The sequence below is a fragment of the Chiloscyllium plagiosum genome, chromosome 14 (assembly GCF_004010195.1).
Source record: "Chiloscyllium plagiosum isolate BGI_BamShark_2017 chromosome 14, ASM401019v2, whole genome shotgun sequence".
Classification (NCBI taxonomy): Eukaryota; Metazoa; Chordata; class Chondrichthyes; order Orectolobiformes; family Hemiscylliidae; genus Chiloscyllium; species Chiloscyllium plagiosum.
In genome coordinates, this window is record NC_057723.1 from 17,446,994 (window position 1) to 17,591,172 (window position 144,179).

Below are 144,179 nucleotides of genomic sequence, written 5' to 3' on the forward strand. Positions count from 1 at the left end.
CATGGTGTGCTGATGAAGTGTATGGCATGTGGAGCACCACATGATTTTTCTGATCTGTTCATGGACCTGTACCTGGTTTGTACAGAGTAGAGTGAGGTGTGTGTAGATTGGAAACTAAGATCTGTGTTTATTGCCCAGTGTGAAGGTGTACCTCATGCATTGCATTTTTAGTGTGGTCCATATTGGAGCTGAATACAGGATTTCTGGGATGAATTACATGTTGCCTATACAACAATGAATATGTCTATGTAGAACAATAGGTGTAGTATTGCCTGTACTGTATTTTTCTATTATACTATCTTTCGCAGTATATCTTCATCACACAATGCGAGATAATTACTATCTCCATTGAGAGAAACTTTAATCTTTTTCCTCTGATGGGGCAAGGCTGGTAGGTGTAGAGAATGCTGGAAGACTAGAGAAATTGAGGGTCTCGTCAAGAAAGAGGAGGAGACATAGATAGGTATACAAAGCTGGGATCGAATGAATCCCTAGAAATCATGAGGGTAAAAAGGGACATAAGATATCTTTGGCAAATAATGTTAAACAAAATCTAAAGAGATTCTACAAATACATTAAGGGTAAAAGAGTAATTAGGGAGAGAATAGGGCTCCTTAAAGATCTCCAAGGCTGTCTACTTGTGAAACCACAGGAAATGGGTAAGGTATTAGATGAGTATTTTGCATCAGTAATTACCGTGAAGAAGATATGAAAGCTTCAGGATTTGGGGAATTAAATAGTGTTATCTTGTATCCATATTACAGATGAGGAGGTGCTGGATGCCTTAAAATGCATAAAGGTAGATAAAATCCCTGGAACCTGATTGGGTGTATCCCAAAACTTTGTGGGAAGCGAGTGAAGAGATTACTGGGCCCCTTGCTGAGATATTTATATCATCAATAGTCACAGGTGAGGTACCAAAAATTTGGAGGTTGGTTAATGTGGTGCCATTCTTGAAGAAATTGGTAAGGAAAAGCCAAGGGACTATAGACCAGTGAGCTTGATGTCTGTAGTGGGTAAATTGTTGGAGGGGATTCTGAGAGTTGGGATGTAAATGTATTTGGAAAGGCAAGGACTGCTTAGGGAGAATCAACATGGCTTTGTATGTCAGAAATTGTGTCTTATTAATCAAAGGGCAGCACGGTGGTTCAGTGGTTAGCATTGCTGCCTCACAGCACCAGAGACTCGGGTTTGATTCCAGCCTCAGGTGACTCTAAGTGGAGTTTGCACATTCTCCCTGTGTCTGTGTGGGTTTCCGCCGGGTGCTCCAGTTTTCTCCCACAATCCAAAGATGTGCAGGTCAGGTGAATTGGCCATGTTAAATTGCCCATAGTGTTAGGTATGTTAGTCAGGGGTAAATGTAGGGGAATGGAGCTGGGTGGGTTACTCTTTGGAGGGTTGGTGTGGACCTGTTGGGCCGAAGGGCCTGTGTCCATACTGTGGGTAATCTAATTAAATGAGGGGAATCCAAAACTAGAGGGCATAGGTTTAAGGTGAGAGGACAAAGGTTTAAAAGGGACCTGAGGGGCAATGTTTTCACACAGAGGTTGGTGCCTGTATGGAATGAGCTGCCAGAGAAAGTAGTGAGATGAGTACAATTTCCACATTTAAAGGTCATCTGAATGGGTACATGAATAAGCAGAGTTTTGAGGAATATGGGCCAAATGCCAGCAAAGGGGACTAGATTTATGTGGAATATCTGGTCAGCATGGACAAGTTGGACCAAAGGGTCTGTTTTTGTGCTGTATGACCCTATGACTATGATACTGAGTGGCATTAGCATCACTTAACCCTTTCCATTCACATTAACATTCCAGGAGTCACCATTAACCACAAAATTAATTATATCAGTCACAGAAATATTCTGGTTACAAGAGCAGTTTAGATGTTGGGTATTCTGTGATAACTCACCTTTGGACTGCCCAAAGATTTTCCATATCTACAAGGCAAAAGTCAGGAGTGTGATGAAATAATTGTGTTTTGCCTGGTCAATGCAGTTTTATAACACCCAGTTTAACATTATCTGGGGAGAACTGTTCAATTGATTGGCCTCTCATTCACGGAGAAAGTGAGGTCTGCAGATGCTGGAGATCAAAGTTGAAACTTTATTGCTGGAACAGCACAGCAGGTCAGTTTAACATTATCTGGGGAGAACTGTTCAATTGATTGGCCTCTCATTGGCCTCTCATTCACCCAGCTCAAGCATGCTCTCTCTCTCTCTCTCTCTACCATGGATGCACAGTAGCAGAAATGAGCACAATCTTCATGATGCATCTCAGTAACTTGCCAAAGTATTTTGACAGCACCTTCCAAACTCTCAATCCGAGGACAATAGTGATGAAGATATGGAAAGACCACCAGCTGCAAGTTTGCCTCTAGATTGGAAACTAGATTACCTCTCCTTCATTGTCATTTGTTAAAATTCTGGCACTCCTTACCAAACAGTATGGTGGGTATCCCCTCATCGTACACATGGCTGGTCAAAAAAGTGACTCACCATCGCCTTCTTCAGGACAAATAAGGATGAACAATAAACGCTGGCTTGTCAACAAACTCACATCTAATGAAGGGGGAAAGGGGAAACAGAATTTCTCTTCTCAGTTCATCTGACAACTGTCTTACCAGGCGCTGCGTTTTACTGGGGACGTTTTTTTTCATTGGAACTGCTTTGGATACCTAAATGAATACTATTGTTATTGCACAGCCCGAGTGGCTGAAGATGATACACACTTGCCATACAAAAGTCCCCATATCTTTGGAAAGATTACAATGCAACTAAGCTATCCTACCTAAAATGAAAAGTTTCATTATATTATAATTTTGATTCATCCTTTTTATTTCGATAATACTACATCTTCCATTAATATAACGCTCCCCACATAACAACAGCCTTTTCTTTAAGAGAAATTGGAAAAGTGGACACTGAACAGGTGGGCGCCCAAAGTCTACTCCAAGCGAGCAAAACAGTGGAAGTGAGCGATCTCACTGTGCTTCGTGGGGACCTCTAGCTCTCCCAGCAGTGTCCACTGATTGGAGTGAAAGTGAATCCGAGAGAGCTGGAACTGTTATCAGTTTGAATGAGGGATGTGATACTGCTGTTTAGGGCTGCCTCTCATTTGTCTGCATTCACATCACATCCTGTCCCTCGGCAGGAGGGAGCAGCCCAGCTGTCTGTCATACTGTCCTCCCGATGCCTGCAGAATCCCAGTGCAGTAACACTATATCAGAGGCAAGAGCTTGCTCCTGTGTTCATATTGAGAGCAGCGCCTTTTTTCTCTGCGCCCGCACCCCCACCCCCAACCCCTTACTAGGTACCAGGCAGTGGGAGCAACACTAACAGCAGAAACCGTCCTCTATAACAACTGAGAGAAAAGCTTATTCCTGTTCTTTTCTTTGTAAAAATACATATGGTTTTAAACATTCTACGGCATGGCAAACCCCTAAAGAAGTCTAGAGTAGCCATTTATCCCGAAGCTGCTCATTTCTCCAGAATTTCAGCGGTCGCACACTGAGAATTAAAACTGCAGGTTGCACTGAGGTAGGTGCCTTGTTGTGGAATGCCACTAGTTTGACTGACTATTTTAAGTTGTTGATCGTGTATATGTAGTTGCTATGGACACAGATATGGATTGCAAATCCTGTTATTGCTAATAGTTTAGCTGTACTTAAGGCAAGCTGAGTTGACATCCATTGTTACCTGTCTTTAAGTTCAGTCTGTTGGCAATGTGTTTTTTGTTTTAATGCTGTTTGTGTGTATGTGTGTGTGTGTGTTTTATACTTCTTGCAGAGCCGATACGGAGAGATGTTACTTTTCCAGTTCCACCACATGATGAGTATAAGTACTGAATGGTTGCTGGTATAAAAACTGTCAAATCTCATTGTAGTCCTTTCCTATTAATATCGACTCCACACGCCAGATCCTCAGTTAATCGAGGACACGCTTTAATTTCTGTAGTTAGTGTATTGACTGACTCAGCTGCTTGATCATAACGGTTTTCTCTTTTTATTTAATTGCTTGGTGACATTGGAGCAAGATACACTCGCAGTTCCAGAATGAAGAATTTGGTTTCCAGTTAAACCCATTGGTGGCAGGCTAGCTCCTCCGAGCACTTAATTTGTCGGGTTTTTTAAAAATTATAAATCTTCCAAATCTCCTGTTAGACGTTCAGTGTTCAATGTTTCACTTCTATCGTTATTATTCTGCGCAACGTGAGGTACGGAATTGATTTATAACGAAGTGGAACGCTGCATAACGAGCCTCCACCGGGTGAAGTGCCTGCCTCAGTGTCAATTGTGCGTGCTGTTCAGAATCAAAAAAAACTGATCGTGTACTCGGGCTTGGTGCAGTTCGGCTCGTTTGCGTTAGTCAGGAGTGGACTCCTTATTCTGTGGCTAATACACAGAAGGACGCACTCCTGTTTGTGAGATGTAGTGTTAAGTTTTACTCATGAACGTTTACAAATGGGCAAATCTCACATAGCTCATGATAGAGGACTAGCATCTGATCGGAACGATCTGTTTTGGTTAATGCAGCGGCTAGTACTCATTTATCTAACACTTCAGAGAGCTAGAGCAGTCTTCTCTATCCTGCGAACTATTGAAGTGGGTTTCAACTTTGCTATAGTAAGTATTTATTTAATGTATTATATAATTTGTGCTGAACATTAAAAATTCAGTCCAACAGATGCTTAATTTTATTTGCCTAAGATTTGCGGCATATTAAATCACTTTGCTTAGAGTTTTGTTGGTGTTAAAAAGTATTAACTGTTCTTATTGCACTTGCATCTTCAGTTTTATTATTTTCGTCAGTAATGTTTCGATGCTTGCAGTGAAGAAATGTTCTAATTAGAATAAAACTTGGCAATTAATATATAGAGTCTGACAGTGTGGAACTGGCAGGTCCAGATAGATCCTGCTGCCATGTTGTGTTAATGGCCATATGCTGAAAACTTTTCCATTGATGCGTTTTTCATTTAATCCTTACATATAAAATCAGCCTCAGATTTGGAGATCAAGATAGTAACAGGTAGTCAGTTATTTTCTATCCAAATGTAGAATCTTTACAGTGTGGAAGCCGGCCATTCAGCCCATCAAATCCACACCAGCCTTCCAAAGAGCATCCCACCCAGAGTCACCCCATCTCTGTAATCCTGCATTTTCCGTGGTGAATCCACCTAGCCTGCACATCCCTGGACAATATGGACAATTTAGCACAGTCAATCTCCACCATTCAGGCACTCTGCCTGTATTCCTGATGAAAGGCTTTTGCCCGAAACGTTGATTTTCCTGCTCCTCGGATGCTGTCTGAACTGCTGTGCTTTTTCCACTCTAATCCAGAATTAGGTTTCCAGCATCTGCAGTCATTGTTTTTACCTAATCCACCTAATGTGCACATTTAAGGATTGTGGGAGAAAACTGGAACACCCGGAGGAAACCCACACAGACACAGGGAGAATGTACAAACTCCACACAGTCATCTGAGGTTATAATTGAACCTGGGTCCCTGGCACCATGAGGCAGCAGTGCTAACCACTGTGCCACAGAGTGGAAAAAAATATTCACTTTGTGAACAGGCAGAGTTTGCAATGATTGTGTTTGTTTGACTGAGTAAGCATCAGGCTTTGTTGGTTAAGAACTTCCTTCCTATGTTTTGCAAACCATTTTTACCTGGGTGGATGACAGGAATCTGGTCTCCCATATCTCCATGACCCCATCATTAGGCTAAAACATCCATGTATGTGATTCATACTCAAACCAAACTGACACACTTAAAATGCCTCAAGTAGAAGCACAGTTATTTCAGTTAGTGTGAAACTCTAAGGCTGATAAACACTCTAAGGATTTTTGCTGTGGCTCTGCATTGTCTTCAGATGGGACATTAAACTCAATTCCAGTATATCTGCTTTCTTTCTCCATTTTTTTCTACTTTCCCATGAAGTGAGAAGAAAATAAGAACTTGCCTTTGCAAAATACTTTTTCGCATTCACCAAATATCCCAAAGGATTTCACGGACTTTCTTTTCGAAATGTATTCGTTGCAGTAAAATAAGGAAGCAGAACAGCCAATTCACGCAGAGCAAGATCTCACAAATCACCATTATATAAATGGCCACACCATTTTTAGTTGAGGAATAAATTTTGAGCAGATTAATTTGTCTGTCCTATTTGAAAAATGTTGTGAAATCTTTCGCATTATGTTGATATTTAATTTCTTCTTTGAAAGGCAGCACCTCTGACAGCACAGCATTATCTTTGAAGAAGTTGTCTTTTGGCTTGATATCTTTCCATTATGTAATGGGTTATGGTAGATCAATGTTAAACTTCCATGTTTCTGTAGCACAGAGAACAATCACAACCTATTTTGTCCAAGTCATAGAATTGACATAAAACATAAGAAAAATTATATTTGATCATTTGCTCTTGAAAATGCGAACAATGTAATGAGAGTAGAATGTAGTGTACATTGAGGTAAAAACAATGACTGCAGATGCTGGAAACCAGATTCTGGATCAGTGGTGCTGGAAGAGCACAGCAATTCAGGCAGCATCCGAAGACAGGCAAAATCGACGTTTCGGGCAAAAGCCCTTCATCAGGAAGGGCTTTTGCCCGAAACGTCGATTTTGCCTGTCTTCGGATGCTGCCTGAATTGCTGTGCTCTTCCAGCACCACTGATCCAGAATGTAGTGTACATTGCCCCCATGATTTCAGATTGGGTTTGGGATGTTGAACATGGAGATATTTTCACTTACTGGACTAATGAGACCTCATGGCCATAATTATTGATGGAGATTAATTTATTCTTGAGGGAATTCAGGAAGAATTTATTCACCCAGAAACTGGTTAGAGTGTAGCATTTGATATCACACAAGACTAGATGAGATGATCAGTATCAGTGTATTTAAGGGGAAAGATAAACATGCACAGGAAAGTGGACTCTTAGGAAATGATGGGCAGGTTAGGTCAAAAAGGATGGAGACAAGGTTCATTACCCCAGAATGTGGTGGATGCCAAAACACTAAATAAATTTAAGGAGGAGATAGACAGACAGATTTTTTAATTAGAAATGGCTTGAAGGGTTATGGACAACAAGTAGGAAAATGGAGTTGAGGCAGAGATGATTGGATTGAATAACGGAGCAGGCTCAAGGGTCTGAATTGCCTGCCCCTGTTTCTCTTTCTCATTTTCCTTTAAATACTGATATATTGGATGGGGCAATTCCTGTGCAATATATTATGTATCATGCAATTCTCAAGCTGCTGTAGTAGGATTTGAAATTATCTTTGCTTGACTTTTTAGTTCAGGCCTCTGGAATGTTAGTTCAGTAACATAACGGTACCACTGCTGTAGCACTTTTTTTCTTTCAATCGTCCAAACATATTTGCCTCTGTTCTAATCTCCAGCTATGATCAATTGTCAGTCTTTACAGATGGTGGAATAAGTGATTACACATTTCTGCTTTTTCATTGCATCTGCTGAAGTTTTCCAATTTACGCTATCAACTTTCAGTGGAATTGTTTCATATCTGATGTACTTTGTGGTAATGTGTCTATGAATATGGTTTTTTTTAAAGTAGGTTATGAATAGCTTGTAAGAAAGATCAAATGGATTGAAGATTTCCTGCTGATCTCGTGAATGTCCAAGTTGGATTGCCTTGAAATCATTCTTTGTTTTAAACGTAGAGTACAAGCTGCACTCATATTGTTTAAAGTCTACAATCTGGTAAGTTACATTAACACAAAAGACCAGGGATAGGCAAGACAGCAGACTTTCTTAGAGTTTCATTTCAGGATGTAGACAAGGTTACTATTAAAGGCTGAATTCGGGAGAGTTATTGACTTGCAGTGTTAATTCAGTATGCTTGGCTTTATTAATGGGCCAAAGAGTATAAGATTAAACAGGTGATGTTGAATTTGTGTAAGATACTCATTAGACCTCAGCTGGAGTATTGTGTACAGTTCTGGGTATCGCATTAAAGGAAGGATGTGAACACATTGGAGAAAGTGCAGAAGTGGTTTACAAGGACAGTTTCAGGGATGCAGAACTTCAGTGATGAGGACAGATTGAAGAAATTGGGACAGTTTTCCTTGTAGAGAAGAAGTCTAAAAAGAGAAGTTTTCAAGGTCATGAGCAGGCTGGATAGAGTAGGAACATAAAGAACATAAGAACTAGAAGCAGGAATAGGCCATCTGGCCCTTTGAGCCTGCTCTGCCATTCAATTAGATCATGGCTGATCTTTTCGTGGCCTCAGCTCTCTACTTATACATACTCTCACCATAACCTTTAATTTCTTTATTGTTCCAAAAAAATCTATCTTAGCTTTAAAAACATTTACTGAAGTAGCATCAACTACTTCACTGGGCAAGGAATTCCATAAATTTACAACCCTCTGGGTGAAGAAGTTCCTTCTTAATTCAGTCCTAAATCTGCTGCCTCTGATCTTGAGACTATGCTGTCTTGTTCTAGTTTCACCTGCCAGTGCAAATATCTTATCTATTCTTTTCTATTCCCTTCATAATTTTATATGTTTCTATAAGATCTCCCCCTCATTCTTCTGAATTCCACCTAATATAATCCCAGTCTGCTCAGTCTCTCCTCATAAGCTAACCCCCTCAAATCCGGAATGAACCTAGTGAACCTCCTGTGCATCTCCTCCAGTACTAGTGAATCCTTTCTCAATTAAGGAAACTGCACACAGTACTCCAGGTGTGGCTTCACCAGTACCCTATACAGCTGCAACATAACCTCCCTGCCTTTACACTCAATCCCTTTAGCAATGAAGGACAAAACTCCATTCGCCTCCCTATTGTATCTGCAGACCAACCTTCTGTGATACATACACAACGACACCCAGGTCCCTCTGCATAGCAGCACGCTGCAACTTTTTCTCATTCAAGTAACAACCCTTTTTACTGTTACTCCTACCAAAATGGATGACTTAACATTTGTTAACATTGTATTCAGTCTGCCGGACCTTTACCGACTCACTTGAAGTATATATGCTCCTCTGAAAAGATTCACAGGCCTCTGCACAAATTGCTCTGCCAGTCATCTTCATGTCATCTGCAAGCTTTGACACACTGCACGTGGTTCCCAACTCCAAATGGAGAAACAGTTCCCACTCGTAAAAGGAATGAAAATGAGAGGGCATAGACTTAATGCAATGTGCAAAAGATGCAAGGGTGAAGTGAGGAAAACTTTTTCATTCTGTGAGTTGTTAGGATATGGAAAGCAATGCCTGGAAGTGTGGTGGAGACAGGTTCAAGTGAAGCATTCAAGAGGGCATTGGATGATTATATGAATAAAATTAATGAACAAGTATATGAAGGTGAAAGTTGGAGATTGGCACTCCCTCATGATGCTCATTTAATGAGCTCGGGCAGGCACAATGGGCTGAATGGCTTCCCTCTGCAGTGTAACACTTCTGAGATTGTGTGAATTCATCCTAAATAGTTATCAAATAAATGTTGACAGTTTTGAACCAATTAGTGTACAGTTTCCAATCACTTTCAATGAAAGAAATTAATTAAATCACATGGGATACAGTGGCAAATACACACAAAAAGAGAATGAAACTCATTATGAAATGGATAAGAGAAAAGGTTTTCATAATTGTGTTCTGTATGTTGTCAACAGGGAAAGTATGGGCACACGAGAAAACCCTAGTTCTGTCATTTGTAACAAATGGAAAAGAAAAAGAAATATGGGTACTGAGCATGGATTAGGGAAACAAGATGCATAAGGGAAAATGATTTTGTTGCACACAAATAGAATTTGCATCAAAACAACTTGCTTACAAATTAGTGAAATTGTATTGCAGTTGGTATAATTTGATTTGGGAATTCAGGACGGCTCCTGGAAAGATTTGTATACAAGTGAGTTGCCTCCTGTTACTGGGCTTCAAAATTCCCCTTAAGTAGGTTTGACAGTAATGTACTTATGTGTTGAATGAATAAACACAACAACTTCAACTACTGGGTCAGTGCTGTCGACGAATTGACCCATACGCAATTGATTCTTTTTTTAAAAATTGTGATACAGTTAATGTTCTGTTGGATTACTTACTTACTGTTGATCATTTGGAGATCATTTGTCTTTTTAATTTCAGTGCAATAATATTATGACTCAGGATTCAATAAAAATACTTAAAAGTAGTTTGAATACTTGAGGCAGAGCAAGGGTCTCTGGTGTCACAAGAAATTCACAAGAAATATTGAGAAAAGGGATAACAGCATTTATAGTTATGAGACTGATGACTGGTTGGCAAATGGACTCTGATTGGTAGAAATATTGTCATGGTGAATGCACAAGTTAATAATGACTGACAGTTAACTGCCAAACATTGTTTAAATTTTAAGGAAATCAGATTGGCTGAGTTCTCAGCATATTGCCCTGACAGATGAACCACAGAATGACTGTCCACTATTCTGTTGAAGTGAGACAGAGTGAGTACAAGAACACAGAACAGAGCGACCAACATTTGATGTAAATCTGCAATTGGACAACATTTGCGAAACAATCATGAGTGTGTCAATAATTATGTTGATAACCAATTTAGGATTGTTAATTGGGATCATGGTGTGGCACAATTGCATATACTAGAAGCTGCACGTATTACTAGAAAGCCTCCTATTCTTTTCAGGCAGAAAGAATAATTGCACACACAGCACCTCTTACAACTCAACACAACTGAAGAAATCATTATCTGATGTATTTCTTGGGTCAATTCCCTAACTAATTACAGCGAACTTGCCAGGTTTAAAGTTTAATCAAGCTTGGCAGGTTGTATTCCATTAATTGGTATATTTTGGTCCAAAATTATACAGTGAAGAAGGTTATCTTAGGGTACAATGGAATCTTGATCAGATGGGCCAATGTACCGAGAAGTGGCAGGTGAAGTTTAATTTAGATAAATGTGAGGTACTCATTTTGGAAAAGACAATCAAGGCAGGGCTTGTACACTTAATAGTAAGGTCCTTGGGAGTGTTGCTGAACAAAGAGACATTGGAGTGCAGATTCATAGTTCTTTGAAACTGGAGTTGCAGGTAGATAGGAAGAAGGTGTTTTGTATGCTTGCATTTACTGGTCAGTGCATTAAGTAATGGAGTTGGGAGGTCATGTTGCGGCTGTACAGGACTTTGGTTAGGCCACTTTTGGAATACTGTGTGCAATTCTAGTCTCCCTGCTCTAGGAAGGATGTTGTGAAAATTGAAAGGGTTCAGAAAAGATTTACAAGGATGTTGCCAGGATTAGAGGATTTGAACTACAAGGAGAGGCTGAATAGACTAGAGCTGTTTACCTCGGAACGTCGAAGGCTGAGGAGTGACTTTATAGAGGTTTATAAAATCATGAGGGGCATGGGTAGGGTAAATAGACAAGGCCTTTTCTCTGGCATGGGTGACTCCAGAACTAGAGGGCATAGGTTTAAAGTGAGAGGGAAAAGATATAAAAGGGAGCTAAGGGGCAACTTTTCCATGCAAAGGTGGTGCATGTATGAAATGAGCTGTCAGAGGACGTGGTGGAGGCTGGTACAATTACCAACATTTAAAAGGCATTTGGATGGGTTTATGAATAGGAAGGATTTAGAGAGGATATGGACCAAGTGCTGGCAAATGGGACTAGATTAGGTTAGGATATCTGGTCAGCATGGACAAGTTGGACCAAAAGGTCTGTTTCCATGTTGTACAGCTCTATGACTCTGTAACTCTATTTTTCATGGCAATACCTCTACCACTGTCTTCTCAAACAGTATAAATGCTGTTTCCCTTTGCTTTGGCATCAGTTGCAAATTGACATAATGAGTGTAAGATGAAATGTTTCTACCAAAATATGGGGTTTTTCAGCAATACTCAAATTCTTTATAATCAGCCAACTATTTGGAACCTAATTTGGGCGGCACGGTGGCACAGTAGTCAGCACTGCTGCCTCACAGTGCCAGAGACCCAGGTTCATTTCCCGCCCCAGGCGACTGTCTGCGTGGGTTTCCTCTCGGTGCTCCGGTTTCCTCCCACAGTCCAAAAATATACAGGTTAGGTGAATTGGCCATGCTAAATTGCCTGTACTGTTAGGGGCAGGGGGGAATGGGTCTGGATGGGTTGCGCTTCGGCGAGTCGGTGTGGACTTGTTGGGCCGAAGGGCCTGTTTCCACACTGTAAGTAAACTAATCTAATCTAATCTAATCTAATCTAATCTAATCTAATTGTTGAATGTAAAATCTTATAGTAGCTTAACAAAATTGGCCGATAACTATAGAATGAGATTGTGTTATCCATATAGGATTTATATGTTTTTTTTCCTGTTAAAATAGTTTTTTATTAATTTCAGAGGATTAAAAGACAATATGACTTGGTGCTTTGGGCACCATTTACTGCTCATCGTAATTGTCTTTCAAAAGGTGTTGGTGAGCTGTCTTCTTTTTTTTAGATTCCCTACAGTGTGGAAACAGGTCTTTCAGCCCAACAAGTCCACAATGACCCTCCAAAGAGTAACCCACTCCCTTACATTTACCCCTGACTAATTCACATAACACTATGGGCAATTTAGCATGGCCAATTCACCTAATCTGCACATCTTTGGAAGGAAACTTAGAGCACTCAGAGGAAACCCATGCAGACATGGGGAGAAAGTGCAAATTCCACACAGTCAGTCACCCAGCCCAGGAATCGATCCCAGCTCCCTGGCACTATGAGGCAGCAGTGCTAACCACTGAGCCACTGTGTCATCTTGAACCACAGCAGTCCATGGGGTACAGGTATATGAATAGTGCTGTCAGGAAGTGATTTTCAAAATATTGATCCATGGAAAAGTGATATTGTTCCAAAACTGGATGGTGTATGGCTTGAAGTGGAACTTAAAAGTGATGGTGTTGACGTGTTGCAGCATCTAAAGAGGGGAGAGAAATGTAGAAAAAAACACCATTTGAAGACAACAGATAAACTCCCAACTCACGGGTCAATACCTGTGGATATCTTTCTGTGTAGCTGGAATATGAATGTGGAGCAAACTGGTGTGCTTTTTTTGAGGTCATTTTCTCTACATATAGGCAGCCTATTCCTCCCCTTCTGATATGCTAATGAGCCAGAACCTCAAAGTACAGTAGACAGTTTTAGCTTGTAACTCCAAAATATTTTTTTTCTTTAAAAAGGGGTTGATACATACAAAAATGGCTAGGAAAGTAGATTATGTGGGTTTCTGGAGAGGGAGACCCTGGAATGTCATGCCTACAGATCGATAGGGAATATAAGCAAGAAATCATCAAAGGTAAGAAGCAAGTCAAAACATATTGTTTCCTGTCATGTATCGTAACTGCAAAGAAGTCAAGGGGCTAATGATCCTTCTCGACAGCCCCAATCTGTTGACATATTTGTATTTTTCCCTCTTGGATGATGCACAGGAAAAGCATTAAAAAGCCTGTCTCAACTCCTCTAGTGCAGGCGAGTGGACTGAATGTTCTCTTGTGTACCAGCTTGAGATTGATTGTTAGTGTGATGTGAGGATCATATTCAAAAAAACTATCCCCAGTTACTACTATGTCACAGGTAAAGACCTCTCTCTTAGTCTGGACATCAGTTAGATAGCACCAGATAAAAGGGAATGAGGACAAGAAAAGGATATCCACTCACTCTGAATGCTGGAATTCAATTTAAAACAAAAGGGATTGGAACTACAGAATCTTAACCAATCTGCAAATTGAATGATCGTGAAACCGACTGTTCAACTGCAAATGTCACTGCTCCTAGCAACCTCAATTGCAATGTTCAACATTTCATTGTAAATGACCAATTCAGAGACTGATTCATATACCTTTTATTTAACATATCTTTTTGGACTTGCCTCTTATTTCTAATCTTTGTGTATGTGTGTTGTTTTACTATTTCTTCTTGCATTTAATAAATTCACTCTTTGTTAACCCAGTAAAAGAGCCTAGTTAAATTTTAAAGCATAAGTTCATGATGCAGTCTTTGAGTAAGGTATTCAAAAGGGATGGGGTACTTTGGAAAGTAACTTTGCAACCAACCAAGGGGTGGATGACTGAAAAAGGGGAGCCAGTTCATCTTCTCACCTGGGAGCTTAATAACTTGGGGTATACTGTCTGGAGTCAAAGTGAATTGGGAACATCCCTGAAGTCTGAGTACAACACCATGTATCATTCAGTTTTCCTGAGGCAGAAATGAGTGGTTAGAGCTCAAAACTGTCTTTTTACTCTAATCAGAAGAAACACATGAGAATCACACCCTGTTTCCGGCAAGCCCATTGCTCTCAATATGCTTGCAAGTTGGTATGGGTTGGAATTTGGTGTAATCAATACTTCTATTCTGCATTCTACAGTTGCCAGAATTTTAAACATAGGAATATTCATCACTGAAAGATCAAACCTGTTTTGTCATTGCTTCTTGTTCATTTGGAAATGGATAAATATGTAAGTCTGCATGATGTGGACATTTGTGACCTCTTTGATATAATTCAACGTTGTTCAGTGTAAGAAGTCGACAAGATCATCCGTCTTTGACAACAGAATAAAATTACAAACTAGAGTTAAGTTCATTATTGTATGTCATCTCACTGTTGCTAAGTCAATGTGCAACAGGTAAAACCAAGAGCAACTTTGTTGAGATAATACCATCTCCTGTGCATCAATGAGTTTATGTTTTGTAAATCAGAGGAAGAATTTAAATTTCTCCTTTTAAATTCCCATCTTTATCCAGCTTCCTCATATAAAGCAGCACCAATTTCTCGACTTATAAAACATGGTATTGATTTGAATGCCTGATTGTAGTTTTGTAATTTGCTTTTGCAGTGACTTGCAATGCAGTTGAAGCATCTTGTTTATAACTATTTGGCTATTTTAGGCAACACTGCACCCTAATGAATTGTTTAATTGATGTTTTGATAGTTATATGCTATGTTGTTAGAATTTGGGTTGAATTAGATCCCTAGAACCTAAGATCCTGACAGTGTGGATACAGGCCCATCAATCCACACCAATCCTCTGAAGAACATTCCACCCAGACCTACCCTCTCCCTTTAACCCGATATTTCATATGGCTAATCCAGCTAACCTCCACATCCCTGAGCACACTGGGCAATTAACCATGGCCAATCCACTTAATGTGTGCATCTTTGGACAGTGAAAGGAAACTGGAGCACACAGACACAGGGAGAACGTGCAAACTCCCGCGAGACAGTTACCGAGAAAGGAATCAAACCTGGGTCCCTGGCATTGTGAGGTAGCAGTGCTAACCGCTAAACCACTATTCCATCCATAATTGCATGCAGAAAATTCAGGTTGCTGTACTTACATTGGTGTAATTGCATTAGTGTCCATGAAAACAGAGCATTATGTATGGTTAGTGTTCAGTAATGCATACTTTCAGCATGATTCTCCTGGTTCCTTCTCAAGCTTGGACTCAGCAACTCTGCCAAGTCAGTGCCCCATTGCGTCCATCTATAGAAACAAAATATTCAAAGAAAAAAAATACTTTACATGTAATTATTCATAACAGTCTTTTTTTGGAAACAGTTTATTTGTTTATTTCATTGTTGGAACACAATTAAATAATGCTATTCTGCAGTTTAATGGAAGTCCATATTCACCTATTGTACAATCTTGTCATGGTCACCCTGCTCAATATTAGAAAACCTGTGAAGAGATAGATATGCTGACTTTTATTAATGCTGTTAAGTACAGATTTTGGTTAACATCTTATTTCCATTAGTCAAAAATAAAGTTTTTTTTATCTTTCTGATGAAAATAAATTTGTCCATAATGTAAAAGGTAAAGAAATAGATGACCACTATGGGTTTGGGTGTGTTTTAAAATTAAACAGAATAAATGTTAAGGTAATGAGCAGTATATTCTTAGCTATTTGCTTATTGAATCTCATGACTTAAAGGAAAGAAAAAGCTTTCTTCATCATTTAATTTTAAATTTATGTCAACATTTATTTGTTTTGTACTCTCTGTACTTTTAATGTACTAATTACAGTAAACAATGCAAGTTACACCAGGTACTTAATTAAAGTAACTTTATGTAGATTATGTACTTAATGATGGTATGCACAAAAAGATTCATGATGTGAATTTGTTTATTTATTCGACAAACTTCATGTTCTCTCTGAATTTGGCAGTTTACAAGTGATTTTATATTGACATTAATTTCATAGTTGTTCATTTGTACAACTTGTTACATTTACTCCTCAAATGTTAATTGCTCCAATCAAATTAAGCATAGAAGTGTGCCCTGTGTCATGTACTACATTGAACTTAAGCAATAGAGTAACAATACTATACCTGCAATCTCTCATAGAAAGGGTCATTAATTGGTTAGCCTATCTTTGATCATGGCAACAACTTTTACAAATTTCAATTGAAGCTCCTGTCGTAGTTGATACAAACTGCAGCCCTTATTAGAAACACTATGAACAATTAATGTTTAATCATGATATTTACATGACTTCTTTTCTGGCAACAGAAGCATCAACAGTCAAAACATAGACAACATTTTCATTTGTCTCAATAAAGAAACTATACAATTATCTTGTTATTAAACATTCTTTGTTTATAGTGTTTATGATAAGTCCTTTATTATTTGTCTCACTTTTCTGCATAACTTGCAATCCCAAATTTCTATTTTAAAACATCGAGATGAACATCAGCACTTGCATTTATACTGAGATACAAATGTATTGTTTGTGGACCATATTTAATAGGTGAAAGAAACTGTATCTATATTGAAAATTTGACTTGATTCCCAGTCAATTAAAGTGATAGATCACAGGAACTAAAACACAATAGGGCCCTAAAAATGTCATATCGCTACAATAAGACTGTCAAAGCCCAGTTTAATAATGTGTAATGTATCAATGTATAATGTACATCGAAGTGTTACCCTCATGTAACACGGAAGTCAATTTGTATGATATATACAGCAGTACAATATCTTGTTGATGAGTTATCATTTGTTAACAAATTATTCTCATCCTGATGAGTAGGAAAGGTAAAATGATATTTCAGTAATTCTCTTTCACTTCTACTGTATGACATAGCTTGGCGGAATCTGGAAGTCAAATCGGTGATAATTCAAAAATGATGATGGAAGATGGAAAGAAAAATACATGAAGAAATTAATATATACAGAAGCTTTCAGGACCTCAGGATGTCTGAAAACACTTGAAGTAATTAGAAAGTGTGGTTGCAGGACACATGACAGCCAATTTGCATGCAGAAAGGTCCAACAAATAGCAAATCTGAGAATGCCCAGAAAATGTGTTTAGTGATGTTGACTGAGAAATCAATATTAACCAGGAATCTAGGGAAAGCTCCCCTACTCCAGGAACCATAAGCACAAAATCACACTCTTCATTACAGAGTATAAGGAGCTACGTTGTTCAATTAGCTAATGACTGTGGATATGAATATTTCTTCATCAATTATATTTTAGTTTGAATTTTCCTTGGCTTTCAATTGTAATATGTCTTTGTTTCATTCTGCTTCAACGTAAGTTGTTGATTTAGATAGAATAGTAGGTTTAATATGGTTGACTGAGAAAAGAAGGGAGTAATCAGTATGTGTGTTGAGATATGTGTACATTTACTATATTGTATAATTTGTTTTGCAGGGTGTGTCAAGTTAGAGGAGTATTTCTTGCCTTACCCAGGGGAAGTATCTTCTATCTGATTGTTCATGCATGAAAACGGTGAGTGAACTCATGAAGTAAAAATGAATGCACTGAATAACACTAATAAACATAAACTTTTTTTAGCTATGTGGTAATATAAAGGAAAAAATGAATGCTAAACAAGATACTCAGGTTTCTGATCACTGAAACTTTCTCAGCTAGTACACGCATGGAAACAACCTCATTTTCTGTCTCTTTCTGTTGACAGCTACCCGACCATAGTTAAAATCACAACCAACTTACAGTTTGGCACCTTTGAAAGATATCACTTTATGGTGCTTTCATTAATTATTCTGAATTTTCTATACACAGAACTATCAGATAAAGATTAAATGCATCACGGTATAGTAACAATATAAAGTCATTTGCCACTTCAAAAGGCAGAGTGAGTGAGAGAGACAAGAATTAACAAACTTTAGAATATGAAGTTTGTGAAGTGGGGAGTCAGTACTTGTACTTTTGGTGATTTTATTAACAGTTATCGAAATAATACTCAGAAAATTATTAACATGGCTGCCTTAGCAAAAGCTCCTATGCTTACCATTTGTAAGTATCCCTGGATTTCAAATTAGATGTTATTATGAAGGTGACTTCGGCTATCAGCACCCATTTCAGGAGATTGCATTTGAAGCAACTCTCACTTATCAGCTTGACGTTTATTTTTAAATATTCAATTGATTTGTACTGTGTAATGGTTCAGAAATGCAGTTTTATTTCTTTCTGTGAGAAATTGCCATAGTATGGAGTTTTGGAATAAAAAGTAATAATTTTATTTTAACTCTACTTTTGATAGTTGTGACGATTCTGTGATTAGTTAAAGTTAATTAGAATTTCTACCAACTGCAGATAAAAATAGGCAGCTTGCGAATTTTTGTACCCCTGCCTTTTTAATCATTCATGAGATCACAATGAGATCAATACCAATGCTGTAATGGCTTCTATGGCACTAGTAAATCTCTGCTCTGTTCACTTGAGAATTCTTCATGTCTTCACCTTGCACTAAAATTTGTGGCCAATGAGATCACTGTTGTAGTAATCTGCTTCTGTGAAAGCTGTTCTTCTTTAGTTTAGCAATTTCAAAGCAATGATTTATTTTCACATTTACAGACAAGTCATTCGACTGACAGATGTAAATAGTAACTGTAAATGAGAGTATGAATGAAACTTCATATGTCAGCGGTTGCTTTAGTGCTTGGGTTTTATAAGTAACAGAGCAATGATGGGGTTTTGCACTCCACCTTAAAATAACAGTTGGTTTTGCATTGTAAGTTCTTCGAAGCTAAACAAATGGAAAAACATTATTGATTGGCATTCTCTAATATATTGTTTCTGTGATGTTTGGCAATAGGTTAACTTCAGTTTGACAAGTATACAAATGATAGACAATTCAAGAACATTTTATTATACTTGTTTTTAGATAACAGACTGAGGCCAGGGGTAAGTAAGAACAGACATGAAAGAATTTTGTCCCTTGGAGCTGGAAACTAAATTGTATTCAGCCACAATCTATTACCTCATGACCCAGTATAATCCTACTCTATCATTGGCATCTCGTCAGGAGATCAACACTGATAGAACAATGAGTGCTGGAGAGTATGCCGGTAGCAACACCAAGCATGCCTAAAAATGTCATTTCAACCTGGTAAAGCTACAACTTAGAGCTACTTGTACATTATGCAGAAGAAGCAGTTTTTAATAGACAGAGCTAAGCTATCCTTTAAACACTGGGTCAGATCTGAGCTTTGCAGTATGTAGCTAGGAACAGTGGTGGGCAATTTAACAACTCATTGGAGAAGGAGATTCCACAACTATCACCATCCTCATTGTTGGGAGAGCCCAGCACCTCAATGCAAAAGTCAAAGCTGGAAGCCATTTACAAATGCTTCATCAAGAAATACTGAGTGGATGAGCTATCTTGGCCTCCACTTGAGATCCCCAACATCACGGATGCCATTCTTCAGGCAACTTGATTCATTCCATGTGATGTAAAAAAGACAACTGAAAGCACTCCAAAGACTGGTTGTTGACAACAGTCCAACTGTGGTGCTGAAAACATGTGCTCCCAAACTAACCAGTCTCCTATCCAAATATTGATAGTGCAGTTACAACACTGAAAATTATCTAGGTACATCTCGTCCACAAAAAGCAGGTGCTTTTGATAGTGTTCTCCACTGCTTGGGGTCATAGCCAGCACAAAGGAAGATGGCTGTGGTTGTTGGAGGTCAATCATCTTAATTGCAGGTCATACTATTGGGAGTTCTTGAAGATAGTGATGTATGTCCAATCACCTTCAACTGCTTCATCAATGACCACTATTCTACCATAAGGTCAGAAGGGATGTTCACTGATGACTGCATAAGATCAGCATCATTTCTGAATCCTCAAATAATGAAGTAGCTCATGTCCATGTGTAGCAAGGCTTAGACAACATTTAGATTTAAGCAGATAAGTGATGAGTGATATCTGCCCTTCAAAAGTGCCAGGCAATGGCCATGTGCAATGAAGTTGTGTCCCTTAACATTCAATTGCATTACCATCAGTGATTTCCCCATTGTCAATGTTTATCATTTTTGTTGAACAATTGTTTTAACAATGACTAAAAATTTCACAGGACTAGCCATATAAATAATGTGACTCGTGGTTGGAAGTTCTGTGGTGAGTAACTCATCTCCAATCTCCCCAATAGCTGTTCATCATCTGTAAAGTATGTGTCAGAATTGTAAAGGAATGCTCTTCATAGGCCTGGCTGTGTGAGCTCGACAAACAAGACACCATCCAGGACAAAAAGGTTTGTTTAATTCAAACCACTCACAATTCTAACCACTTATTCCCTCTGTCACTAGTGCACTACAGCTGTGGGACATCTGTACAATGCATTGAAGCAACTTGCAAAGGCTTCTTTAACAGCACCTTCCAAACCTACCATTTAGAAGGCAGTAACATCAATGCATGGAATAACTACTTTCTGCAAACTCCCCTCCAAGCCATACACCATCCTGACGAGGAATTATCTCTCAGTTCCTTCACTGTCACTGAATCAAACTCCTGGAATACCATTTCTTTCAACACTGTGGGTGTAATGACATCACATGAACTGCACCAGTTTAAGAAGACTGTTCACAACCACTAATCAGACTAAGTGAGTGGGCAAAAACTTGGCAGATAGAACATACTGTGACATTATGCCCTTTGGGAAGATAAATAGAAGAGCTGAATATTATTCAAATTGGGAGAGATAGCAGAAGGCTGTAACTCAGTGGGACTTGTGGGCCCTGATACCAAGGTCACAAAAGGTTAGCAACAATGGGTCATAGTAAAGGCAAATATAATGTTGGCCTTTGAAGTAAAGGGAATGGAATACAAAAATAGGGAGGTCTTGCTAAAACTACACAACATGCAGGTCAGAGCACAGCTGGACTACTGTGAATAGATCGAAGGAAAGATGTACTTGCACTGGAGGCAGTCTGGAGAAGGTTCATTCAGTTAATCATTGGCATGGAGTGATTTTCGTATGCAGAGAGGTCATGTGAATTGGACTTATATTCACTGGAGTTTTGAAGAATGAGAGGGGACCTTTTTAGGGACTTGAAGGGTAGGTGAGGACAATGTGGAAGAGTCTAGGACTGGAGGGTATAATCACAGAGTAAGGGCTTGTTTGGAGAATAAGCAGTGAAGAATAGTTGACTAATTGAAAAGAACAAAATCCTTTTAATTTAAGGAGTTTTTCATAGTTTTGGAATAACCAGAAATTAACTTTACCTGATGATCATGACATTGTTTCCTGCTGCAAGAGTTATTATTTGAGCTGTCTCATACAGACAGTGAGTATTTATTTAACTTTATGGAGTTGATGGCGTGGAGTTACATCCTTGAGGAAAATAGAAGAGTTAAAAAAATTCATGAATTTCGCACCTGCCTCAGGGAATTGTGATTCCATCAGTATGACCTTCATTCAAGGTGGGTGGCTGCGAGCTGGAATATAGCCCAGCAACCCTAGATAGTGTTCAGCGGCAGCCACATGGACTGCTGGGTGCGGAGGCAGGCAGTTTCAAAGACCTGTCTTTGTGATTTGAACCTTAGTTCTAGATATTGAAAAAAAAGGCTGTGTAGCCGTCATTCCTCACATTCTCTGACAACCCACATTCCCAATCCTTGCCAATACATGCCATCTAGTAACCCCCACCCAACTCTATATCAGTCCCTTCATACCCTTCAACTCAAGCTATGCCCCTTCACCAACCAACACATAGCCTTGTATACCCTCCATGCAAAGCGATGGCAGTTCCATGCCCATTCAACAACTATGAATGGCATCAATGAATCCTATTGTGACAACAGAGTTTTCTTTCAATCAATGTTATTACACACCGCTAGAGCAGGGAAGGCTCGAACCCAGGTCTTCTGATTCAGAGGTAGGGACATTACCACTGCACCAGAAGAGTCCCTATGAAAGCCTTTTTAAAACACAGTCATTCATTCATAAATGATGCATTCATGACAGTCCAATTTCAATTATCTAGATCCTTTAAAGTACCAATAGCAAAAATTATTCCTTGATCCACCCAGCTCATGGTGCAATCTAGTTTGAGATATGAAAATAAAGACTGGCACTTTGATGATGTTTCTTTACAACCACTGGAGGGTCTAAAATATTTAACACTCAGCGATCAGTACTTTCAGAGTACAGTCACTGCTCTGACAAAGGAAAGACAGCGAGCAATATGCACATGGCAAAGTCTCACAAACAACAATGTAGCAATGACCAGATAATCTTGTTTGTTTTGATATTGATTGAGGGATAAATATTGGATAAGACATCGGGGATAACACACTTGCTGTTCTTCAAGATAGTGCCACAGGGTTTTGAACAAGCACCTGAGCAGGCAGATGTGGTCTCCATTTGTTGAGACAAGAAATAGGATCTTAGAGAGATCTGAATGGTGTGGGCTATGATGAGATTTGGAAGAATTGTCCAGCAAAACCCATTTCCACTCGCTCTCTTTTGTGCTTTTCACCTGTACCATGGTGAGATTCTCACCAGGCAGTGAGCAAGTGATCAATTGACAGTGATTATTGTTTGAGAAAGTGAGGAATGTAGATGCTGGAAAGTCAGAGTGGAAAAGTGTGGTGTTGAAAATGCACAGTGGGTCAGGCAACTTATGGCTGAAATGTCGGCTCGCCTGATCATCGGATGCTGCCTGATCTCCTGTGTCTTTTCCTGCACCACAATTTTTGTCTCTGTCTCTCCAGCATCTGCAGTCCTCACTTACTCCTGGCTCGGCAAAGGAGCCAAACGGATCACCAGCTTGCTCCAAGTGACCTCCACATTAAAAGCTGAGCATCCATATCTCAGGGAATGATCCATGGGTGATGGCCAGACACATATTACATCTAAGGACATTAATATCTATTGTATGCCAGCCTCTAAGAATCCATATGGCATATTTCCAAGCCATATGCATGATGTTTCATCACTACAATGCTACACCTCACACTGCACCAGGAACTATCATTGTATTGCTACAGCAAGGATACGACATCCAGGGATGTTTATGGACTGGACCAGACTGCATTTGCAAGCTTTTCACTTGGTCTCATACCACTGACTCCCTCTGTGCCTACTGTGTCGCATTGCCTTGGATTCCTGTTTTGCTTTGCCTCCTCAGCCAGAGATACCATTCTCATATTACAGTTGTTTTGACTTCATGTTTAATACAAACAGAAGCTTTGTCGTGGTTGCTTGAAGGCTTCATTGGAGGTCAAGGGGGAATAGCCTTCACTCAGGAGGGGGGGGTCCCAGCACAGTGATTCAAGGGTGGCCTCTAACCAAGGCCCTACTTGGAGCAGTCAGAATCAGGATCCCCTCCTCAAAAGGGATTGGCCAGCACATATCACCCATTTTGATTCATTCCACCTTTATGTGAGCTGTTTTTTTCCCCTGGAATGAAGTAAAGGTGAAAGTGAGCGGCACAGCTTTGATTGTTGGTGGTGGTGGGGAGGTCTCCTGAGTGATTGCGTAGGCAGAGCAGAGGGCATGAAGGGTTAGTCATGTCAGAGGTTGAAGAAGATTAACAGTGAGTGGGGAAAGTATGAGAGCCAATAGTGCAAATCATGGTTTGGAGATGCCGGTGTTGGACTGGGGTGTACAAAGTTAAAAATCACACAACACCAGTCCAACAGGTTTAATTGGAAGCATTAGCTTTCGGAGCACTGCTCCTTCATCAGGTGGTTGTGGGAGTTCTAGAGCATGAGCCTTGGCTGGAAGTGCGTACAGTAACAGAGATAGAGTGAATGTGCAGTATGGGCGAAAAGTGGGAGGTCCTTCCCCTGGAAAAGTACAGAAGGACATTGACCTTCTTCCTACAGCAATTGATATTCCTGCAGAAAGCTGAGACTGCTTTAAGTTGGGTGGCAACCTCAGACCAAGTTAATTTCGTCTGGTATCATGGTCGATTCATGGTCCTGGGAGATGAAGAAATCCTGGTCAGCACCACCTCATTCAGGACGACTTGCGGGACCCTGCTCAGGTGAAGAGGGGCTTTGATTCCCTCTGTCTGACATGTCTGGTACAGGGCAGTTCTTGTCAAATAGTGCTTATGCAGGTACCCAACAGGCTTTTAAACATGGTGTGGGCACAAGTGATGTTAGTGAATCCTGGGGTATCCCACAGGTGGAGTTCTGGAAATGGTTAATGGTAGGATGGAGCCAGAATAAGATGTGGAGATGTCATAGGGGCAGGGAAGATAATTAATGAGATGGGTTTGGTAAGATATAATGAGAGATCTCACAATGCATCAAAGCATAAAAAAACCCTCCAAACTACTCAATGCAACTTGGACTTAGCCAAGAAATTGTAAGATTTAGCCTAAGAGTGCTTCCAATTATGCTACGGCTGATGCACAGAAGTAATATTGTCGTTGATACAAAAAAAAGGTTTCCTTGAATAGCTAAATAATATTTGCTAAAACCAAGAACAAGTGTTTCATTTCAGCAGTAGAAGAATATTCAAAAAATCTAAGGAAAATGATGAAGTGTACAGAGGATCTGTCCAGAGGCTTGGGTTGTAGTGCCACCTGCTCCAGTGTATGTCATGACCATGTTTGAACAGGATGTTTAGGATTACCAACAGGGGAACTGCAAAACATTGAACATGAATACTGACTGCTAAATGGCACTGATTGAAAAAGTGGTTTTTTTTCAAGGTGAATGTATCACTCTGAAATCTTTGAGAATATATAGGACATTGGTAAGGAAATAGTACATAAACATACCTGTGAAATACTACTTGGCTTTTATCGTAATTTAAAGATTAAATAATAAGGAAATTACACGTTAGAGAATGGCTGGCTGTCCTTAAGCATCAAAATTCCTCATAACTTTCTATATCAGGAGACTGGCTAGATTATTATCCTTTCCTGTCTCGCTCCATGTGCTTCTTAGTGGGCATAAGTCCATAATTGAACAATTCCCATCTTTTGTCATGAAATTGGAAGGCTCACTTTTTTTGTTGGCCAAATTTAGTTGTGAGTTTGATACCAAAGGTGGAAAAGCCCAAATATGCTCTTACCACTTGTAATGGATTTAACCCCGAAGTGGACAATTAATGTCAGCTAGGAGTCTCTTCCAACGGTGAGGTGGAGGAGATTCATTGTACGGGGCTCACAACAAGCAAACCTTTGTGCAGTTGCTTGTGGTTTCTGGGATTCCTCATTTATAAGCACAATATCCGATTAAGAGGCCTGCACTGGAGACAAGGGGGGGGCTACTGAGAGCTACCCCCTTGCTCTTGATGTCAGGCCATCCCCATTCTTCATTCATCCCTCCCATCCCCAACCTGTGCATCCTGCCCTCTCTCCTCATCATTCCCCATTATGGCCCCATCTCTCACCCATGACCTGTGATCCAGCAAGCCTCCTTTGGATGTTGTACCAACAGCAGCCACCATCTCCCTGCTGCCATTCAAAAAAGCTGCCTGCAATTGGCTGGTAGTTTAGTGGGATGTCTGATCATGGGGAATGCCTGCTGCATTTAAGTGCCTCATCCTATCCGACTCAGCCAGCCTTTCCTGAAAGAGGCAATGTCAGGCTCTCACAGCAAGTTGACACCTCCAAGACTTCCATTAAATACCAGTTATGTAGTCAGAAAGTAGTTTTCATCGAAAGGTTGAGACACAACTTTGCGACAACAAGAATGAGCTTTATGCTTCATTTAACAAATAAGACTTGATCTGGATTTGCTTGATTTTAATATTTGAAAACTGTTCCCTCTACAAGATCATCTAGATTGCCTAAGTGAGTAGCAGATGTCAACCAACAATAAATAGCAAAAACATTCCATCTTTCCACTACTGTTTTCAGGTTCTGTTTAATGTCCTGAGGCAAGGAGCTAATCATATAATCTCCCTGTATGTCCAAGAAAAGGTGGTGGTGTAGTGGTAATGTCACTAGGCTAGTCTTACAGAGACAAAAGGTAAAATGTTCTTTTGCATATGCATTTCACCATGACAGATGGTGAATTTTGAATTAATTAAAAACTGATCTTTTAAAAAAAACCTCTCGTGGCTTCCTACCTTTGAGCCAGAAGGCTTGGGTCAGGTCCTACCTGCTCCAAAACAGATGTGTCACAATATATCGGAACAGGTTAAAATAAATATATGGGAATTAAACAGAAAAACCTTTTGTTTTTCTGATGCTGGCACCAGGCAGACTTTAATGATTCATTCAGAGGGAAAAAGCACAAATTGAAAAATGTGATTCCATATAAATCTGAAGTAAAGCTTTATTACTGGCTTTTGAAATTGTGGTAACAGATTAAATAGCCTATTCACCTTGCACAGCGACAACTCATTTTATGCACTGTTTGAAAAAGTGCAAATTATGATGTGGGTTGTTTAGCCCCTATTCATGTGAATAGGTCAACAGGTCTTTATAATGAGGGTAGGATGTGTGTACCCCACTTGTTATCAATTCAGCATTCATCACTGCTCACTGCAGGACATACACCTATCAATGTAGCTGGAAAGTGGCTTTAACTTACATGTGCAGTTACCAGAAAAGGCACCAATGCACATCATTTCACAGATTGACTCCGTATATTTACATGAGGCATTTTTACCATTCTTAAGGCTGAAACACAAACATCTCAACAATTGTTTCTGTTCTTCGGTTAAACTTATGTAACCTACTGAGCAGACAAACTGTGTACATGGAGGATCAGATCAGGATGCTTTACAAAAACCCCCATCAGGATCCTTCATGACCAAATTACAAAATGATGAGTGCGTTGGAAATTCTCATTGCTTTTGCCCTGACCTCACCAATAATTTCTATTTTGAATTAGTCTCTTCCAAAGATGCAATTAGTTTAACTTGCAGTTTAATATCCATTTGGGTTTTACTTCCCATCAGGACACATAAAATTCATTTTGGCTTATTTTTCGTTGCAGGCAATCACTTTTTTCTTTCAATTTGTTTTTTGTTTTCTTACAGTCCTTATTTGTTCAACCCGTCTTTAGTGATCTTGTTGTCAGATTGTGACCCAAACTTTAGCTTCCTATTTTGCTTTATACTGTTTTGAACTGTACTCTAGTCCTTCACTGCTTTCATCCATACCTTCTTTTGCATGTACAACCACTCCTCCTTGCATCACAATTTTTATTCCTCTCCCCCACCAAACAGTCTTTTATTCTTGGCTCTTGCTCAATTTAGATCCAGCAGTATTTATAACAATCTTTTGAAACACCTTCTTCAATAAAGAGGTGAATGTGAAAACGGTCCTGCCATTGTTACTGCTACTCAGATATGGTTTGTTGCATGAAATGTCCAGATATATACCTGTCATAGTGGAAATACAAGACACCAACAGATGGGCTGGGAAAATGTTATTGCACACTGCATGGGGTAAGCAATAGATATTGTGTTGTATTCAATGGCACTGCATGAGACTTAAGATGCCCCATTTTGTTCTTGCAGCAATCCGAGAATTGAGATAGAAAAACAACTCCCAGCATCCTAACTATTAGCATTCCAGACTTAGCTGAAGCATTAACTTTTATCCAGTGTGTAATTTATGCACTGTGTGTTTGGATACTTGTCTTTTGTCAGCACTAGACCCTCTTTATTCACTATTTGTTGCAGACTGTCGGTCTGTTTTTCTGTAGCAGTGGTTTATTACTTTTATGTTTATCCTTTGTCAAAGTCTTTCAGATAGTTAGTGATTTACATCAATTAATGTCAATAAATGAGTCTACATTAAGCTTCTGTTGCACTTCTAGAGAGAAAAAAAGCATTGTTTCCCCTATTATTCCTTAAAAAATCAAAGCCTTAACTTGCAACCTTCTCTGTGTTGTTGGGGTCTTGTTGGACTGTTGATGCATCGAAAGCTGCAAGATGAAGAATGAACGCAGTTCTTTAGGGTGAAAGTGACAAAGATAGCTTTCTAACTTTTGAGGATTAATGAACTTTTATAAAGGTTTTCTCCTCCTTGAAATATTTATTGCTTTACGATTTCCAACTTCTTAGAGCAGCTTTTCAGTAAGAGACAGGAGATGTTGATCATAGATATCTTATCTCCCTTTAAACTTCCTTCAGGATTCTATCTCCAAACATAGTCTGTCTCTCACACTAACAATGCAATGAAAATTGAATGCTGGCGGCATACAAATCTTATTGACGCACTGCCCTCTTCAAATCACTTCCTTAAGTGATTGCTATATTTCCTCTCCAAGCATTACAAATAGCCATAACTGACCCATGTTCCCCTGTTCTTCTTCTGTAAAGTGATGTAAAGTAGCTAACTACTTAAATCTAACAATTGAAAAAATGGCCTCCTATTACCTTAAAGAGCAATGAAGACATCATACAAATTCACTTGAGTACTCGGGCATTCAGCCAATTTGTTTTTTGTTGAGGATTGATTTTGTTTTCTTCTTAATCTCATTTAATTTACACAGTAGTAGCAAGTTTTGAAGCAAAAGGCTTCCCACTTACCCGGAAGCAGCCATTAGCAGCACTGTGGAGATCATTAGCAACCTATTGTTATCGGTTAATGATGTCACACTGCCTATCTGAAAATCATAGCACAACACATACGTCAAGGGCTTCTGAATAAATTTTTTTCTTAAAAATAGGAATCTGATCGTGATTAAATAAAAGCGATTAGACATAACTGTGAGCAGACACCTCCAAGATTAGAATATTCTATAACACTTCAGCATCTATTTTCGAGTGGGAAATTGCAAAAGAGAAAGAAAATGAATCTGGCAGCAATGACTGCTGAAGTCCTTCAGAGATAAGTTTTAAAACCCTTACTGTTCTCAATATTTATTAATGACCCTGATGAAAGTCTTGTAACTTTTAGTTCACTGATTATGTGAAATTCTAACCTTGCAAAACAGAGGTCTCAGTTTGAGAAGATGAAAGACAAGAGGTCACTATTTCTTTGGAAATACAAAAAAACGTAAGTATAGACATTCAGAATTAACTACAATGAGGAATGTAGTCAGGCAAATATTACTTAGTAGTTGGGTACACTGGCCATCATCAATTTTGTGTGCCACATGTCCGAAAGCACTTTACAGGAATATTATCAAAAAAAAATGCCAAGCCTCATAAGACAATGCATTTAGATATTGAATTTTAAAAAGTGTAAGGTTCCTACGGCATTGTTATGTCAAAAGAGGTTAGAGAGTTATGGAGGAGTTATGACATTCTTGAACTACAGGAATATTTAGCACATTTGCAGTTGTACTATCTGCTAATGATATCATTAGTTGAGTACCTGGGAAGAAGAGCTTTCTAACCTACAGGAAGAATTTTGTTCTTCTCTTACTGTGATCTGTTGTATAAAATAAGTTGGTTGTATTGTGCAAAGTGTTGATCCTGAAATTTAATGTCAATGTCTGCAATGTGTTAGCCTATGTTTCTTGGTGAAAACACAAAATAGACCAACGGTCTTTCATTTCATGGAGGAATCTTGCTGCTAGCCTTAATGCTGCTACTTGTGAATATATTATAATCACTGCAAGTAAAAGTAATGTGTTTTTTTTTAAGCGCTCTGCCATGTTTTTGACAGATTTCATAATCTGCTAAGTGCATTTATTTTCAAACTTACTATTTGCTTTCCTATATGAAATGATTTACTTATATTAATGACAATAAAAACAGTTGACCTTTTACAATTTGTAAACACAAAGGAGATACATATTTTTAAGGAACACTTGAATATACCTGTAATCATGCACACCCTAAAATTAAGGTGAAAATTCAACTCTAGGAAGTTGGACAACTGAATTGGTGATATGAAAATCAGTGAACTGTGAACAGAACCATTGCTGTAAACTCATTGTATTGTCAGGAGGAATCTACAAAGCAAAAACAGAAACATATCTGCTAATTAATGGAATACCATGATATGTCATCAAAGGGAAAAATATATTTTCTTAGAAAACAGGCTTCTAAATTCAAATTTAGTTTTGGAAAATGTTACTTCACAGTTTGAAATTCCAAAGGAAATTTCTTTGCCCCTCTTCATGAATAGCCTGATGTTAGATTCCCATGCATTTAGTCATTAGTTGAGCCATTAAGTTAAATCACTCTTCTGGTAGATAGATTAACATTATTCGGTTTATGAAATTATTTAATGTCTCCCATGATGCTTGGCATGCTAAAAAGAAAAATTATATTCATTTTAAGACCTAAGTGGATTGTTTTGCTTCAATCATTTATAATTGGTGTCCTAAAGTATTTTCATAGGTTTAAGAGACAGCAAGAGCCTGGTACTTTCAACATGAGATAATTTCATCACCTGGGCCCCTTTGAAAGGGAGAGCATCACCACTGGGAGACTTTCTGGATGGGAAGCATGATCATTATGGTCCTCTTAAAAATCATGTGCTAAGAATGATGATAAAAGAAAAATTAAGTTGTAATGAATGAAAGAAAGAACTGTGTTTATGTCATATTTTTCACACCCTAGGGTGTCCCAAATTGCTTTTACCTTATAATTAAATCACAAAAGAAAAATTAAAGTTTATTTAATGTGGAAATCTAGGTAGATACACATCCATCAGACAAACAACAGTAAAACAAATGACTGGACAATCTATTTTCATTAGGAACAAATGTTGTCCAAGATAATGGGAGGCTTTCATTTTTCTTCAAGTGATCAAGAATGCAAATAGTATGTTGGCCTTCGTTGTGAGAGGAGTCGAGTTATGAGGAGGGTTTCCTTGATGCATTTGTACAAAGCCTTGGTGAGGTCACACCTGGAGTAGTATCAGCAGTTTTGGTCTCCTTTACCTAAGGAAGGATGTTCCAGCAATAGAGGAAATACTGTAAGGATTTATGAGACTGATTTCTGGGATGGCAGGATTTCTTATTCACCAACCTTACTCACCTGCCATCGTACTGATCTGTGACCTTACACTGTTATCCACTGACTTTACTCATCTATCCACTTTTCCACCCTGTCTAATCCACTTATTCGCAGCTTTCAAACCAATGACCACCATGATTTATAAGGATAAGGTCAGGATATTCATGGAGGCATCACTACCTGCAATAATATAAAATAAAACAAAGAATTGCAGATACTGGAGATCTGAAACAAAAAACAGAAATTACTGGTGCAACTCTATGAAGAGAAAGCAGAATTAACATTTTGAGTCTGGAGACTCTTCAGCATGACCTTCAAGTTCCCCTCACACACCCTTTTGACTATGTATAACATCACTATTCACTGTTGGACCAATATTCTGAAACTCCCTTCATAACAATACTTGGGTTACTTATGTTTCATCAATTTCAGCAATTCAAGCAAGTAAGTCATGACTACCTTGAGGGATAGACGATTATAGATTTTCAATAACTTGACCCTTACCAGCAAAGTCTGAATTCCATGAATGAACTAAAAAAAAACTGTAAAGCTCATTTCCAACGTCACTGTTTAAATAATTGCATCTTGTTGCATGCTGTGGGCAGACATTACTCACAATTCACTGTATGAATCTTTCTTGTTACAAGTTGCTGGATGATTTACACAGTAATAATAGTGACGCCATGAAACTCAGCATCATTTTGGTATAATCTGACCAATTACCTCATCAATTTTTTAAAATCTCATCCGGTTTATTTTTCACAGCATCCGTTAGCAAGTTATTTAAGTCATTACCTCAACTTAATCACAGTGTCTTGCATTTGGTGGAAAAATAGTAAGAATATCAGAATAGCCCCAGCTGTTCTTAATGTACAACTCAGTGGGCAGCTTGTGAAAAGAGACCCTACAAATTGTGAACTACTATAAGTTGCTGGCTAACTTGAACTGCTCTGCTATTATCATTGTGAAATGGCTTAACCTCCCTGTCTTGCCATTAAAATTATCATGACATTTATAACAAAGCGATAATTGCAAATGGTTATTAGTCAACCTCTCTCTGTCAGAAAATACAGAATTAAGAATGGTGAGGATCATTTCACTACAGATTGTCATGCCCAAGTATATTATGGACTTGAAGTCAAAACTTATAAAAACTGAAAACAAACACTCCACTAAAATGGCTCCTGGAAGTTATGGAAACTTTGGATATTTTGGCTGTAAAAAGGTCTCAAGCAAATGTCTAATTACATATGAAGATTGATAGTCATCCAGGAATTCACAGATTCTTTGTTTGACGGTGGGTTAAAATGAATGGTCTATGGAATATCCAGTATACCTATCTCAGTGATTTTATGTATTGGCCTGTAGATAAAATGAAGGAATGTTTCTGATGATTGTCACACCAGGGACATATCATCTTCTGATGTTCCCTTCACCTAATTATCCAAGCAGCATGAACATTTTTGATCATTTGCTTATTGTTGGTGAGAATTGACTGCATGCAAGCAGGCTGTCTTTATTAATTTATAAGCTATTGCATTTATTATTATGAATTCTTAATTGTTATGATATATGATTATCTGCTGAAACAGATTGCAGCTATCTCTGCATCATTTAAAACTTTAGGTGCACACAAGAAATGAAAAACTGTAATGAGTTGTTAACAAGAAATGATCTGAAACCAAAATTCATCGATCATAATGAATTTGAAATAAATCTGGATACTATGTACTGTTTCAAACAGAATTTGTTGACTATGATTCCTAAGCTGGATGTTGTTTACCTAATGTTTTCTCAAAGTAATGTGTGGGGACAATAGTAGACAAGAGGCATGATCCCTTCTTTCATGGACTGAACAGTCATTGGCTTGTGAGCTGAATGGCCTCCTTCTTCAGTATTCTCTTAGACAAAAGAATTCATATTGTTTGCATTAGAAACAAACAGAAGAGCAAAATGGACACATCACACAATCAGATCAATTCATCTATGTTCAGAATGATGTTCTGGAGTGAAAGCAAAATCAATAAGCAAGTATAATAAATAGTGGCGCTATTCAGTACAACTGTATTGTTGTGCAGGTGAATGGATTTTAAAACTAATAAAACTTCCTTCTCAGATAAAGCTTGTGTTAGACTTTGAGCAACAGTACTAAAAGGCAGCTATTTATGTACCTGTCATATTTTCAGTTCTATTGAAAATAAAATCAAGAGTGATATTAAGCATGCTTTTATCATTTGGTCATAGATGATGGACATTGCTGAATAGGTCAGTATTTACTGTCCATCTCTAATTGACCTTAAAGTAAATGATTATTAGCTAGTTCACAGTCAGTCGCTTTGCTGTGGACCTGGAGTCGCGTGTAGATCTGATCAGGTAAAGGTGTCAGATTCCCTTCTCTAAAAGAATTCATGAATCAGATGGTTCAGATGTCCATATATTTCTTCAAGCTCATTAAATTCAAATTTAACTTACTCTGCCATAATCTGATTGTAACCCATGTCCCCAGAACATTAGCTCGTTAGTCTGCTATACTAGTTCACAGACATTACGATGACATCACTGCCTACCCTAACTTGTTATCACGTAATTTGAAACATTGTAGAAAGCCAACCTCCGCAATACTTACAAAGAAGAAGCTCTGAATCATATTTGATTTCCCGTGACTTATAGCTTTGGTACACTGAATTCTGTTGAAGAGTGGAAGCGCCAATTAAGGGTCTGTCCTCACCAGTCCACTGTTGAAAATGTATAGACATTGAACAGAAATCACGAAAGGTAATTGCTGAATTCCTGTCAGCTAAATATCTGTTACACAGAAACTATTAGTGTTAAGTGCCGCACTGTGCTCCTTGAATTTGAAATGATAGTTATGTTTTGATAGTTTATTATCTAGTATGTCAGAACATTTAGATCTCCAACTGAATTAATTAGGTACATTGCAATATCTAAGCGAAAGATGTAGCAAAGGCAAACTGCAACACACTCTGTTTATAATCATCTCTACATCCCAGTTCCAATTTTTACATTGGTTGATTATAAGGGCCTGCATATTTATGCCCAAAAGGAAATGTAACTCAGGTTAAAAACAACTTAGGTCATCTCCAGAGCCTGCTGAATTTCAGTCATAATTTAATTTTGTATATCGTTACAATATTTGCACTTGATCAGAAACTTTGAAACTCCTCACACAATAAAGCTCCACACAGAAACCTGATCACATCCAAAATTTCAAAAAAGAATAACGTCTAATTGAATTCGTTTAGAGTTCTGTTCTATATTGTAACCAGTACTCCAGAAAAAGCAGAAAAATGGTGATACTTTTGGTGTATTTTTGTTAGTTTGTGTGTTTCTGTTTTCTATTATTCTTGCTGAGATGAGCTTTCAATTTTATTTCTGTTTTGAATGCATTTTTTTGGCTAAGTATAAGTTGCATTAAAAATTGAAAATCTTCACTGGTTGCACATTCTTAGAAATACTGCACCAAATGAGCTAAAAGTTACATTTTAGATTTTAACGAAGAACGTCATGGTATGCATTCAGCACTTATAGTGGACACTTACTGATTTATGCCAATTTTAATTCTAGCTGCATTCTAATGAAAACAAGATTGTAGCACCATAACAGCAATGTAAAAGCCACATTTTCAGAGCTTTCTTGTTGCGCCCAAAGAATAAACTCTAAATCAGATATTTGTCAAAAGGTGTTTTGTTAGGGATGACAAGAATGAGAAATGCATTTAATCTATGTCATTATTTTTATATCCATTGTATAATGGCCTGACTATTGCAGGATAAAGTTCCTTTCTTAAGTCAACATTACATCATTCATTAACTTTTTTATGTCTAAACTGCATTTGCTCATACATATAATCTATCTGTGTTTTATTGCATTCTACAATGTAAAAGACCCCCCAATAAACTTAGAAGTTGCCAGCGGGTGACAGTTTCACCAACCTTGGATGCCAGAGTCATGATTTTGGATAGTCGAGAAGTTCAGTTGCACATGTCATAGCTCTGAGCAGACAGAATGGCACACAATAGGGTTAGGTTTTTCTGGTGATGGGGTGATGTGTTAATCACCGCCTAACAGGCTTGCCCACACATTTCAAAAAAGTGAAAATTCTACCCAAGAAGCATGGCAGCAATTTGCATATTGCATGATCGGCATACATCAATAAAATAAATAGCAAGATCATCCATTTAGGTGCTGGTTAAAGGTTACTTTTCTTGCTCAGGATACTGGGGATGCTCCCTTGCTCCTCTTCTAATTATATGAAGTTTTTACATCCACTAGGCAGAGTAAACAGGGCCTCAGTTGATGATTTCATCTGAAGTGTAGCACCTCTGACAGATGTTCTCTCAGGACTGAGCTGAAGTGTTATTTTTGATTATTTGTTCACAATCTTGGATTGGGGCTTGAGTCAATAACCTTCTGACTCTGAGGTGAGAGTTCAACCAACTCAGCTGGACATTCATGTCCAACCAGACATTAATATTAATAAAATTGCATTCAAAATGACCAAATGTGATCATCATTTGTATTTCTCTAAACACTTGTTATATAAACAAAGAATCTCCAGTTCAAACTATTTGCAGTTTCTCTTTCATGGTTGATACAGAATCAAAACTGGAGTGCTATGCTTGTAAAGGCTGACCAATACAATTTTGATAAACTTAAATTAAATATTTGAAATGTTTTTGATTTCAGTCAAATCCTCATAAATCATTAACTGCATTGTTAGGAAATGTGGAATTGTCATGATTTTAGTAAATTTAGAATTTTTAAAAAATTTGAAAATGTTGATGCAAAAAAAACTCAACATCATGTTTAGATGGATAAAAACCTGCTTTATATATCCATATGTGTGGAGGCAGTGTTGCAGACTATACATAAACCTACTTAACAGATTGAATGAGCTACGTTAACTGAATATTAAACATTGAATTTTCTCCAAGTCTATCACTTGGATCATGAAATACAACTCGATAGAAAATAGTGCAAAGTGATTTGGTCCAACTGAATCCAGTAACGTTGAATTGAGGTTTGGTCCAGTGGAACTGTATCAAAGGGGAATATGCAGGTAATATGTGACTCGTCCTAATTCTGTATGATTTTGTGGAATGAGGATTGGACTTTTGGAATTCATTTGTCTCTGTTTTAAATACACTCAATAACTTGCCCTCCACAGCCTTCTGTGGCAATGAGTTCAACAGATTCACTACCATCAGGCTGAAGAAATTCATCCTCATCTCAGTTTGAAAGGTTCATCCCTTCACTATGAGTCCGTGCCCTCAGGTCCTACTTTCTCCAACTAGTGGAAAAATCTTCTCCATGCCCACTTTATCCAGGCCACTTATTACTCTGTATGTTTCAATGAAAGCCCTCTGCCCATCCTTGTGAACTTCCATCAAGTGCAGACCAAGAGTCCATAACTGCTTCCTTTACACAAGCCTTTCATCCCCAGGATGAAGGAGCCTGATGAAGGAGCATCGCTCCGAAAGCTAGTGTGCTTCCAATTAAACCTGTTGGACTATAACCTGGTGTTGTGTGATTTTTAACTTTGTACACCCCAGTCCAACACCGGCATCCCCAAATCATCCCCAGGATCATTCTTGTAAACGTTATCTAGACCCCCTACAAGGCCAGCTTAGATAAGAGGGCCAACACTGCTCACAATATTCCAAATGTGATCTGACCCCAGCCTTACGCAGCTTTAGCAGTACATCCAAGGCCTTGTATTCTAGCCCTCTCAAAATGAATGCTAACATTTCATTTGCCTTCTTAACTGTCAAATAAATCAGCATGTTAGCCTCAATAGAATCTTGAACTAGAACTGCCAAGTGCATTTGTGCTTTAGATTTTCAAAGCCTTTCTCTATTTAGAAAATAGTCTATGCCTCTCTTTCCTACCAAAGTGCATAACCTCAGAGTTTCCCATATTGTATTTCATCTACCACTTCTGTGCCCAATTTCGTGGTCTGTCCAAGTCCCTCTATAGTCTCCCCATTTTTTCAATGTTCCTCCACCTATCTTTGCATCATTCATAAACTTTGCCTGACACGCAAAATGCAAGGCAGTATAAGGTGGCGATGCTGTGAGCATCAGGTAAGCTCAGAATGAGTGACAGCAAGCAAGCAGCCAGAAGATGAGCAGGGTGCATGTCCTTGAGTGCATAATGTTCATGCCAGCTGTGTTACAATGATATGCAAAAGTGAGGATTGCAGATATTGGAAATCAGAGTCTAGATTAGAGTGGTGCTGGAAAAGCACAGCAGGTCAGGCAGCATCCGAGGGGCAGGAAAATCGACGTTTTGGACAAAAGCCGAAATCAGGAATCAATGATAGTTGCCAGTACAGACCAAGATGCAACACTAAAGTGCAGAAGTGACCTGTAAATGAACCAAAGATGTACCATGAGGGCTGTCGAGGCTGGCATATGTTGAATGCCAATTTTTGTGGACGTGGGGGTACAATACTTTGTGTTGTTGGTACCCAGCATCCAATCTGGAGATACTTTGAGAATTCTCAACACAGAAGTCAGAGGAGGTACTTCAGCTCATCTCTTGCACTAAGGTCTAACTTGCTTGGTGTGTTTGGAAAGATAGAAGCCTGAATATTAATGAGGTGAGTTCTGCTAGAGATAAGATGCTTCACAGGCTTTACTCAGCATTCCCTCTAATTTCTTTCCAGTTGCGCAGGCTTCTAAGGCCTGTGTGCCGCAGTGACTTCCAGAACTGAAGGTCAATCCTGTACCTGGTGTTCTGATACAGATCACCATGCGCACTACCTTGGAGTGACACTTGCCCAGCTGCACAGCTTAGATAGAACGTTGGCTATACTAACCCTTCACTTGACGACTGAGCTCTATGCCAGATAGAAAATCAATTCATTGCTTAGCAAATGCATAAAGGTTGCAGTGAGATGTTCTGACGAGATTGGCTTCATCGGATCTAAGACGATTTTGCCACAAATCTCACTTAAGCCCATGCCATTAAGGCCTTTATAAGATTCTGTCCACTGGCAGTGGATGTTGTTTGGAACCTGAAAATAAAATGCACCGTAAGAGCGAGTGTGAAAATACGATCCTATACTAAAATTTTATATTGTGGAAACAACTGGAGTTGAATGGCTGCTAACAACTGGATGCCTTCAATGGATGCACACAGTGCAGAAAAAAAAAGCCAAGCATCTATTAGACAAGATACTTGACAATGGATTAACTGCTGTGACTGTTGGATGCTGCTCTTCCATTATGCATCTATATAGCAAGACTCTTAGGTTTTAACGCATTACAGATTTACATCATTGACTTTGTAGTACAATACTTGATCTATTTATGATAGGAAAAAAATGTTTAATGTTTGCCCAAGCAGTGGGAAATGCCTGTTGTTAGCATGCAGGAAATAAGGTATCATGGAGGTATTGTTTATTGATGAACATAAGCAGACATCTCACTGATAAGTTAGTATCAAGAAAAGCTCTTGGGTAAATTTGTTTTTGTTTTGCTGATAACTCAGTCAGATTTTCACGGAGCTCTCGAAAATCTCAGTGAAAATTTTCAGTAGAGTAATTTCACACTTCTGACGATGGGTGAACACTGGGTCATAGAATTGCAGAACAATACAGCGCAGGAAGAGGCCATTCAGCCCATTGCATTTGTGTCAATTAATTCTTCCCATACAATTATTTTCTTCAATGCTATTTGGACAACTGCTATTTTCTTTTGTCTTTAATTATTCACGGGATGAAGGCGTTGCTGGCTAGGCAACACTTATTGCCCATCCCTAATTGACCAGAGGGCAGTTAAGAGTCAACCCCATTGCTGTGGGTCAAGAGTCACATGTAGGCCAGACCAAGTAAGGATGGCAGTTCCCTTGCCAAAAGGACATTTGCAAACCAGATGGGGTTTTCTGATAATTGATAATGGTTTCATGGTCATCATTAGACTTTTTGCTCCAGATGTCTTTTTAAAATTGGTGTGCTGCAGTATGTTAGACATTTCCATCACCTGAACTATTTGCACCTTCATTATTGACAGTTGGAAACAAGTTTCCCTTTATATACTTTATCTAAACCCATTATCATTTTAAAACATAACTATCAAGTCTTTTTTTGTACTTATCTGCTCAAGAGATTAAAGTTGTGCTTGATGGCGGGGGAGCAACTGACGGATTATTTCAAGAGGATTGGAGTTTGGGTCGGACAAAAATGACCTAAATGGCCTTACATATTTCTAAACTTGTTTCAAACAGTGGATGGTTGCTGAGCCTGGCCTGTTTATAACTGTGGCTAAATTTTGAATATGTCAGCTGATGGTGGGAGTGAATAATTCCTAAATGCTTCTATTCCACACACCATTGCATGTGTGCGCCTGCCTCCTAAATGCACTTAGAATATGCATTCTAAACGCACGCATTGCAGTTCCAGACGCAGGAGCAGAGGTGATACCCGTTGCCATTCAGGGGTTGGGCTCCTTTTATGAGATTCTACCCTAAGTTTCAGATCACCTATATCACTCATGCACATAGTCATTTTCCTGCCTCACTGCCTCTTCCACATCACGCTTGTACTTGTGCTGATTTTCACTTATTCAGCAGCTGCCTCAATCTTCTACCCAATTATTTCAATTGCTTTTTTTCTGTGTGAAATGGTTGTAATTTTCCCTTCAATTAGCTTTCAGGGCACCCAGGAGGATAGGAGCTCCCCTGCTTGATCTTTACTTTGTATTACAGTGTTAGTAATCAAATTATTTATTTTTCAACATACTTTCTATTTCTAATTGTTATATTTCTTCAGATTTAGTGTGGTCTTTTGTATACTTAAGTATTGTCCATGTTGCATTGATGCTTAATCAGTATCACCATCCTTTAAAGAAGACAACTGGATTAATTAAATGTTTACTTATTGGTCTGAACAGGTTTTTTAAAATGTCTCTTTCTGTTGCTAAATGTTTATTGTATATTTTGAAGCTGTTTGAATTGTTATATTAGATTTGCTGGTGGCTCATTGTTGTAGATATCACAAGCAACGCAAACATTTCTTAACCATCTCTAATTGTTACTGAGAAGGTGATGATACGCTGTCTCTTCGAATACAATGAAATATTTTAGTCAACCATTGGAGAAGGTATTTAAAAGTCGGCCATATTGCTTTAAGTTTGGATTCACTATTGGACCAGACCAGGTAAAGAAAGCCAAGTTCCTTCCCTAAACGGGCATTAATAAATATGATCGGCTTTTACAATAATCTTGTCATTTCATCATTGCCGTTACTTAGTGATGCTTGCTTTTTAATTCGGATTTATTTGATTAATTGCTTTTAAATTCACCTATACCTGTGTTTTTGGTTTTGCCACTGTTTACCGATTATTTACTTATTTGTGCAACTTAACGCTCTGATCTGCCTGTATTGCTCACAAGGCAAAGCTTTTCACTGTGCGTCGGTACACGTGACAACAAATTCAATTCAATTCAGTTCGATTCAATTCAAATTCCTCATTGGGTGTTGAATTTGTGTCTCTGGATTGTGATTCCCAGCTTTTGTATTGCCAGTCTAGTATCATAACCAATGATGTGTGATGTATATTTCTTACTTGAAAATTAGGCCATTTAAAAATCACCAGACAGTGTAGCAGGAATAACACACAGAGCTGAAGAATCCAAAAGCAATGTGGGAGTAGTACTTCATACCACATACAACCCCTTTAACCCAAGTTCTTTGTGTATCAGCAGAATTTTTGTCAGTTTTTTTATTGAATTGCATCTTTCAGTGGCTTTGACATAATTGTTTTGGTTTTTGTAACTTTAGGTTGCAATCAATCAGAGGTGACTGCGAATGCAATTACTATCAGCATTTGTATTAGCAAGAGCTGGAGCAGTAATTGGAAAGGCCACAGAGACTGTAAAAAGTATAATAAACACAATTTCTGTTTTGAAAGCTTGCAATAAGGGAGGATCAGCAGTATTGATTAAACCATTATCTGATGCGACCATGTCTTGCATTCAATTAAAAGTTGCTCGTCGTAAATTTTTTGAGGAGACATGAGGGACTTGCAACTATCTACCATGTTATACACAACTCTGGTGAGCTCTGGACCGTTTACAAGATTATAACCAGGAGTTAGAAGTGTTCAAATAGAAAACATGTAGGAGGCTGGATTTGGAACTTTAGCGATGCAACAAAGCATTTGCTTTGAATATTGCTCTGCAACAATTCAGTTACAACAAATCAACTCGTGTGAAAATTATCGGAGGAGATTTTATCCCATAAGGTACTATAAGGTAATTTTATTTGGTATGTCTGACACCAGTAGTCAGGAATGTTTTATCACCTGGCTAGCAAATTGGAGCAGAAGCTGACACATCCAGTTTTATATCCACAAACAGCAATGAGTTTAAGTAGATCATAATGACTGAGTTCTGACCACAATCCTCCTAATAAATTCTTGGATACTTGATTGACAAGCTTTGAAATGGTAAATGCTACAGTGAGAAATGTCCAGAAATTATGATTTACGTTAATGGTTGTTGAGACTTAACATAAACACATATTTGTCTTTCAGTGCAATGGATGCCAAAGTTAACAAAAGGCAGGCTGTGCTTTCCATGCATATTAGATGGCTATTTCAACCTGAAATGCCAGTCTTAAAACTACCAAGATTGGTCAAGTAGTGGTTTTATATCCAACCTGGTTTGATCTTCCTTGAATTCAATGTATTTGTCACGGTGAGTTTTCCACCTAACAAGTTAGATTATGTTACCCAACAGGTATGGCAGCACCTGTGGAGACAAAATGGAGAGGTGCTTCCTCTGCACAGGTGCAGCCAGAACTGCTGAGCTTTTCCAGCAATTTCTGTTTTTGTTTCTGATGTCCAGCATTCACAGTTCTTTGTTTTTTTTAGGTCAAATAACCCCCCTTGTTTTCCTTGTTTAGAAAACTTAACTCGTTCAAGGTGAAACCTGAAAAGCAACATTACTAAAATGGGTTGGCTATACTTGTCCTGCAAAAGTTCAGTGAATTGAGGTTGTCTACTTCTGGTAGGTTTCACCCAGGAGGCTGCCACAGTTGGATACGTGCCTGGCCAGCTTAGTGTTGTCACTTAAATGTCAGAGGCATAGTGCTCTAAAGGCAGAACTTGAGATTTCTAGCATGTGCTGCTGTCCTATATATCCACAACTTTGACAAACTGATTTCATCTGCTGCCACCTCATTGAGCAATCTCCCAGCCTATAGGATCTGCAAATTGATACATCACATGCTGTCTAATGGTCTTTCTAAATGCCAATAGTTTGTGTGTACTTTCCAACTTGAGAGAAAAAGGCAAAAATTTAGGCAAGGCAGCATCAATGAAGAGAGAACAAGCTGATGTTTTGAATCTAGATGACGCTTCATCTAGAGTCAACTAGACTCGAAAAGTTAGCTTTCTATATCTCCCCATGGATGCTGCCTGACCCCACTGTGATCCCAGCATTTGTTGTTTTCAGTACAGATTCCAGTATCTGCAGTAATTTGTTCCTACATAACAATGAGGACTTGATGGTCAAGTTAACACAGGAGTTCCTGGCCTTATATTTGTCTCCAGCTCACCTGGTGTCACTTGATTTCTCAATACAAATAATAGCTTTAACAAAGGAAAATTAGAAAATGTGCACCTAGTTATTTCAGTAATATTACCTGGGGAGAAAAAAAAATACAAAGCAAGCTGGAAATCTGAAACAAAAACAGCAAATGCTGGAGAAACCTCAGTCCTGAGGAAAGGTCACTGGACACGAAACATTAACTCTGCTTTCTCTCCACAGGCCTGCTAATTTTCTCCAGCAATTTTTGTTTTTGTTGGATAATTTTACCGAACTTGTCAGGTGGGAAGCTCATGACAATGCTTATTTTATCCCTGAGTGAATAAAACTCACCATTGACTTCAACGATGATGAAATCCGGTGGGGTGTAAAACCACTAGTTGATCTGATATTGGTAGCTTTGAGACTGATTGGTTAGGTTTAAATAGCCCATAGCATCTGAAAACCATTGGCTGCACTCTGTTTACTTTGGGGTTTGTTATATTGAGAGAAATAATGCATTAAATTTGTACATTTACATCTATTAACGTAAATCATAATTTCAGTACATTTCTGACTGTAGCATTTCAATGCTTGCCTATCAAGAACCGGAGAACATGTGGGGAGAATTGTGGTTAGAGCTTGTTGAGATAATGTGTTTTAGTTCATAGTCTTTGCAGGGATAAAACTGGCTGAATCAGTTACTATTCCAATTCAGTAGCCAGGCAGTAAAAACTTCCCAATTATTAGCCTCAGATACATAAACAGGTCTCAAGGTTTTTTTTAGATAGGAAGTTGCTGCAGGTTCTACTGAAATGTAACATTTTGCTTGCCTCATTTTGCTCCAAATGACGGCATGAATTCCAGAGTACAAATAAACAGCTACTAAGAGACTTAGCTGAAGAGTTTGCAGAATCTTCCACAAATGCTCTATTTGGTTAAATATTTATGACTTGATCATGTCACACTTTCAAATCTATGTGTGGCTTTCAGTTTCAACCTAGTTTATCCTGAATTAATCTTTTTGCTCCTATTATGTGCTGTGAGTAACCGGGTGCTATATTCCCACTTTCTGATTTTCCTTTGTTAAAGATACTATTTGAATTGAGAAATCATGTGACACCAGGTGAGATGGAGATCAATATCAGTCCAGGGACTCCAGGGTTAACTTGACCATCAATCCCTATTGTTATAACTCTCCTTACCATCTTCTAAATGCTCTGAATTGTCCTCATTGTAGACCACAAGGATGACTTCTCCTAAATCTAATTTCAACTGAGAACTTGTTCAATGATTCTCACTGACCCATTGCTGTGGTAAATTTTCATTGAATTAGGCCAGAAATGATGATGGATTACTGTAGTAATAGAGAGGGATAGGAGCTGACGGTATGGGAAAGTATTTAATTGAGGAGGGCAAATTACAGTGCTGATAGGCAGGAACTGGGGTGCCGAAATTGGGAAAAGATGTTCTCAGGAAAATGCAAGACAGAAATGTGGACGTTGTTCAGGGAGCACTAGCTGAGAGTGCTGTGTAGGTTTGTCCCACTGAGGCAAGGAAGGGATGATAGGGTGAAGGAACCCAAGATGACAAGAGATGTAGAAAATCTAGTCAAGAGTAAGAAGGAAGCTTATTTAGGGTTGAGGAGGCAAGGATAAGACAGGGCTCTAGAGGGTTACAAGGTAAACAGGAAAGAACTGAAGACTGGACTTAGGAGAGCTAGAAGGGGGCACGAAAAAGCTTTAGTAGGTCGGAAAGAAGAAAACCCAAAGGCATTCTACATCTATGTGAGGAACAAGAGGATGGCCAGAGTGAGGGTAGAGCCGATCAGGGATAGTGGAGGGAACTTGTGCCTGGAGTCAGAGGAGGTTGGGGAGGTCCTTAATGAATACTTTGCTTCAGTATTCACTACTAAGAGGGACCTTGTTGTTTGTGAGGACAAAAAGAAACAGGCTGATATGCTCAAACAGTGTTAAGAAGGAAGATGTGCTGAAAATTTTGAAAAAAAAGCAAGGACAGGTAAGTCCCTTGGAACAGACGGGATATACCCCCAGGTTACTACAGGAAGCAAGGGAAGAGATTGCTGCGCCTTTGCCGATCATCTTTGCATCCTCACTGTCTACTGGAGTAGTGCCAGATGATTGGAGGGTGGCAAATATTATTCCCTTCTTCAAGAAAGGGAATAGGGATAATCCTGGTAATCACAGACCACTCAATCTTATGTCTGTGGTGGGCATATTATTGGAGAGGATTCTGAGAAACAGGATTTATGATTACTTAGGAAACTATAGTTTGATTGAAGATAATTAGCATGGATTTGTGAAGGTTAGTCATGCCTCACAAGTCTTACTGAATTCTTTGAGGATGTGAGAAGACTCGTTGATGAAGGTCGAGCAGTGGAAGTGGTGTACATGGATTTTAGCAAGGCATTTGATAAGGTTCCCCATGGTAGGCTAATTCAGAAAGTAAGAAGGCATGGGATACAGGGAAATCTGGATGCCTGAATACAGAATTGGCTGGCTCTTTGTGATTTTTACAAATGACTTGGATGAGGAAGTGGAAGGGTCAGTTAGTAAGTTTGCCGGTAACACAAAAGTTGGTGGAGTTCTGAATAGTGTGCAGGGCTATTGTAGGTTGCAATGGGACATTGACAGGATGCAGAACTGTGCTGATAAGTCGCAGACAGAGTTCAATCTGCAAAAGTGTGAAGTGATTAATTTTAGAAGGTTTAATTTGTGTGCAGAAAGTAAGAAGGCATGGGATACAGGGAAATTTGTTTGTCTGAGTGTTCCTCGCTCTGTTCTATTACCTTTAAGCACTTTGTCCATTAAAATCTGCCTGTATTGCACGCAAAACAAAACTTGTCATTGTACCATGTGACAATAATAAATCAAATCAAAAGAGATGGAGAAGTGGGTGAGACCATGATAGGTATTTCTTCACACAATTGCTACCAAACATGTAGACGAGCACGCATTTCCACGATGATTACAGTGCATCAGTTTCTCTCGAGGATGTAGCAAAATACCACTCCATCAGCTACATGGCTGACACTTGGGGTGGATAGTGCAGGGCATGCCTTGTTTTGCTAAAATCTCTTGCAACAAGAATGAACAAATTCAGTCAAGGTCAGCAATTGAACGGAGTCAACCAGTTGCAATAGCTCACGTATGATATGTAAAAGAACCAACCTTATCTTTAGATTTTTAAAGCTATACTCAATTTTTAAAAATCCTTCATACATCTTTCCTCTAGTTTATTTGAGATTTGGACCAGTGAATTGATATTTAAATGAGCTAACCTCAGTTACAGAGGGATGGACCCAGTTGAGTTTCAGGGTATGCAGGTTCTGCCTCATTGTTGCAATTCTGAAGTAATTCATCACATGAAATTTTATAACAGACACAGAATGCTGGAGGAACTCAGTAGGTCTGGCAGCATCTGTGGATAGAGAAACAGTTAACGTTTTGGATCCAGTATGACTCTTCCTGGTTGTCATGGGAGTTAGTCACTGTAACAAACTCACGTGAAGCTACAGAAGTTCCTTAATAACATACATTAATTACGCAGAGAGAGGAAGAAAAGCTATCACAAGGATTCATTTTGGGCTTGAAACATTAACTTGCTTTCCATAGATGCTGTTAGACCTTCTGAGCTTCTCCAGAACTCTCTGTGTCTGTTACAGATTTTGTAGTATTTTGCCTTTACACTATTCTTCTGTATAATAAAGCAGCAATTCATTTGATAAATTAAGATTAATGATTAGAACATTAGACTCCAATGTTGTTGACCTTCCAGCTAAATACAACAAATGTATGTAGTCTCAAAACACTGTTAGTGTGGAGAAAAATGCCTTGTGATTTTTTAAAAACATTTGCACCTGGGGTGTGGGTGACACCAGCAAGGTCATGTGTAATGCCCATTCATAATTTTCTTGAAGAGGTGCCAATGGTTCTGTACCTCCATTCTCATTTCGGCTTTCTCCAGGAAATTCCAGGATTTTCACATAGTGCCAGTGTAAGAATGGCAATGCATGTCCAATGCAAGGTGGTGTGTCAGTTATAGATCATTGTCTTGGCATAATATTGCTGCTCATATCCTTCCAGGTAGGGCTAGGAAGTGCTGTTGAGGGAAGTTTGGCAAACATACTACAGTCCATCTTTTGCATTCTGTATACCTGCAAAGGTGAATTTGGAGGTTAACTTGAGCTGTAGGGACACCCATTAAGCAAACTCATCTGTCTGGAACAGTGTTGAGTTCATTGAACATTTCTGTGGCTATTTTCATGCGGATGGATGGTAAATATTTCATTTAGCTCCTGATTTGAGCCTTATAGGTAAGGAAAAAGCTGGAGTATAATGAGATTTCATTTTTTAATGAAAGGCTTATGTATTTATTGATGTGTCTCTGCTCTCAATAGTCATATACTGTTGAGACTCTGGGTAGAGAAGAAAGGAACTGCACTAGTGAGCTGTCATATGTGGATTCTCCACATAGAGTCAGATGACAGTTACTCTTAAATAATACAAATCCAGAGATTTGGCAAACACAAAATAGGGACAGTCTTATCTCAGTAAGCAGTCTCTCTCTCAGGTATAGTGTAGAACAGATCTTAGACCTCAAAGTAAGCAGAAATCCATGAGGACTCAACAACATAGGGATGCATCATGCTGTCAGCGCAACCAATGAAAGCAACTCAAGCCAGCAGACAAGGGTTCAGCAGACAAAATCCTCATTGCAGTTTCTGCCCTCCTCAAATATCCAATGTCTTGATATAGTTTCTTCATTTAAACTTCATCATGCTGTCAGCGCAACCAATGAAAGCAACTCAAGCCAGCAGTATGAAGGGTTCAGCAGACAAAATCCTCATTGCAGTTTCTGCCCTCCTCAAATATCCAATGTCTTGATATAGTTTCTTCATTTAAACTTCTGGTCAGTGGTAACCTTCAAGTTGATGCAGAAGAGTCAGCAACTGAAGACTGATAACTGATGATTGTTTATGGGACCTTGCTATGTGAAATAGCTTTTCTGTTTGTCCACATAAGAACATAGACAGTGTTCTCCAAAACAGCATGGTTTGTTGAATCATTTGTAGTATGTCAAAGGTCTGACAAAAATCAAAGACATACGTAAAGACATGAGACACATCTTCCATTTCCGAACTTGTTCCATTGTAATTTCCTTTGGCCTTATACCTGAAGACTGCTCTCTTCTGCCCTTCACCCTATCACAAACTTTCATTTTTTTATTACCCACGTCATCATCTTCCACTGGCACAAAACATACGACATTTCTAACGTCACCCAATTCTAATAAAAGTCCTGGTCCTGAAATGTTAGCTGTTTCTCTCTCTCCACAGATGCTGCCAGATCTATTTAGTATTTTCAGCATTTTTTTGTTTCACTTGCAGATTTCCAGCTTTCACAGTCTCTCACTTTTATAAATGTAATGCCTGTTGTTTTTAATTATATCCCTAATTTGTTAGATACTGAGCAGCGAGCAGAACATTCAGTCTCTACCAGACAAATATGGCTTTCTGTTTTTAGTTAGCTGAATAGCAACTAAGTATTCAACTTTTTTTAAGATAAAAGGTATGTTTCAAATTGTAGAGGAAAACAAGGAGAGAGAGTCACACAAGGACCAAGGAGACCACTTTCTGCAAAGCAATGATGACAAAATGGTGGCTGAATGCCAGCAACCTGTCGACTGCATCATTAATATTTCATAGTGGGTGAAAATTTAAGCAAAAATCTATGAAAGATGGAGAATACTGTCATGAAATATGAAGATATACTGAGAGCAAAAATAAATATTGAAGCAAATAAATGAGCAGCAATCAAACCTATTCATAAAATATAGCATGAATCTAACCCAACCAGTTACCAATATGTCACTCTCTTCCTAATAATGGCTAAAGTGTTGGAGCAGTTATCAATAATGCCATTAAGCGACACTCAGTAACTAAGCTTGCTCTCAGGTCAAGGATATTCAGTTCGCAATCTGTTGGATCAATCACCAAAGTCTTGATCAAAGTAAGAATAAAATAGTTCAAAACCAGAGATAAGGACAGTGTAGCTGCCAAACCATCAAATTTGAATTTTGACAAAGTATTGAATTTTGACAAGCAAATGGAGGTCAAAGGGAACTCTTTACTTGGTGTGGTTGCATGTGATACATGGAAATATGATTGTGGTTTACAGAGTAAAAGTGATCACAATTTCCCAGAATCTGCTGGAGTGCCTCAGGGATCTGTCCCTAAACTAACCATTTTAAACTTCATCAATGACCATTCCCTTTAACATTTAACTGGACTGTTTGCTAATGATACTAGTGTTTAACTCCATTCACGGTTCCTCTGAGCAACCCAGGCTCGTTTAAGTAGAATGAGTGACAATTTTCAAAGTTAGGTTGATATCTACACTGCACAAAAAAAGGCAATAAACACCTTAAATAAGAAAAACAAGTCCAACCACCTCCCTCTAGTCTTCTGTAGTATCCCAATTGCTGACTCTTTCTGCATCAACTTGAAGGTTACCACTGACCAGAAGTTTAAATGAAGAAACTATATCAAGACATTGGATATTTGAGGAGGGCAGAAACTGCAATGAGGATTTTGTCTGCTGAACCCTTCACACTGCTGGCTTGAGTTGCTTTCATTGGTTGCGCTGACAGCATGATGCATCCCTATGTTGTCGAGTCCTCATGGATTTCTGCTTACTTTGAGGTCTAAATTCTGTTCTACACTATACCTGAGAGAGAGACTGCTTACTGAGATGAGACTGTCCCTATTTTGTGTTTGCCAAATCTCTGGATTTGTATTATTTAAGAGTAACTGTCATCTGACTCTATGTGGAGAATCCACATATGACAGCTCACTAGTGCAGTTCTTTTCTTCTCTACCCAGAGTCTCAACAGTATATGACTATTGAGAGCAGAGACACATCAAGAAATATCAGTTTTTGGTTGCATAAAATGCATAAGTAACGTCATGAGGTCTTTAACATCTGAATGACAAAATAGGTGCTTAATGCCTTCATTTGACATTGATCCTGTAGGATGACACATTTAACAACATAAATGTTGACCTCCATTAAGCTGTCAGGTTCTGAAGTGGGACTTAAGCCCACAGCCTTTTAACTCCAACACCATAGATCAAGCAGCTGAGCCAAGTTGATACTTAAGTAAGCACTCAATGTGAAACAGTGTTTGTTTGACTAAATGGAATAGAATTTGTTATTTGTTGACTGTCTTTTGTCAAAGATGGTTGCTGAAAAAGAACATGCAAATACCTTTGCACATGCAATTCTTCTTTTAAAAGCTGTTGGCTGCCCAGCAACACATATCCCAAATGGCAAGCCAAGTATCTAGAAAGACCTGACCATTTGTTATCTGCCAAGGCTAGCCGCTATCCTGGACAATAGTCCACCAATTGACCAACCATCTGGTTTTGTGCTTACTATTACGTGAACAGAGACATTTGAAATAAGGAAAGTTGCCTGAGGTCTTGAACCAATCAGGAATCGAATCCTAATTCTCACAACTGAATCCTTTATCATTAATCCATAAAGGTATTATTGCACTAATGAGGTCATAATTTAGAATTTCAAGTTAGAGGTACCTTTGTTAAAGTGCTTATACAGCCAAATATCTTACACTTGGCTTTAGGGGTAGGAAGCTGAGACTTCAACCACTTGAGCACCCCGTACTTGATCTCAGAGTGGAGGTGAGAGACTTGAGAAAAATATTCTGAAGCAAGCCATTTTCACGAGAGTGAGCAAAGGAACTTATTGAGCTAATATTGTCCACTTGATAAATAAATTGAAATAAAAGAAATCATAACATACAAGTGAATCTCAGGAGGTTTGGCGACATCTGTGGAGAAATAGAGTTAACAATTTAGTGGGCTGCACGGTGGCACAGTGGTTAGCACTGCTGCCTCACAGCGCCAGAGACCCGGGTTCAATTCCCACCTCAGGCGATTGACTATGTGGGGTTTGTACATTCTCCCCGTGTCGGCGTGGGTTTCCTCCAGGTGCTCTGGTTTCCTCCCACAGTCCAAAGATGTGCAGGTCAGGTGAATTGGCCATGCTAAATTGCCCTTAGTGTTAGGTAAGGGGTAAATGTAGGGGTATGGGTGGGTTGTGCTTCGGCGGGTCGGTGTGGACTTGTTGGGCCGAAGGGCCTGTTTCCACACTGTAAGTAATCTAATCTAATTTGAGTCCAATATGAGTCTTCTTTCTGAGTCATATTAGACTTGAAACATTAACTCTGTTTCCCTCTCACAGAAACTGCCAGACCGACTGAGTTTCACTGACACTTTGCTTTTATTTCAGATTGCCAGCATCCACAGTATTTTGCTTTTAAGTAATCAGTGAGCACTTTGGCTGAAAAATATTGGATTTCATTGAGGTCGAGGAGGAATGGAAAAAGAAAACAAAGCAAGGGAGGGGAATCTATTTCCAAGCAACAGTATATTGAGTTTAAATAGAGCAGGCATGACCTCTTTGCTTTCTTCAAGTATTTTCATGTTCATGTTTGTCATTAGATTATATAATGCAGAGCAGTTGTGATCTATGTGACTCCTCTGTCCCTCCCCTTTGTCTATTAGCATGAAAATATTTGTATGGTAAGTATCACACTAAATTGATTCATTTTAGTATAGGCATTATTCATTTTGAAGGTTAATGCAGAAATAATGATATAGCACAAAGAAAATGTTGGTGTTTGACACAATTTATTAAAATTGCAACATGAATTCCCTTCGCGAATAAATAAATTATAAACTTCAAAGGGACAACATGAACAACTAAATTACAAAGGGATTGGATAGGATCCCGGTAAAACTGAATTTTAACAGTAAATATAAAAGGGCTCTGAATAAATATCAAGAGTAAATCAATGTAATGCAAAAAGGACAATGCCTGCTTTAGCTTGAAAAATTCATACAATTTTTTTCTCCCAAAGGTCCAAAATGTAATATCTTATTGTTAATATTTTGTAAAGGGCTATTGTCATTCATGACAAAATAGTTTGATGAGATTGATCTTCCAGACATATATTAATGGGTTAGAAATTATTGTACAGGATGCAATTTTAAAATTTGTGAATGACATGGAAATTGGCAATTTTGTCACCCAAGGAATACAGTCTTAAACTGCAAAAGGTTACTAACAGATTGATAAGAGGGCAGATAAGTGGCCAATAGAATTTAATACCAAGAAGTTTGAAGTGATTCATTTTTTAAAACATAGAACATAGAACTGGTAGGGACTATGTAGAAAAGCAATATAATGTGAAGTGGACAATTCAAAAAGGGGTGTAGGAACAGATGGACCTATGGAGCATATGCAAACATCATTAAAGTTGGCATAATAGGTTGGTCAAGCAGAATATAAATCATAATTAGAAACATAGAGTACAAAAGCAAGGAACTTACAATAAGCCAATATAAACATTGTTCTGACTTCAAGCGAAGTACATGGTTATGAAGGATGGGAGGATGCAGTAAAGGTTCATGAATGTGATTTGAGGGATGATTAAATTCAGGTCAAGAAACTGAATGAGTTTTTCTTAATAACCAAACAGTTCAGAGATAAAGAAATTCAAAATCATGAGGGGTGCAGAGTTAGTTCGATTTGGAATGTTGTTGCTGGAGAATATGTTTGAGGCAGGTACAAACAGAGAATTTAGAAAAGAACTAGTTTCTTATCTGTTGAGGAAAGAAAATGCAAAGCTACAGGGAAACTATAGGATGTGGTCACAAAATGATTTAGATTTACAAAGCACCAATCCAGTCAGAACAGGATAAGTTATCATCCATGCTGTAAGCATTCTGTGATTCTATAATTCAACATGAAAATGATGCCAAATTGCATATGAATAACCTGAGTGTGCTTTTGAATAAAGGAACAGACAGAATTAATGAAGGCTGTACAGTAGATATTATAAATTAGGCTTTTAAATGGCTTTTGATAAATGATCACTTAATAAAGTTTCATCCTTATTTTTATGGAGGAGTTTGGAAGATTGAATCGGCAGATTGTTCTCCTTTAAAAGGACCACCACTCTGTGTATTTTCGTTCTGTGTGTGCAGGGGGCATGATAGATTTGGTTCTGTCACCTATAGGAGGAGGTTTTATTTGGCAGTTGACCTGGGCGAATTATGACTGGCAGCATGGATGCAAGGTCCAACTCTTTTCACTGGGATTTGTGCCTAGTTGTAATGAATGTCATGCCCTCAGTCCCGCATCCATGCCACATGCTCACTATGCTGCACCACACCCACAATGTTCCTTGCCATACCCTTTCATGTTTACCTAAGTCTCCCTAATGCATCACTTGTGAGGAGGCGATATCCAAATTGTATTATTGCTAGACTGCTAATCTAGAGACCTAGATATGTTCTGGGTACCTGGATTTGAATCCTGACATGTCAGAGGGTGGAATTTGAGTTCAATAAAAATCTGGAATTAAGAGTCTAATGATGACCATGATTCCATTGTCGATTTTCAGAAAAACCCATATGGTTCACTAATGTCCTTTAGGGAAGGAAACTGCCATCCTCACCTGATCTGGCCCACATGTGACTACAGACCCACAGGATCTGTAGTCTTAACTGGATGACTCTTAACTGCCCTCTAGAGAATTAAGGATGGACAATAAATGCTAGCCCAGCCAGCAATGCCCTTATCCTGAACTTAAAAAAGCCCTCATCTAGAACCAAATACCCTCTGTGACCTCTCAATGGCCTCTCATCTATCCTTCAAAGTTACTCGTACAGTATTCACTTTGGGCAGACCTCAGGAGCTTTGAAATTTGCAAGAAATAAATAAACTTCAAGCTATCTATTTGAGCCCTGATGGAAACTCACTTCAGACTAAAAAAAATCCATTCAGAACCAGTTACAACAAAATTAAATCCCCTCATATGGTCAACCTTTTGTAAAATGAAACTGTTCAATAACGACATCAAAAACATATAATCTTTTAAAAGGTAATAAAAACTGTCATTAAAGCTGACTATATAAGCTTGTTTGAGATAAACACTCCTTCAGCTTGTTTAGATAAGTGTTCCTGTAGCATTCAAAATTCCATGTCTTCATAATGGTCCAACTGGCAAAATTATCCCTTCCAAGGGAAGCTACTGAATGCTGTTGAAACTTCAAACAAAGTGTCCATTTTTTTCTCAGCTACAATGATGAACTATTTATCAGTGAAGCCCATGTGCAGTGGAAGTGGGTGAATAATGACAGACATAATGCCCACCTCTATTCATTGACTTTTGGGCCCATTAACCCACCCATTTCTATTGAAATCCCCTCTCGTCCTCATCGCTGAGTCCACTCTAACCCCCTCCATATATCCTAAAGTCTCCCATTTCCTCTCCATGTCTCATAATGTACAAGATGGTGGTGAAGTAGTGCAGTGTGCAAGCTCCTTAGCCCAAGAGTCCAGAGTTCGCCTACTCTGCCTGCTTTTTAATTTATTTCTCGTTCTCTGCTTTAAAAATGTTTTCATTTATCATCTTACCTCTTTTAACAACAGCTTTGGTGGAAGGTGCCTTCTCCTGGCCTGGGCCCTCCTGGCAAGGAGGCTGCCAGCGTGGCGTGGCTGTCTCGGCGGAGTGACAAACCAACACGGCACCCTTGTTTTGGACGGGGCGGTCTCAGCTTAGCGTGGCAGTCTCCAGGTTTGGGCAGTCTTGCCCTGGTATGGCGGTATCGTATCAGTATTGAGATCTTCTTTGGTGGTGGCTCCTGGGTATTTCAGCAATCCAACATGGTGGTCTCATCCTGGCATGGAGGTTTTGCACCGGCTTGGCAGTCTCTGTCTGATGCTGTAGTCGCCTTGTCTTGGAGCAGCAGTCTCGGTTTTGTTGTCTTGTCCCAGGGTGGAGGTCATCTTCAGCGTCGACTTCCAGGTCTTCTGCATTTTAGTCGACTTTCACCAAACTATAATCGATCTAAGATGAACTTTGCCTTAATTTTTACTTTTCTTTCTTCTTATCTATGACTTATGCCAGAATACAGGCACTGTGGTATAGCAACTTAATAAAATTTTTCGCTGTATCTTTTTCTAAAGATAGACGTGACGATAAATTGCTATTCTGTTCTATTGTGGTGCTCATCAGGCCCTTCCATTCTTGATGCTGAAGCTCTTCTCCAAATTAGAGCTCTTGAAGATTTATTCCTCAATTTAAAAGGCTTTCACTATTTAAATCATTGGAAACTTGCATTCTCAAGCAGTATTTTCTTTGCTTTTGAATGGATATTAGAACATTTTCAACATGAGAGTGTTCAAAGCCAATGTAATGGTTAAAGCATCTTTATAGGACAGAGCTCTGTATTCAGTGATTGCTGTTAAATACATTAGACTTGCAATACAGCAACTAGTTATTGAGGACTTCTGGGAGCAAGTTATTGTTCCTTTCAACCTCTCTTGAGACTGGTTTTCCCCTACAGTTCTTGCCTCCTTTGTGAAACTAAGATCAACATCTAATTACAGAACGGACCTGACCTCATTAAAATCATGAAGGAATCGTTAGTAGGTAATGGTTTGAGGGTCTTTTATTTAGCCCCACATTCCACAATGGAGTTTGAGAGTTCAAGAAGTGCTAACCAGACACAGGAATGGAAGGGCAAAGATCTCAGAACTGGGTCCTGCCTGTCATTTTTAGAGGCTGATGAACTGGCTCAGCAATAATTAATCCGGCTTCATTCAGAAAATAGAAACACATGGGATAAAAGCCATGGTGGTAACTTGTTTATTTAATTGGCTAAGGAATAGGAGGCAGAGAGTGGTGATGAATAGCATTTCTCTTACTGGAGAGATATATACAATTCCCATAGATCATTATGAGGATCACTGCTGCTTGTTTTGCACAAGTGACTTGGACTTGATTATAAGAATTGCAGTTTTGAACTCTGTGGATGATAATAATTTTGACAGTTCAATAAATAATGAGGGAAAATGCTGCAAACTTCAGGAGGACATGGTGAAATGGGCAGGCACACTAGATTTATTTAATATGAGTAAGTATGCAGTGATACACTTTCAGAGGACTGAAATGGAGAAGTCATTAGTATCTAGCTCATGCTGTCCCGATGGTCATTTGGGGATTTTATGCTTACAAATTTTTGCAGATGATGGCAAAGTTGATCAGACAATAGGAAGCTTATGGTATACTTAATTTTATAAAACTAAAGGAAGTTACGCAAAACATTTACAAATCTCTCCGAGTCATGACCTAGCGTATTGAAAACAATTCTGTGCGCCATACTTAATGTATGTGCTGAAAATGTGTTGCTGGAAAAGCGCAGCAGGTCAGGCAGCATCCAAGGAGCAGGAGGATCGATGTTTCGGGCATGAGCCCTTCTTCAGGAATGAGGAAAGTGTGCCCAGCAGGCTAAGAGAAAAGGTAGGGAGGAGGGACTTGGGGCAGGGGCGTTGGAAATGCGATAGGTGGAAGGAGGTTAAGGTGAGGGTGATAGGTCGGAGTGAGGGTGGGGGCAGAGAGGTCAGGAAGAAGATTGCAGGTTAGGAAGGTGGTGCTGAGTTCGAGGGTTGGGACTGAGACAAGGTGGGGGGAGGGGAAATGAGGAAACTGGAGAAATCTGAGTTCATCCCTTGTGGTTGGAGGGTTCCTAGACGGAAGATGAGGCGCTCTTCCTCCAGCTGTCGTGTTGCTAGGGTCTGGCGATGAATGTATGTGCACCATGCAAAATTATCAGAACGTGCAAAATGTACAGAGAACGCTAATCAGGATGATTCTAAAGGAGGTGATATTCAGTTATGTAGGAAAGTTAGAGAAGCTAGGAATATTTCTTTTTGGATCAGAGAGGATTTAGCGGGCACATAATAGAGTTTTGATAGAATTATGGTTTTAAAGCTCGTAACTTCTTTTTTGAAACAGACTGAAAAGGAAAACTGAAAAGGGAAGCCAAATCTCTGGGAGACTGAAACTGATTCCAAAATATCTGATAGAAAATACATAAAAGGAGAAAGAGAGCTCAATAGAAAATGAGTCCAATGGTTTGGCACAGGCAGGTTGAAGATGTCATACCCCGAAGCTGAGGACGAGCAAAATTACAATTGCTGTTAGTGGCTGTTTCTGTTGTTGAAAGATGACAATGATAGATCTACTCCATCCAGACTATTGTAAGCAGAGTTGAGGAGGTCCTGCAGAAAGATGCCAGTTATGGTGAAGATCATAGCTGTGAAACTCAACTTAGTTATGTGTTGCTGTCAGCTGAAAGTAAAGTTAATTGCAAGAGGAAGAGGAGTTGAGAATTTTTGTAGTGAAGACAGAGGTTTAAAGAATTTTATGACTGAGAGCAATGACCTAAATGCTGAAAAGACTGCTAAGATAATTTCTAAGATCTGAATTAGTTATATCTACTATGCAGCTTTTAATTTATAATCAACCACAATTCACATCTAATTTATGTTAATTTGGGGTTCAGTAATGTAGTTGATTACCTGAGATCATATTTCATGTTTACTTTACTGCATTCTGGTTCAGTAAAAGCAAATCTCTTTTAAATCATAAAATCCTGTCTTCAATTTTTTAGTAAATAGCTGTGTATTCTGATTTACTTTTTGAAAACAGAAGTTTCAATTTGGAGTCTTCAAATGAATGAGGGATTTTGGCAGAGGAAATAGGAACATTTCCTATGAGTAGATTTTCTTTCTCTCAAATGTCTTTTTTGGGAGCTGGAATGAAACACCTGGAAGAATGGGAGAAGTATTTTTCTTTTTCCTCTGAGGTGTGAAAATCCAATTCTGCTTGTGTGTAGCCCATCCACAACTCTTTATGGCTATGGGCGATGTTTGTTGTTCACTCATTGCCAACATTTCACCTTCAGGGTGAACGGTTTCTAATTTCCTGTGGAATGTAATTCAACAATTGAACAGAATTACAAAATCAAACCATTGAGTTGAGGAGTTAGAAAATGAAGGAACTATTGTCCTTTCTTGAAGTAATGATGAGGATCTTTAATTTGTCAGGTTCATTCATCAGCACAGCAGGTAACATTTTTTGTCCAAGTTCTAATTCTCTGAATATCTTTCTGTTCGGCCATGGTATAGTTTTATACATTTGGTGCTCAAACAAATCAGGAAAAAAAAATTAACAGAGCCCTGTATTTGCATGCAATTCATTTTGTATATAAAAATACTAGGTTAGAGATGCAGACACAGCATGGGAAGATATTTTCAGTGACATGAGGTAAGTAGCCATAAATGTGCACTGCCAGAAGGAGAGTAATGTTTCCTTGTGACTAACACAGAATCGTGAAAAATAGTTGACATTTTTTATTTGTTCATAGAATGGGGGCGTTGCTGGCAAGGCCAGGATTTATTGCCCATCCCTAATTGTCCTTGAGAAGGTTGGCAGGATAATGACCTGCCAGATCTCTTATTCTCTGAGTCAGACTTAGCAGGGAACTATTTTTTTTTCCCAATTGCAGTGGGCAGATTCAGTTTATTCTCTGTCGGGGGCATTTGAACCAGACCTCAGCTCTGTCTGGTGAGGAAAGAGAAGCAATTACGAAAACCTTTAATAAATGCAAGATATTGACTTTTCTGATGCAGTGTCATTTTCCACATCTTAAAAAAATTGGTAGAAGGTTCACTCAACTCACTTTTCAAGGCTGACAATGGCCCTTCAGAATAGCAAGTCATAAATAAGATATTGCATCTTGCACACCAGTGAGAAATATAAAACTGTACAAGCTTTTTTTTTTAACATCTGATCTGTGGATGGTAATCTTGTGCTGCAATGGAATACTCTCAGATCAATCTGTATGCTAAATAGATGCCATTGTTTAATATTTCTTGAGGAAAATTAGTAACCCACCAATGTAAAATATAAAATATGTCTATGTTTTATATATAAGCAAATGTGGATGAACTTGAGCTATTTCCTGGTGATTGTAAAAGTATAATTCTAATTGCAAAGAAGAGTACATTTGTATCACTGGCATAACAATATTATTGCAACGCTCACGATATAAAGACTGGAGAATTTTAGGATTTGCGTAAAATCTGCTAATACTATGGGGTTGGAATTAATCTTTGGGGAAACAGAAAATGTTGGACTCAGAATCAGAGCCTTTTTCTCATTCCCTACATCAATTTCTTTTGTATTGAAATAAAAGGAAAATAAACTGAGGTGAGATGAATGTTGCATTAAGAATTTGACATCACTTATTTTAAGCAAAATGAAATCTCCAATAAAAGAAAGACTGTTAAGAAATTTAACATTACTGGAAGTGAACGTCATGTTGCACTGTAAAATTAGACTGACAAATTTATCAATGCTTTCTACACCAGCAACAGATGTTCAGTGCTCCATTAGATCTCACTGTGAGGTTGAAATTTTTCAGACTCTCTGCTGGACGATCGAGACTTAGGACGGTGTCATCTATTTTCAATATTTATAATGTCTCAGACAATGAGAATTTTGGGGCAATTTTATAGCTTTTAACTATTCTTCAGCTGTTTGTTATCTTTTCTCAAGCAAACTTTGGAAGACACATTAACAGTTTTCTGTGGCTTACTTCCCATGAGCAGAATATTCTCAGTCTAGTGCACAATGTGGGCATTGACGAGCAAGTTGGGAAAATCATAAAACGGAGTAGCTTCTCAATGCTGGCAGCTAAACATCCCATTTTCAAATCATGTGTTGAATAGTGAGATGTGATTCTCACAGGTGAGCATTAGCATTGCATTATTACATAATCTCACTGCATGGATATGCAGTTTCCCATTCTCCCAACTGCCAGATAGAAACAAGACAGTGATAATTCCCAAGAAAGTCAGAGCAGGTACTTGGGGACTCCAACTCACTGCTTGCCCTTGTGGATCTCCATCTTGAACACCAGTCACCAGAATCACAGCACAACCTCCACATTCTATGGCAAAGATTGTACACAGCACCATCACCATCCCCTATTGACAGACGTTGGGATTTGACACAAGCCCTAATGCACCCTCGTGGTACATCTCCCATCCACCTACAATACGGTTGTGCACCTCAATGCTGCACTTTGAAGCACACCAGTCTCATTCATTGTAATGCTGCCAGGAAATTCTTGGCAAGGTCAGGCACCCTCTTTTGGGATTAGTCAAAGTGGATCGCAGGGCTACTCACTTGCTCTCTAAGCATTCACTCACTTTATACCTACTATGGATGCTTGCAGCACCCTTGCCTTTTATACATTGTTCCCTCAGCCAAAGTCTAAATGCTCCCAGTACATATGTATTGACTTGTCCTTTAGTGCAGACGCAAGGCCAGGCAGCTTGTCATGGTTGACAGCAGTAATCCATCAAAATGGTGCACAAATCACTGTATGGCACCACTGAATCAAGTGCTAGAGGTATACACGGCAAGCACAAAACATATACTTCAAGCAAATGAAGTCTCAGGGCTGTAATCATAGAATGCCTACAGTGTAAAAACAGACCCTTCAGACCAACAAGTCCACACCGATCCTCCAAAGACTAACCCACCCAAACGATTATCGTGTATTGACCCCTGCACTTAATCTACAAATCCCTGAACACTATCGGCAATTTGGCATGGCCAGTTCGCCTCAGCTGCACATCTTTGGATTATGGGGGGAATCCTGAGCACTCTTAGGAAGCCCATGCAGACACAGGAAGAATGCACAAACTCTATACAGATAGTGGCCTGAGGCTGAAATTGAACCCGAGTCCCTGGTATTGTGAGGCAGCAGTGCTAACCACTGAGTCATCGTGCCACCCCTGAAGCGTTGAGAATACAAGGAAACATCATCACCTGAAAGTTGCCCTCCAAGCCACTCACTAGTCTGGCTTGGAAATATATCCTTTATTGCTAGTATCTCAAAATCTTCGAACTCCTGTCCTGGAACTGTCACATGGTCAATGCACTGCTTTACTGTCAAGGTAAATCAGTTTCACTTGATTTCTGGTATGCATAAATCCTGAAGAAGGGCTTATGCCCGAAACATCGATTCTCCTGTTCCCTGGATGCTGCCTGACCTGCTGCGCTTTTCCAGCAACACATTTTCAGCTCTGATCTCCAGCATCTGCAGACCTCACTTTCTCCTCAAAGATTTGCCCTACAGTGGAGCCTGTGGGCTTTGGAGTTTTAATCGGGCAACTTTGGGGGATTTGTGAATAGAGGGCCCAGACATATTGAGTGTGTCCTACCCAGAGACAGATGCATGCTCCTGGGTTTTAGTCTCCCTCAGGGATGAGGGCTGTAGGCAGCATCAAGGTGTAAGGCCCAGTCACTGCTCCGAGGTCCAAAAAGGGAAATTCTGGGAACACATCTGTATTTTCTTCTCTGGCTGGATGTCTACAGACATTCTGTCTCCTTTTAAGGAAGCAAAGCCTGGAGTGGGGTCAGGGTCACTCATATCCTTGTCGCATTTCTGGAACAATGGAGTGTAGCTCTATGGGTATATCCAGCAGTTGCTGAGAATGTTAGACTTGGCGCTTCATAGTTGCCACCACCCTTTCCTTTGTGGCAGTCAAGCTCTCTCATTGCCAAAGGCAGTTTTGGCAGACAAGCAGGAGGCTGGAAGAACACAGCAAGCCAGGCAGTATCAAGAGGTGAAGCTGATGTTTCGGTTACACCAGAAAAGTTGATGTCTCCACCTCCTGATGCTGCTTGGCTTGCTGTGTTCTCTCAGCTTCCTGTTTGTCTAACTTGGGCTCCAGCATCTGCATTTTTTTTTTGTCTCTAACAAAGGCATTATTGGGGCAAAGAGCTTTTTGTGAGTCCTCTCAACATTGGGTCAGTTTACCCATTATCTCTGACAAAACCGCCTGCTGCTCCTGCGTCTGTTTGTGCATTCAATTGCTGACACAATGGGCTCGTCTCCTGCCTCGGGTTGAGGAGGTGCCTCATCTGCAGCTGTCCTCTCAGTGCCAGTGACCTGGGGTGTTTCTTCCTTGGCCATCAGTGGAGATGTGGCCGTGTTCACCAAGACATCTGAGCTGGTGAAGAGTGCAGGAGACTGCCTTGTCAGTGTATCCTCTTGGGGATCTGTAGCATCTTCCTCAGAGATGGGAGAGGAAATGTCTCTCTTGGGTGTCAAGACCAGGTAGGTACCACAAGTATCTCAGGCGACAAAAGAGAGAATGTGCCATGAACCAGGAATAGACGTTTGGACACATTAAGACTACATTCTCAGTGGCATCAATGTGAGAATAGCGCAGTAATGGATAATGGTTTTTATTTAGCTGCCAGGACTTGGATGTTTCAGCATCACCACATGAACTCATTGGCCAGTGCCAGGATGCCCTCATCATGTAGGGTGAATGGCAAACACCTTACCTCCCAACCTGGCTCCCTCTGCTGTCCTGTAAGCCATTTGCACTTAGAATGAGACAACGAGAACAATTGATTGAGAGGAAAGCAGCTGGCACAGCTGTTACTAGGAGTTCAGTTGAGGAAAGGAGGTTAGGTCTTCCAAATGAATGAGTAGACATCACAGAGGGCATGCAGCCTGAAGGGTGTGGGGTGTTGGGGTGGATGAGAGGGAGTAAATGAAATGGTACATGATTGCAAATGAGGGTGGTAGATCATGATCTTTTGTAATGGTGAAGATGGTGGTTCTTAACTTCACAATGTGGAAAAGATCATTGATATGTTAGCATTGCTATGTATTTCTCCTGATCCAGGCAGTGATGCACTGACCTGGACGGTCCTGGGGAACAGGTCAGCCCTCTTCTGCACCACCCTGTTCACCAGGACCTTCAGATCCCTGTACTCAAAGCAGGGTATCAATTTTCATTGTCTGCTGTGTCTGGGTTAAGTGAGACAAACCCTGCAGGAGAGCACACGACTGCCAGCAGTTTGTCTGCTGCACAACTGCCTTTTAATTTGCTATCAGAGCCACAAACCCCAGGATGTCCTGGCAGTAACAAGTACTTCTGCCTTTGGCAAGTGGGAAAATGTGATGAATGGAGTGTGATAGAATTGTGGTGCATTGATAATGGTGCAATTTTGGGATGATCATGTGAGGAAATTCACTGGGGCTCGCGAAGTGAAATCTCCTCTGAAACTTGCCAAAATTGACATTTTGGGCTGGATTTTACCAGAAATCAGCTTTGTGTAGAACAGTTTCTGACCATTCCTCAATTCAGTAATGATGATATTTTAGTAGGATAGACATTACCTTTGAGTCTAATTTCATGTTTATCTGATATTTCTATTAATTTAATAAATTTGGATAAAATAATAGTGTTGGTAATAGTGATGGTCATGATCAGTTGGTGTAAAAGTGCCCCTGGTTCACAAATGTCAACTCACTTGGATCTAACCTCCATCAAAATGTCAGGTAAGAATAAAACCTAGCATTGATCTAAAGACTAAACAAAGAAAAAGCCCACCCAGCTCAGCTGAACTTGCTGTGCCCCTCTTCATTAGCCTATGGAGAGTTGTATCAAAATTAGGAGAGCTGCAATTCCATACCAATCAAGTAACAGCCTGACATAATCATGCTCTCAAAATTGTATCTTTCAAACAATGGCCTTAACTTGACCACCACCATCCACCATTGGCAGCCCAGACCCACTAAACATAATAGCCATTATTATATAGTCAGAAGGGAATTGTCATGGGAATGCACAGCATTGATTTCAAACCCCAAGCATGCTCATGTCATGAGGTCAAACATGAGCAAGGAAATGTCCTGCTGGATTATCATCTACCATGTTCCCTTATTTGAACGGTCATTGTTTGTCCATGATGAATGACACTCAGGAAAAATAATACATGAAGCACTAAGGGTAGCAAGGTTACATAATATACTCTGCAATGGAGACCATGCCAAAAGCAACATCCTGCAAACTTAAAAAAGAGACATCAATCTTATGAAGCTATAACCCATACATGCTGAACAGCAGAAACACTGTGCAATAGACAGAGGGAGGGGTTGGTGTGCATGGAAGAAGTGATCATGGTGCAGCTTTTAGAAAAGATTGCTTTGGAAGCTGAGTGTGATATAATCTATAGAATAAGTTCATTTCAGAGGAATTTACAACTGAAAAGCAGTTCAAAGAAGAAAACAGATTCTGGATCTTTCTTCTGTTTTCTGATAACTGGATTGACTTAAAACTTGTAAAATAACTTGCTTGCCATTCAAGACATTTTTGTAATTGTTTGGCAAGAGTTACTGTGAAGTGTGATGGAGTTAAATTATCAGGAAGGGAAGTGAATCATTTAGTGCAGCAGTGCCCTATATTTCATTGTGTGTGGGTGTGCATATATAGCATGTAAATCTTAAATCTGTATGGACTTTCTGTCAACATGTTCCATTATAATTTCGTATGGCCACATTTAAAATGGAACTTGCCCATTTAAATGATAATCACACATTTGGAATGTAGGCGCTGCAGCATCACCGCTGGCCAGAAGGTGTAATTACTGTCACTGGAATTTCAGCCACCGGAAAACTGCACAAGGGCTGATACCTGCTTAGATGCCAATTATATGTTTGCCTCATTCTTTGTTCCAAAAATGGACAGGAGGATGATGGATGGTTATAACAGACGGCTGATCAAATGTTACCTGTTTTATATTCCCATTGAAGTTGTAAGTTCTGGTCTATGTGACAAGTTGAAATTGGCACTTTCTATTGTAGATGTAGACATCAGAATTTGTACTAAGATGTGGAAGGCCAGCAAATGCATATGTTAGCCTAATGGAGAAAGTGAAGACACATGGTGTACAGGGTGTTCTAGCGAGGTGGATAAAGAACTGGTTGAGCAACAGGAGACAGAGAGTAGTAGTTGAAAGGAGTTTCTCAAAATGGAGAAAGGTGACGAGTGGTGTTCCGCAGAGGTCAGTGTTGGGGCCACTGTTGTTTGTAATATACATAAATGATCTGGAAGAGGGCACTTTTGGTATGATCAGCAAGTTTGCAGATGACACAAAGATTGGTGGAGTAGCAGAAAGCATAAGGGACTGTCAAAGAATACAGGAGGATATAGATAGACTGGAGAGTTGGGCGGAAAAGTGGCAGATGGATTTCAATCCAGACAAATGTGAGGTGATGCATTTAGGCAAGTCTAATCCTAAAGCAAATTATACAATGAACGGAAGAGCAAGTGGAGAAGTTGATGGGCAGAGAGATCTGGGAGTGCAGGTCCATTGTACCCTGGAGGTTGCTGCACAGGTGGATAGAGTGATCAAGAAGACATATAGTATGCTTGCCTTCATTGGACGGGGTATTGAGTATAAGAGTTGGCAAGTCATGTTGAAATTGTATAGGATGTTGGTTCGGCCGCATTTGGAATATTGTGTACAGTTCTGGTTGCCACATTACCAAAAAGATGTGGACGCTTTGGAGAGAGTGCAAAGAAGGTTTTCGAGGATGTTGCCCGGTATGGAAAGTGCTTGCTATGAAGAGATGTTGAGTAGGTTAGGTTTATTTTCATTAGTAAAAGGGAGATTGAGGGAGGACCTAATTGAAGTTTACAAAATCATGAAGGGTAGGTAGAAGCAAGCTTTTTCTCTGATTCTATAATCAGAGGACACACTTTCAAGGTGAGAGGTGGAAAGTTTAAGGGGGATACACATGGCAAGTACTTCACACAGACGGTGGTGGGCATCTGGAACGCATTGCCAGCAGAGATGATAGAGGCAGGCTTGGTAGATTCATTTAAGATGTGTCTGGACAGATGCATGAGTAGTTGGGGAGCAGAGGGATAGAGATGCTTAGGAATTGACCGATAGGTTTAGACAGTACATTTGGATTGCACAGGCATGGAGGGCCAAAGGGCCTATTCCTGGGCTGTAAATTTTCGTTGTTCTCTTTGTTCTTTGTTCAAGACAAGAATCAATAGATTTCTAGATGTGAACAACAACAAGGGAAATGGGGATAACATGAGAAATAGCATTGGTATGGTCACCAACCATGATCTAGAATGACAGGCTGAATGGGCTTTATTTGCATCCATGTTCCTCTGTATGTATAGCATTAAATTGGAAACTGAAAACTACATTGATGTTCTAATCATATTATTCCCCCTTTCCAGCATCACGTTAACCCAAAGACACTGTGATCTCCTCAAATCTATTATCATGAATGGAGAACGTATTTGCGTAATGTTCATGGGGTAAACTAATGTTAACTTTAAGGTCTCTTTGAGGTAATCAACATATAATAAAGGGTCATGTTGTACTATTGGCAACAAGTATGCATTGATCATCCATGATAAAAGTGAGGTCACAAATGGGATTCACCTCCACAGCAAGTAACATATGAGAGTCTTGAGCAGATTTTTATCACATTTGCAACAAAAGTGATCTTAAATGTCAGATGGATCAGTCTTCTGACTTAGAGAAGTCCTTTGATGATATTTAGGGAAGTGTCTGTAATAGTTTTTCTGCTGTGTAATTAAGTCCTAATAAGGTTTATATTTATGTGAATATATAGTGTGTATATATATATATATATGTATATATACGTATGTGGATATAGTACATTATGTATATCATACAAGATGGATGTCAAACAAATAGTAAATAATATCCTGAATCATTGCAAAAATTAATTAAGCAACCACATTTCCTACAACTGGAATGTGTTTTACCAATATTTCTTCCTAACCCCAGAATTTTTTTTTTACTGATCATTATGATTGAAACTTTTTTTAAAGAAAATAATAGATTCAAAGGCTTTTGTCATAACCATAAAGTTAAAAGAGACTGAAGTAAATATTTTTTTCCCTGCAAGATGGTGGATGGCAGCCTTTTAAATTTTGAAGATTCACTGCACAGTCTTATCACAGTATTAGGGAGTATTCTGTAGCTTGCTATCAAGACTGAGTTTTCAACATCCATGTTAATGTCTACTGTCTGGGTTAAAGCACTATTTGAGATTTGTGGTGTGCAATGTCGATATAGGAAAGAAGATACAGTGATACAGTACAATGAAACGTGTAAATTACAGACTCCATACGGACCATTATTGAATCTGCTTCTTATCTAGGTGTCCTTATTTTCAAAATGATCATTATATGTACCATAAAACAAAAATTACAGTCAAATGGGAAGTCCTTTGCCCAGTATTCCTGGGTCAGAGCCAGGCAAGTATTCAATCTCAGTAATAGAGCTGTTTCCCTTCTGTGATGAATGCTGGGTAAAGAGGGTCCCATTTTATAATAGCCATTTCATTTACAAAGCTCAGTAGCATTTCGCTCTGAGCTGCTTTTGCCAACCTCTCAAGATTTTCAAAGCAGAAAGGAAGGCTGTAAGAAAAGGCCAAATAGAGTAGTTTTCCATCTGGGTCTGGCCCATATTTTAAGTTGGAAACAACTCCACAGAGGCTGGTATCCCGTCACTTATTATTTGCATGTGGAGAGTCCTTGAAAATGATTCAGCTTCTTCAGAGCCAGCTTTCAGAATGAACAGGATGGCTGACACTTCTGTTCTTATCTGTCAGTCAGATCTCCCTGATTGGACCAGATTAACAGCCCCAATCAGGGAACTCCTATTATATGAGGTCCACTTGGTTGACTCTGTTATAATCGTCACAAAGTTATAAAGAGATCTGGTGTATTGAAGGTTGTTCATAACTTGCAAGGGCTCATATTTTTGAAATGCCTTTTGTTTATTTTACCATTTAAGTGATTTGAGTCTCTCAATAAGTGTTTGTTTGACTGGAAACAGTCACTTTACACAGGTATCCCTGTGCATTGATGCTCGAAGATGCTGTATGCACACAGTAATGACTGCATAATCATATCCTTGTTTCCCCAGATGGATGTTAATCAGTTCTTCAGATGTGCTTCCATGGCAGGCATTTATTCAGCTGCAATCAGTACCTTTCTGCCAATCTGGGGGTAAAAGCTAATCATCCACAATGCTATAGGTCTCTGTATAATATACCACTTGGTGGTCATCTCATATTAAGTAAAACCTTTTATGTAAAGTATTTTCTTGTATATGAATGCTTAAGTGCAAAAATCCTATTTCTTTTATGTATTTTGTACATAGTTTTCCATCATTAACTGAATTCCACTTACTTCATGAACTGAAGGAAAATTCTGCATAAATCATTCCGGATTTAAAAAGATAATCAAATGAATTAAAGGCTGTCCATCTGTGCATGCCAACTGTTGAACTATGTCTTGCGCTGTCTTCCACAGACATAATCCCCAGCTTCTACAGCTTATTGCATCCCCTGGATGATTTTATCATTTCAGTATGACCATTTCAATGTAATTTTGAATCGCATTCCCAGAAAGATAAATACTTAATTGTTTTTGAAAGAGTTAATCTGGTGTAGCATCCAACCATTTTCTTGGGAGTTTGACCTCACAATCCTGTGTTCTTATAAAGAGGGTCAGAGAAGAATGGACTTCTTTAGCTTTAACTTGAAGCATTGCCCTTCAACATTCAGTGGTCTTACCATCACTGAATACCCCACTGTCAACATCTTATGTTTTATCATTGACCAGAAAAGCAACCCATATATATATATAATGATGACAAGGGAAAGTCAAAGTTTAGGAATCCTGCAGCAACTACCTCACCACCTCCAGACTCCTTCATGCCTGTTTCACCATTTATGAGGCACAAACGAGGAATGGAATGGAATACTCTCCACTTTTCTAAATGAATGAAGATCTAACAACACTCAAGAAGTTTGACACCATCCAGAACAAAGCAGCCTGTTTGACTGACACTATATCTGAAAATATTCACCCCCTCCACCATCAATAGTCAGTGGCAGTAGTGTATATCATCTACAAAATGCACTGCAGAATTCACCAACAATCCTAAGAGAGCACCTTCCAAATCCACAACCAATAGCATCTAGAAGGACAAGGGCAGAAGATTAATGGGAATACCACAACCTGAAACATACCCCTCACCCCCAAAATTACTCACCATCCTGACGTGGAAATATATTGGTGCTATTTGTTCGCTGTTGCTGGTTTAAAATACTGGAATTCTGTCCTTAATGGCATTGTAGGCCTACTGACACCACATTTGACTGCAGCTGTTCAAGAAGGTAGCTCACCTTCTCAAGGACAACTAGGGACAGGCAATAAATGCTGGCTCAGCCAGTAAACTTATGCCCCACAATCTTTTAAAAAGTCCTCAGTTAACATGTACCTCTTGGAAACATTGGTGTATCTGATATAAAAATGGACCACCAAATTCATGATGCAAGAGCTTATTTTTGTTAAGTGATTTTCCTGTGGAGCTTGCAGTGTGTATTCACAGTCATTTCTGTTTTAACTTCAAGTTGCTTTATTGATCTTTCCACTAATAAAGTTGACAGCAAGGGACCTTGCTTTCAGGTGGCAGAATTTACTTTTAGGGACAAAGTTATATGTCTAAACACCAATATAACACAATTATATTGTCACTTTTTTTTTACACAATTGACAAAGGCATTCTAATCTGCTTGAAGTGCTAGAATAATGCGCTTTATTGGATGGTATAAATATAACATGATGATTTAATCAGTTTTGATTTGCTGGATATAGTGGCCATTTGTAATTTCCAAAGTTTACTTTGTAGTGACAAATTAAGAATGTTTTTGACACTATGAAAAGAAATGGAAATTAAAAATAATAGAGAGAAAAACAATGGATGCTCTGAAATATGTCACATAAAACATACGAACAAGGAACAGGAATAGGCGACTCAGCCTTTCTAGTCTGCTCCGTCATTCATTAAGTTCATGGCTGATCCAATTTTAACCTCAACTCTACTTTCTGCATATCCCCAATTATCAGTTATCCCCTTGATAACCAATAAACTGAATACCTCCGCCTTAAAAATATTTAAAGATTCTGCATCTATTGCCTTTTGAGGAATGGAATTTGAAAGACTCACAACCGTCAGAGAAACGAAATGTTTTCTCATTTGTCTTAAATGGGCAAACTCTTATTTGTAATCTATGATCCCGATTTCTAGTTTCTCTACAAGAGAAGATATGCTTTCAACGTCCACCCAGTCAAATCCCCTCAGGATCTCACATGTTTTTATTAAATCACTTCTTCTAAACTCCAGAGGGCAGACCTAGACTGTCAAGTCTTGACTCAAAAGGCAATCCAATGTGTGCCTGGTAGTGAATAACAGGCACAAAGATAATTGAAAATTAAACAACCGATTATATGTTGTTTGGCAGTTGGAGTACATTACATTACAAGATCTGAGTATTTTGTTATATTGCCTTACCTGATCTTGCCTTTGTTAGGGAGGTGTAAATAAAAGTTTTTTTTTTCGATAATGGCTTCTGACATCTGAGCATGTGCTAGTCTCATATAAAAGTGCTAACATAGGATTGACTTATGGACTGTAATGTAATTACCAGTTTCAGATATTTTGTTCCAGAACTGTGCATTCGATGAGTAATTACAAGGCATTAGTTGACATGGAAAAGATGGATACCAAGTGGAACAGTTGCTGGCTCCCTTGAAGCAATTACTAGGGCATTAATTCTTGGCTCAGCTGGAAGCAAAGAAATATGGGTTGGATGCAGTAAAGTGGATGAAAGACTGTCATGGTCCCAATCTATCAACCACCCAAACAAAAAGAATAAACAAAAAAGAGCTTGTGACACTGAAAAAGGAAACTTAACTGCATCAGCCTCAAAAGGCTGTGTCTTTTTATTTTGTGTTTTTAAGAACTATGGACTGATATAAGAAACAGCTGTGTTCAAACCAGTGTTTAAAAGGACGGCTGCTGTTTTGACAAACGGGGTAACCAGGTACCATTCCAAACATCGTAAGCAATTGTTTGAATGAGCAGTAATTGATGTTTGAGATGCAAACAATTTGGAGCTCTTGTAGGCAACAGGACATTAATTGGCCGATAGACTAGTGAGAAGTTATTGATGGCAGAGCCCTTTTGTCTCCCAACAGTTGTGTGATGGGTTCTCAGGTAATTGAATGGCTTGAAGTTGGGAAGAAGTTACAGGGAGAGGGAAGTGTATCATTCCATATCAGCTCAGGAGCAGTCTCAGTGTTCCCAGAAGTCAAGACTCACTAAACCCGAAAAAAAACAACTTATCTACCTGTGAGCTGTACATTTGAACAGATATCAGTTGCTGTAAGCAATAAATTATAACAGACAAGACAGACTTTTCTTAAGTAAACTAGCCATTGATGTAACGAATAAAACAGTAGAAGTATCCAGAGAAAAATGACTTAAGCAAAGTATTGAGCAGCAAAAAAAACGTCACAGTCATCTGAGCCACAGAACCTGGGAATAAAGACAACTAAACTGTCTTTCCAGTTTTCCCCACCACATAACCTATTTGTCATGTATATGTGTGTGTAAGGGGGGAGTTTATAAGAGGATTGCAATTGTAATTAGTAATGTACTATGCTGACTGTTTACCTGAAGCTGGAGTCTAATAACCTGTAATAAATAGAAATTCTTGTTCAGTACAGAGATCTGATCCGTGCTTTCTATCAACCAGAACCTCAAAGTCAAGTAAATTGGGGAACTTTGCTTACTACTTTCAGGGATTAGCAGGGCTAGATTTCCAGCTCACTACCACAGTGATTTTGGACAAGCCACACAAAACAAAGTTTGCAGAAACAGGTCAGAAGTGCACTAGTCTGCAATAAGTATGCAGATGTACCGACTAAAGAAGGTGCAAAATTTAACCTACCCTTGGGAAGTAAGGCAGGGCAGGTGACTGAGGTGTCAATGGGGTCACACTTTGGGGCCAGTGACCATAATTCTATTAGTTTTAAAATTGTGATGGAAAATGATACACCGGATTTAAACATTGAAATTCTAAATTGGAGGAATGACAATTTTGACAGTATTAGGCGAGAACTTTCAAAAGTTGATTGGGAACAGATGTTCGCAGGTAAAGGGATGGCTGAAAAATGGGAAGCCTTCAAAAATGAGATAACAAGAGTCCAGTGACAGTATATATCTGTTAGGGTGAAAGGAAGAACTAACAAAAAGGATTGATGAGGTCAGAGCAGTGGAAGTCTGTATGGACATCAGTAAGGCATTCGACAAGGTTCCCCACGGGAGACTGGTTAGCAACGTTAGATCTCATGAAATACAAGGAGAACTAGCCATTTGGATACAGAACTGGCTTGAAGGTAGAAGACAGAGGGTGGTAGTAGAGGGTTGTTTTTCAGACTGGAGGCCTGTGACCAGTGGTGTGCCACAAGGATGTGCTGGGTCCACTGCTTTTTGTCATTTATATAAATGATTTGGATATGAACCTAGGAGGTATAGTTAGTAAGTTTGCAGGTGGCACCAATGTTGGAGATGTAGTGGACAGCAAAGAAGGTTTCCTCAGAATACAATGGGATCTTGATCAGATGAGCCAATGGGCTGAGGAGTGGCACATGGAGTTTAATTTAGATAATTGTGAGGTGCTGCATTTTGGAAAGGCAAATCAGAGTTGGACTTTACACTTAATGGTAATGTCTTGGGGAGTGTTGCTGAACAAAGAGACCTTAGAGTGCAGGTTCATAGTTCCATGAAAATGGAGTCGCAGGTAGATAGGATAGTGAAGAAGGCATTTGTTATGCTTTCATATATTGGTCAGAGCATTGACTATAAGAGTTGGGAGATCAGTTCCAGCTGTACAGAACATTGGTTAGGCCACCTTTGGAATGCTGTGTGCAATTCTGGTCTCCCTCCTATCAGAAGGATGTTGTGAAACTTGAAACTTGATTACAGCTGGGACTGTTTATCCAGGAGTTTTGGAGGCTGAGGGGTGACGTGATATATGTGCCAAGTGCTGGCAAATGGGACTAGAGCAGTTTAGGATATCTTGTTGGCATGGATAAGTTAGACTGAAGAGTTTGTTTCTGTCCTGTACATGTCTATGACTCGATGACTCTAACTGATTCAATTCCTGACTCCCCAGGATCTCTCCATGATCTACAAGTATTGTGAACAATGTCTATGCTCCTGATGAGATTGGAATGGAAAACAAAAATACTTCTTAAAGATATCACTTCATTTTCTTTGGGTGTCAAGAACATATAACTTTTATAAATGTAATTTAAGTTTTGTCTTTTTTGTGTTAAGAGTGAGCAGACATGACTTCAGAGATTTTGGGAGCTTGGTGCCAAGGAGGCCTATATGATTTTATTCCTTTTAGTGAAGAATGCTTTGGAGAAAAAAAAAGTCAGAACAACAGCACTTTTAAAAGGGAGAGGAAGAGACAAAGGCAGCACATGATAAGGTCAGTGCAGGAGAGAGAGAGAGAGAGAGAGAGAGAAAGAAATCCACACTGCTAACTGACACAGCAGTGAACCTGCACAGTTACTGCCTTTACTGTTTGAATTCATGTATCACTGGACATTGGAGTGCGTCTGGGAAAATGAACAAACAGTGAAATTCACAACTCATCTTGGAGGAACCTGTTTGGGAGAGGTCACAGCACTGAAAAAGATAAGTAAATATTTTCAAGTGTCGTCTTACAGTAGGTCTGCAGTAGTGAGTTGAGTGGGTTCTTTCTTGATTATATGTTTTATTGAGATATGTCTTTTGATTAACCTTAAAAATATAAGTCATAAGCATTAAGTTAGCCTGGAGCAGTGTTTTGTAGAGGAATAAAACAGTGCTATTTTCTGGTCTGTTGAATGAAAGAAACAAAAATGGCCTTTAGTAGAGTGATATGCTCTTCTTGTTGGATGTGGGAGTTTGGGGAGAGTCTACGAGTTACTGAGGATTATATCTGCAATAAATGCTGTTGGTTGTGAATCCTATCAGATCGAATGGATCGGTTGGAGAGACAGTTAGAGGCAATGAGGAATTTACAAGAGCAAAGGGATGTGATGGAGGGCAGTTATGGGAAGGGAGAAAAGTTACAGAAACAGTCACATAGATGGGTTAACACCAGGAAATGTAAGAGAGGTAGGCAGCTAGTGAAGGAGTCTTCTGTGGCTATGCCCATTTCAAACAAGTATGTTGTTTTGGAAAATGTAGGGGATGATGGATTCTCAGGGGAATGTAGCATGAATAGCCAAGTTTCTGGTATCGAGACTGGCTCTAATGCAATGAGAGGTACATCGGGTTCCAAGAGATCAATTGTGTTAGGGGACACTCTAATCCGAGGTACAGACAGACGTTTCTGTGGCCAGCAGCGAAAAATCAGAATGGTGTGTTGCCTCCCTGGTGCCAAGATCAAGGATGTCTCAAAAAGGGTGCAGAATGTTCTCAAGGGGGAGAGGGACCAGCAGGATGTCATTGTACACATTGGAATCAATGACATAGGAAGGGAAAAGGATGAGATTCTGAAGGGAGAATATAGACAGTTCGGCAGGAATTTAAAAAGGAGATCCTCGAGAGTAGTAATAACTGGATTACTCCAAATACAGAAACTAATGAGTGTAGGAATACGAGGACAGAGCAGATGAATGCCTGGCTGAGGAGCTAGTGTATGGGAGAAGGACTCACATTTTTCGATCATTAGAATCTCTTCTTGAGTAGAAGTGACCTGTACAAGAAGGACAGATTGCACCTGAATTGGAAGGGGAACTAATATACTGGCAGGGAGATTTGCTAGACCTCTTCAGGATGATTTAAATTATTAAGGTGGGGTAGGGGTGAGACCCAGGGAGATAGTGAGGAAAGAGATAAATCTGAGATTGGTACAGCTGATAAAAGAAGTGATCAAATATCAGGGCAGGCAGGGACAAGGCAGAGAACAAGGTAGGACTGATAAATTAAACTGCATTTATTTCAATGCAAAATGTCTAACAGGGAAGGCAGATGAACTCGGGCCATGGTTAGGAACATGGGATTGGAATATCATAGCAATTCCAGAAATGCGGCTCAGGGATGGACAGGATTGACAGCTTAATGCTCCAAGATACAAATGATACAGGAAGAACAGAAAATGAGGCAGCAGAGGAGGGGGAATGCTGTTTTTGATAAGGGATAGTATTACAGCTGTACTGAGGGAGGATATTCCTGGAAATACATCAAGGAAAGTTATTTGGGTAGAACTGAGAAATAAGAAAGGGATGATCACCTTATTGGGATTGTATTATAGATCCCCTAATAGTCAGAGGGAAATTGAGAAACAAATTGTCAGGAGATCTCAGTTATCTGTAAAAATAATAGGGTTGTTATAGTTGGGGATTTTAACTTTCCAAACATAGATTGGGACTACCATAGTGATAAGGGTTTACATGGAGAGGAATTTGTTAAGGGTGTACAAGAAAATTTTCGGCTACATTCCCCTGAGTATCCATCACCCCCTGCATTTTCCAAAACAGCATATTTGTTTGAAATGGGGATAGCCACAGAAGACTCCTGCACTACCTGCCTACTTCTCTTGCCTTTCCTACCAGCAAAACCTGATCTATTCTTGGGAAATAAGACAGGGCAGGTGACTGAGGTGTCAATGGGGGAGTGCTTTGGGGCCAGCGACCATAATTCTATCAGTTTTAAAATAGTGATGGAAAAGGATAGGCCAGATCTAAAAGTTGAAGTTCTGAATTGGAGGAAGGCTAATTTTGATGGCATTAGGCAAGAACTTTCAAAAGCTGACTGGGGTCAGATGTTCTCAGGTAAAGGGAAAGCTGGAAAATGGGACGCCTTTAGAAATGAGATAAGGAGAGTACAGAAACAGTACATTCCTGTCAGGGTGAAAGGAAAGGCTGGTAGGTATCGTGAATGCTGGATGACTAAAGAAATTGAGCTTTTGGTGAAGAGAAAGAAGGAAGCATATGTCAGGCATAGACAAGGTAGATCAAATGAATCCTGAGAAGAGCATAAAGGCAGTAGAAGTTCACTTAAGAGGGAAATCAGGAGGCCAAAAAGGGGACATGAGATAGCTTTGACAAATAGAGTTAAGGAGAATCCAAAGGGCTTTTACAAATACATTAAGGACAAAAGGATAACGGGAGAGAATGGGGCCCCTCAAAGATCAGCAAGGCTGCCTTTGTGTGGAACCGCAGGAGATGGGGTAAATACTAAATGAGTATTTTGCATCAGTGTTTACTGTGGAAAGGGGCATGGAAGATATAGAATGTAGGCAAATAGACGGTGACACCTTGCAAAATGTCCATATTACAGAGGAGTAAGTGCTGGGTGTCTTGAAACACATGCAAGTGGATAAATCCCCAGGACCTGATCAGGTGTACCCTAGAACTCTGTGGGAAGCTAGGGAAGTGATTGGCGGGCCCATTGCTGAGATATTTGTATCATCAATAGTCACAAGTGAGGTGCCAGAAGACTGGATTTTGGTTAATGTGGTGCCACTGTTTAAGAAGGGTGGTAAGGAAAGGCCAGGGAACTGTAGACCAGTGAGCCTGACATTGGCGGTGGGTAAGTTGTTGGAAGGAATCCTGAGGGACAGGATGTACATATGTTTGGAAGGGCAAGGACTGATTAGGGATAGGCAACATGGCTTTGTGTGTGGGAAATCATATCTCACAAAGTTGATTGAGTTTTTAAGGAAGTAACAAAGAGGATTGATGAGGGCAGAGCGGTAGATGTGATCTATGTGGACTTCAGTGAGGCATTTGACAAGGTTCCCCATGGGAGACTGATTAGCAAGGTTAGATCTCATGGAATGCAGGGAGAACTAGCCATTTGGATACAGAACTGGCTCAAAGGTAGAAGACAGAGGGTGGTGGTGGCAGGGGGCTGTTTTTCAGACTGGAGGCCTGTGACCAGTGGAGTGCCACAAGGATTGATGCTTGGTTCACTACTTTTCAACATTTATATAAATGATTTGGATGTGAGCATAAGAGGTATAGTTAGTAAGTTTGCAGATGACACCAAAATTGGAGGAGTAGTGGACAGCGAAGAAGTCACCTGAGATGACAACTGTATCTTGATCAGATGGGCCAATGGGCCAAGAAGTGGCAGATGGAGTTTAATTTAGATAAATGCAAGGTGCTGCATTTTGGGAAAGCAAATCTTAACAGGACTTATACACTTAATGGTAAGGTCCCAGGGAATGTTACTGAACAAAGAGACCTTGGAGTGCAGGTTCATAGCTCCTTGAAAGTGGAGTTGTATGTAGATAGGATAGTGAAGAAGGCATTTGATATGCTTTCCTTTATTGGTCAGAGTATTGAGTACAGGAGTTGGGAGGTCATGTTGTGGCTGTCCAGGACATTGGTTAAGCCACTTTTGGAATATTGTGTGCAGTTCTGGTCTCCTTCCTATTGGAAGGATGTTGTGAAACTTGGAACTTGAAAACAGCTGGGGCTGTTTTTCCTGGAGTGCTGGAGGATGAGGGGTGACATTATAGAGGTTTATAAAATCATGAGGGGTATGGATAGAATAAATAGACAAAGACTCTTCCCTGGGATGGGAGCATCCAGCACTAGAGGGCATAGGTGTAGGGTGAGAGGGGAAAAATACAAAAGGGATCTCAGAGGCAATGTTTTCACTCAGCGGGTGGTGTGCATATGGAATGAGCTGCCGGAGGAAGTGGTGGAGCATGGTTCTATTGCAGTATTTTAAAGGCTTGTGGATGGGTATACGAATAGGAAGGTTTTGGAGGGATATGGGCCGGGTGCTGACAGGTGGTACTAGACTGGGTTGGGCTATCTGGTTAGCATGGACGATTTGGATCAAAGGGTTTGTTTCCATGCTGTACAGCTCTGTGACTCTCTGACTCGAAATGGGGGTTAACATGGTGCCGCTTTAAACAGGTGGAAAACATAATTTCTATTCCTTCGCAAAAAGAGCCCAGATACCCAGAAAGACAAGAACATTCAGAAGGGAGTTGGCCAGAAAACATGCAGGAGGCTGTCCAAGGGAATTTAGGCAAGACAGTTGGGAATGGAGTTGCGGAAACAGACGTATTTGCTCTGAAGTTAAGGGAAATTGTAGCTTTACTTTGTGGGCTGTTTTCGCTGTGTCAGTGAGAGACTGCAACAGAAGAAGCAAAAAAATAATCCAGTGAACATTCTCCAAAAGGAAACTGCTTGCAGCTGTGCCAGCCTGAGCAGGAAACCCAAATATGGAAATGTAGGAAAATGTTGCTGATATTTGAGTATTTTTAAAGATATTGATTAGATTAGATTTGATTTCCTACAGTGTGAAAACAGGCCCTTTGGCCCAACAAGTCCACACCGACCCACCGAAGAATGACCCACTCTGACCCATTCCCCTCTGATTAATGCACCTAACACTATGGACAATTTAGCATGCCCAATTCACCTGACCTGCACATCTTTAGACTGTGGGAGGAAACTGGAGCATCCAGAGGAAACCCACGCAGACACGGGGAGAATGTGCAAACTCCACACAGACAGTCACCTGAGACTGGATTCAAACCCAGGTGCCTGGTGCTGTGAGGCAGCAGTGCTAGGAATGCAAAGGAATTGAACCCTTTCCTGATGTTTGTAATGATTTTTTTCAAAATTTCTGTCCAGCGTAATACCATTTTATTGATGTTTAACAAACATCTTTCTTTGTCTTGCCTTGGTTTATCTTCTGCTAGTTTCTCATAATTGTGCACCCTCTGCCACTCAAAGGTTTGCTTCATGCTGGCTGTTTGCTGCAATCATTTAAATTAGCAGCAGAATACAAAGGCAGGACTGGAACCAAGTGGTGTGAGTTAATGGCACATCGCAGCCTCTGTGTCATTTTTCAGCGTCTACCAAACTTTTCTGGTCAAGACGTATTCTGTCATTTCATCACTGTTACTTTCTAAGAATCTGATATGTTTCTCTTCGGATAGGAATCCTTGTGGCTTTGAAGGGATAACATACTATTAAATTTAGAAGGGGAGTGCCTCGGCTAAAGTCTTATCTTGATGGATTGTGTGTGCCATATGTCTCATTTTGTATTTGCTACGCACCCAAAATATAAAGAACAGGCTTACAACCTCCACCATGTTGACATCTACATCATCGTGTTGCTTGCTGTACACATTTTTTTCAGTCCAAAGACACGTTGACTCTTCTCCTAAGCCAGTCTTCAACAGTTAGAGCTTCAGAATTGGTTGCATTGTCCTGTATTTCCTCAGCTAAGGATGACAATCTGTCAGAGAAAACTGATTTCTGGTCATAAAATAAGGTAGTAAAACTTTCCTGGCACAAAATCTTTCTTGGTAATGTGCCTCAGATTGTTTGCTTTTCGAATAAAAATGGATTTTATGCTTGAGCATGCTATAAAAGCACATGCCTTATTAGCCCCTTCAGTTTAGTATTCCTAACAAAGATGGACAAATGGGAAGGAGAGGAACAGATGCAATTGGCAAATTTGCAGCAGATCCCGAAGAGTACTTATACTCAGGGAATTATCGCAAACAGATTCTGTCTTATCAGACTTGTCAATGAAATACACAACCTTTACCATGAGGAGATGCCTGGCCCTTTGCTCTGGTCGCTGGTAAAGCAAAACATGAAATTTTTCCATGTTATTTTAAAAGCTTAGCAAATTCCATGATATTACTCAATATCATATTATATTTATATTTATATATATTTATATACATTTTTCAATGCATATAAAAAATCTTGGAAATACTTAGATATCTTTGCTGAAAGAGACAGAGCTCAAGGGTTGAAATGTATTGCCCCCCAAATGGCAGGGGACTAGTAGATGAAAGGGAGCAATGTTGAATCATTTTTCCAACTATATCCCGCTGACAAGGAATTTACGAATGGTAGGAGGGGTCTTGAATGTCAATGTGGACAACTAATTTTCATAATGTATTATGGACCAACATATTCAGAAGATGGTCTGGACCCTTAGTTTTTCTTATTTTTAAAGGTAAATGCAAGGTGTTGTGTTCCAGATGCAATTCAATTCGTCAAACTACCAGATTTAAATCAAAACACACTTTATTCATTCACTACAGTTAGAATACAACAAAAGGAATAAGCAATTGGAATAACTTAACACTACTGGAAAACTTAACAATAATAGATACAGTAACTGTTATTAGCATGGTACTGTGGCTCAGTGGTTAGCACTGATGCCTTACAATGCCAGGATCCCGAGTTCGATTCCAACCTTGGGTGACTGTGTGGAGTTTACACATTTATCCCTGTGTTTGTATGAGGCTTCCTCTGGGCACATTGGCTTCCTCCTGCAATCTAAAGTGTGCAGGTTAGGTGGAATGGCAATGTTAAGTTAATTTGTTGGCTAAGTCAATGATATATGCAGGATTATGAGGATGGAGTGTGTCTGTTTGGGATGCTTCCTGGAGGGTCTGTGTGAAATCAATGGACCGAATGGCCCACTTCCCCACTGTAGGGATTCTATAACTGTTCAAATATAGTAATATCCATAAACACACCCTTGGCAAAAGGCAAATTCTAAAAACAGATGGTCTCACATGTCACTCCAGTAGCCCAGGAGGAAAAAAACATCAAGAAAAAAGTCTAAGAGAGTGTAGCAGCTGGGAGAGATTTGCTGCAGCTTCCAACAACTGCTGATACTGAAAAACTGAAAAAACAAACCTGAAAATCTCGGTTCTGTGAGAGCTTGACCACACCCATTCAAGGAGAAAGTGAGGTCTGCAGATGCTGGAGATCAGAGATGGAAATGTGTTGCTGGAAAAGCGCAGCAGGTCAGGCAGCATCTAGGGAACAGGAGAATCGACATTTCGGGTGTGTTTATGGATATTATTATATTTCCTGAAGAAGGGCTAATGCCCGAAACGTCGATTCTCCTGTTCCCTAGATGCTGCCTGACCTGCTGCGCTTTTCCAGCAACACATTTCCACACCCATTCAAGCTGCATCTAGTGGGCGGCACGGTGGCACAGTGGTTAGCACTGCTGCCTCACAGCGCCAGAGACCCGGATTCAGTTCCCGCCTCAGGCGACTGACTGTGTGGAGTTTGCACATTCTCCCCGTGTCTGCGTGGGTTTCCTCCGGGTGCTCCGGTTTCCTCCCACAGTCCAAAGATGTGCAGGTAAGGTGAATTGGCCATGCTAAATTGCCCGTAGTGTTAGGTAAGGGGTAAATGGAGGGGTATGGGTGGGTTGCGCTTCGGCGGGTCAGTGTGGACTTGTTGGGCCGAAGGGCCTGTTTACACACTGTAAAGTAATCTAATCTAATCTAATCTAATCTAATCTAATCTATTGTTCCAGCTAAAAAACGAAATCCAAGGTCCCACAAGCTGTTTTCTCTGGTGGATCTAGTAGACTGCTCATTTTCTCTGCCCTAAACCCTCTCTTTAAGAAAAGTGGACAAAAAACCTCTTAAAGCCATTGCATCATCGTACAATTTGGGACAACCAATTTTTACAAAGGCACAATAAGGGGAGATTTAATAAGATGATTGTTACCTTGCTTAGAGCAGATTGATCCCAGCGTTAATGGATGATGCTGCCAGCTAAATGGATGTGGTCTCCTGGTGGTGGCACAGGGGGGATATATTTTTAAGATGGCACTGAAGGCAGGGAAGGCAACGCTGATGTCCTGGATACCCATGACGATGTTTCCTCTCCAGTATTCAGCCCTAAAATTTTCTTTTTCTTTTTCTTCGGTTTCCTCTTTTAATTGCAAAGGAATGTGCCTTGGGAAGGGACTGTTGTATAATCTGTGCTCTTTTAACTTCTGTCTTCTCACCATCTAAAGCTCCAAACTCTCATTCCAGGTGAAGCAGCCAATGGTTTACTTGTACAACTTTCAGTTTAGTATATCGTATGTGCTGCTCTCAATATAGTCATCTCCATACTAGAGAAATGAAATGCAGTTTGGGTGACCACACTATGGAATGTCTCTGCTCAGTCCACAAGCATGATCTCAAGCTTTGGGCTGACTTGTCATTGTAATTCACTGCCTTGCTCACATTCTCATATTTCAGTCCTTGCCCTGTTGCCATACTCCAGTGAAGCTCAACACAAGCTGGAGGTAGTTCCCAGCCTTTTGGACTCAACAGTGTGTTCCACAGCTTAGGACCATATAACCAAGTTTTTTTAAAAAACAAATGAAACCCCAAAAACAGCAGATGCTGGAAATCATAAATTCCCTGGATATAAGTTTTCTATTTTGATTTTACCTTTTACCTTTTCTTGCCAAGGGCAATTCTTTACCATGTTTTCATGCATTTTCTTGTTCATGAATCTGGTACTTACCTTAACTTTGGCAAATGGTTTATCTCCGAACAAAACCATTTTGACTCCCATTGTCTTTTGTCCCATGATATCCCTGTCATTTAATCTCTCGTGCTTTCTGTCATATTTCGAACCTCCCCTTTTGCTTTTGCTCCCACTCAGCATAAAACGCACCACATTTCTACCCGAATTTAGTTCTTACAAGGAATCATACTCGACTTGGAGTGCAAACTCAGTTTCACTCTCCACGGATGGTGCCAGACCTGCTGAGCATTTCAAACACTTTCTGTTTTTAGTTGCAGACTTGCGACATCCTTTTGTTGAAGTGATTAATCTGCATATGTTCTTCTTATGGTCACCAACATCTGCAAATTTAAAGAGTTTTCATTCATTCCTTTCATAAATGCAAAAGACTCACGAGTTCAAACAACTCTGACCTGTCCTCTGCAGAATCCTTGCAAATGGCATAAATATGAAAGAAATTAGACATTGGCTTGCTTGCTTTCTAAAGGAAAGTTAATGAAATTGTTGTCCTTGGCAAATGACAGTTCAATGACCCAGAGGCTGCAATATACACTGAAAGTCGGAGGGTTGGTAGACATCACCCGAGAGGGATTCTGCAGGATTTCAAGAAAATCAGTGCAACTGTAGGTACTAAAAATGTTAGAGCTGTACCTATCCTGGAACTGAATTTCAAAAACAAGTTGGAAGAGTGCGTGTGGTTTTATTACAGCATCATTCAGGAATTGCAATCTATTTTTGCAGGTGTCAGAAAAATATCAGTCGAAACAAATCCTAATGGGTTGTGCAAAGTGTAAAGGTACCTGTCAGACACGTCTGCTTTAGTTCCAAAACTTATAAATTGAGATACACAAAGTTTATTGCAAATCATAACACCAACAGCATCAACTTCAAAAATGAGCCCAAAACTAACTTATGAAGCTGTCAGGAAAGCTTTAACAGGCTTTCCTAACTTGCTTTGTCCAAGAAGATTAATTAGAATTTAGCTTTTAGTGCAACTTGTGAGGAATACAGCAACTACACCACTTACCAGGTAAGATGCAACTGAAGGGAATGTTGCACCCTTGCAGTTTTTTGAAGTAGGTTTTAATGAGTGTTTAGGCTATTGGGTGTGTTAGGATTTTGTTTTCATTGCAGCAAATGAGCACTTTGAATTATCTCTTGTTTCTCTGGGTATTTGTTGTCTACATTTATACTCTTGGAAGTTGTTTACATTTTTCAGACCACCACAATCTTCTTTCCTAATGTTTCCAATTCATCCTTATCCTATAGTTATGCTCTCTCACTCTCTTCAGTACTATAGCACTCTTTATTTGCACACATATACATAAGCTATTGAATTGTGCTCTGTATGAAGTGTCTTAGTGCTGCTCCATAATACGCTTCTCTCTCTGGTCTATTCTTCTGCTGTACTCTGTTCTACTGATTTCAGAGTAATACTATTAGTTACATCAGCATTAAAATATTCATTACACCACATTTCACTCCAAGTTCCTCTTTTATTTGGTCTGCATTCTTCCAACAATTTGTTTTTAATTACTTGCATTGTTTTATCGAAAGTAGGTCTGGAGAATTGATAATGGAAAATAAAGAGTTGGCAAATGCATTGAACAGCAATTTCATAATATCCTCAAGTGGATACAAATAGTATTTCAGAAACAGCTAGAAAGGGAGGGAGAAACTTAGGAAAAGTACTATCCCCTGGGAAGTGGTACTGAGTAAATTATTGGAGTGACAGGCTGACAGATCTTGATGGACTGCATCCTTGGGCCTTAAAGAAGTGGTAAGTGAGGTCTTCCCCTCCCCTGCACTGTTAGATTTCATAGGAACCATTCTTGCTACAATGCTGTGATGCACTCCCCCGTCACTCCCAATCTTCCTCTACCTTAGCTGCACCTCCCAAGCAACCGCAGAAAGTGTAACACTTGTCCTTTCACCTCTTCCCTCCTCACTCTCCAATATCAGAACAAACCTTCCAAGTGATGCAGCTTTTCTCTTGTAGTTTTTTAATCTAGTCTAATGTGTTCACTGCTCATAATGCAGTCTCCTTCATATTGGCAAGACCAATCGCAAGACTGTGTGACTGCTTTGCAGAACAACTCTGATCCATCCATACTAATGAGCCTAATCTTCTAATTGCTTACTGTTTCAATAAACCATCTTGGTCCCATGCTAATATTTCTTTCCTGGGTCTGCTACAGTGTGACAATGAAGCATAATGCAAGTGAGCGGAAGAACGCTTAGGCATGTTACCATCTCTTGGATTCAACACTGAATTCATGAACTTCAAACCATAACCTCCATCCTTCAATTTGTTTATCCTACATGTGTTTCATAAGTGCTTTATTGAATTTACTCTCAGTAGAGGTGATTCATTTTCTCATTTTCAAACTTATCATTGCACCTATTTTAAATTTCAATCTCACTTTTACCATTAATAGCACTCACCATCTCTTACACTTGCTTCTACTTTCCGTCTATCAATGGCACAAAATTCACCATTTTCCAGAAGAAGAGTCATATTGGACATGAAACACATCTTCATAGATGTTGCTAGACCTGCTGAATATCTCTACATTTTTCTGTTTTGTTTTGTTCAATTTTCCAGCACTATTTCCACAGTATTTTGCTTTTATTATGAGATGATTCATGTTTCAGTTTAGAAACTCCCTAGATTCCAGGACGGTCTCTTCACTTGCAACACTTTAAATGCGATTCCTTCATTCAAAAAAAGGAGGGAGACAGAAAACATGAAGCTGCTGTTCAGTTAGCTTAGCACGTGTCATTGAGAATTGTTAGAAGTTATTATTAAAGAAGTTATAACAGGGGACTTAGATGCATTCACGTTAATCAGGCAGAGTCAACATGGCCTTTGAAGGGGAAATTGTGTTCAATCAATCAACTGGCATTCATTGAGGAAGTAACGTGTGCTGTGGATGACTGGTGGATGTCGATTTCCAGAGCGATTTGATGAAATGCCTCAACAAAGGTTATTGCAGAACATAAAAGTTGATGGTATGGGGATAGCATGCTGTCACGGACAGGCTGACAAGAAATAGAGAGTAGGCGTAATGATTCATTTTTCAGGCAGGCAAGATGTAACAAGAGATGCCACAGGACATGGATCATCAACAGCTTTAAATTTATGCTATGAATTAGATGAAGGGAATGGAGGTGTAGTTGCCAAGTTTGCTGAGACAAACAAAGGCAGGAAAGTACGTTGTGAAGAGGGCATAGGGAGGCTACCAAAAGACATTGGTGAAGTGCTGGCATGGTGCACAGTATAGGAAAATGTAAAAATATGAATTTTGTCAAAAAGAGCAAAAGAGAAGCAGATTATCAAAATGGTGAGAGACATCAGACTTCTAAGATGCAGTCTTCTAAGGAAATCTGGGTAATCTAGTGCATGAATCATAAAATGCAAGTACCAAGGAATTTGTAGAGCGATTAGAATGATATTATATGTTGTGTGGAGAATTTAATACAAACGTAGGGAGATTGTTCTTCAGTTATACAGAGTTCTCGTGAGATTCCATGTGCAGTTTTGTGCACATTATTAGTCAACTTACTTGTGGAAGGATGTAAATTATTGATTGATCGATTGATTGATTCCAAGAAAACCCTCTTCAGAAACACTCCGTAAACAGTGAAGATGACTTTGTGTTTTTTTTCTAGCCACACACTTTGCTGAAAGGAATTGCAAAGAAACAGAGAGATGAATACTTACTTTAATGACTATTCTTCATTTTTAAATATGTATAGAAACTCTGACCACCTGTTTTCATATTTCTAGCTAGATTTCTTTTGTGTTTTAATTTCTCCCTCAATAATCTTTTAGTCACGTTTTATTGTTATTTATGTTGTGTCTAATCTTCTGACTTGTTACAAAAACTGGAGAAGTGTCATTGGACCTGCAACATTAACTCTGCTTTCTCTCCACTGATGTTGCCAGACCTGCTGAGTTTCTCCAGCAATTCCTGTTTTTGTTTCAGGTTTCCAGCATCCTCAGTTTTTTGATTCTACTGATTTAACAATCTCCTTGTCAAACTGCTATACTTAAAATTTGATAGTATCTTTAACTCCCTACTGCAGCCATGGTTATGCATTCTTCCCTTATAATCTTTCTATTTGACTTGAATGTATCTTTTTTAATTATGCTGAAGTATCTCTTTAAATATCTGCCATTGTGCCTTTTCTGACCTATTCCTTGATCGAAGTTCCCAATTAATTTTAGCCAGCTCTGCCTTCATCCATCATAATTGCCCTGTTTGCACTTAAATGTTCATCTTTGATCCACTTTGATCTCCCTGAAATGAAACACAGAACTCAATGATATTATGATCACTGGTACCTTGGAATGCTTTCACTTTGAGGTCATTAATTAATCCTGTCTCATTGCATAATACCATGTCTATTATAATCTGCTCTCTAGCTGGCTCCAGAGCAAGCTGCTTTGGGAAACTGTCACTAAAGCACTGCATGAACTCATTTTCCAGTTTGAACTGTACAATCTGATTATAGATTGGATTAAATAGATTAAAAACATGATTATTGCTTTACATTTCTTGCAAGCACCCATGAAATCTTGCTCTATTTGAGGTCTTATCAACTGCTTACTGTTAGGAGTTCTCTAAATGACTCCAGTACATGATTTTCCACTTTTACTGGAAGTCATGTCTACCAAACTGAGTACATCATGATCTCCAGAATGAAGTCATGTCTCTACAGTATATTGTGGCAATATCATCCTTAATCAACAGAGCTGTTCCTCCACCTTTCCCTGTTTGCTAAAGCTTTAGAGAAAGACAAGTGTAACAATCCACAGTGCATAAATAGTTCCAGGAAAGTTCAGAAAAAGACAGTCATTTGCCATTGTAAAATATTTGAATTCCTACTAAACCAAAAGCAAAGCACTGCGGCTGCTGAAATCTGAAACTAAAACAGGAATAGCTGAGAAAACCAACAGGTTTGGCCGCATCTGTGGAGAGAAAGCAGAGTGAACATTTTGAGTCCAATCCCTTCAGGCTCAGTGTCAAATTCAATAACCACCTTCCATGACCTTTCCCCACCCCCACACTCCAGGGTTTGTCATTATATGGCCTGCTTTCAGCAGAACAAACCCATTTTCATCCACTAATAGTCTGCATTAACAGCTTTTCTTTCTCCCTAGCTCACCACTATCCATTCTATTATCTGCATAAAGATTGTTCTTTTTCCAGGCTCCACCTCCACCTATCTTTCCCTCTGTTTCCCCCCCTGCCCTCCCCCCCCCCCCAACAGCCAACTCGGTTTTCTCTCCACAGACCTACTGGGTTTCTCCAGCTATTCTTGTCTTTGTTTTGACTTGAATTCCTACTGACTTTATAAACAGCAACTCCATCAACCTATTATTGGAAATGTTTCATCGGACATGACATGATAATCTTTATTTAAAGCCCTTTCACTGAAATGCGGGACAGGCATTTTGAATTAAATGCTGCTATCTATAAAGATTGAGACAACATAAGCAAATTTTATTATTTTTTTAACTAGTCATAAAATGTTTCATTTTGTTGTATAGAATTTACTTAACTACCAGTCATTGAATGGTGGATGGTACATTTGCTTCCACTTGTTAAATAAATCCAAATGAGAGTATGTTGGTAATGAGTGGATGGATAGAACGCAGATTTAATTTCCTCACTTAGCTAACTTAAGGACACAGAATTATAAGTAGCAGGAAGAGGAGTAGCATGTAGCCCTTCAAAGCTGTTCTGCCATTCACATCATTGTGGTGATCCATAACCACATGTCCACTGCCCTACCTTTACCTTACATTCCTTGATTCCCACAGTGACCAAAAGCAACAGAGATTTCAAACTTCTATCTTGTTAAAGTCTAATCATGCATCCAAAATCACTTGAAAATCCCAAATGCCTATTGGCACTATCTGATACTGATCAATACTTGGATTTGTGGGGATTCTCTGGGAGGCCACGTCATTTATCTTGGACAGGTAGGTAACAGTACAACTTCCTGATGAAGGGCTGGGCCTGAAACATTGACTCTCCTGCTCCTCAGATGCTGCTGACCGGCTCTGCTTTTCCAGCACCACACTCTTTGACAAAAATACAATTTAGCACATATACCTGGCAGGGATGTGATTGTTTGCTTGTGTTTCACCCTAACCTGACTTTGATTGTCAACAAAGGAAGTTAGGAGATCCAGGGTAAATTCTTTAAATGGCTTTTTGTTGTTTCGAAATCCAGATTATTTCCTAAAGCTGAAACTCGAGCAGGTCAGATATATTTGTGAAGCTGATTTTTTCCATCCTTATTGTGTTGAGTTTGAAGCAAATTATAGGAACAGAAATTCCCTGCTCAGGAAGTTCCCATCCCTGACTTGGCCATAGAGTTTCTGTCATCAGGGAGGGATGGGTGGAGGTTCCATCCCTTTGAAGGTAATTGGATAAGAATCAAAAAGTGTGGCACTGGAAGGTCTGGCGGCATCCGAAGAGTACAACAATCGATGTTTTGTGCAGAAGCCCTTCATCAGGAATGCGGAAGGAGGGATGTGGAAGGGGGCTGTGAGATAAATAAGAGGGTGGGGGGAGGGGGGTGACACCTCCTCCTGCTGCCCCCTCGACCATAACTTCACCTCCCATCACCAAACCATCATCACCCAGACCATGCACACCTCAGGATCTCAGAGGATTTCCCATCCACAGCCTCCAACTTTAGAGTCCCGGAACCCCACACTATCCAGTTCTACCCCTTTTTCAAAATCCACAAACCTGACTGCCCCAGTTAACCCAATGTCTCCACCTGTTCCTGCCCCACTGAACATATCTTCTCATATATTGATGTCATCCTGTTTCCCCTTGGTCCGGGAGCTCCCCACAAACATTCAGGACACCACCACACCCTCCACCTCATCCATGACTTTTGTTTCCCCGACCTCCAATGCCTCATCTTCACCATGGACATCCAGTCCCTGTACACATCCATCCACCATGGCAAAGGCCTTCAAGGCACATGTTTCTTCCACTCCTGCCGGCCCAATCAGTACTGCTCCACTGACACAATCATTGATTGGCGTTACTGGTCCTCACCCTCAACAATTTCTCCTTCAAATCCTCTCATTTCATTCAGACCAAAGGGGTAGCCATGGGCAGCCACATGGGCCCCAGTTCTGCCTACCTCTTCATCAGACACGTGGAACTATCCAAACCCCACCCCCACCTTCCCATTTATCTGTCAGTCCTCCCTATCCATGCCCCCCCCCACCCCATTCCTGAAATGTCGACTCTCTTGTTTCTTAGATGCTGCCTGACCGGCTGTGCTTTTCCAGCACCACACTCTTCGACCCTAATCTCCAGCATCTGCAGTCCTCACCTTTTCCAGTTAATTGGATAAGTCCTGAAAGCGGTGGAGAAGCAACATAATCTGTTACTCTTTGCTTACTTTTGTGATTTTGTCAGATACCATATTAAATTGCAGAGGGTCACCATTAAAAATGAAGTCAAATGTGCATCAGCGATTTGAACAATCTCATCATGAGGAAACAATTTGCTGCAGAGAAGGAAAAGAAATCTAAAACACGTGTAATATTGGTACTGTCATGTGTCTTTGGACTATTGTCCAGAGATGGATCAGGGGTTGTGTTTTTTGCCTGTTCTTCTATCACTGTACATGTGTGTGGCATTGGAAGATAAAAGTGGAGGTGAAGAAAACATTTCTCTGGAAATGTTTAGGTAGCTGTAACTTATCCTTTTATTTGCAACTGTTCAGGTTTCAGCTCCAAGTAATCCTTTGTCCTTGAACTGCTTAACTTGATATTCTGGTTTCTTTAGGAATACCCTCAAACTAGGGAAGAGATCCACTCATTGTTTCTTTTACTCCTTGTCATGTTCACAAATGAATACACAGCTACTTGATGCAGTTCATCTATTCATTGATTTAAATATTAAAGATTAATTAAATAAATTATTTATATTATTGAACTCAATGTGATAGATTATTTTCACACACATGGCTATCATGTATTTTATCTTTTGGACCATTGCAGAAATGACTCCAGTTAATATAGATGTAATAATTTATTTTCACATTGATTTAAAATGTCAGGGCCACGCTTCCAGCTTTTCCATGCTTCTCATCCTACCTTCCAACAACTTTCATAGTGTCTTCACTTTCGTCTGAGTCCACACCCAGGCTGAACCAACCAAGCACAGTGAGCATAAACCAGTCAACAGACATGACTAGTCAACTATAAAACAATTTTTAAGACTGCAGTGGTCAGCCGGTGAACTGGGATGTTAACAAACCCTGCACCTCTGCATTAATCTGTCACAGCATATTGCAAGATATGGACAGATGTGCGGGTCAGGATGACCAATCATCCTGGATTTTACAGGAACATCCCATATTTGAAGCAGTTGTCCCAAACCGTGGGTGGTTTGCTGCCATCACTGCCTCTGTCACCTATTTTTAACTTTTTGATTTGTAGTCTGCATCTGCACATGCATGCTGCTTTCTCTTCCCACAACCACTTTCACAGTTTCAGCAGCACGTCCCATACCCTGACATCACGAACTCCCACAGTCTCCCAGAGTGCAGCCTCATAGCCTTAACTCATGAAGTCTCCTCTCCCTCTTCCCCATGTTCTATCATGTCAAAGTGCCCCCAGATTTTCATCTCTGAGAGTTGGCCACACTGTTTTTATCTGCCTTTAGCTCATCTTTGCAAAAAAAAAACTTTGATGCCCTAACACATCATCATAAGGCCATCCCAGCTTTTTGCCTCCCACTGTGTGACAAGAATATGGCAATTCTTGTGTCTATCATAATTTACAATGCTTGTACTCTGACATTCTCTCAGATGCATTGTCTTTTGTGATTTAACAATAAAAGAGTTAGTTGTTAGGTATATGATCTGACTTGGTTCAGGTATAAAGTGACACCTGGACAACATTTGAATAGCCCATTGTTTTCACCAGGATAGCAAAGACAATATTTGAGTTGCCCCATGAGGAAACCATCGAACAAATTGAAGTCTTAGCTTAGAAAATAGATCAAAAATGAAATTTTGAATAGCTCACCAAAATAATAGATATGTCATGCAAAAATTACTGATTGAGCACAAATTCTGATTTATTACAGATAAGTCATTACTGACACAGTCAGCTTCTGCCATAAAAGGACACTCCATTAATAATCTATTGTGGGCATGGGAAGTGAAGTGTAGAAGCTAAAAGAATGAAATCCATTGAATGCAGTTAGTATATCTGATAGATGTGTTAGAGACTGTGGTATCATCCTTACCAATATTAATTTACAATTTTAACTGCTGCCTTGGGGTTTCATTGTATTGTGGCTGTATCCTTAGGGAGGTTGCATTGACTGAAATCGTCTTCACTGTGACATTTGGAAAAGTGCATCTGCCTTGAGCATCTTTGGTTTTCCACGACACATCAGTATTCTTCATTGATTATGTACGCAGGATTAATTATGCTGTCAATTAACGTATTTACATCTTTTGACATCGCATTGACTTGCTTAGTTTAATATGGTCAGCATCTGCCCTGACTCTTCAGCAGTTTGCTTTTCATAATCACCAGAGGGAGAATGTAATATTTATGATTGAAATTATAATGATAAAACTGAATGGGGAAACAGAATTCCTTTCTTAATGGCATTATGGATCTACGTATAACATGTGGACTGCAGCGGTTCAGGAAGGCAACTCACCACTACCTTCTCAAGGGCGACTAGGGACAGGCAGTAAATGCTGGCTACATCCCGCAAGAGAATAAAAAAAAATCTTGGGCTTATTAACCAACAAAAAGAAATTACCTTGCAACAGTGAAGCATCTGAAACTCAATCAGACCAAAAGAGCTGTAATCCTCCAAATAAATCACAAATATAAATTTCAAAGGCCAGGTCTTAAAGATTCTATCAGAGAATCGTAGAGGTCTCAGTGTTATAATAAGGCAAATCATGCTTAACAAAACTACTGCAGTTTTTTGATGATGCAGTCAGTGGAGTTGATAAGACTTAATCAGTAGATGTTGTGTATTTGGGTTTTCAGAAGGCTTTTGATAAGGTTCCTCATAAAGGTAAGTTAAACCATATGAAATAAAATGTAGTATATTGGCGTGAATGGAGAATTGGTTGACACTGGAGAGTGGGAATAAATGGATCCTTTTTTTCAGAGTAGCAGACAATGATTAATGTGGAATTGCAGGCATCATGCTTTGGTCCCAGCTTTTCATGATATATGGAAATGACCTGGTTAAGACAATCAAAGTTAACATTTCTAAGTTTTTTGATAATACAAAACTGAGCAGAATTGTGAGTTGAGAGGAAGATGCAAGCCAACATGGACAAGTTATGTGAGCAAGCAAACAGATAGCAGATGCAATACAACTTGGCTAAATGTAAAGTTCTATTTTTCAGTGTGAAAAACAGAAAGGAAGAGTATTATTTAAATGGCAATACATTGGAAAATGCAGATGTACAAAAGGATTTGGGTGTCATTGCACATCAGTCAATGAAAGTAGACAGGTGGGTGCAACAAGCAATTAAGAAGTCAAATGTTATATTGGCCATTATTGGAAGAGGATCTAAGTTCAGAAGTAGGGATGTCTTACTGTTACTATACTGGCTGTAGATGAGGCTGCACATGGTGTATTGTGTGCAGTTTTGGTCTCGCTACCTAAGAAAGGATATACTTGCCATGTAGGGAGAACAGTGATGGCTCACTAGGCTGATAACAGTGATGGCAAGCATATCCCATGCAGAGATTGATTGGCTTGTTTCAGAGGGATTAGAGGGGATCTGTTTGAAATGTATTAAAATTCTAAAAGGGTTGAACAGACTAGATGCAAGGAGAGTGCTTTCCCTGGCTGCAAAGTTCTCAAACCAGGAGTCAGAGTCTCAGGATATAAGGTAGACCATTTAGAACTGAGATGAGGAAACAGTTTCTCACTCAAAACACGGTGAACCTATGAATTTTCGACCATAGAAGGCTATGCAGGTCACGTCACTCAATATATTCAAGAAAGAGATAACTTTTGTATTTTGATTGCATCAAGGGGAATGGTAAATAGACAGGAATATAGGTCGTTCTGCTGTAACATGCGTTTCATTAACGCAAATTTGCTGTAACATGATTGATGAATTGGGGACACTGTTTCTAAGGCTCGAACATTTAAAGTGTGTATTGATTAAAATGTGATTCCGGCCCCATGAGTTTAAATGATGCTGCTATCATACAATTTTCTAATAATGTGGGATTGCATAAGAATGGAGCTACTGCATTATGTGGAACTGACAGTATCGCATTAAGATAGAGGAATAGCCATGGTCGTATTGAATGGTGGAACAGACTTAAACGACCCAATGACCTACTCAAACTCTTTGTTTCTAGTTTCTAATAGATCCCAATTTGAAATTTATGAAGGGGACCAGTTTTACAGGGAATGAGTAATCGGTAGGGTTAGAGTTGGTGGTGTGTGAAGTGGACTAAATCTCTGACTTGAAAAACTTGGACACTGTTTAACAAACATTCACTCTCTGGTGTTCAACAGGGTCTGTCACAATTAGACTATCTCAGAATGAAGATCATTAAGAAGTGAACCATGTGGCTACTCGTGCCTATTCACTATTGAGTTAGATCGTGATGATCTGTACCTCAGTTCCATTCAGTTGCCTTTGTTCTATATCATTTGGTACTCTCAAATAAAAGCACAAGATGCCTCAACTTGCGTAGCATTTTGGACAGATATCACATGTAGAGTTATCAGGAGTAAGATAAAGTGAAATCTGAAGCCAGTTGCAAACTTGCACAAATGAAATTTCATCTTGACTTTGTTTAAAGCAATCTTAACCCTAAATTATAGAATTAAGCCCCATTCTGGGACCTGAACACATAACATAACCTCACACGTCAATCCCATGTGAGAGGCGCTGTTTTTCAAATGAGATGTTAACCAAAGTCCTATCTGCTTTATGGGTTTCTACTGAAGATCCCAGGACACAGCTCAAGGAGGAACAGAGGATTTTTCTCAGTTTGCTGCCAAAATGCAGCTCCAATCAACAACAGCAAACATGGTTTAACCAACCATTCATCTTCTTTGTGTATTTCTAGGGGCTTGCTGCGCGCTGATTGGTTGCTGTTTTCCTGCAGAACTTCATTGATTTCAGATCAGAGAACAAATCATTGGCTGTGAAGAACTTTTGAATGCTCTGAGAATTGGAAAGGTATGTTTTAAATTCAATTCCTCTCTTCTTTCTATATTTTCCCTTAGTTGTTTGTAATGCGTATTTGGCGTAATCCCTGTGCATGGAGAATTTCAATGCCACATATATACGATTTAAATGCAATGGGACTTTAGGACAAAAAACTTAAGATCTGCAGTAGATCCTTTGTTTTTAGTCAGAATGTTTTGACTTGATTGGCCAGTATAGATTGAGTTTAAACCATGTTCCTCACTTTATCTGTTCAATTCATGACCTCTTGCAGAGGAACTGATTGTGAAAACAGAACAAGATATCTTTTATGGACTGAATTTTAATAGGAAAAATGTGAGGATTTTTAGGGCATACGTTTTAGCATACAGTGCTTTAGCATGCAATGCATGCACCAGACATGACTGCAACTCAGAATGATGGAAATAAAGACAGTAATTTTAATCCAGCTTGCTCATTTCCAAACAGTTGGGAATGAGTCCAATCATGGTTTTGCAAGTTGATGGTGATAGAATGATAGAGAAAGAGAGAGAGAGAGAAAGAGATTGCCTGACTCTCAAAGCCTTTAAGTATCCCCAAATAACATAGTTATAGGCAGGTATTAACCTCAGACCAGGAGATGTTTACAACAGAAATTGACATTACTGCTAAATTTGTAATATTTCAGCATAGTGTTGAGGGCACTATAACTTGAGGGCTGAAACTGGGTGTTCTGAATTATCTTTGTTTTCATTGGTATTTTCTTCACATTAGTGCGTGGCTTTACTAAAGTTTGAATGCATAAATTGCATTGGAATTCATTTTACGATTGGGAGGGAAGGGATAGCCTTTTTAAAGTCAGCTGCCTTTCCTACTAGAAACTCGCAGAATATCTACCATGTAAATTTCAAGCCATTGTATTTTCATTTTGCAATCTGCTTTTAGTGAACAACTGGATTATTCAGCACCTTTAGCTGTGGCAGTTTAAGCTATTTGTCAATTGGTATGACTGCTGCAGACACTTTTGACTTGTGTGTTTAGGTGTAATGTTTCAAACATTAATTCACCTTCCTTTCAACTTGGCTTTCACATTATACTTACTTCCAGCTTCACCCCTTCTGATGTGAGATGAAGATTAGTGGGATTTGTTATAAATCAGGGCAGCATCTATAAATTGAGGGCCATCATTGAGATGCATGTAGGTTGTGAGGCCTGCTCAGGTCTCAATTAAAATGTCAGTTTTGATTCCTGTTTCCAGCTGACAGGAATAATGACCGACCTGAGGGTGGGACTGTAAATTGCTGGTGGTAAAAGAGGGAACATGATACTGTTGAAGTCCAAAAAGATTTTCCTAAGTGAGAGACTCAGTTTTCTGTGTTACCTGGAGGGTGTCCATCAGCTTGTCCAGCTCGTCAAGCATGTTCACCATCAGCTGCTAAAAATTGGTATCAAAGGGAGCATATGCTGGGTCAATATGTAAGAAGTAAATTCATATGGCTAGAAATTGAAAGAGGGCAATGGACAATAACACCTGGGTTTCTTCAGCAGGTGACAAAAAATGCAAAGGGCCTTCATAGCAAGAGGATTTAAGTTCAGGAGCAAAGATGTCTTACTACAATTATACAGGGCCTAGGTAAGACCATACCTGGAATATTGTGTGCAATTGTAGTCTTCTTATTTGAGGAAGGATGATCATGCTAAACAGGGAGTTTAATGAAGGTTTACCAGACTAATTCCTGGAATGATGGGACTGACATTTGAGGAAAGGTTGAATCGTATTTGATTGTATTTGCAGGAGTTCAGAAGATTGAGGAAGATATCTCAGAATATTGAGCCTGTTCTGCCATGGCTGATCTGTGGCCTAACTCTATATACTTGTTTTGGCCCATATCCCTTAATACCTTAACAAAAATGTATCTATTTCAGATTTAAATTAACAACTGATCGAGCATCCCATTGCCATTTGAAGAAGAGAGCTCCAAAGCTATACCATTCTTTCTGTTTTCTCACATCTCTCCTCAGTAGTCTGGCTCAAATAGCAACCTATAAAATCTATAAACAGATAGATACAGGAAAGGTGCTCCTTAATGCAGAGGAGTCCAGAACCAGGGTCACAGTATATGGGGTAAACCATTTAGGACTGAGATGAGGAGAAATTTCTTCACTGAGAGAATGGTGAGACACTGGAATTGACTACCACAGAAAGCAGTCAAGGCCAAAACACTTTGATTTCAAGAAGTAGTTAAATATAGCGCTTTGGGAGAAAAAGATCAAAGCATTTGAGGAAAAGTGGGAACAGGCTATTGAAGTAGATGATAAGCCATGATCATAATGAATAATGGAGCAGGCTTGAAGGAATGAATAGCCTACTCCTGCTCCTACTTCCTGTTTCTACATTAAACATGTACCAGTGTGGGGGACTGAGAGGGAAGGCAGGGCCAGAGGAGGCTAACTTCTGGTGCTTTTAACTTCTTAACTGTTGAGGTGTCCATAGAATAGAATTTCACTCTTTAGACCAATCCAAGTGCTCCTCCAATGCGGTTCCTCACAGCGATTTCAATAAGGAAGGGAGTCAATGGCTTTTTAGTGTCACAAAATATTTAACAGTTGACTTAGGTGTCTTTCAAATCTGACACCACACTCTGAGATGATCTCCAAATATTCAATATGGTAGCTGATCTTAATTTTCTAAATGCAAATCAAGACAATGACTTTCTTTAATTAATTCCACTCTCATTTCCACACATATTGTGATTTATCCTTGCTTGGAGCCTAGCTTCTCGATTTTCTGTATTGTATCAACCGATTGATTATTTTATTGCTTGACTTACATAGTTGGACACTATGACATTAAGTAGATATTGGCATTAGATTCTGCTTAGAGTGTAACTTGTGACTGATGTAATTGTAATTGATAAATAGACGACTGTGTCATTGAATGTCTCAAGATTGTTTGCTTATTGATGTATTTCTTAACATTGCCTTTGTGCAAGATACCATGCAAATGATATCCTAAGTAGACTTTGTAAGACAATTCATATGAACATATTAACTCACAAATTAGGAGCAGCATTAGTTAATTTGACTGCTCAACCCTGCTCTGCCATTTGATAAGACCTTGGCTGATCTGTTGAGATTTCAACTCTACTTTCCTGTCTATCTCCAATGGGCAGTGACTTCCCATATGAGACCAAAAGAAAGAAAAGAACTGGCATTGGCTGTACAGCCCCTCAAGCATGCTACACTATTCAATAAGATCACGGCATACCCGACAATCCTTACGTCCACTTTCCTGAATTTTCCCCATAACCCTCGATTTTCTTATTGATCCAGAATCGATCTATCTCACCCTTAAATATATACAAGGATTCTGCCTCCACAACTCTCTGTGGCAAGGATTTCCAAAGAGTCTCAACTATCCAGAAGAAGAAATTCCTCCTCATATCAGTCTTAAATTGGTGCCCTCAAACAGGCCAGGAACGCGAGTGTGCTTAAAGATGTAGGAGTCATAGTAGCCCCAGATGTAGACCTCAGAGGTGGTATCAATGATGACAGATCACTTCACATTGGTGGAATGAGCATTTTCATATTGATGCACTGAAGTTGTGATATGTTTTGGTTCTCTCAGTACAACATGTGTTCAATTGATGATGCCATGCACCAATGGGAGGGGGAGCCAGCTGTGTTACTGAATCCTACTGCCCAGCTGTATCTTTGATCTCGTTACAGGGAAACAAGATGAACCAGTGTGATCTTCAGCTAGTCTTGATGCATATTTTAGAATAGTTAAGAGATCCCAGACAAATCCCAGTGTCTCTCTCTGGAATTAAACATTCGCACAAAAAGGTTTAGTGCTCCGGTTTCCTGCTCAGAGGCCACTCATTCCTTCAGGACCAAGGTCCTGCTCCAACAGCTGACACAACTCAGTGACACTGTCGGAGGAAAGCCTTGGCTTTCTCATCCACAGGGAATGGTATCAAAGATGAAAGACTCTGAAAGAACCAATGACATGGTCAAAATTGCCTGTGACCAGCATCTGCACCCCCGTTGTTGTATAGTTCTTTTTAAAACAAACTCTGGATCAGGTGGAACTTGTACCTGGGCCTTCTGGCTCAGAAGTAGAGACACTACCACTGCACCACAAGAATCTCCCAGGTATTTTATAATTAATCTGTTCAGAGATGTTGCTGCACATTTCTGGAGGATGTGGGATTTAAACCCAGGCCCCATGGTTCACAGGAACCCTCACAAGTAACTCCCGTGCATGCATATGAAAGGCACTGCATGCATTTCATATACAGGATGATATGATGGCAAATGATGTGTACCTGTGTTCTGCATGTTTGTTACAGTTTCCCCTTGAAGCTATCATACAGAAGTGGAGCCTGTGTTTTTGGCCATCAAACTGACATTGGCTCTGTCCTCTCTGCATGTGGTCCCACTCATGTTCCAATTACAGGTTTCTTTTACCCATTAGCAGAATATGGAAGGGAATGCAGAGTGCCAGTGCACTGGACATGGAGTAACAGGCTCAATGTGGTTCCCTTCTCCATGGCCCAGACATAACTCAGTGCATGGGGCACAAATAGCACATTAAAGAGTGATGGAATCCACTGAAATGGTTTGTAAATCAAGAGAATTAATTCATTTGAAATTGGTTGTGACACTCCAGAAACCTCATTGTGAATATATTGAAGCGATGTTGTCTATGGTACACAAAACAGTTTGAAACCAGGCATACAATTCAGCTAGGTATCACTTCATTCAATATTGACTGTCATAACATCCATTAATTAATCTTTTCAAATTAATTGATTACATCAGCTTTGAGTTCAGATTTTAAAAGCATGAATCAAATTAATTCTGTTTATTGCAGTGTAAAGTATCTTAATTAAACTCAGTAATTTGAAGTCTGAATTTGAAACCAGAGACAATTACAACAGATTTGTGAGCGATAGTTTGCAACTTGTGGCTTGTTATGTAATTATCTTTCATAGTGGGTGGTACCATTATCAAGAAGAATATATATATATTATATATATATAAATGTATCAAATAGAAGCTGAGCTGGTCAAGGCAGTTTGGCTCTATGCACCCTGACCAATGCTCCCTCAGAACATTCAGACATATATTTAACAATGGCATTGTTCTAAGTGATTTGGGACAATATGAAGTCATGCAATGTCTACCAATTACTACTAGCTATTTTCTGTATCTAAGATTTTCATGTCTTCAGATATGGTTTGAAAATTTGCAATTTGTACTGGACTTATTAATTTGTTGTGGAGTTTATTTTACAGTTTAGGATTATTGACTTTCAATCCCTGGAAGACAATTTCACTTCAATACTTGAGATAATACATCAAAGTTGTCGAAGTAGAAGAAAATGTTTCTTAAACTGCAGAGTTGAAAGTTCATTAATTGAGTACATGTTAAGCCAACCAGAGCAAAGTAGAGTACTGCACATAATTTGATTTAATGACTTTCCCCAGTTCCTTTTTGAACATGGAACAGCACAGCACAGGAACGGACCCTTCGGCCCACGAAAGGATTCGTTTAATTTAATGTCATGTTGTGCTGAACATGACATCAAATTAAACTAATCCTTTCTGCCTGCCTTCAGTCGAAATGCATCCATTTCTTGCATATTCATGTGCCTCCCTAAAAGTCTCTTAAACACCTCGATTGTACCTGCCTTCACCATCACCCCAGACTGTGTTCCAGACTCCTCCTACCCACTGTGTAAAAAATGCTTACCCCTCATGTTTCCTTTCAACTTTCCACCTCTCTCCTTAAATGCATGCCCCCTAGTACTACACACTTCAACTCTGGGAAAAATATTTGGCTGTCAACCTCATCCATGCATCGCTTAATTTTATAGACTTCTATCAAGTCTCCCCTCAGCCTCCACAGCTCTAGAGAAACCAATCTGAGTTTTTCTAGCCTCTTATAGCTATTACTCTCTAATCGAGGTAGCATCCTGGTAAACCTCCTCTGCACCCCCTCCAAAGCCTCCACATCCTTCCTGTAATGTGGTGACCAGAATTGAACACAGTACTCTAAGTGTGGCCTAACCAAAGTCTCATAAAGCTCCAAATGCCTGACTGACTCTTCTGCTCAATTCCCTGGCCCAATAAAGGCAAGCATGCTATATGCCTTCTTTATCACCCAATCTCCTAATGTGGCCACTTCCAGGGCGCTATGGACATGAACCCCAAGATTCCTGAATTGTGGGACAGTTTTACAATTCCTTTCTAAGTCTACTGGCATGAATATCTCACAATTCTGGTGGCCTAAGCTTTTCTCAGTTGTCAGTTCTAACAACTTGAAGATCCCAATCCAAACTCTTGGCTTAGAAGTTCCACAGAATGGAAACCACTTCTGTTGAGGTGACTGGTTTTCCTGAACTGACTTGATTCTCCTGCCAAGATAAACTTTTCCACTTTCTGAAATGAACTCTTGGTCCTTCTGAACTAAAATTTGAACCTTTCATCGTGAAGTCAAAACTAAATTAGTTGCATTCAAATGTTTACTCTGCCTATTGTAAAGCCAATAGGATCAGTGTTTTATCAATTGTCATTGACAAGATTCTCCCATGCTCTTGACTGCAGTCATGTACATTTCTTTAACTGATGTGTTTAAGTCACTGTTCTAAATAGTCTTTGTGATCTTTTGAAAAAAAGCCATCCCCTTCTATTTTGAATTTCTAATCTAATATTCACCTTTTGTCACACATTATTGAAATCATGCATGATTTGTTTTGTTCTCCTTACTTGTCTTAGTCAGCAGAATGCATATTCATTAGACAAATTCCTGGGATAAGATGATTGCCTGACAAGGAAAGTTTGAGTAGACTGGCCTGACTTACTGATGAAAAATGATCTCATTGTACCATATGAAATTCTTAAAGGGAATCTGAAACTAGGGGTACTGTCACAGCAATGAGTGGATTTTCATTAAGGACTCAGTTGAAGAGAAATTTCAAAAATTAGAAAGTGTCTTTGGAATTCTCTATCGAACAGATCTGTGAATTCTCAGACTTTGAGAAAAGAGATTAATTAACATTTGGATGCTAAGGGAATTAAGGGGCACAGTTTGGGAATGGCTTGGATTATCAGCCATAATCTTACGTAATAGCAAAGCAGTCGTGAAGGGCCAAATTGCCGAATCCCACTCCTACTTCTTATGTACAGTGTGTGTTTCCATCCAAACGGCACTCAGTGATCAAATTGTGGCTTGATTAGATTACCGAGTAGCTGCGCCAATGGCAAGGATGATTTTCAAAGTTATTTTCTTTGCATTATCTATCAGTTATGGTATAAAATGGAAATGCATACTTCGTTTGAATAGTTGCAGTCAGTAGGGGTCTCACTGGATGTGGAATTCATAATTTTTTTCATTCATTAGTGGGATATGGCTGTCACTGGCTGACCAATATTTATTGTCCATCCATAGTTGTCCTTGAGAAGAAGTAAAAGATTACCTGCCATTTGTTTTTCTCAACCTTTGTATTTTTTTAAGAAGTGGAATGGAGTGCAATGCTTGTTTATTTCTTCCGGCTTTGTTTCTCTCTCCTTTATATTTTTTCCCTGTGTTGCATCTACAAGCCTTTGTCTTTCCCTGTTGCTGCTCTACTAGTCTTGACTCCTTTATAACTGCTGCACCTTTATAAACTGAAGGCTGGTAGTACTAGATTGCCTCTAGGGAGTGGTTGTACCAAATAAGGAGTGATGGTTTCTATTCGGCTTCTTGCTACTTTTTTACTGATTTGGGGAAAGAAAATGGCAGAACTGACTGAGGTCTGGCTACAGTTAAGCATGCTTACTGTGAAAAACCAGATTTGTTTTTGGATTGTAAAGGTAGCATTCATGTTTCTGCATTTGTTTTAAAAGAAAGGGGTGGAGTGTTAACTGTATTGCCTTTCCATTTGGATGCATTTGCAACTTCAGCCATTTCACCTTTAAGAAAAGCGACTTTTCACCACTTTTTTGTATATGAAAGATTTTGGGCTTTAGTCAAAAAGAAACTTAGTTCTGCCGACTTCCTGGTCAATGCCCTATCTACAGAATCACAGAATTGTCACCGTGCGGAAGAAGAACATTTGCCCATCGTACCTGCACCAGCTGTTCAAAGAAACATCATTACCTAGTGAGAATCTTCTGCTTTTCCCCCATACCACTGCACACTATTTCTTTCCACATATTTGTTCCAATGCTCTCTTGAATGCCTCAGATGAACCTGCCTCGACTACACCATCAAGCGCTTCATTCCAGACCCAGGCCACTCACTGAGTAAAAGAGTATTTTTCTCCCATTATCCTTTCTCATTTTGCACATCACTTTAGACCTATGTCCTCTTGTTCTCATTTCTTTGACAAGTGGGATCTCCCTGCATAACCTATACAACCCACTCATGATTTTGAAAGCCGTAAGCGAGTCTCCTCTCAGCTGCCTTCTCTCTGAGCTGAGCAGTGTCAACCTCTCCAATCTATCCTTACAGTGCCTGTTATTTCATTCATTGAAATATCTGAACTTTCAGCAAATAATCACAGGTAGAATTGAGATGGAGGAAACAATGTATGCCTTTACTTTGTCCTGTTTAACTTCTCAATTGGTCCTGCACAGCTATTTCCTGAATTTGGTTCTCATCAGAGTGTACAGAACTGAATACCACTTGTACCCAATATTATCTGTCAATAAGCACTTCCAAGCTAATCTTAACAATTGCAGGATATGTTGCCCTCTGCACTATTTCAGCAATTGTTCACTGACTTCACTTCAGATAGAATCTTTGTGAAAATGCAACACTGTCAGGTGAGACTCAAAATGTCTTGCCAATATTGGGTATGTTGCTAACCTCAGTGGTATTTGAAGGAGGGTGTTTTTTTTGTTGGCCTTATAAATTGTGCTTTATTGAATGTCACACTAATTTTTCTCTATAATTGATGCTTTTTAAATTTGGCTTACGTTACGAAGTCTGGACTTTTCAGGAAACAGCAAGACAACATATACTGCCTTAACAACAAAAGTTTTCACAACAGAAAGCTATTCACTGTATGTTTGTGATGTATTTTGTCTCTCCTTTTCAGCAATTGATTAACTGGTTGAAGCACACTGTTAAAAAGTAATCCATTGTTCCATTGATAATCAAATGCAAACGTGTAGCCAGACTTCCAACAGACAATTGCAAGCTTTGTTCTGGATCACCATTATCATTCTCTATGTAAGCAAAGGAGACAAAGCATTGTGCAGATGTGGCATGCTTTGGAGATTCAGCAGGCGCTCATGGGCACTGGTGTAATGTTACAATATAATGAGGCCTGTTGCTCTAAATGCACCAGCGAGGATTGTACATGTAGAATTCATCTTCTGACAGTATTTCAAGTATAACAGAGGCATGAATGCCAATCTACAACCAATTAATATCATCTTCGTCTGATTAACATTGCTTAGTTGGTGCACAGTGGCAGTCTGTGAAGTTGGCAAATATTAGTTCAGTTGACATTGGTTCTAACACCTTTTCATTTCAAATCCTGAGAGTCATCAGTTTGAAGAAATATTCATTCAGCCCATCAAATATAAAGAGGGCAAAAAAAGAATTGTTAAGACTTAGAAGTGGCCAGTATTCCTATGCACTTCCTCTTTCCATCCACATTCACTGTGTGAGATATTTTATTCTTAGTCAACAATGTCAATTGTGCATTATTTCCCACTGATAATAATGATGTGCCTTTGCTCTAGTCTATTACAGTATAGAGATTTTAAAAAATTGAAAACATCCATTCACAATATTGAAACTTGGAACTACCCTCTAACAGTCAAATCAAAGTAATCGGCCGAAAGGACTTTAAACTCATTCTGTCCAAAAGTTATAGAATTATCGTTTGGGTATGCAGGACAATTGGTTGAACACAGATACCTGTTCCTACTCTTTTTAAGCTTATAAATATTTTACCTGAGTAAATGTGCAGCTGGACAGAGCGGTAGGAATCACTTCATAAGATTAAAAAAAAGTGTTTGCTTCTTACTGGTGTCTTGATAGATTGGTTTGGGCATATTCTGATCCACGAAAGAACTGCAGAAACAAACATCTCCACCTCCTTTGTGCTATCATTTAAACTAGGTCGATGTCTGTTTTCGCAATTTTTTTTAATTTCAAGTGAGGATGAATTGTTTCTCCATGTTTTAATATGTAGAATGATCAGAAATGTGGTTCTCTTTGCCAGTATAATGTGAGCTAACAATACAAGTTGTTCATGGTTTACCATGTCTGCATGGTTATCACCAGGGTGTTTAAGTTGGTATAATTCTGAAATTATTACAAGACGTGTAATTGTGAGGAACATATGCAATGTTACGTTGCCCCTCTTCGTGAGACGTAGGAGAAGATACGAAGATTAGTGAAGCATTTTCATGAATCTGTGCAATAGTAAGTATTGCACTGACCAATATTTTCAGAAGACAGCATGCATTTTTACTTAGAATGCATTTTGTTTGGCAATTCTTGTCCTCACAGCGCCTGAGACCCGGGTTCAATTCCCGCCTTAGGCGACTGACTGTGTGGAGTTTGCACGTTCTCCCCGTGTCTACGTGGGTTTCCTCCGGGTGCTCCGGTTTCCTCCCACAGTCCAAAGATGTGCAGGGGCAGGTGAATTGGCCATGCTAAATTGCCCGTAGTGTTAGGTAAGGGGTAAATGTAGGGGTATGGGTGGGTTTCGCTTCGGCGGGTCGGTGTGGACTTGTTGGGCCGAAGGGCCTGTTTCCACACTGTAATGTAATCTAATAATCTAATCTAAAAGTACTCTGCATTTAAGCTGCTGCTTCTACCCAGATTTTCAGGGCTAACTTCAGATTACAAGAGAGAAGAAAAAAACTGCAGATGCTGGAATCCAAGGTAGACAGGCAGGAGGCTGGAAGAACACAGCAACCCAGGCAGCATCAGGAGTTGGAGAAATCAATGTTTCAGAAGGGTTACACCTGAAATGTTGACTTCTCCACCTCCTGATGCCGCCTGGCTTGCTGTCTTCTTCCAGCCTTCTGCTTATTTACCTTCAGATTGCAGCCAATGAAGAAGCTGCACTATTATTTAACTGAATTTGTTGGTGCTATTTATCTCAGTAGTTTCACCAACAGGTTGCCATTCCACTTTTACTTTGAGCACTATGACCTAGCTGCTATGCTTTTGATTTCTTGTCCTGGCTTCTTTACAAATAAAGAGCATAACTGAAATTTGGCTGCTCCCTTGTAGTGTAGGCTTGTCAGGGTGAGCTAATCCATGCCCCTCCTTTGGCAGTAAAGGGTCCAATTTTCTATAAAGAGTTTCAACATCCCAGAGCTTGTATTAATTGTACTATTCCTAGCTCTATTGGATAGAAAAAAAAATTCAAAGATTGTGGCAACACTCATTAATTATTCCTGGCCAGCATTTTCCTTGTTTAGTGTTAACTCCCGGTCAACTGCCTCTCCCATGTCGATAATATTTTCCCACATCACTCTCACCAGATAATATTCCCCTCCTTCAGCTCACACCCTGGTAACATTCACCCTCCGTCCTTCAACCTTGCCAATTTTACTCCTTAGTCTCTCTGAAATGTACAGTCTGTCTCCCCTGACAATATTGCCATAGGCAACAGGAGCCAAGGATTCCAGAAAGGTAAGTCATAACAAGGGACACAGGAGAAAGAGAGCAATGTCTGTGATTCGACAATTGGGGATTGTCCGTATGAGCACTGCTTGGAAGGAAGATGAGCACTGTCCAGGAAGTGGGGAAAGATGGTATAATTACTATCTGAAAGGAAAGGGTGAATGATCATTATCCAGTTGGGATTTGTGTTGGAGAGATGACCACTGTCCAGGAAGGTGGACTGAAGGATGAACATTTCCAGGTATGGGTTGGTGTAGTAGACTTGATGTTGAGATGCCAGTGTTGGACTGAGGTGGATAAAGTCAGAAGTCACATGGCACTAGATTATAGTCCAACAGGTATATTTGAAATCTGAAGCTTTTGGAGAGGTGAAGTGGAGGAAACGCACAGGCACAGAATACAGAGGAAACTCCATTATCCAAATATCAATTATCCAAATATCGGATTATCTGAAGGAGATCTCGAGGTCCCGACAGAAATATTACATCAAATATGTGTTTCCAACACTGATCGCGCCTTTTGTTTACAGTGATTAAAGGTGAACTCGGCTTATTGACATGCTACCGAGAACAGTCCTGGACATCGATGGGAGCCCAGGCACCGTCTCCAAATGACAGACCTCCTGCCCCCTCTCTCTCACCCAACACTTTCCCTGGAGTTCTACAGAAGCGTGTACCCCCCTTCCCCAAATAATCTCTCCAACATTGTCCCGTACAGGGCAAAGATGGAACCTGTCAAGAAGTTGCAGTAGAAAGGTGTCTGCGTGTGTGCTGTTTGGAGAGTCAACCCCCAAAAGTCGGTGTTGGGTGGGGTTGGGAGTCAGGGGGCAGTGTTAGACAGGGGTTGGGGCGGGGTGAGGTCGGGCAGGAAGTGGTGTTGGACGGGGTTTGGATGGCAGGGGTCAGTGTTGGAAGGGGTTAGCGATGGGGGTGAGGTTGGGCAGGGTGTGGTATTGGTCAGGGTTGGGGCGGGGTTGGGGGCAGGCAGGTGTGGTGTTGAGGGGCAGGGTCCTGCGTGTGGTGTTGTGCTGCCTTGACTCCTGGACGGGGAGTGGACTTAACAGAAAATTCCGAGCCCCAGAGGAAAGGCATCTCAGTGGTTAGCACTGCTGTCTCACAGCACCAGGGTCCCAGGTTTGATTCCAGCCATGGGCGACAGTCTGTGTGGAGTTTGCACATTCTTCCCGTGTCTGCGTGGGTTTCCTCCGGGTGCTCTGGTTTCATCCCACAGTCCAAAGATGTGCAGGTCAGGTAAATTGGCCATGCTAAATTGCCCCATAGTGTTAGGTGCATTAGTCAGAGGGAAATGGGACTGGTGGGTTACTCTTTGGAGGGTCGGTGTGGACTTGTTAGGCTAAAGGGCCTGTTTCCACACTGTAGGGAATCTCATCTAAATGAAAGCAAAATAACTGAATAATCAATTATTCGAACGAGATGGGGGAGATAATAAGTATTTTGCATCAAGGTTTACTGTGGAAGAGGATATGGAAGATATAGAATGCAGGGAAATAGATAGTGACTTCTTGAAAAATGTCCATATTACAGAGGAGGATGTCTTGAAATGCATAAAAGTGGATAAATCCCCAGGACCTCATCACATGTACCCTAGAACTCTACGGGAAGCTCGAGAAGTGATTTTTGAGCCTCTTGCTGAGATATTTGTTCATCATTAATAGTCACAGGTGAGGTGCCAAAAGACTGGAGATTGGCTAACATGTTGCTATTGTTTAAAAAAGGTGGTAAGGACAAGCCAGCGAACTATAGACCAGTGAGCCTGACGTTGGTGATGGGTAAGTTGTTAGGGCGAATCCTGAAGGACAAAATGTACATGTATTTGGAAAGGCAAGGATGGATTAGGGGTAGTCAACATGGCTTTGTGCGTGGAAAATTATGTCTCACAAACTTGATTGAGTTCTTTGAAGGAGTAACAAAGAGGATTGATGAGGGTAGAGCAGTGGTCGATATGGACTTCAGTAAGGCTTTCAACAAGGTTCCCCATGGGAGACTGGTTAACAAGGTTAGATCTCATGGACTACAGGGAGAGCTAGCCATTTGAATACAGACTGGCTCGAAGGTAGAAGACAGAGGGTGGTGGTGGAGGGTTGATTTTCAGACTGGAGACCTGTGACCAGTGGAGTGCCACAAGGATTGGTGTTTGGTCCACTACTTTTCGTCACTTATATAAATGATTTGGATGCGAGCTTAAGAGATATAGTTAGTAAGTTTGCAGATGACACCAAAATTGGAGGTGTAGTGGACAGCAAAGAAGGTTACCTCAGATTACAATTGGATCTTGATCAGATGAGGCAAAAGTGAGGACTGCAGATGCTGGAAATCAGAGTCAAGATTAGTGTGGTGCTGGAAAAACACAGCAGGTCAGGCAGCATCCAAGGAGCAGGAACATCGATGTTTTGGGCAAAAGCCCTTCATTCCTGATGAAGGGCTTTTGCCCGAAACGTTGATTTTCCTGTCCTCGGATGCTGCCTGACCTGCTGTGTTTTTCCAGCACCACTCTAATCTAGTATCTTGATCGGATGAGCCAATGGGCTGAGGAGTGGCAGATAGAGTTTAATTTAGATAAATGTGAGGTGCTGCATTTTGGGAAAGCAAATCTTAACAGGACTTATACACTTAATGGTAAGGTCCTATGGAGTGTTGCTGAACTAAGAGACCTTGGAGTGTAGATTCATAGTTCATTTAGAGTGGAGTCGCAGGTAGATAGGATAGTGAAGAAGGCATTTGGTATGCTTTCCTTTAATGGTCAGAGTATTGAGTACAGGAGTTGGAAGGTCATGTTGCAGCTGTCAGGACATTGGTTAGGCCACTTTTCGAATATTGTATGCAGTTCTGGTCTCCTTCCTATCGGAAGGATGTTGTGAAACTTGAGAGGGTTCAGAAAAGGTTTAAAAGGATGTTGTCAGGTTGGAGGATTTGAGCTATTGGAAGAGTACGAACAGGCTGGGACTGTTTTCCCTGGAGCGTCGGAGGCTGAGGGATGACCTTTATAAAGGTTTATGAAATCATGAGGGGCATGGATAGGATAAATAGACAAGGTCTTTTCCCTGGGGTAGGGGAGTGCAGAACTAGAGGGCATAAGTTTTGGGTGAGAGGGGTAAGATATAAAAGGGACTTAAGGGGCAACCTTTTCAGACAGAGGGTGGTGCTTGTGTGGAATGGGCTGCCAGATGAAGTGATGGAGGTTAGTATGATTGCAACATTTAAAAGGCATCTGGATGGGTATATGAATAGAAAGCGTTTGGAGGGATGAGGGATATGGGTCAGGAGCTGGCAGGTGGGATTAGATTGGGTTGGGATATCTGGTCGGCATGGACAGGTTGGACTAAAGGGTCTGTTTCCATGCTGTACATCTCTATTACTCTCTGTACTTATTTGAGTATAATGAAAAGTTTTTAAGTCACCATTTACACCGCCAGGTTAGGTACAAAGTTACCTAGGTACTGTCCTTAGTGACAGAATAGAGAAACGTAGAAAAAAAAGTTATATTAGCGATACACAGTGTAACCATAGGTCAGAAAAAAACAAGAAGCAAAGTTAAAATGACAAATATCACAGTCTTTCTCCAAAGGCTCTCCACAGCAGACCAGCAAAGGGGCACTGTGTGGCCTGACCACTGGCTGCTACCACGCTCCCCGGTGGGCCGCTGTCATCGTTCCCACAGTGGGCCACTGCCATCTCACTCTGCGCTGGGTCACTGTCCCCAGTTCCACAGCACCCCACTACCACCTCACTCTGCGCTGGGTCACTGTCCCCAATCCCACAACACCCCACTGCCACCTCACTCTGCGTTGGGTCACTGTCCCCAATCCCACAACACCCCACTGCCACCTCACTCTGCGCTGGGTCACTGTCCCCAATCGCACAACACCCCACTGACACCTCACTCTGCGCTGGGTCACTGTCCCCAATCGCACAACACCCCACTGACACCTCACTCTGTGCTGGGTCACTGTCCCCAATCCCACAACATCCCACTGCCACCTCACTCTGCGCTGGGTCACGGTCCCCAATCCCACAACACCCCACTGCCACCACACTCCGCACTGGCTCATTGTCCCCAGTCCCACAGCACCCCACTGCCATCACACTCTCCAATGGGTCACTGTCCCCAATCCCACAACACCCCACTACCATCACACTCCGCACTGGCTCACTGTCTCCAAGTCCCACAGCTCCCCACTGCCATCACACTCTCCACTGGGTCACTGTCTCCAGTCCCACAGCACCCCACTGCCATAACACTCCGCACTGGGTCACTATCCCTGCTCCCACAGTGGGCCACTGCCATCACACTCTGCACTGAGTCACTAGCCCCAGTCCCACAGCACTGCCATCACCCTCTGCATTTGGCACTTAATCCCAGTCCTACAATGGGTCACAGCCAACACACTCCTCACTGGGTCACTATCCCTAGTGCCACAGTGGACCACTGCCACCATGCTCTGCACTGGGTCACTATCCCCAGTCCCACAGCACCCCACAGTCACCTTACTCTGCACCGGGTCAGTATCCCCACTCCCACAGCAGCCCACAGTCACCTTACTCTGCACCGGGTCAGTATCCCCATTCCCACAGCACCCCACAGTCACCTTTACTCTGCACCGGGTCAGTATCCCCATTCCCACAGCACCCCACAGTCACCTTACTCTGCAACGGGTCAGTATCCCCATTCCTACAGCACCCCACAGTCACCTTACTCTGCACCGGGTCAGTATCCCCATTCCCACAGCACCCCACAGTCACCTTACTCTGCACCGGGTCAGTATCCCCACTCCCACAGCATCCTACAGTCACCATACTCTGCACCGGGTCAGTATCCCTGCTCCAGATGTTGGTTGCTGGCATTGCCGCTCCAAATGCCGGTCGCTAGCATTCTCACTCTGGGCCACTAGTCGCCAGTGACCTCGCTTTGAAGCCGAGAGAAGGGAGGAGAGAGGAGAAAGAAAATGACATCAATAAACAAGCAAAGATGAGGAGCTATAACTGGGGAGTCCTACTCTGCCATCATCTAACTGGAAATATTCATTGTTATCCCTTGGATTAGGTAGTGAACAGAAAAGGCATGGCAACAGGAACATTGCTATGTAGCCTGGAGTGATTTAGCATGCCCGCTGATTTACTTGCAAGGTTTTTACTTACTTGCTATGAACATCACTCAGTAAATCCAAGTTAAAGCTAGGGTTAAGTATAGCACAAACAACCCAAATCCGTGTGGATCTGACCATTTAAATGCACTGCCAGTAGAATTAAGGAGTAGTATAGACAGGGTAAAGCAAACAATTGGGAGTTTCAGCTTCTCATGTCAGTGCTGCAAATGTGGGGACATCCTCAGGGTCAGAGATGTGAGCTGATATAGAGGCCTCACCCCATATCAAAAGAGTGCCAATGTCTTTGTATACGAAGGTCAAGGCTTGGGGTCCTTAGGTCCCTCATAAGTGTGACTGAAGAATTAATCTGTATTGCTTGTAGTGTCTAAAGTGCAACATGAAAAATAGTGTTCATTCCATTGACAGAAGTGCACATTTCATCATCTCATACTGAGACATTCGTCCAGTGGCTTTTGATTTTAGACCTGGCAGAATTCTTCCCTCTTCTCTCTATTATCTGAACTGATAGAAATCAGCAATATTTGCTAAATGTGGTCACAGAATTTTTTTTTTGATCTTGTTTTCCTAATCTTTCAAATCAAACCATTTGAAATTCTATGTAAAATGTTGCCATTATGTTTCCAGCGTTGTTCTCAGAGGTGAAGCTTGATGAGCTATGACATTTGTGCACACACCATTTTGAAGCTGAATTTGTCAAACTCTTGGTGCATTTCATTCAGCATCACACTTACAAATGTATTTCTTGGAGAAATAGGCAATTTAGTCAATGATATTTGCTTCATGCCATGCGTTGTAAATACCTGTCATTGTCTTACTCAAGTTTATTTTTTTACTTAAACAAAATGACCAACAACTAAAACTTTTGAAAAGTGAAAACAGATCCCTGAAGGCAGTTGAGTAAAGACATGAGAATATCAATCTAACATTACAATCTGACATATCTTGACTGATTCCATTCCACAGATGGTATCCATGTAGGCCTGAAAGAACTTATTTTGGTGTTTTGGGCAAGGTTGTTTGTTTTAAATTTTTCTGCCAGATGACTCAAATTTCTGCATTGATAATTGATCTACTATGGTTGACTGATATATGCCAATTTACTTCCATCTGTTGTTGATGATCACAAGCCAGATTATCTTCATGCGCAATCATTTCATTTTCCTGGCCTGAATAAGCATCATCAACATTGTGCTCAATATTTTAAGTCAGCAGACTGTATATTTCAGGCAGCATGTGTGAATTTAATTTCTATTGCAGATTTCAAATGTTGCAAATGTTTGAAATCTTCAATAGAACCTAAAATTACTGGGAATACTCAGCAGGTCAGGTACGAGCAGTGGAGAAAAATCAAAATTATATATTTACAACAGAATTAGTTTCTTGACCTGAAACCTTAACTTTGTTTCTCTCCACAGATTCTGTTTCCTCCAACTTTTACATTTAAATTTGATTTATTATTTTAGCTGTCCTGAGGTGTCTGAGGTGCTGAGCTCATAAAGGATAGAAATTAATTTCCATTGAATCTGTTACTCAGAATGAACTTGCCCGTGTCTTTAATTCCCTTTGGTAAATGTGTGTTAGTTTTGTTGTAGACCGTGTGATTTTGAACAACTTCAAAAAAAATGGAAGCAAGTTCCATTGTTTGTAATGGTAATGGGCTTCCCAATACATCTTACCAGGTTCATAGACAGAGAGGGGAACAAAGATGTAATACTGTAATCAGGTTGCTTCAGAAATCTGCCATTATTGTATAAAACGTATTCTATATAAATCAAAGAAAACTGTACAGCAACACTTTGTGGGGCAGCACGGAAAAATGTCAGCAACACAAAAGGACTTTGGACAAGGCTATTACTGATTTGTTCAGAGTACAGACCCTACTTAGTCCACAGTCCTCATAAGAGCTTTCCTTATCTTGCATATTGATGCAAACACTGAAATGGATACTTAAGCTTACAAAGGGATGATAAGTGCTTTCCTCTTCCATTAATACAACCTGACAGTCTTCTTGTTATTACCACAGACTTGCATTAATGTCTCCTTTTTTTTTGTAAATTGTTGGCATGCAGTATTTCTGTGCAATTTTGCATCATTAAATTGTCTACAAGTCAAACTAAACATTGTCAACAAAAAAACAGTATATTTTTTCACGTGAGTGAATGATTTTTATGTGTTTTATATACACTGTCTGAGTTTTATTGACCGCCAAAGAAACAAGCTATCGACTACGCAAGAGAGCTTAAATTAGAATTTCAACAGCGCTGGGAAAGGGCGGATGAAGCACAGGCCAAGATAGATTTTAGATTGACTGACACACTTTTATCACATTTCTTCTACTAGTTACAAACTTGAATATCCCTAGGGGCTTGATCAGTTCAGTTCTTTAATGTGCAATGCAATTGTCCATTAGAAGAGCATTTCTCATCAAGTGGGAAAATAAAACTTCAGCTGTCGAGAGGGTGAGATATCGGTGCTTGTGTGTTGGGGGGATGGGTGGAGTGAAAAAAGAACAGAAAGAAGGCAGAAAAAGGTATGTAGCTGCAGTTACCAATAGAAAATGCAAGAATATTTAACGAGAAACATTTTTCAACATTCTGCAAATGAAAGTGGTTGCTATTAGTATATTTTTAAGAGTGAGGATGAAGGTTTGATTTACCAAATTAAGTCGTCAAATATATTTCTCAGGTTTTAGAAATTATGGGTGAAATTTCATGTGTTGTACCATGGCAGGTTTGGAGAATAGGAACTCTTTTTAAAATCGGGGGAAGGTGCCAAATGCAGTTAGACACACCACATAGCAGTTCATAATACTCCTCATACCTCAGCAATTACCTTAGCTCCTTCTTTACTGCACCCAGTATCTCCATCTGAGCTGTCAACATTCAATGCTCACTCTCAGGTTGTTTCCTTCCTGCACCATGCCTCATAGTTGTTCTCCAATAATGTTGCACTCACCTCCACCACAGACAAGCTATAATACACAATAAGAACTCCGCCTGCAGGAGAAGAGTGCACTCAACTTTGGAAACGAGCAGAGACCCAGATTCGGAAATGGGTTTCCCTCCAACGGAAGACATTTTATTAGACTCAGATAATGGCTTGCCCTCCTTCTCTGCTGGAAAGGAGACCATATTCCAAGAGACTGCCGTTGTCAGCAGTGTCCCACCATGTGAACCTGAACGTCTCGAGATACTGATGCTCAGGTATGTTTGGAGAACCAGTAGATCTTGTGTGGGTGGCCTCACTTCCTTCCAGCTGAATATTGTTGCCCATTCCCTTTACCCTTTGGAGGGGCAGGCAGATGATGAAAAGGCAACTGTTGCTGCTGAAGGCTCAACTCCAGTCCTTAAAACTCACGCTGATCTGAAATGTTAACTCTTACTCTCCTGGGATGCTACCTGACCTGCTGAGTATTTCGAGCATTCATCTTGTTTTTATCTCAGATTTTTAGCATCGGCATATTTTTCTTTGTACTTGTTTACCGCTGTTACTGGCGGAGGTCGTTTTTCTTTTGCTGTTCCTCATCAGAGGTGAATGTTGCAGCTACATAAACTGCTCCTTTGCCCTTGTGAAGTTGGCAGCAGAGAAATGTAGCTGAAGGTAAGTGCTAGATCAATTAAGTTACTTCCAGGCAGCATTCTTTGAGAGAAGACATGCGATGAATGGCAGTCTTTTATCTGACCATGGTTGGTGCTCTACAGTTTAAGTAACTGAGGCTTCTCAACTTGTCAGATTTATTGTAGAGGCAGCATTTGCAGTACACCAGCCTCTGTGACCCTGGCAATATCCTCATAGTTTAGAAAACTACTGACCTGGCTGTTTAAGGGAGTTTTGAGGGGCAAAACAACAAATCTGGAATGTTGGTTCAATTACTTATTCAACAACTACTTGTTGTTTTCCGTCACATCACAGTAAAACGGGGACAAATGTAGGGTTATGTCAGGACCTTGATTCAGTATCACAGTTATGGTATCTATCTCCTGAGCACCTCCCAAGTCTGCAAAAGTTCCTCCAAAGAAAATTTTAAAAAATGCATTTATATAGTGTTTTTGAGACAATAAATACTTTTGAAGTCAACAGTAGTAAAAGGGTTGGGCAAGTTTTCTTTTCTTTGTCTGAATTCATGTTTTGATCTTGTGAACGTTTTTGATCAGTCCAATTTAGGTGAACAGGTGCAAGCTTATTAGCAACTCCCCTATGTTTGAGTTTCACTAATAACAAGTTTCACAATTTGCCTCATGATGCTAATTTAGTTTCTGGCCATTTTCCCGGCACACTATTGAAAACACAGGATTGCTCCATTGTCAACCCACCTACTAGACATTTCAGGGAGGACACTCGATTATCAGTTAAATGGTCTCTTACTACATGTTTTGCATCAAATGCATGCGATTATTGGCATAAATTCAAAGTCATAATGCTGCCAAAGTAAAAGCAGAAGTCCAAAAGGCCATCTTGTTGAATCAAACTTGTACATTTTCAGAATAAACTGCAATCAATTTCTAATTATTGATTCATAAAATGTGGTTCAGTCCACAGGCTGCTTTGACAAGTAATTAAGTGGCGAATTTACTGGCAGAACGAATTCCCAATTAGACCAAAGGACGCTTTCGCTTCACCAGACTTTATAATTTCTGTCGCTGGAGATCAGCCACTGTGAGCTGCTGTTTTCACTTTGGAGTTGGCATTGGCTTTCTGTACATTCACTCGGCACTGATGTGTAATATGGAAGATCAGAGGGCAGATATAGGATGCCAGGCTTTTAACTTTAACAAGAGACTTTAATCACTGAGAAATTTTCAGTGACTATTTTATGATCTGTAACACTGTCCTTTACTCATCAAGCCCACCAAATAAACATAGGAGAACAGCTGCAAACACAAAATCAAGTCTGTGCAGCAGGTTGAGATTCTTCTCTTGCAAATGAATACTGTCTCAAGTTTCAATCTCTAGACGAGTCATTCAAAGTTTGTGAGAAGATTTGTAGCTCGGGTGCTCGTTGTTGTGGTTCTGTTCGCCGAGCTGGGAATTTGTGTTGCAGACGTTTCATCCCCTGTCTAGGTGACATCCTCAGTGCTTGGGACCCTCCTGTGAAGCGCTTCTGTGATGTTTCCTCCGGCATTTATAGTGGTTTGTCTCTGACGCTTCCAGTTGTCAGTTCCAGCTGTCCGCTGCAGTGGCCGGTATATTGGGTCCAGGTCAATGTGTTTGTTGATAGAATCAGTGGATGAGTGCCATGTCTCTAGGAATTCCTTGGCTGTTCTCTGTTTGGCTTGTCCTATAATAGTAGTGTTGTCCCAGTCGAACTCATGTTGCTTGTCATCTGCGTGTGTGGCTACTAAGGATATCTGGTCGTGTCATTTCATGGCTAGTTGGTGTTCATGGATACGGATTGTTAGCTGTCTTCCTGTTTGTCCTATGTAATGTTTTGTGCAGTCCTTGCATGGGAGTTTGTATACTACATTGGTTTTGCTCATGCTGGGTATCGGATCCTTTGTCCTGGTGAGTTGCTGTCTGAGAGTGGCTGTTGGTTTGTGTGCTGTTATGAGTCCCAGTGGTCGTAGTAGTCTGGCTGTCAGTTCAGAAATGTTCTCGATGTTTGATAATGTGGCTAGTCCTTTGGGTTGTGGCATGTCCTCATTCCATTGTCTTTCCCTTAGGCACCTGTTGATGAAGTTGCGGGGGTATCCGTTGTAGAGGTGTTCTTCTTCCACTTTTTGCAGTTCTGGTGTGCTGCAGTGTGTTGTGGCTCTTTTGAACAGTGTCTTGATGCAACTTCTTTTGTGTGTGTTGGGGTTTTGTGGAATTTGTCCATTCTTCCTGTGCCTGTGTGGGCTTACTCCGGGTGCTCCAGTTTCCTCCCACAATCCAAAGATGTGCAGGTTAGGTGAATTAGCCATGCTAAATTACCCATAGTATTCAGGGATGTGTAGGCTAGGAGTATTAGTTAGGGGTAAATGTAGAGTAATAGTGTAGGAAAATGGGTCTGGGTGGGATACTCTTCGGATGGTCGGTGTGGACTTGTTGGGCCTAATGGCCTGTTTCTACAGTATAAGGATTCTATGAAATAAACTCTGAGAGGGCATATGATGGGAAGATATTGCAAAACTAGCAATGATGTGACTTTTAGTTTCAGGCAAGATGGAACCTTGGAGCTTGTCCTGCAAGCTGGGAAAGGAAGGGATGCAGCAGAATATGTTGAAGAGACTTTGTTTCCCAACAGAAAAATCCACAAGCTTCTTGGGGATGAGGATAGAATACAGAGGGGATTAGGGTTTCAGGAAACAGTTGTGGTGGAGAAGAGAATCTAGATGTTCAATTTGCCTTCTTCCTGGGTGATATTTGAATAGGGGGCAATTTTAGAGAAAGAGCACAGGACCTGACAACACTTATTCATCCTTCTAGAAAAGTGACCATCAAAGAATTTCCAACACCTCAGTCACTGTGCTCAAATCCAAGTCAAAAGTTTAAAGATAAGAAGAAAGAGGAGAAATCTACAAAGAGAGACTATTTTTTCTCATTCCCAAGTGACAGATAACACAGAAAGGTATTGGTACACTCTCAAAATGGCTTTTGTAAAATGAGGCAACGGATGGTCTTGAATTTCAAAGTACACTAGTTGCATCCAGTTGTTCTTTGCCCCAAAGATAAAGAGAAAAGGTTAGAATTCAGTTTAGTAATGGAAGGCAGCTGCCTCGATATCGTGTAAAATACTTCTCGTGAAATTGCTTTAAATTCCCGGTTTCATGTTAGCTAAAATACTAAACCAGAAATAAGTGTGCGTCAGATGGATGAGGAAGAAAAATCATAGACTTTACCCCAGATGGCCTAATCAGCAAAAACCCCACTGTGTCAAATATCTAAATAATTCAAAGTTCAATTCTCAGTCCTGCTACTTTTGCTGATCATAACCAGGGGAACACTGGTGGCGTAACACCAACCAAAATGTTTTTGGGTTGGAGAATCAGAAAATGACAACAAGAGTTTCTATTTCTAATTTTTACCTAATGAATCCAGCTAAAAAGGATGAACTTTAGATAAGACTGGGAGGAATCTGGTTATAGGAGAAAGTGAGGTCTGCAGATGCTGGAGATCAGAGCTGAAAATGTGTTGCTGGAAAAGCGCAGCAGGTCAGGCAGCATCCAAGGAACAGGAGAATCGACGTTTCGGGCATAAGCCCTTCTTCAGGAATTTCGGAATCTGGTTATAAACCTGTTGCTGAGGGAAATAGATTCTGATTATCTAGATGTGAAGAATTAGCTCTTGAGTAGAATTACTGGAGTGGAATACATGCCTTCAGGAGCAGAGAGGATACATTTGGCAGGGAGATGTGACAAATTTGTTTTTAACATCTATTTTATTGAGGTGCTGAATAACTCAAAACAGCGGATAGGCGCAGAACAGTTGATGATGCTGAGATGTGCTTGAATTGATATGTTTTAACTAGTTGTGTATGATGGTTCCAACTACATTGACTATTGAGTATTCAACTCAGGCAAATGCCTTAAGTTCATCATCTCTCACGGTGGTGTACATAACCAACAAGAGAAATAAAACCATGAAATGCAGATCAACCTCATCTAAATTCAGTTCAAATTAGCTTTTGAAAGAAGATCTTCTTTTCTGTCATCTGTAACCATAGCCACTACCTGCTTTTTAACTATTTTTCATTAACAGCATACTGATAGAAAACATTTCATATAATTTGCTTAAATTAGAATTCTACGCTTCCTCCCTTTGAAACATTACAAATAGATGGTTAAGAAGTAGACAGATCCCAGTTTGCAAATCAATATTTAAGTGGGCTGCCCGGACTCTAATTGCCTTTAATGGGACAAGTGGCCCTGACTCATCAGGTAATAAAATATGTGCCGTAGATGAGGAGAAAATAAATTAGTTTTTGACATTTACAAAAAATTATTATTCTGATTTTGATGGGTTAAATAATGCAACTGTATTAAACCTGGAGAGGTTGTTGGTGCTCTCAGCTTGAACACAGTAAATGCATAGATAGGAGGTTGCCAATTCTCTGTTGCCAAGGAGATTAATTTATCTTCCAGGACATGTTGTGCACAGATGTGAGATCAGCTGAAAGTAAAATTATTTTGCTGCAGCTTTACCTTAAACAACTGCAAACAAAATTGTTTGCTGTTATTTTTCGACTTGCCATTACTGCATTCACGGCGTTTTCTTTAGCTTAAGAGTTGCACAACGTTGTCTCTGCATTGGCTTTGCAGTGGTACATCAGGGTATCTAAACCTCACAAGGATTTAGCATAGGCAAGATATTTCATTCAATAATCTGACCATCCATCTGCCACATCATCAAATAAAAATGTCAGGAAGTGAAAGAAATTCTAAAGGTTAGCATATGTTCATTATGTGTAAGTATAATTAAATTCTGTTTAACTATTTCCACGGTGCCATACTTTGTTCCATACTTTCTACTGTGCAAACAGAGCATGAGGAAAAAAATTTGCATTTTATCTTAGAGAAGTGACAACTTTCAGATTTTGTGCCTTCATATCTTTTTGATTGTTTGCACGTTAAACAAAAGAACTTTCTAATATTACTCTGAATACTGAGTGGAATGTTAATCATGGCTGTGTAGATACTTCCTTATCAAACTATCCAGAGATGTTAGTACACATCTCTGGTGCAGGTGCATCTTGAAACCTATGCCTCCTGGCTCAGTGTAGGGACACTACCACTTCACCATAAATCCTTGTTCCTCATTAATTGATACCTCCAAAAGATCACCAGTGGGAACATTGACAATGATGAAAGAAATGGCTGTAACAGGTGTTTAATGTAAAACTTTGAAATGAGGAAGAACTCGGAAGGTTGCTCTGGGAAGAATGCTCAAGGCAATTTTGCTCAAGGCAAGTTAATGATAATTTAGATGAGGAAGTTCACTGAAACCACTTGTCACACCATTCACCAATTTACATCTAGAATTATGTACATAAACCATTAAATCAACTCCGTGATCCTTGAATTGTCAAGGTACGAGACTCATGATTATGATGGATATGTGAGCAGTCTCCTTTGAGGGTCAAAATGATTGTCAGTTTCTGTGAACCATGACAGCTGCATAGAATTCTGCTGTGGCTACTAATTAAGAATGAGTAATGACACTGACTTCTGGTGGAGAGATGGGAAGTAAAAAGTAGACTTAACATTGCTAACGTCTGTTCAATATGGAGGTATATTCTGCAGGGGAATAATCTTGCAGGAAACTTTAATTTGATGTGATTACAAAGCAAAATGTGCTAAGTTTGGTTAAACCTTTTAGGATTTATAACCAAAAAAAATGTCTATGTACTCTATTTCCTTCAGGAGAAGTTCATGTGATGTGTGTCGCAGGAAGATTCATGGGTAAATTCCACCTGATCCATATTGCTGTATTCTGTTCTTGAAAACAATAGAGGATAATAGATTTGCCTACATTGGGAGAGAGTTCAGCTTGGGCTACAAATGCTGATTCTGGCACAAATTATGCCCAGTTTGAAAAGGGCTTTTTACCCTAACCATTTCTAGTCAAATTAATTTGTCTATTATCGAACAGAAAAGTTGTTAACACAACCACCATGATTTAGTAGCATTTTAATATGTACATTTTATAATTGCTGTGAAAGTTATTCCTTGATACAAAAAAGAAGTAAGATGTGAAATCCACATCGATCCATGATCTGAGTCATCTGGTTATGAATTACTGAAAAATTACTGTTTTAAAAAGGATGCACGCAAAATTCCTTTCTTGTTGTAGCCATCAATTCTTCAACACACTTCAATTGTTCTTAATTCAAAACCTTAGTGAATGCATATCTACTAGCATCCTTGTGTACAGAATTTCCAGTTTATTTTTTTAGATAATTCTTTCTAGAGTGCTTACAAACAGTTCCAAGATGGAAAGTCAGAAAGATGGTTTGTTTATCCCCAGGAATGGCTGGTTTTGTAGATCTGGCCTATTTTCCCCACAATATTTGCTAAGTGAGCACAAAAGAGTGGGGTATATATTGAATGAATTTTGTTTTTAAAATTCCATGCACTTCTGCAGCAGTCATGCTGATATCAGACGAATTGCACTTCTGCAGTTGGCAGCATAACGCAGGGGCCAACAATTTTCATGAAATGTCTTTTTGTGTTAATTCTATAACTATTGTGAAATTAGATACGGTTTTTGTTCTTTTGGTGATTTTTCCCCTTAATTGAAATGAGGCTTAAATCTTATACCACAGACTTGTAAAAGCAGTGGGAACAATTCCCCTGTTGATGTGATCTTTCAATTGTGTTTGCCACATTCATCCATCCTGTGTTGGAGTGATCACAGTGAGATGCGCTGGAAAGAATTAACAACAATGAAAGAAATCTCTATCATAGAGATGAGCCTGACTATGATCTGGCATGAGTTCAGCTTATTAGATAAAAAGGGTAAACAGAACTCGTAGACAGTTCTCAATTGACTGGTAGTTTTTTCAGTGTTGACTGTGAAAGCCAGAGATAATAAGACCCAGAGAGACATGTAACTATTCTTTAAACTTAATTTTCTGGTTCACCCCTGTAGCCTTTATCTTTCTTCAGGAATAAATGAGGGATTTGCTCACAGAGCTTTTCATTGAGCTCTGAATCAAAACTGAACCACAGAGTTTTAAAAAAATCCACAACCTGTGCCATTTTTGAACATGACTTTTAATCCTAAATCCTCCCCACACGCCCCCACCACCAACAACCCATAATGAAGAATCCTCCATGTCTTCTCTTCAGCAAGTTTTGAGTTTCTTTTATAGAATGAGAATAATGGAATTCTATTATAGTCCACTCTCTCATATAGTTTAACATTGAGTTTCAGACAATCTCACCACTAATCTCTGAACTCTTTCTAATTCAACAAGGTGCACATTGCTCCAAATTAACCTTAGTCATGATTTTGAAGGGGTTAATCAATGTGTAATTAAAACACTGTTAAGATAGATCCTGGTTAGGTTAATCTTTTTTGTTTTATTTTGTTTATATGTGCACTTTGAACGAATACCTTATCATACAAATTGTTTTCCTTTTCTCCTTTGGTTACTGAGTGGAAAATAGAATTAACAGGCTAAGTTTTCAGAACTTTCCGGTAGATGGAACGAGGCAGATGGTGGAGGAAAGTACAGAGACAGCCAATATGCCGATTGCAATCTTGGTTCCTGGCATGGGTTTTGGAAGGATGGAAAAATGCTTCATGTTCAGCAATGATGGCAATTGAAGTCATTGAAGAGTTCATTGAAGACCACTTTTAGGTTTTGAACTGCATGCAACATATGGGACTGAGTAGTTTTATGAAGGTGGCATCATAGCAGGAGCCACATGTGGCAGCCTCACGTGTTGGCTGATCTCCATGAAGTAGAGAATGGCACAGAGGGCACTAATGACCTTTCTGGAAGCTACCTGATTCAGTGCTGTCACATCCTCAGCAACACAATGCCTCTAATCCATTCAGACTAGTCTACATGTGCCCTAGGCACATACCTCTCACACATCAGGGAGTGGCATGTATCTTTAGCCTCACAGCTCAAATATCTGCTGGAGATCAAATTTGCAGAGGCCTGGCGTTGGGCTCATCATTGCCTTCACCATGCCAGAACAAATAAGGTCAGTGAATCTCTTCTACACTCAATTATTTTTGCAGACCACACTGTGGCTACTCACAATGTTGACAACCCCTATCTTGGCCGGCTGAGTAGCCTCATCCTTTCACTTTCCCAAAAGAGGAACTCCCTTTCTTATTTCTTATGGCCTTGAGGATGATCTCCAAATCTACAGCTACACTGGAGAGTTTCAGGCTTCTACCTACTGAGAACTTGGTTGATGAGCAATACTGCAATGAGGTGGTAACCAGGCTGGCATGGTGTGTGTTTACCTCAGGCCTTCCTCTGTTCCTTCCCCTATGCCCATTAACTCCCCACCTAACATGCCACACAGCTAGTTAGCAGTCTAAACTCTTGGAAATTGGGATTGTGGCATCTTTCCACCAACCAAAAGAGCTGGGGATAGGTCAGGAACCATCCCAATCTATGTTTCTTGCACCAGAAGGGAAGTCCAGCCCAACCTATCAGTTTACCTAACTTGTCACTATATTGATCATGATCAAAGCACTGTGCTAAATATTTAACCTCATATTCTTACCTAATATTTCAAGGTAGACCTGGGATTCTAGTTTATTGCAGAGATGCTATTTTATTGGCTGTATGCAATTAAACCATAAATCTTTCTTTGTTTAATTCAGCTATGCATGATTTGTGAGGGAAGAAATTTAGTCTATTATCAGGGTAAAGCTATCTTCCCTACATAGGAACAAGAGTAGGCCATTAGGTCTTTCTATCCTGCTCCATCATTCAATAAGATAAGTGCTGCCATTTCCTCAGCAATGCTGATTTAAACCTCAACCCTACATTCCTGCATCTTCCCAATAATCTTTCAAGCCCTTGCTCACCAAAAATAAATCTACCTCTGCCTTAAAAGTATTTAAAGAATCTGTATCCATTACCTTTTGAGGAAGAGAACTCCAAAGTCTTACAACCCTCTGAGAGGATTTATTTTCTCCTCATCTCTTTTGTAAATGGCCAACTCCTTTTTTTAAACTTATGCCTCCGGTTCTAGATATTCCACAAACCCGGTCAAATCCCCTCATGATCTTACATGTTTCAAATAAGTCAACTCTGACTCTTCTGAACTACACAGGATAATGGCCTCCACTGTCCAGCCTTTTCTCAGAAGGGAATCTGCTCTTTCCAGGTTATTAGTCTCGTATACCTTCTCTGCACTGCTTGCAAAGTGCTTACATCATTCTCTAGATATGGTTACCACTTCTGAACACACCACTGCAGATGCTGTCTTACCAATGACTGTGCCCTGTCATAACCTCCCTACTCTTGCATTCAATTCCTCTTGCAATAAAACATAATATTCCATTAGATTTCCTGATTACATGCTGTATCTTCATATTAACCTTTATGATTCATCCGCTGGGATATCCACATCTCTCTGCATCTCAAAGCTCTGCAATCTCTGACTATTTATATCTGCTTTTTAAAAATGCTATTTGCCAAAATGGACAATTTAACCTTTTCCCATATTCTATTCCATTTATCAGATCTTTGCCCACTCACTTAATCTATCCATATCCTTTTGTATCCCTTATGTACCCTTCACAATTCACTTTCCTACCAATCTTTGAGTCATCAGCAAATTTAACCACCATACCCTTAGTCCCTCCATTCATATGATTAATATAAATGGTACAGAGTAGAGACCCCAGTCCAAACCTCTGGCACACACCATTTGTGACTTCCTCCCACCCTGAAAAAGACCCATTTATTTCTGCTCTCTACTTTTTGTTAGCCAGCCAATCTTCTATCATTGCCGATATGTTACCTTTAACATCATAAGTTTTTATTTTGAATTGATGTGGCAAATGCCACATATCAAATGCCATCTGGAAACTCAAGTAGAATACTGGTTCACCTTTATCCACAGTAGAAGTTACTTCTTCAAAGAACTCAAACAAATAAGTTAAGCATGAATTTCCTTTGGCAGAGCCATATTGGCTGTGCCTAATTACCTTGAAATTATCCACATGGCCTGTTATAATATCTTAGCTTCTAATGTTTTTCCTATGAGAGACATTGCTATGTGCATTCAAATACATTGTCTTACATTTTGTCCTTTAATTATTTTTATAAGCTCTTGCCATATCTGTTGATTCTCTCTTGGATCTGTATACTTTGTCCCTCTGTGTCATTTTTTTTAACATCATTTATGACATTAATTCCTTTCTCTGTTGTGTTTCTCCACTCTTTCATTCACCATAACTTCCCAAATTTGGACCCATGTCCCCACTATTTAATTTAAATCTCATTCTACTTCCCTATTTATGCAGTTCACAAGAATATTGGTCCCAGTACAGTTCATGTAGAGATCCCACTTCTCCCAGTACTGGATCTAGTGCACAACAAACCAGAACCCACTTCTTCACACCAGTCTTTCAACCTCGTGTTCCTCTTTTCTAACCTCGTTCACTCTATGCCAATTTGCACTTGGCTCAGGTAATATTGCAGAAATGATTACCTTCGAGATTTTCCTTTTTAATTTGGTGTGTAGCTCCTCGTACTCTCATATGCAGAACCCCTTTCCGCGTTATACCTATGTCATTGGTACTTACATCGACCACAACAATTCGATTATTCTCCCTCTCACTGACGACACAGTCTCTCTTTGCTGCAGAGAACTGTGACAGCTCCCTCCGCGCCCCCCCCCCCCCCCGCCACCCCCTCTCTGTAGGGTCTCCTACTGCCACTGAATTTTTTTTGTGTCACTTTCCTCATTAGCTTCACTTCCGATGGTGCCACGGTCATTTGACTTATACTTCTCACAGCCATTACTCTCATCCAAGTAATATGCTGACAGAACTTCAGACCTGTTGGGCAATTGCAGAGGTTGACTCCTGCATTTCTCACCTCTGGTTCCCCTTACCTGCCTCACTTGTAGTCACACCCTTCTTTTCTTGGTCACTGACCATATCAGAGCACCCATCCTAAGAGGCACGGCTGCTTCCTGGTACGAAGAATTCTCGGTGAAACACAATGTTTGTTGTGCAGCTTCCAACACATAAACTCTGAGCTGAAGGACAAAATATGTTTGCCATGGATCACAAAAGTATCCTTGAGCTCCCACATACTCCACCATCATTTGACACACCACCTGTGCTGCCATTCTTAATATGGTTTTAGTTAATTATTCTGTTAAATTATTCACTTGCTTATGTTGCTTTTTAATGTGTTATATTAACCACAAATATGTATGCTATTTTAAATCTTGAGAATAGAATAGGGAGGTGGCCATTACTTACCAGTCAGCTCACACCTTTGTACAGATGTCACTTTCGTTAGCCATTTCAAATTCTGGTAAGGTGCCTGTTGGGGTTTAGCTGCTGCTTTAACTGAGCTGCCTGAACAGAAAAAGAACAGATGAACCATCTGATTTCTGAAGGTGTTATATTGGTGTAGTGTGACTACTGTGTTACATGTCAGTCACTGCACTCCAGAAGTAATTTACTGTGTGAAGCATATTAAGATACCTTCATGCGATAAGTGCAACAAATATTCAAGTTCTTTTTATAGAATAGGATGCCTCTATTCTGTATGTGTACTACTGTATCAATGTGCATAACCATTTTCTGCATATTGAATGCTATCTGCCTTTCCTTAATGCACTACTTAATTCATCTAGTTACCAGCCCACATAGCTGGAAGGCATCTTCAAATATAATAGCCTGACTAAAAGTCCCATCCTCAACATTAATGTGACAATAAAGTATTCATGTACCTGCAGAACTCCAATAGTTGCTGCTTCCCAGATACAGCCTTATCAGTGAATTTTGTTGGCAAAGCCTTTTGCAACAAAGTTGGCTGCTTTTAATATCTTTTATTTCCTTTCTTGGAAGACTTTGATTTGAGAGGCTGAGAAATATCTTGCTGAGATGCAAACTCATTAAACTCAATGAGCATCCTTTCCCTTCTGATTTGGCGAATGAGTCAAAAAATTTCTGAAGGCTTTCAGATATTTTCGTGAAAAAGCAAGCTGGCTACTTTTCATTATAACTGTACTTTAAGTGTTAGTATCCAGTGAAATAGGCTTGAACATTTTTCTCCATCATCAATATTCAATAATTGCTCTATAATTCCTTAAGTGAGGATTAGTGTACAAGTATTGAGATTGATCTCCAGTTCTTATCTGGGCACATCTTATACTTATTCATCTTTCGAATAGTATTAGAAAGAACAAGGAACTTGTTCTTAAACAAACACTGTAATTACTCCTGTCAACCAACATTAGGAAAAGTTATACTTCCATGCTTAGACCACACCATGGCCACCAGCTTGTGGGCAACTCTTGTTGATGCCTTTCCAATTGGCAGCGTAAGTTTACAGGATTTTCAGTGAGTTTACTTTTGCTGTAAATTACAGTGCTTGGGCACCGACAGATGTATCCTATATAACCATAATCATGAAAAGATTTTTTTGTCTGTTTTTCTGCAGGAAAGTCCTATGCAGCTGCTTAGCTCAATTTACAGCTGACATTACTCAATTCAAGGATCAATGTTTCAAGTTCCATGTTGTGAGGATGATCTTTTTCTTAAATATTTAGACACTACTGAAGAAAAGTTATGCATTCAAAGCTTTCACCTTGTACTCATCAAGACTGTGTTGAAAGGAACAACTCTATGTTTGAATGAATGATTTTATTGTCATGTGTATATTACAGTGAGAAATACAATAAAATACACTGAAAAGCTTTCATTTGTTGCCACAATATGGCACCAGTTTAAGAATAAGAGAAAAATGAAAAGATATAGCATAAAGAGAAGTCCATATATACTTGCTGCCGTTCCTGCCAGACCCAATGAATGTCAAAGTTAATGATCCTTAGGCAATAGCTTTTGCTGCTGGGCCAAATCACCATCACCACCGCCTGCACTGAACCCACCAACATCGGAGTCTCTTACCGCAGGCCACCTCATCAATGTTACCATGTATCATGATGACCTTCCACCATTGTTTCACTCTCTTCATAAGAGAGTCCTGCCATTCTGGGAATAGGCCTGATGAACCTTTGATGCACTGCCTCATAGGCAATAATATCTTTCCTAACATGTGCAGGCCCAAACTGCACACAGTACTCCTAATGCTGTCTCATCAAATTCCTGTCCAGTTGAAGGAAGACTTCAATATTTCCTGTTCTAAAATTCTCTTGCAATATTGACTGATATTCTATTAAATGTTTCTGAAAAGAAAAGGTTGCAATTGATGGAAACATGTTATTTTTAAATTGATTTTTAAACAAAAAGTGCCCTTAAAATGTTACAAACAACTTTGGGATCAGTTGGTTCAGATGGCAATGCATAGAAACTAGAATCAGGCCATTTGGTTTCTTGAGACTGCTTCACCAATCAGTACAACATTAAAAATCACACAACACCAGGTTATAGTCCAACAGGCCTAACTGGAAGCACACTAGCCCTCGGAGCGATGCTCCTTCATCAGGTGATTGTGGAGGGCTCGATCGTAACACAGAGTGTTGGACTATAACCTGGTGTTGTGTGATTTTTAACTTTGTACACCCCAGTCCAACACCGGCATCTCCAAATCAGTACAACATTGATCCTCTATTTTAATGATATATTCCCACTTTTTTCCATAGTTCATGATGTCTGTAAGAACACAGAATGATGCCAACAGCATAGGTTCAATTCCCACACTAACTGAGGTCACCTTGAAGGTCTCACCTTTACATCCTCATCCCCTTGCCCGAGCCATGGCAATTCTCAAGTTAAACTCCCATTCCACGCCCCGACTACTCTCTGAGTAAAGAAACTACCTCTGACATCTGTCTCATATCTATCACTCCTCAATTTAAAGCTTGTCGCCTTGTGCTAGCCATCACCATCTGAGGAAAAAGGTTCTCGCTGACCACCCTACCTAACCCTCTTATTATCTTATATGTCACAATTAAGTCACTTCTCAAACTTCTTCTCTGTAATGAAAACAGCTTCAAGTTACTCATCCTTTCCTCACAAGACCTTCTCTCCATACCAGGCAACATCCTAGTAAATCTCCTCTGAACCCTTTCCAAAGCTTCCACATCCTTCCTGTAATGCGGTGACCAAACTTGTATGTAGTACTCCAAGTGCGGCCATACCAAAGTAATGCACAGCTGCAACATGGCCTCATGGCTCCAAAACTCAATCCCTCTGCCAATAAAAACTAAGACTCCGTATGACTTCTTAACAATCCTATCAACCTGAGTGGCAACTTTCATGGATCTCTGTACATGGATGCCGAGATCCCTCTGCTCATCGACACTACTAAGAATCTTACCATTAGCCCAGTATTCTGCATTCCTGTTACTCCTTTCAAAGTGAATCACCTCACACTTTTCCGCATTAAACTCCATTTGCCACCTCTTAGCCTAGCTCTGCAGATTATCTATGTCCCTGTGTAACCTGCAACATCCTTCAGCACTAACCACAACTCCACCAACCTTGGTGTCATCCGCAAATTTACTAACCCATCCTTCTACACCCTCATCCAGGCCATTTACAAAAATGACAAACAACAGAGGCCGCAAAACAGATTCTTGTGGTGCACAACTAGTAACTGAACTCCAGGATAAACATTTCCCATCAACCACCACCCTCTGCCTTCTTTCAGCCTGCCAATGTCTGATCCAAATTGTTAAATCACCCTCAATACCATGCCTCCCTATTTTGTGCAATTGCCTACCGTATGGAACCTTATCAAATGCCTTATTGAAATCTATATACACCACATCAACCACTTTACCCTCTCTCTGTTAGGTCACCTTCTTAAAGAACTCAGTAAGGTTTGTGAGACACAACCTACCCTTCACAAAACTGTATTGACTATCCCTAATCAACTTACTCCTTTTTAAATGATTATAAATCCTGTTTCTTATTACCTTTTCCAACACTTTGCCCATAGCCGAAGTAAGGCTCACAGGTCTATAATTATCAGAGTTGTCTCTACTCCCCTTCTTGAACAAGGGAACAACATTTGCTAACCTCCAGTCTTCTGGCACTATTCCTGTGGACAATGATGACATAAAGATCAAAGCCAAAGGCTCTGCAATATCCTCACTGGCTTCCCAGAGAATCCAAGGATAAATCCCATCTGGCCAAGGAGACTTACTATATTCACACATTCCAGAATTGCTAACACCTCCTCCTTGTGAACCTCAATCCCATCTAGTTTAGTAGCCTGTCTCTCTGTATTCTCCTCGATAACATTATCTTTTTCCAGTGTGAATAATGACAACAATATTCATTTTGCGCTTCTCCCTTAACTCCTTTGACTCCACACACAGCTTCCCACTATTGTCCTTGATTAGTCCTAATCTTACTCTGGTCATTCTTTTATTCCTGATATATTGTAGAAAGCTTTAGGGTTTTCCTTGATCCTAGACTTCCCATGCCCCCCCCCCCCCCCCCCCCACCCCACCCCGGCTCTTCCTAGCTCTTTCCTGACTAACTTGTAACTCTCAATTCCCCTAACTGAGCCTTCACATCTCACCCTTACATAAGCCTTCGTCCTCTTGACAAGAGATTCAACTTCTTTAGTAAACCACGGTTCCCTCATTCGACAACTTCCTCCTTGTCAGGCAGGTACATACTTATCAAAGACACACAGTAGCTGGTGCTTCAATAATCTCTACATTTCAATTAAGCCCATCTGTTGCAGTTTCCTTCCCATCCTACACATCCTAAATCTTGTTTAATCGCATCATAATTGCCTTTCCCCCAGCTATAACTCTTGCCCTGCGTTATATACCTATTCCTTTCCATCGCTAAAGTAAACATAACTGAATTATGATCACTATCACCAAAGTGCTCACCTACCTCTAAATCTAACACCTGGTGTTTATTACCAGTGCCAAATCCAATGTGGCTTCACCCCTTGTTGGCCTGTCTATATGTCAGAAACCCTCCTGCACACATTGGACAAAAACTAACCCATCTAAAGTACTTGAACTAAAGTATTTCCAGTCAATATTTGGAAAGTTGAAGTCCCCCATCGCAACTATTCTGTTCCTTTCACTCCTTTCCAGAATCGTCTTTGCTATCCTTTCCTCTACATCTCTGGAACTTTTCGGACGCCTATAGGAAATTCACAACAGGGTGACCTCTCTTTTCCTGTCTCTAACCTCAGCCCACATTACCTCAGTAGATGAGTCCTTATCAAATGTCCTTTCTGCCACTGTAATACTGTCCTTGACTAACAAAGGCACACTTCCCTCTCTTTTACCACCTTCCCTGTTCTCACTGAACATCTAAATCCCAGAACCTGCAAGATTCATTCATGTCCCTGCTCTATCCATATCTCCGAATGGCCACAACATTGAAGTCCCAGGTACCAACCCATGCTGCCAGTTCACCCACCTCATTCCAGATGCTCCTGGCTTTGAAGTAGACACACTTAAAACCAGCTTCCTGCTTGCCATTGTACTCTTGTGACCTTGAAACCTTATTTCTGATCTCACTATTCTCAACCTCGTGGACATTGGAACTGAATTTTAGGTTCCCATCCCCCTGCTGAATTAGTTTAAACCCTCCCGAAGAGTATTAGCAAATTCCCCCCTCCCCACAATCTTGGTACCCCCCTGGTTCATATGTAGACCATCCTGTTTGTAGAGGTCCCACCTACTTCAGAATGAACCTCAATTATCCAGGTATCCAAAACCATCCCGGCTGCACCATCCCTCTAGCTATGTGTTCAACTCCTCTCTCTCCCTATTCATCGCCTCGCTAGCACACGGCATGGGTAACAAACCAGAGATAACTCCATTTGTTCTAGCTCTAAGCTTCCACCCTAGCTGCCTGAAATTCTGCCTTAGATCCTCATTTCTTTTTCTACCTATGTTGCTAGTGCCAATGTGGACCACAATTTGGGGCTGCTCCCCAACCCCCTCAAGAATCCCGAAAAGACTATCCAAGACATCATGAACCCTGGTACCTGGGAGGCAACACACTAACTGTAAGTCTCTCTTACTCCCACAGAACTTCCAATCTGTCCGCCTAACTATGGAGTCCCCAATGACTATTGCTCTTATCATCTCCTCGCTTCCCTTCTGAGCAACAGAGACAGACTCTATGCCTGAGATCTGTATCCCATGGCTTAACCATGGTAAGTCATCTCCCACAACTGTACCCAAAGTGGCATATTAGAAACCCGGGCTACAGAAGATACGGTTGATAAATAAGAGGTAGACTATAGATCTAAAAACTTACAGTTGGTTAAGGGTGAAACAGACCTAAAAATGGACAACTTGAACTTTATTGTCAGCCTTTGTCAAGCTCCAATTTGTTTTCATGCAGTCTGTCTGCTGTAGGTATACCCAGTGTGCATTTGGAAAGAGAGCTCCAGGTTTTCACCCAGTTAAAGCAATGGAACATTGATATCATTTAAAGTCAGGATATTTTCATGGGAACTTGTAAGTGGTGCTATTCCCCTGTGTCAGCTGCTTTAATCCATCTGAGTGGTAGTGGTCACAAATTTGGTGGAGTTGTTAACATTCCTTGATAAGTTGATGCAAGGCAGCTTGTAAACGGTACAAACTATGCAAACTGTGGTAGGTGAAATAACAGTCAAACAAGTTACTTTGCCTCAAATGGTGTATTGCTGGAGAAACATTCATCCAGACAAGTGGAAAGTATTCCAACACACTTCTAACTGGTGCTTTATTTGGGAAGTCAACAGTGAGTTATTGCTACTAAATTTCTAGCCTCAGACCTACGCAAGTCACCATAGTATTTACATGGATTACGTTGATAAACTTTACAGTAATGAAAACGGGGAAATCAGTCACTGTCTTGCTGTTGAAGGGGAGATGCTTTTGTCAGAATCGGAGTATTTTGTTGGGTGAAAGGAGGCTATTCAACCCATTGTGTCTCTGCTGACATTTCAAATGAACAGCTCACCTTGTGTGATTCCCGTGCCTCCTCCCTATAACCTGGTGAGGAAGCCCAGCACAGACTGGGCAGGTCTGGCAGGAAAACACGTGGTAGTCAGTGAGATCAAGAGGACTCAAGCAAGCCCCTACTTACTTTTCTGGGGTGAGCACGGGACTTGGCATTGCAATCGGCGGCGGCTACATCGGCAGAGGTGACATCAGCAAGTAGGCCCAGCGACAAAAGATGACACCTGAGGATTGGCGACTTTGTCATTCCTTGGGCCCAGCACTAGTGGTGGGGAAACGAAAGGACATCATAATGACATTGAGGTGGGCCCAGCGGTGAGAGGTGCAGCTCTGGCATTCTTCAGATGCTGCCCGACCTGCTGTGCTTTTCCAGCAACACAATCTCAATGCAGCTCTGACATTGGCAGGTCCAGCACAGGCACAGGAGGAGAATCGGCCCAACGGCAAAAGACGCCACCTGAAAAGTAGCGATGTCAATGTTAGTTGGGTCTAGTGTAGACGGCGGCAAGGCAGTAGTGGAGGAATGGCGGTCCAAACATTGTTGATGATGAGCTGTCTCAAGACAAATAGATTTTCTTTAAACTATATCATTCTATTTCTTTTCTTATTTTTAAAGGTAGGCAAAATAGTGTTGGATTGTGGCAAGGTTTTTCACTGTACATTATTGTTTCTCTCACTCTAAAACGCACGTGACGATAAAATCATTCATTCAAATCATTCATTCATTCATTCATTCACTAATTCATTCTTCCTTTGCCGATAGCCATCTAACACACAGAGAAAGTACTGAAGAAGGGAGAACAAAAGGGCAGCACATTATTCAAGTGGAGAAAAATGGCAGAAAGCTGCAGTACAAAGGGACTTGTGCATGAAATACAGGTGCAGCAGATAAACAGGAAGGAGATAGGAATGTTGGCCCATATTTCAAGGGGTTTGGAGAATAAGTGTAGGGAAGTCTTGCTGAGACTGTATAAAGTGCTGGAGAGATGACACCTGGAGTACTGTGAGCAGTTTTGGTCCCTTATTTAATGAAACATATCATTTCATTGAAGGCAATTTGGAGAAGGTTCACTGAGGTGATCTCTGGAATGTAGGGACTATCTCATAAGCAAACGCTAAATAAGTTGGGACTCTATTGACAGGAGTTTGGAAGAATAAAAGGTGATCTTATTGAAAAAAATATCAAATTCTTAAGGAGTTTGACAGGGTAAGTGCATTGTCTCACTCACTCCAACATCTCACCTTAACAATGCACAGCACTCCACTCCCTCTGCTCCAACCCCAACCTCACCATCAAACCAACAGACAAAGGAGGACCCAGTGGGTAGTTTGGTGCACGGACCTCTACACTGCTGAAGCCAGGCGCCAACTCGTGGACACCTCCTCCTATGCCCCCTCGACCACAACCTCACCTCCCATCACCAAACTATTATCTCTCAGACCATCCATGACCTCATCACCTAAGGGGATCTCCCATCCACAGCATTCAACTTCATCGTCTGGGAATCCTGCACCAACTGATTCTGCCTCTTAACCAAAATTCACAAACCAGACTGCCCCAGTCAACCCATTATCTCCTCTTGCTCCTGCCCTACCAAATTTATCTCCTCATATCTTGACACCGTCCTGTCCCCCTTGGTCCAGGAACTCTCCATATACATTCAGAACACGAACCATGCCCTCCACCTCCTCCATGACTGTCATTTCCCCAGCCTCCAATGCCTCATCTTCATCATGGACATCCAGACACTATACATATCTATCCATCATGGTGAAGGTCTCCAAGCCCTTCGTTTCTTCCTCTCCTGCCGACCCAACCAGTACTCCTCCATCGACACACTGATTCGATTAGCGGAACTGTTCCTTACCCTCAACAACCTCTCCTTTGAATCCTCCCACTTCCTTCAGACCAGAGGGGTAGCCATGTGCTTCAGCTATGCCTGTCTCTTCATTGGATATGGGGAACAGACCATCTTTCGCGGTCACACTGGCACCATCCCCCATCTTTTCCTCCGCTACATTGATGACTATTTTGGCACCACCTCGTGCTCCCATGAGAAAGTTGAATAGTTCATCAACTTCATGAACACCTTCCACTTTGATCTCAAGTTCACCTGAACCATCTAGGACATGTCCCTCCCCTTCGTGGACCTCTTCATCTCCATCTCCAGAGACCGACTCAACACAGATATCTACTTCAAATCCACTGACTGCCACAGCTACCTGGACTATAGCTCCTCATCCCCGGCTCCCCAAACCCCTCCCCTCACCACCCTGGGTAAAAATGCTATCCATTACTCCCATTTCTTCTGCCTCCACCATATCTGCTCCCAGGAGGACCAATTCCACGCCAGGACATCCCAGATGGCCTCCTAATTCAAGGACTGCAATTTCCCCTCCCACATAGTCAACAATGCTCTCCAGCACACCTCCTCCATTCCCCACACCTCTACCCTTGAATCCCATCCGTCTAACCTCAACAAGGTTAGAACCCTCTGGTCCTGACCTTTCATCCCACCAGTCTTCGGATACAGCACATCATTCTCTGCCATTTCCATCACCAACAGTCAGACCCACCACAAGAGATCTCTTTACCTCCCCACTCCTATCCGCCTTCCATAGAGACCATTCCTTCTGCGACTCCTTTGTTCGGTCCATGTCCCCCACCAATCCACCCTCCACTCCTGGCACCTTCTCTTGCTGCCGCAAGAGGTGCAAAACCTGCTTCAACACCTCCCTCTTCACCCCCATTCAAGGCCCCAAAGAATCCTTTCACATCCAGCAGAGATTTTCCTGCACATCCAATCATCTCATCTGTTGTGCCTATTGCTTTCAGTGTGGTCCCCTCTACATTGGGGAGACAGGACACCACTCATGGAACATTTCAGAGAACATCTCTGGGACATGTGCACCAAACAAACCCACCACCCTGTGGCCGACCACTTCAACTCCCCCTTCTACTCCGCCAAGTATGTGCAAGTCCTGGGCCTCCTCCACAGCCAAATTCTAGCCACCCGACACCTGGAAGAAGAACATCCTCCACCTTGGGACCCTCCAACCACATGGCATCAATGCCGACCTCACCAGTTTCCTCATATCCCCTCCCTCAACCTCATTCCAGATCCAACCCTCCAACTCGGCACCGCCCTCTTGAACTTTCCCATCTGTCCATCCTCCTTCCCACCTATCTGACCCAACCTCCACTCCGACCTATCACCATCACCCGCCACCTGCACCTACCTGTTGCCTTCCCTGCTACTTTATCCCCAGCCTCAGGCCCCTCCTATTTTTCTCTCAGCCCCCTTCAATGCCCCCTCCATTCCTGATGAAGGGCTTATGCCCGAAATGCTGATTCTCCTCCTCCTTAGACGCTGCCTGACCTGCTGTGCTTTTCCAGTGCCACCCTTTTTGACTCTGATCTCAAGCATCTGCAGTCCCCATTTTCTCCTAAACGGGAGAGGACCATTCTCTTCATTGGAGATTCGAGGACCAGAGGGCGCATTCTCAATATAAAGAGTTGCCAGTTCAGGACTGAAGTGAGGAGGAATTTCTTCACTCAGAGAGTTGTGAGTCGTTGGAAAACCTTGCCACAGAGAGCTGTGGGGGGCAGAGTCCTTGTGTATTTTTAAAGCTGAAATAGAGTCATGGATTTGAGTATTGCAGGGAAAATGTAGGAAAGTGGATGTGAGGAATGTCAGATCAGCCACAATCCTTTTGAATGGTGGAGCAAACTTCAGCAGCTGAATGGCCTACTTCTGTTCCTTAAACTTAGCGAGTCTGGCAGTAACCTTGGAGAAAGAAACAGAGTTAACATTTTGAGACCAGTATGACTCTTCTTCAGAGCTGACTTCCTCGAACACTCTGTGTCTGCTTCAGATTTTCAGCATCTGCAATGTTTTGCTTTTAATTAACCATCTAAGGCCCGATTGAAAACTTCGATCGAACCTGCTATTATGGATTACTAATCATGGGATTATAGAATTTTACAATACAGAAGGAGGCCATTTGACCCATCATGTCTGTACCAGCTCTGGAAATAACTATACAGCTGGTCCCACTCTTGATCTCGATCTTCATTATTCTGAAACTGTCCTATGCTTTCAGGCCAGATCCTACCCTTCATGAGGTTCAACACTTCTGTCAAATCTTCATTCATTCTTCTTTCAGGAAAACATCTCCAGTTTCTGCTACCTACCACAGAACTGAAGTCAGTTATCCTTAGAAGAATTCATGTAAACCTTGTCTCCTCGCTCCATAAGGCTTTCACTTCCTATCTAATGTGAGGTGCCCAGAACAGTACACATGATACCAGTTGATCCCTAAACAGTGTTTTGTGTGAAGATTGATCATAGTCCACTGTTACTGTTATGAGACAGCATACAATTACTACTGACAGCCTCCAACAAGTTGCTACTGTGATACGCCAATTTTGTGGCTGTCTGGTGACATCTCCTAACCGTGTATGACTGTCCTGCAATTCCTCTCATGATGCTGTATTGGAATAATTTCCTGAACAAGTTGAGCTATACTTCAGACTCAAAATGTGTATTCTAAAACCTCTGCAGAGCAGCACTGGAAACATTCATTGTCAATGTTCCTCCTTCATCAACAGAAAATGTAACCAGTTATGCCATTCGCATAGTAGATTGTCATACAGGCAACAGTCAAATTGTAAAACTCATGGGAGATGACAGGGAATATCTACCTGTTATACTTCCTTACACACCTGCAATATCATTTACAATACTAGTTAACATAAGAACATAAAAACAGAAAGTACTGGAGAAACTCCACACGTTTGAAAGTATCTGTGAAGAGAGAAACAGGATGAATGTTTTGGTTTGATATGACTCGTCTTCAAAAGAACTGTCATATTAGACTCAAAATATTTCCTCTGTTTCTCTTTGCACAAGTGTTGCCATACCTGTTGAGTTTCTTCACAAGAAATCTCTCTTCTTGTTTCAGATTTCTAGCATCAACAGTATTAAGTTAAACAAATCCTCAATGCAGACTTGCTGTTGTACAAGAGAATAAAGCTGCTGGTGATCTGAAACGAAAAAAGAAGCAGAATGTACTGGAGAAACCCAGCAGGTCAGGCGGCATCTATGGAGAGAAAATCAAAGATAACATTTCGAGTCCAGTGACCCCTCAACAGCCTTTCTTAGGCTGTTTTTTTTGTTTGCAATTGTACAGGGCTACACTTCAAAGTGGCCTGTTTATGCCTATATCTGGATGGCAGGGAATATCTACCTGTTATACTTCCTTACACACCTGCAATATCATTTACAATACTAGTTGACATAAGAACATAAAAACAGAAAGTGCTGGAGAAACTCCACACATTTGAAAGTATCTGTGAAGAGAGAAACAAAGGAAATGTTTTGAGTCGAATATGACAGTTCTTTTGAAGAAGGTCATATCAGACAAAAACATTCATCCTGTTTCTCTCTTCACAGGTACTTTCAAACTTGTGGAGTTTTTCCAACACTTTCTGTATAAACTATGCTGGTTGCCTTCTGTTCTACATCATTTGGAATTTAGTTTCCAGCATTGATAATGTAGTATAGAATCCCCTACAATGTGGAACCAGGCCATTTGGCCCAACGAATCCACACCAACCCGCTAAAGAGCATCCCATCCTGACTCAAACCTCTATCCTCCCCCTGTAATCTGCATTTCCCATGTCCAGTCCATCTAACCTGCACATCTTTGGACAGTGGACGGAAACAGGAGCATCTGGAAGAAACCTATGCAGACATGGGGAGGATGTACAAACTCAACCCAACCAGTCGTCTGAGGGTGAAATTGAATCTGGCTGCTCGTGCTGTGAGGCAGCAGTTTAACAGTTGCCCATTATCAATGCGGTTTGGTGTTCGTCTCTGCAATTTCTCCTTGCTTGCACTATCTACAGTCTGCAAAGTGTGAAAATCTGATGCTTTTGATTGATTCAAGTTTGATTGGTGGTCAAGTGGGGCTCTTCAATTTGGGATGGAGGATAATCCCAGGTTCTCCTTGCTCTTTGAAGAGAGCTAATGACATGAAGGAAATATACAGACTCAATCATATGGCAATATTATGATGTATTCATTTTGTACATGAACACATTTAAAATCCTTAGATCCATACCTGTAACATAATTTGGAAGGTCCAGAATATCTAAATAATATGGTGACACACTATGAATTATATCAGAAGTCACATGACACCAGGTTATAGTCCAACTGGTTTATTTGAAATCACAAGGGCTGTCGGAGCACGTTACTTCGTCAGGTGTTGTGTGACTTCTGAGTTTGTCCATCTCCTCAGTCCAACACTGGCACCTCCATATCATGACTATTAGGCCATGATATGGAGCCTAATTAGGCCACACAAAAGTGGCCATGAATTAGGCCACACAAAAGTTATTCATTATCTCTGTGTCAACCAAGTTTTCAATAGATTCCTAATATGAATGTTATGAAATAAGCGACCACCACAACCCTGAACATTCCAACAATTCACCAGTTTACCTCTTAAACAATGGGAATTTGATCCATCAAATTCCTTCCTAGAACATTCTCCTTTCTCGGCAAATATAATGTAATGTAGTGTGCAAATGGTTCTTTAAATAATTTACTTGTGATATTTTTGTTAACGTTCCAATATGCTTTTGTAAATTTTCTTTTCGCGTTTTGTCCTTTACAGCAGCTTTTCAGTGTGCATTTTGTTTGGAAATCAATTTTGAAATTTATTAGAGGAAAGGATACATTCAAGGAATAAAGTAGAAAATAATCAATTCAGAAAGTCAAAAGAAACAATGAGATTAGAATTCAGGAAAAAAAGTCAGAAATATCTTTATTCAGAGAAAACAGGAAGTAAAATAAAGAGTGAAGGTTCTCAGAAGAGATCGCCTGTCTCATGACAAAGGTACAACCACGTTCTTTGTTATTCTACTGTGCCCACATTCTAAAAACGATGTGTGAACTGTCTTTACTGTATTTGATAGAAATTTATAAGGACGAAAGGAAACAAAAGTTATGGAAATAGAAGTTTCTCTCATTTTAGCTGGATCTTGACAGATTTGAAGCATAGCATTAAAAATGCCAAAATATAAATTTGATTGAGTTCCAGGATGCAGAGGATAGATGTTAAGCAAGTCATAATGCACGCATATAATCTAAGGCTTTTACTGTTTCATATGCATCAAAACAATTGGTCAGATGGCATATTAAGAGTACTGTTCAAGTTTGTCAATGATAGTACTTTGAGAGAGATCAAAAACAGATGGAAAAAGCAAGGCAACTGCAGGGAAATTTGGACTGGTTGGACCCTTGGATTAAAATAAGGCAGATTCCTGAAGAAGGGCTAATGCCCGAAACGTCGATTCTCCTGTTCCCTAGATGCTGCCTGACCTGCTGCGCTTTTCCAGCAACACATTTCCATCTCTGATCTCCAGCATCTGCAGACCTCACTTTCTCCTTAAAATAAGGCAGGGAATACAAAGTCACAAGGAGGAGAAATGGTCCAATTTGAGAGATTGGAACAGGAAGTGGATCTTGATGATTTAGTGGAGAACATTTTTAGTATATATCCACAATGTTCATTGATGGTTTTCAAAACAAGACAGGTCATCAGGATATATAGATTCAAGAATAAAACACATGTTTCTGGAAGTGACAGCTTGTACATAGCACTGCTTTGCTTCTACCTCAAGAATTACTCATATTCTGGGCATTTTGTCATGAAGATGTAGGTGGGTGATTCTGACTTTTAAAAGAAAAGATAATTAGATGTATTGGATCCCAGAATAATCATGATTAACACAAGTTGGGGGAGGATGATGGTCCATAAACTCAGGCACAGACAGAAAGATGAATATGCAGATAAGATGTGGATTCATGTATAGAGGACAGTAAATATGTTTAAATAACTTGCCAGCAGTCACCACCCAACTTCACGCGAAGAATCACATCTCAGGCAATGGAAGATTTGCAATACCATGGTTTCAGTCAAAAGGCAGGTTGCCAAGGAGAAAAATCATTTCTTCAGTAATGATTAGCAATCAGAGAATGATTGTACGCTTGAGTGCTAATATTCAGCCTGAAGTTACATTTATCATTGCAATTAAAGCCATCAAAAGACATTGTTTTTAAAATCCTTCAAAAGACAAATGTTGAGATGAAGTGGGTCCTTGCACTGAAAATTTAGAAAAAAAGAGAAGAGAAATTGTTGAAGACAGAAGAGGTATGAAGATTACATCCCGATGAAGGGAAGTGGAATAAAAGCTGAACTTATACTATAAAGACTTTACAAGGATGCAATTTAAAAAATAAATAAGATAAATTCCTTTAAAAATGATCATCAGAAAATAGTAAGGTCTAATTGTTAAGTTAAGGATTACAGCAAGAAAGAGAAAAGTAATCTGTACTGGAAGGGAGAGAGGGAGAGGTGGGAAAGACTTTGATGTACATTGTGTTTCTCATATCCACTAGAGCTCTCAAATTGTTTCACATCTAAAGACTTTCTTTTGAAGTTTTGTCAAAGTTGTATTGTAGGAAATGTCAAAGCAACTTGCTCGAAGCAGATGGCAATGACCAGATAATCTTGTTTTTGTGAAACTAATTGAGGGTTAACTAATAGTCAGGACAGTACAGAAAACTATCCTGCCTTTCAAAGCTAACAGGGCCTCAGTTTATACTGTCATCTGGAAATCAGTGCTTTAGATGGGGTTGTATTCCTTCAGTACTGCAGAGAAGCTTCACATTTGAACTTTGTGCTCAAGCACGGAGTGATTTGAACCTAAAGGCAAGTACACTGTTATTGGAGCTGTAGCTGACTTATAGAAAAGAGTAAAACTTATTGTGGTCAGCAGCAGGTTAATTTCAGTTTTCTCACACATAAAACAAAAATGGTGGAATGTTTTAAACCCCAGTTCTGCTTTTAATCAAATCGGATCAAGTGATCAAATGGTGTGAGGAACTGATAGATATTTGAAACTAAATGCTCACCCATTCAGAAGTAAACTTGGTTATCAAATGTATGATATGTTTTAAGGGCTGTGATGCATTGAGACAAACAAATTCAAGTTGACTGAATTCTGAACTGCCTTGTTTTCGATCCAGATGAATGATTCAGTGATTAAATTGTGGCAGCGCACGTTGTTGAGACATGTGACTCCTGAGAATTCAATTTTGTTAGCAGCAAAGAAAAATTCCCAGCTAATCACAGCATATTTACAATAACAATCCATCTGAAGCAGCTATCAAGTCACCTAATCAGTATAAATGCTGGAAAAACTATTAATCTAAATGTAGAGATCACAGTTGGTGGAAGGAGAGCTCACTGTTGAAGGAGAACATTTTATTCGAGTTACAATATATTAAAAGTTTTCAAACCTGTGGTGGACCATAGCAAGTATAATCTGAATGTTTTGAGGATGTCATTCTTTACCAAAATCAATCAGTGACACAGTGTGAGATTATAGTACAGCTTTTGTGAATACTGTATCAATGATTAGAAGGACTTGACACAAATGAATAATAAAGGTACAGAATTTAAAGAAAAACACAAAATCCAGTTTGAGTTTCCCTGCACACATCAGCAATACAGGAGTGCATTTACAGGCAAACAGAAAAGGAAGATACGGAAAAAAAGCATCAAACCTGTTGTCGCTACCTAACGCATTGCATCAGCAATCCCCACTTAAAGTGATATTACTTTCTGGGAAAGGAAGAAGACAGGAGAAACAGCTGTGGCCAATTTCAGAGAAAAAAAAGTACATACACATGGAAACAAAATGTCTGGGCCAAGATATTTTGTCTTGACTGTGACCTGAATTTGATAGATATTGACCATCCCATCTCAGTGATGGTTTGCATGGAATTCTGTGCAATTGATTCTTTTAAGGATTTACATCTTCATCCTGTATGAGCAGGTTTTTATTTTCAATCTGTTGGTAAATCTGTGTTCAAATGTGTGGGCTCTTTATTTCAACTTGTTCATTCAGGTGGACACTTCCATTCACCCTCAGCATCTGTATTACTAAAGGAACCAACATGTTTACCTCCTCAGTTCAGCTACTTAAGGATTGCATCTTGCTTGGCATAATCTCTGTCAGAAAGGATTTTTTTCTGGGAAAATAGGGAAGTGAATTATTTTTAATGTTTGTACTTAAATCTTCTGAATTGCCTCAGCATCTGACATCAAGCTTCAATCTGTTATAACCATTTATTCTCTAAACCATGTTGCATTCTGAGTTGCATCATTTACTGGTTTTTCAGTTAGCTCAAGAGTGGTATAATTACTCCTCAGTTATCTCATCATTTGCATTATCATGCAGTTGATTCTTTGTTGATTCTTGCAGTCTGAAGTCTCTTCAGTGCTGATAGCTGTGAAAAAAAATCCACCAACTCTGTATAGTCACAGGTTTTCATCCTGCTGACAGTACAAAACAAATTTCTTATGCCAACATAGCAGGTCTAATGGATTCTGTATGGCTTCCAAAATGATCCTTGGAAGCCCAAAGATATCTTCTCTTATACCAGTTGCCCTTTGATTATTTCCTGACAGGCTGTTCAGTGAACAATTGTTCTTTGAACTGTTATTTTATAACACGCTTTTCATTTACCAGTTCTTCTTCCTTGAACTGTGGTTTCTTGAGTGTAACTAATTATAACCCTCCTGCCATATGAAGAAGATTGAGGTCAAATCACCCATTTGTGCTCAAGAATGAGAAATCTTGATTTTGTAGTACACATACATTTTCAATGATCTCAGTTCCTTCTTTTGCAGACTTTCTTGTAATCTGTGGTCATGTACCTATAGTACGAAAGGCTGAAAGCAGTGTTTCTTCAACCATGGTACACTGTCTGATAGTTTAATAGCAATCATCCCAGTACCAGGCTTAAAGTTAGTGAGAGAAACTTTGACATACATTTCTTTTTAACATAGATCGAGGTCTGGATCACATATTTCCTCTTGGTACACCTGCAGCTTTTTTCAGTTGTGTGATTTTCTGCCTCGTAAACCTCTTCGTGTGTTTGTATTCTTGCTGCTCTGTAACTGTGTCCTTATCCAGCACATTTTCTATAAATGACATGTTGTCAAACAGATGAGGTGTTCTTTTTTTCATAGCTGGACACTGTTTGCACAATGTGAGGTTTCCTTGCTCCACAGCACTGACATTGATGTTTAGTCTTTGATGAACTGGGAGAAAGTGAGGACTGCAGATGCTGGAGTAACAGAGTTGAAAAATGTGGTGCTGGAAAAACACAGCAAGCCAGGCAGCATCCGAGGACCAGGAGAATCTTTGATATCTTTGATATCTGTCCTGCTCTCTGTATTGAATTCTCACACATGTCTTTTGGGTTTTGCAGCTGAATAGTTGAATGTATTCTGCTGATCTCCTGTGACAAAGTTGATCCTCTCCTCTTAGGATTGATCTATGTTCCTTCTAGGCTTATTTTCTCTCTATATCATAACGATCTTCTCTGGAGTCAAATCTTCTTTTGACTCTAATAAATCAGATAAAGGTTCTTCAACAATTCTTAACAACGAGCCCATCTAGAATATAGGCCATTACAAGATAGTACAGGCCCTTTGGTCCTAGCTGTTGCACTGACCTGTGGAACCAACCTGAAGCCTACCTATCCTACCTTATTCCATTTTCATCCATATATTTATCCAATAAATTTTGACTTTAAAGCTCCAAATTTACATTTTACACTAATCTTGTAGTGATTAGAAATCTGCCTGGATGCTAAGCTCTTCTATTAACTCTTCCCTTACAAGCAGCTTGTTTGATCTCTCTCAACCAAATTATTTGGGATTAAAGAAATTGTGAAAATCTTTAAAAACTTCAACAAAAGTATCTGTTCCTTACTTTATCTCTTGGCAGATATAATGTCATCAACAATAGTCCCAGTTGTAGGAACACAAAATGTATAAAAATGCTGTATCTCACTGTAAAAAGTAACCGGCAGGGTGGCACAGTGGTTAGCACTGCTGCCTCACACCAGGTTCAATTCCCACCTCAGGCAACTGTCTGTGTGGAGTTTGCACGTTCTTCCCGTGTCTGCGTGGGTTTCC

General features: G+C 40.0%; 1 long non-coding RNA gene across 1 annotated transcript; it reads left to right on the top strand.

The window, feature by feature from the left end:
• Positions 1-3,179: 3,179 nt before the first annotated feature.
• Positions 3,180-93,839, top strand: LOC122556896. Its single transcript, XR_006313685.1, has 3 exons — positions 3,180-3,538; positions 17,614-17,691; positions 93,733-93,839. It is a non-coding gene; the product is annotated as an uncharacterized LOC122556896 (long non-coding RNA).
• Positions 93,840-144,179: the final 50,340 nt, after the last annotated feature.